Below are 128054 nucleotides of genomic sequence, written 5' to 3' on the forward strand. Positions count from 1 at the left end.
TCTAATCAAGTGGCCTCTAATTACTGCTTTATGAGCTGACCAGAGTGTGGCTGCAGAAGTTTCAGGAGTGTCATTCAGGGAAAAATATTCTTTAATCTCTGTATCAATTCCTTGTTGGTGGTTAGGGTCTGTTAGAAGGGATTCATTCAATCTCCAAGAATAGGGGGTGGGGGAGAGGCCTATGAATTTCGTGCAAAGGGTGACAATATTGTGATCAGACCAGGAGCAAGGATGAATATCGGCGCCAAGGGAATTAGCTAAAATTATTGGGGTGCAGAAAATATGGTCAATTCTTGAGTAAGAATCGTGTGGGTGTGAATAAAAGGTGTAATCTCTTGCACCTATGTTCAAGGCTCGCCAAGAGTCTATCAACTGGAGGTTAAATAGAAGAGAGGAGGTTGTCTTGGAGAAGGATTTAGAGTTTAAGGTTTGTTTGCTTCTGTCTAAGTTGGGTTGCGGAACCGAGTTAAAGTCTCCGCCTAGTATGATATGTGGGGTGTGAAATTGTTGTAGTTTATTAAGAAAGTGTGTAAAGAATGCTGTTTGGGAATCGTTAGGGGCGAAAATGTTGGCTATGGTAATGTCTTTGCCTGAGAGAGTGCCTTTAAGAATAATGAATCTGCTCTCTTGGTCTTTGTAAACTTGTTGTATCTCTATAGGGAAAGAGTGGTGAAAGAATATGGCGACTCCTTTAGTTTTTGAGGAGAAGGATGTGTAGAAGGATTGGTTAAAGGACTTATTAAAGAAAGTGGGGTGAGAGTCATTTAAGAAATGTGTTTCTTGTAACATCACTATTTTAGCGTCTAGTTTCTTGTATTGGAAGAAGGCCTTTTTCCTTTTGTTAGGTGAGTTGAAACCTTGGACGTTGTGTGAGATTATTTTAATGGTCATAATGTTTTACTAGGTGGAGGGTGTATCGGCAGGTAAGGTTGTATACAGTAGGTACCAGGGAGGCTTGAGGCTAGCTGTATATAGGAAATATGATAGAACAGGGGCTGTGTCATGTGTAAATAAAAGTTGTAGACTGAGTTAGTTTCTGTGGGAGATTTGAAGAGTTTAAGGAAGAAGGGTGTACCGCTATTATAAAACTGGATCAACAATAAGTCAAATGGAACCTTGTTCCAATGTGAGTAAATTCTAATCTGAAAAAAATATATGGGGTTGTGTGAGCCAATGGCCACCAACCGACAGAGAAGTATCAATAGACCAATTGGTCCAAAACTCAGCCTTGATAGCCGACCAATGCGAGATAAGGTAGAAAAAAAAACTAGTATTAAGCAAAAAGTAGAAAAAAAAATGTTATTCTCGCGATTGAGAAGGCTACGGGAGCTCCAACAGGGGGGAGGGAGCCCTTGGGCCGAGAGGGGGAAAACCATGGCGACATAGAACGGGGGTCACCCGATATTAAGGAAAATAATGAACCTGTGAAAAAGGCATAGGAGATATAACTGTGATATACATGTCAGAAAGTCTCAATTGACTGTGAGAAAAGTATGCAGATCAAACTAACATTGGTCAAATATACCTGCAAAAATAACAATATAGCATAACAAATGGGTATGTATAATTTTGTGGAGAGGTTTGAAAGTAGCGTAGTATATCTTATGTATTAGAATTGTCGAGTAGATGTAGGAGAGAAGGGAGAGAGGAAAAGAAAAGAAAGAGGTAAGAAAGCTAAATAAATAGAGGCAAAATACTGAGTATGTAGATATATTAATATGCAATACCAAAAAAGGTCAGTAGGTGTCAGTCTCCAACCACTGGGTGAGAAATGATGAGGTAGAGGGAAGATACTTGAATCAGGATAAATATTTGGGTCTGCAGGGGAATTATATGCAGCAAAACAGCAGGACATCCGCAGAATCCCATTACTCGATATCAAGGAGTTTATATCACTTAAATGGGGTTGGCTTTATATAAGTATATATATAAAAAATTATATAAGTAATAAAAAAAGAATGAGATGGGAGAAAAGAAGAGAGAAGAGAAAAAAGACAAGGAGAACAAGGAAAATAGAGAAAAGAATCTAAGAGTGGAACCCAACCAACGGATACCACCGTGGAGAAAATTCCATGTCAGTGCGTCCGACTCTGAAACTCCCCTAGATAGGTCTTCATGAGGTGTTATGTGAATACCAGTCTAAACATCAACATTGTGCAGTATATAACAATGAACCATAATACATTGCACTTGGAGAAGTCGGGAAAGTATAATGTACAAGAATTAAACACAGTATGTGTAAGATTAACATTAAGAGGGATTAAGCAAAGTGTACATATGCAGGCGTGTGTAATACTGGAAAGGATCTGTAGGTGTCAGTAGCATGCCACCGAAAATGAAAAAGTGAGCCAGAAAGGTGATTGAAGAAGAGGAGAGACTGATGTAATTGAAAAAAAAGAAAAAAAAGGGGAAAAATAGGTCCTGTAAATGCGTAGAAGATGTGGAACCCATACTAGCTAAATTACTATCCAGGTGCTAGTAGGGAGATAGGGTCCAGATCACAAAAAAAAAAAAAAAAAAAAAAAAAAAAAGGGTGATGAGACCTACTGCATTCAGGAGGTTGCAAGAAAATTGTAGTTCTTGGAAGGAAACAGAGTCAGTCGGATGAAACTTTGAGCGTGAGGGAAAAAAGGGAGTCAGGCAACTTTATAATAATAAAAGTTAATTAAATCGAAGAACAGCAGGATCCTGCCTGACCCCCCTCCTGCCTGCACGAGACGCAGGGGTATTCCAAATCTGGGCCGGGCGGGAGAAGGCAGGGGTGCGAGGGATATTAACTGCATCCAACAGACCCAGCTTGACTAAAATGTCCTGGCCTTCAGCAATAGTGGTCGCAATATATGTGGAGCCATTATGAGGGATGATCAACTTAAATGGAAAGCCCCATCTATATCTGATCCTCGCTGAGGAGAGGATTGAAGTGATTTCTTTCATCTTTCTGCGTCTGTCTAAGGTTGCTTGGGAGACATCTGGATAGATCTGTAAATGAATTCCATCTTGTGTGATGTTTCTTATGGCTCTTGCGGCGCGCATTATTTCCTCCTTGACTAAAAAGTCTTTCATACAGAGAATTATATCTCTAGGGGGTTTGTCAGGGGGTGGTTTGGCTCTTAGGGCACGATGAATGCGGTCACACGTGAATGTACTGGGATTTTGTTCTGGAAGCAGGGAGGTGAACAGCTTATTGGAAAATGGCAGAAGGTCTGTGACTGTCTCTGGGACCCCCCTGATCCTAATATTAGACCTCCTATTACGGTTCTCCAAATCTTCTAAATGTTCTTGGAGTTGGGAGAAGGCAGAGGATAAAGAGTCATGTTCCCTGGAGAGGTCATTAAAAGCAATAGACAATTCGTCATGCTTATTCTCCAACAAGTCTGTTCTGGATCCTAGGGCTGCTATTTCTTGGGATAGTGTGCTGGTGGATTTCTGTAACTCAGCCTGAAACTTGATGAGAAGTTTTGAGCACATGGTGTCTAGGCTAGTGTTAAGATCTTCTTTAGTAAGTGTGGGGTACTCACTGTGAGTGGATGGATCCGGATTCCAATGCAGCTGGGATGGATGCTGAGCTGGTGAGGAGGGGGAAGAAGAGGGCTGTGTGTTGGCGCCCTTATTCGCCATCTTGCCACGCTCCTGCGACCTCAGGCAGTAGTGGGTCAGGTTGTGGAGGGATTTACAGCTCCGCCGTAACTTCTTCCTGCTCGGCTGCATACACAGGGTGATGCTGGCGGGGGTGCCGATATCTGTGATGGTTTTTTAAAGATTTTAGCCCCGGGACAGCGGGATTCCTCCGTTCTAGGAGAGGATCTCTCACCAGAAGCGACCGCTCTGCTCCATGTCGCGCATGCGCCCCCCGTGATCCACTGTACTTTTAAGCAAGTTCTTTCTAAATCACACGATAACTCACGGCAGACCTCCGCAATGTCTCCTGAGAACAATGACAAAAGCTCCCAGGAGACATTACGGCATCAAGGAAGTGACGGAATACCCGCACACTACCCAATGAATCCATATACAGGAAGCGGCCAGTAACAAAGTATTACTAAGGTTCGCCTGCCCCTGACAGTGACTCGAGCTGGGCATCACCGCTTAGTGAAGGATTGGCTCGGGCGGCTCAGCTGCTCTAGTCCTGCAAAGGGAACTGCGTTGCTGCTGTGAAAAAAGTGCAGGAACTCCGTTCCCACGCGTTCCCGCAGGACTTGAGCCCTGTTCGCGAACCATCCTGTCGGATGTTCGTCCATCACTAATGGCAAGTACATGTATCTCATAATACAACAAATCTCCAGAGACACGGATATGAATTCTAAATAAGTACTAGGGGCCAGATTCACAAAAGGGATACGCAGGCGTATCTGCTGATTAGTGTTGAGCAGAATATGCCATATTCGATTTCGCGATATATCTCGAATATATATTCGAATATTCGAGATATATTCGCTAAATTCGAATATTCGTGATATTTTATCGAAATTAATTGAATGCGATTTTTCGCTATTGCGAATGCGAAAATAATTGCGATTTTTTTAATAACTGCGGAAGGAGCGCTCTGATTGGCTTAGAATATTCGTGATATTTTATCGAAATATCGCAACATGCGAATGCGATATTTATTGCGGAATTTCGAGATATGCTGGAGGAGCGCTCTGATTGGCTTAGAATATTCGTGATATTTTATCGAAATATCGCAACATGCGAATGCGATATTTATTGCGGAATTTCGAGATATGCTGGAGGAGCGCTCTGATTGGCTCAGAATATTCGTGATATTTTATCGAAATATCGCAACATGCGAATGCGATATTTATTGCGCAATTTCGAGATATGCTGGAGGAGCGCTCTGATTGGCTCAGAATATTCGTGATATTTTATCGAAATATCGCAACATGCGAATGCGATATTTATTGCGCAATTTCGAGATATGCTGGAGGAGCGCTCTGATTGGCTCAGAATATTCCTGATATTTTATCGAAATATCGCAACATGCGAATGCGAAATTTATTGCAGATATTTCGAAAACTGCTGTAGCAGCACTCTGAAATCGAATATGTATGATATTTTAACCAAAATACATATTGCGATTGCGATTTTTCGATCGCGCATGCGCAATTGCGCGAACAACACGCGACCATTTCCTGGAGCCTTGCCAGTTTCCAACTTATGATCGCAGCGCAATCACACAGCAACATGGTTGGAAGCAATTTCACTAAGTCTGAGGAAAAGTTGCTGATTTGTGTAAGTATTTTGACCACTGTTATTTCATCATCTTCAACTGCATTTTAGTCTAGTTTAAAAGTTAGTATATATGATCAGATATTAGTATTTCACAAAAAATGTGTCTCCTGCTTTTACAAAACTACAAGTCCCAGCATGCCTGGACAGCTGCAGACACCCTGGTTGGCAAATGTGTATTTAGGCACTTTTCCTTGTTATTTAGCATAATGAATTTAACATTTTATTGGACATAGGACGTATGCGAACGTCCTGACTTCAGTGTCCTCAAGGCCCAAGGACGTTCGAATACATATTGCCCTTTAGATGTTGCAGAACTACAATTTCCAGCATGCCTGGGAATGCTGGCACTTCTAGTATTGTAAGTTCTGCAGGCCCACATTTTTCAGGCCTTTATGCACGGGTCTCTAAACTGTGGCACCCTAGATGCAGCAAAAGTAAAATTCTTAGCATGCACTGACAGACCGTGGCTGATGGGAGTAGTAGTTTTGCAACAGCTGGAGGTGGACTGGTCTTGAAACCCAGAGTTAGGTAACAAACCCGTAGTGTTTTGCAACCATTCTGCCTCCAGCTGGTTATTTTCTGTTGAAAAGCCTGTGGCGTGCAAAACACAACCCAAAAACTCCACCCGGTGCAAGGAAAAATTTGCACACACCTAAAGAGTGACATCACAAAAAACTGCGACGGTTGCATACGTCAGTGGTCCTCCGAAAAGGTCCCGTCTCTGACCCCCCGGGGCGTTAGGCTCCTGACAGGGAAAAGAGTTACTGTGGTCCATACAGCCGAAGCCATATGGACCCATCTCGGTCCAAGCAGCGCAATCAACACGCGAACAACACGCGACCATTTCCTGGAGCCTTGCCAGTTTCCAACTTATGATCGCAGCGCAATCACACAGCAACATGGTTGGAAGCAATTTCACTAAGTCTGAGGAAAAGTTGCTGATTTGTGTAAGTATTTTGACCACTGTTATTTCATCATCTTCAACTGCATTTAAGTCTAGTTTAAAAGTTAGTATATATGATCAGATATTAGTATTTAACCAAAAATGTGTCTCCTGCTTTTACAAAACTACAAGTCCCAGCCCAGCCCAGCATTTTAGTCTAGTTTAAAAGTTAGTATATATCAGGCATCACTAAATGGCGGCCCGCGGTCCGCGTCCGGCCCGAGCTGCTGCTCTTTCCGGACCGCGGCGATCGCGCCATTTAGTCGCCGCTTTGGTCCCCAGCCTCCTCCGCTATTATTAGCAGAGGAGCGAACAGCGGGAGGCGGGACCAGAGAGGTAGCTGCCTGTCGTGTTAGATGGGAGGTGATTGGCTGCTAGGAGGCGGTCCTAGCAGCCAATCACCAGTTCGCCGAAAAGTCAACCCGACAGCTCCCGCGCCTTCAGTCCACGACTGTCCCGCCTCCCGCCCCGCGCTCTGTGAAAGGTAGGAGTGGAGAGGGAAGGGAGGAAGGGAGGAAAATGTATGAAAATGATAAGGATGGGGAGCGGGGGCAGTGCTGTGTGTGTGAAGGGGGGGTCATGTAAAGGGGGCATCATGTAAAGGGGGCAGTACTGTGTGGGGGGAATTATGTGATGGGGCAATATTGTGTGTGGAGGGGGGGAATATGTGATGGGGCAATACTGTATGGGGGGGGGGGATCTGTGATGGGGGTCATGTAAAGGGGCAATACTGTATGGGGGGGGATCTGTGATGGGGGTCATGTAAAGGGGAAATACTGTGGGGGGGGATATGTGATGGGGCAATACTGTGTGGTGAGATATGTGATGGGGTCATGTAAAGGGGGCAATACTGTGTGGGGGATATGTAATGGGGCAATACTGTGTGGGGGGATATGTAATGGGGCAATACTGTGTGGGGGGATATGTGATGGGGCAATACTGTGTGGGGGATATGTAATGGGGCAATACTGTGTGGGGGGATATGTAATGGGGCAATACTGTGTGGGGGGATCTGTGATGGGGCAATACTGTGTGGGGGGATCTGTGATGGGGCAATACTGTGTGGGGGGATCTGTGATGGGGCAATACTGTGTGGGGGGATATGTGATGGGGCAATACTGTGTGGGGATATGTAATGGGGCAATACTGTGTGGGTGGATCTGTGATGGGGCAATACTGTGTGGGGGGATATGTGATGGGGCAATACTGTGTTTGGGGATATTAGATGGGGCAATACTGTGTGGGGGGATCTGTGATGGGGTCATGTAAAGGGGGCAATAATGTGTGGGGGATATGTTATGGGGCAATAATGTGTGGGGGATATGTGATGGGGGTCATGTAAAGGGGGCAAAACTGTGTGGGGGGATATGTAATGTGGTAATACTGTGTGGGGGGATGTGTAATGTGGTAATACTGTGTGGGGGATATGTGATGGGGTCATGTAAAGGGGGCAAAACTGTGTGGGGGGATATGTAATGGAGCAATACTGTGTGGGGGATATGTGATGGGGCAATACTGTGTTGGGAGATATGTGATGGGGTAATACTGTGTGGGGTGATATGTAATGGGGCAATACTGTGTGGGGGATATGTGATGGGGTAATATACTGTGTGGGGGGGATATGTGATGGGGCAATACTGTGTGGGGGGATATGTGAAGGGGGGTAATACTGTGTGGGGTGATATGTGAAGGGGGTAATACTGTGTGGGGGGATATGTGAAGGGGGACAGGGCTGTGGTGGGGAAGATGTGAAGCGGACAACCAGCTGCGCACAAAATGAGGTGCTGCACAGAAAACGTAAAGGGGTACCATTGACTCCTAAATGCACTAAAATGCAAAGTGCAATTTTCTGCACATGGAAATTGCATGGTACAAACGCATCATGCAGTTTCCTTGTGGCTGCCTTTTTAAAAAGATGCCAGGACCTTTTCCCAGCAGAAACACAGGCGCAGCAGCCCATTCAAACGAATGGTGTGTCGTGCCTGCACCCTTGGGCTGCAATGTAAAGAATTGGGGTAATTGCACGAAACTGCGATGCGGACCTCGGCTGGAAGAAAATTTTACTTATCGGACCTCCATGAATTTTAATTCAATACCCCTGGTATATATGATCATATATTAGTATTTCACAAAAAATGTGTCTCCTGCTTTTACAAAACTACAAGTCCCAGCATGCCTGGACAGCTGCAGACACCCTGGTTGGCAAATGTGTATTTAGGCACTTTTCCTTGTTATTTAGCATAATGAATTTAAAAAATTTTTGGACATAGGACGTATGCGAACGTCCTGACTTCAGTGTCCTCAAGGCCCAAGGACGTTCGAATACATATTGCCCTTTAGATGTTGCAGAACTACAACTTCCAGCATGCCTGGGAATGCTGGCACTTCTAGTATTGTAAGTTCTGCAGGCCCCCATTTTTCAGGCCTTTATGCACGGGTCTCTAAACTGTGGCACCCTAGATGCAGCAAAAGTAAAATTCTTAGCATGCACTGACAGACCGTGGCTGATGGGAGTAGTAGTTTTGCAACAGCTGGAGGTGGACTGGTCTTGAAACCCAGAGTTAAGTAACAAACACGTAGTGTTTTGCAACCATTCTGCCTCCAGCTGTTTTTTTCCTGTTGAAAAGCCTGTGGCGTGCAAAACACAACCCAAAAACTCCACCCGGATGCAGTGAAAAATGTGCACACACCTAAAGAGTGACATCACAAAAAACTGCGACGGGTACATACGTCAGTGGTCCTCCGAAAAAGGTCCCGTCTCTGACCCCCCGGGGCGTTAGGCTCCTGACAGGGAAAAGAGTTAGCAACGCATATCTCCCCTATACGTGTATCCTGTGTTGTTAATAATATATTCATAATTATGCAAATGATAATGGCTGCTATATTTATGCAAAAAAGGTGGCGACCGAAATGGCAGGATATAAAATCTTTCATGTTACCCCTGTCATTGATTAATAAGGCGAGAATGCTTCCAATTGTTGAATAGCATACATTTACGTCATATATCCATAAGGCTGTCAACAGAAGTATTACAATATACTTTGTTCTTCATCTTGCAGAAGTTCCTGGAAACAGGATACGATGAGCTGCGGAGGCAGCCAGAGAAAAGGGCTGTGGTCAGCGCCCTAATCGCTGACTTTGGCGGCCAACATGACCACAAGGCAATTGTTAAGAAGTGGTCTGACCTGAAGAGGCGCCAAATGGTTCAGGTCAGACGTCTTCGGGCTAAATATCATCCAGGTAAGTTATTGTTGACAGTTATGTTTTTTTTTTAAAAAGTGTATTTTGTGCGTGAACTCGAAAGAGAGAGGAGCCGGCCTGCAGGAGTTGGGAGGCCTCCCCCAGAGGCAATCTGCCACCTTTCTCCATGCCCCGGTTGGCAATGGCGGGTGTGAGGGGGTCCTCCCAACCCAACCTCGCATAGCACACCCACCAGGGGCGGGGCTGAGACCACCAAACTCAATTCACAGGTAGCCGAGAGCGGGATCCGAACCCCTAGCTGCAGAGGTGAATCAGTTGTCAGTGCAGTGGCAATCGCGTGGAGCCACCGCAGCTCCTTTGGTGACAGTTATGTAAGGTCATATGTAATTCATGTAAGGTCAGATGTTGTTAACCAAGATGCCATGTTGTGCTAACATATATCACCACCGGCCAAGGTATTCATAGTACTGTTGAAAAAAGACATGGGACAGCAGACAGGAACACAGAAGTTATGTGGGAACATAATTTTCCCATTGCTTTGCATGGGACTTTAAAGAAAAACCCCGACCATGGCAAGTGGGGGTGGGTAAGGTTTAAACCACCTATCCTATGTTTGTGGCTGACATATAAGTAACCTGTGTGCCAAGTTTCATATAAATATCTTTAGCCGTTTGTACGTGATGCTGGAACATACATACATACATACATACATACATACATACATTTATGCACACACACACGTTGAGTTTTATATATATAGATTACCACTAAATTCCTGTGTTAGGAGTGGGGTTGTTATAGTAATCCCGTGTGCTCCATCAGGCCCTTTTTTTAACATGAGATGGTCTGAACAAAACAAAGTAGACAAAAACAGCTCATTTTAACATGGTTGCATCCCAGCTCACGCTCAGTCCCCTGTAGTGCCCACAAGACCCTTTAATATAACATTGTCCCATTGGTTAACTGTCTATATAAATCAATTTGTATTCATATACAATACAGCAGAGTACACTGAATTTGCATACGTCATTAGAAAACATTTTTATAATATATGAACATTGTGTTATTATAGGAGCTCCAATGCCAGTTGTCCGCGCCAAGCGCAGAAGGCGCCAGGCCGATGAGGAGGAGGAGGATGCGGCAGAGGAGGATGCGGCAGAGGAGGAGATGGATGAAGAGGAGCAGCCAGGGCCCTCCCACTCCCCAACCCCAGCTCCTGCTGAGGAGCAAGCTGAGGAGCTTCCCCCCCCCCCACCACCCCAACTTCTCAAGCAGAAGAGCAGGAGGAAGAGAGCGGTCCTGTGAGCCTCATTCAGGAAGGTAAATATGTGCACAATGATTAATAACATTTCAACAACAAAATGTAGATATAAAAATGGACAACATATAAAGCGCACCTGTCAGATTGTAGAACCATAATATGGTATTGATGCTAGAAGTATACAGGTAGTGCATAATTATTAGGCAAGTTGTATTTTTTGAGGATTCATTTTATTATTGAACAACAACCATGTTCTCAATGAACCCCAAAAACTCATTAATATCAAAGCTGAATTTTTTTGGAAGTAGTTTTTAGTTTGTTTTTAGTGTTAGTTATTTTCGGGGGATATCTGTGTGTGCAGGTGACTACTATTACTGTGCAGAATTATTAGGCAACTTAACCAAAAAATAAATAGATAGCCATTTCAATGATTTATTTTTAACAGTGAAACCAATATAACATCTCAACATTCACAAATACACATTTCTGACATTTAAAAACAAAACAAAAACAAATCAGTGACCAATATAGCCACCTTTCTTTGCAAGGACACTCAAAAGCCTGACATCCATGGATTCTGTCAGTGTTTTGATCTGTTCACCATCAACATTGCGTGCAGCAGCAACCACAGCCTCCCAGACACTGTTCAGAGAGGTGTACTGTTTTCCCTCCTTGTAAATCCCACATTTGATGATGGACCACAGGTTCTCAATGGGGTTCAGATCAGGTGAACAAGGAGGCCATGTCATTACTTTTTTTTATTTAATACCCTTTCTTGCCAGCCACGCTGTGGAGTACTTTGACACGTGTGATGGAGCATTGTCCTGCATGAAAATCATGTTTTTCTTGAAGGATGGTGACTTTTTCCTGTACCACTGCTTGAAGAAGGTCTCTTCCATAATCTGGCAGTAGGACTGGGAGTTGAGCTTGACTCCATCCTCAATCCGAAAAGGCCCCACAAGCTCATCTTTGATGATACCAGCCCAAACCAGTACTCCACCACCACCTTGCTGGCGTCTGAGTTGGACTGGAGCTCCCTGCCCTTTACCAATCCAGCCACAGGCTCTTCCATCTGGCCCATCAAGACTCACTCTCATTTCAGCAGTCCATAAAACCTTAGAAAAATCTTTCTTGAGATATTTATTGGCACAGTCTTGACGTTGCAGCTTGTGTGTCTTGTTCAGTGGTCATCGTCTTTCAGCCTTTCTTACCTTGGCCATGTCTCTGGGTATTGCACACCTTGTGCTTTTGGGCACCCCAGTGATGTTGCAGCTCTGAAATATGGCCAATCTTGTGGCAAGTGGCATCTTGGCAGCTGCACGCTTAACTTTTCTCAGTTCATGGGCAGTTATTTTGCACCTTTGTTTTTCCACACGCTTCTTTTGTTTGATGATCACGCTTCAGAAGCTTTGCAACTTTAAGAGTGCTGCATCCCTCTGCTAGATATCTCTCTATTTTGGACTTTTCAGAGTCTGTCAAATCCTTCTTTTGGCCAATTTTGCCAAAGAAAAGGAAATTGACTAATAATTATGCACACCTGATATAGAGCGTTGATGTCATTAGACCACACACCTTCTCATTACAGAGATGTACATTACCTAATATGCCTAATCTGTAGTAGGCTTTCGAGCCTATACAGCTTGGAGTAAGACAACATGCATAAAGAGGATGATGTGGTCCAAATACTCATTTGCCTAATAATTCTGCACTCCCGGGATGTGTTAGACACATAACAAGTGTATACACATGATAATGATTGATTAATAAGCAAAAAAAAATATTTATTTATTTGGTAACGTTATTTGAAATCCAAATGTTTTTTTATTATATCCTAAAAGCATCAAGAGATCTGAGGAGGCAAAACAGACTCATCGAAAAGACGCACCAGAAGATCCTTCAGAACCAGCGGAAGATGAGCTACCTCACCCAACAAAATGCTCTGCTAGAGCAGCAGCTATCGGGTCAGATTGCGGAAATGCACCGCATTCATAAACGGATTGAGAGCTATATTTAAATTTATTTTTGTATTAAAAAAATGTATTTTTTGGAAATGTTTCATTTCTTTTTGAGATAGAGTTGTAGGTTTTTCAACACATCTAACTTCACATCAAACAAATCAACATCAACACATTTAACTTCATAATAAGCAAAAACATTTTATACTATTATTTTATTTAACATTAACCTAGGACAAACTAAAGCACACGACACAGACACGACGAACACAAAATAAACTGTTGAAAAATGAACATAACAAAAGCAACAATATATATATATATACAAAGAGAGAGAGAGGGAGAGCAAGAAAGAGAGAGAATGCAGATGAGCTCTTGCAGTCAGCCCAATGGTTGCAGTATAAATGCCGCAAAACAGGGTTTAACATAAGGTTCATTGTTATAGTTACACTTGCTGTTTAGATCCGGTCTGGTAGTCCGGTCTGGTAGCTTGTAGCGGAGGCTGTTGGTGGATCCGCTGTGCCAGAGAGGTCATGAAGCTTTACTCAGCATGGAGGCAGCAGCAGGAGTATTAAAATATAATATAACTAGACAATGCATTTCCTGAGGAAAATGCGAGTGGGAATGCTGAATAGCTTAATTGGTGAGCCCCTTGCCAAAGACATTCACCATAACCACTACACTATCTTTAGGACACACAGCTTCTTTCTCTATCTGCAAAGTATAGAGTATGCTGACTTCCTGGTCGCCCCTCCCCCCTCAATAGGTTTCCCCTCCCCCCCAGGTCAGTGAGGAGGAATATTGCACTGAGGTCAGGAAAGTTATTTATGGAAAGAAATAACATTACAAACGCTTTTAATTCACAGATCTAATACATGATTTAAGCCTCCAAACAAAGCTTAATAAATCCTCAAACGTACATGCAATTGATACAACGACTACACCGTTTGAAATACACGGCCCTTGTAAACGCATCGATATGAAATTTATGTAGATAAACTTAAAAATGTGGCCATGTCTGCGATTTAGAAAAGAGCGTCTTTGTGAGTTCTGCAGCAACATTTTTTAGATAATTTAACATGAGAGTCTATGAGACATAATTTCTGGCTGTTGCTCCAATAATTAAAACTAAAATACGTATCGCAGAATTGGTCACATTGCCATAAACCAGACAAGCATAGCTACGTTTTGATATAAAAATTGTGTATGAAAAGTAGATCTTGTGGGCGTGAGACCAATTTGTTTCCCCTTTTTGTAAAGATATTTTTAATTACAAAGATCTCCAATGTTAAGGTCACATGACAGACTCTAAATCCCCTCCATAGGATTACATTATAACCTATTGCATTTTTGTGAAAAATTCGCAAAACGTAAATTGCGTTTTCACCAAAAAATTGTAAACGATAACGATCTGAAAAGTCATAGCCGGATAGCTAAATATTTTGTGACCGCTTTAAAGTTTTTTCAGTGTCTGTAAGTGAAAGTATGAAGTATGAAACTTTTGGCATGGCATGTGAATTCAAAGGGGAAAAGGATGTTCTCATTGACTTCAATGTTTAAAAAAAGGGTCTAAAAGCTTAAAATTTATAAAAGTGTAAAAAGTAGAAAAAAACTTGAAGAAGTCCCATCATTAGCTGAACGAGACGAACATTTTTACAGTTGAATGGTCTCAATAGCTGAAAGTATGCCGAAGTTACGCAGAACCAAAAAACGTAAGGAATAATAAGATTACTAAATTTACGGATATCAATACTGGAAATGTTTATTAAAGCATTCACACTAATTAAGATTAATACATTTACGGGTATCCATACTAGGAATGCTTATTAAAGCATTCCCACTAAGTATCACACAGGCATGATTTACAAGCAGTAGTGGTAATAGTAATACATAGCATAAAAACACTTGGGGAATACTTTACAGCATCAGTAGTGGTCATAGTAGTCAATAGTGTACCAAAAAATTGGGACACAGGTGTCTTGACTGAGCTGTAATAGTAGTAGTAGACATTGACAATACAGTGTCAAATCACTCGGGCAAGAGGTGCCATGATGAACAGCAGTCTTAATAAGAGTATATAGGGTGTGAAATAACTGCTGACATAGGTGTCTTGACTGGGCAGCAGAAGCAGCAGTAGTAGTATTAACAGTAGTAGTTGATACAGAGTCATATCACATGGGCAGGAGGTGCCATGATGAACAGCAGTAGGAATAGGAGTATATAGAGTGTCAAATAACTGCTGACATAGGTGTCTTGACTGGGCAGCAGCAGCAGAAGCAGCAGTAGTATTAACAGTAGTAGTTGATACAGAGTCATATCACATGGGCAGGAGGTGCCATGATGAACAGCAGTAGGAATAGGAGTATATAGAGTGTCAAATAACTGCTGACATAGGTGTATTGACTGGGCAGCAGCAGCAGAAGCAGCAGTAGTATTAACAGTAGTAGTTGATACAGAGTCATATCACATGGGCAGGAGGTGCCATGATGAACAGCAGTAGGAATAAGAGTATATAGAGTGTTAAACAACTGCTGACATAGGTGTATTGACTGGGCGGCAGCAGCAGCTGAAGCAGCAGTAGTAGTATTAACAGTAGTAGTTGATACAGAGTCATATCACATGGGCAGGAGTTGCCATGATGTACAGCAGTCTTAATAAGAGTATATAGAGTGTGAAATAACTGCTGACATAGGTGTATTGACTGGGCGGCAGCAGCAGCAGAAGCAGCAGTAGTAGTATTAACAGTAGTAGTTGATACAGAGTCATATCACATGGGCAGGAGTTGCCATGATGTACAGCAGTCTTAATAAGAGTATATAGGGTGTGAAATAACTGCTGACATAATTGTCTTGACTGATCCAAAGGAGTCATGGGAGAAAATCATGTGGTCAGATGAGACTATAATATAATTTTTTGATCATAATTTCACTAACCGTGTTCGGAGGAAGAATAATGATGAGTACCATGCCAAGAACGCCATCCCTAATGTGAAGCATGGGGGTGGTAGCATCATGCTTTGGTGGTGTTTTTCTGCACATGGGACAGGGTGACTGCACTGTATTAAGGAGAGGATGACCGGGGCCATGTATTGCAAGATTTTGGGCAACAACCTCCTTCCCTGAGTTAGAGCTTTGAAGATGGGTCGAGGCTGGGTCTTCCAACATGAGAATGACCCAAAGCACACAGCCAGGATAACCAAGGATTGGCTCTGTAAGGAGCATATCAAGGTTCTGGCGTGGCCTAGCCAGTCTCCAGACCTAAACCCAATAGAGAATCTTTGGAGGGAGCTCAAACTCCGTGTTTCTCAGCGATAGCCCAGAAACATGACTGATGTAGAGAAGATCTGTGTGGAGGAGTGGGCCAAAATCCCTCCTCCAGTGTGTGCAAAGCTGGTGTAAAACTACAAGAAATGTTTGACCGCTGTAATTGCAAAGAAAGCCTACTGTACCAAATATTAACATTGATTTTCTCTGATGTTGAAATAGTTATATTCAGCACTGTAAATACATCAGGTCCGGGGCTTCATCAGGGAATGCATGGCAAGGGACCCTTCAGCGCCCTGAACCGACGACGGGTGCCAGAAAGTCACCGCCGATCCAGGACTCATTCATCTTTATGAATGTGAGTCTGTCCACGGAGTCTGTGGACAGACGGGTCCTCTTGTCCGTGACCACCCCACCTGCCGCGCTGAATGTCCGCTCAGATAGTACGCTGGAGGGGGGGCAAGACAATAACTCCAGCGCATACTGAGCGAGCTCGCGGCAGGTGTCCAATCTGGCAACCCAGTACTCCATGGGGTCGTCGGTGCTCATACTGTCAGAAGCACCGACGGACGCCATGTAGTCTGCCACCATGTGGGCCAGCCGCTGGTGGTGACTGCTGCTGCTGCTGCTGGTGGTGGTACTGGGTCGCTCGGTTTGGAAGAACATCCTCATCTCTTCCATTAGGTCCCCTGCTCGGCTGCAGCTGGGTGCAGCCACCTGCTGGGTGAGATGAGGGGGGACAACTGGAGGCCGGGGAGTTGCCTGCTCCAACCGTCTGACAATGGCTGCCTGCAGTTCCTCCATCCGGTGCTGCCTCCGGCTGGCTGGGATGAACTGCTCCAGTTTCCCCTTGCACCTGGGATCCAAAAGGGTGGCCATCCAGAAATCATCCCTCGTCTTGATGGTCTTAACCCGGGGGTCCCTCCTGAGGCATCTCAGCATGTGGGCAGCCATGGGGAAGAGCACAGCCCGCTGTGACTCCTCAATGCTGGCCAGGTGAATGAGGTGCGACTCTTCTTCCCTGAGGCGCTGCTGGTCAAACTCAGACATGCCCAACCCCCGGACTATCGGTGCCCCCAAAACCGGCTCTCCCTCCTGACCAGGCCCTGACTCCGGGACGACACCAGCAACCACCTCCTCCTCCTCTTCATCATCATCCTCCTCCTCCTCCTCCTCCTCCTGGTCCTGGCCCTGGTCTCGGTGGAGCATTGCTGACTCCTCCTGCTCCACCAAGGCACTCTCCCCAGCCTCGAGCAGGCGATCTAGTGTCCTCTCCAGCATGAACAGTATTGGCAGCACGCTATTGAGGCCAATTTGCTCACTGCTGACCATCTTGGTCGCCTGCTCGAAGGAGGACAACACTTGGCAGACCTGGTTTATCTGCCCCCACTGCGCACAGGCGATGAAAGGGAGTTGTGGTGAAGCCCTCTCAGTGCCTAGTTCCATCAGGTACTCCCTCACCGCCCTTTGCTGCTCCCACAACCTCTTCAGCATGTGGAGGGTGGAGTTCCACCGCGTCACACTGTCCACAATCAGCCTGTGAAGGGGCAGATTGTACTTCCGCTGCAATTTGGACAGGGACGCGGTAGCGGTTGGGGAGCGCCTGAAGTGGCTGGCAATCCTACGCGCCTTTGCCACAATGTCACTCAACCCTGGATAAGTGCGCAGGAACTTCTGCACCACCAGGTTGAGGACATGTGCCAGACAGGGCACGTGCGTCAGACTGCCAGCATGGAGGGCGGCGAGTAGGTTGCTGCCGTTATCGCAGACAACCATACCTGGCTGGAGCCTTCGGGGTGTCAGCCACTTCTGGACCTGAGCTTGAAGTGCTTTCAGCACTTCTTCTCCAGTGTGTCTCCGGTCCCCTAAACTAACAAGCTGGAGCACGGCCTGACAGCGCACGTGCCCCACACTTGAGTAGCTACGGGGGCGCTTGCTGGGAGGCTCAGCAGCTGCGGAGACAGTGGCTTGAGGGAGACCAGCAGTTCTCCCCTGGACACCCCGGGGCGGCACCACAAGATCGGTTGCCGACGATCCCTCACCGACGCCTCGGAGGGAAACCCAATGGGCCGTGAAGCTGATGTAGCGTCCCTGCCCATGCCTGCTGGTCCAGCCATCCATTGTCAGATGAACCCTGTCGCTGACAGCGTGATCCAGCGACAGGGTTACATTCTGCACAATGTGCTGGTGTAGGGCAGGGACACCAGTCCTGGCAAAGAAATGGCGGCTGGGGACACGCCATTGGGGTTGGGCCTGCTCCAACATCTGCCTGAAGGGGTTGCTGTCAACTATGTTGAAGGGCAGCAGATGTTGGGCAATAACCCTTGCCAGGAGCCCATTGAGGGAACGCACACGTCGGTCTCCAGGGGGGAAGGGAGTGGTGCGGTCAAAGGCGTCTGAAATCGACGCCTGGCGCCGGACGGCAGTGCGGGACACAGACGTGGAGGGTGCTGTGGAAGTAGAGGTCTGGCTGCCGGTACCAGTACCTCTACTAGGAGGTACTGGTACGAGGGAGCGGGGGGGCATGACCTGCTGGAAACAGATGAAGATGTGGCAGGGGCTGCTGTACCCTGCTCACTTGTGGTGGTGGCGCTGCTACCACCACCACGCTTCATCTCGTCATACAACGCCCAGTGGTTTATCCTCAGGTGCTGGTTCAGGGCTGTGGTACCCACCCGAGCCAAACACTTCCCTCTCTTCACCCTCACTTTACAAATCCGGCAGATGGCCACGGTAGGGTTGTCTGCCACCAGGGTAAAGAAATTCCAGACAGGTGACTTCAGCACCGCCCTCCTGTCAGATGGGGTGACGCTTACTTGCACCTGCTGGGACTCGGTGCGCACAGGTGGAGCTGCCTGCTGCTGCTGCTGCTGCTGCTGCTCCTCCTCCTCCTGACACCTCCTGCTGCCATCACCAGTGGAGACCCTGACGATGGTCTCCCTGGTGGTGACCTGGCGCACCGTTTCACCAGGGTGCCTACCTTCCCCGTCGTCACTGACGTAGTGAGCCGACGCGTCAGATGGCAACCATGATGGGTCACCCTCTTCGCCCCCAGAGATGTCAGACCAAGGGCTGAGATGTGTTGGTCTGAGGGAACCACGTGACATGGAGCCTCTAGCCTGGCTCCGCTGTCCCCTCACCCACGCCTGGGTCTGACTAGGTGCTGCTGTTTCCTGCACCAAAACAGCAGCACCAGTTTGAAGGGATGTCTCTGGGATACTGCCAGCAGGTATCCCATCCTCCTCATCCATCCCTTCAAAAAGGTCCTGACCATCAGGACAGAGCTGGAGGTCTGCCTGATGCATGGCCTCCCCCAAGAGATCCCTCTCACTGTCGCTGTCGAACAGTAAGATGCTGGACTCTTGGGGGCTGGGGGGGGTAGTACAGGCACCGGTGTAATGGTGGTACTACTGTGAGTCGGGACCGACGACTCAGTGGCACTGCTGTGCCCCATGTAGTCCACCACTACTTGAGCCTGAGATGGCAATATCGGGCGGCTGCCCGATGGGAAGAACTCCCGGATCAGGCGTACTCCCCTTGCACCCGATCCTCTACCACTAGTAGGGGCACGAGAGGTACCCCGTGCTGGCAGCGATCCAGCACTGGGAGTAACTCCCCTACCCCTGCTGCCACGGCCACGGATGCCGCTCATTATTGCTAATATGTGTGTGGGGGGGTAAACTTTATTGGGGGGGGTAAATGTGAACAAAATGTGTTTTTGTGTATTTTTTACAAGACAGGCACGCAGACAAAGACGTACACAGACAGCTACTAAACTATAAGAAAAGTAGTACACCAGACAAGGACTACAAAATTAAAGAAAAAAAAAAAAGCACTAAACAAACACTAACTTTTTTTTTTTTTTTTTTTTTTAAACACAAAACACAGACACTAAACACACACTAAGCTAAGCTAGATGAAATAAATGTACACTAACAGTGTGTACACTTACTACACAAAATTTAACTAAACTGAACACAAAACTTAGCTTTTATAAAAGCTCTTTAGGGAAAACTAAACAAAATTTGAACTGAGATGCCTATCAAATATCACTGAACAGCGAACCTGCAAGATCTAACAGTAACACAAGATGAACAAAACTTAGCTTTTAGAAAAGCTCTTTTATAAAGCTCAGCAAAATGTGTTCTGAAATCTCTTGCAAATATAACTGAACAGGGAGGATTGCAGGATCAAACAGTAACACAAATGAAAAAAACAGCACAAAACAGCACAAAACGTAGCTTTGAAAAAAGCTCTTGGGTCTATTGCTTTGAAAAAAGCAGTTGATATACTGGAAAAGATCCACTGGAATCACTAAATAGCAATGCTGGTGATGATCTAAATCAATCAAGAACAAAGACACAGGAAACCAGGAAACCAGGAACACAGAAACAGCCTCCACACTCTATAGCCAGCTTCTGAATCTGCAATGAAATGGTGCTGGGAGTGAGCTTATATAATGTCCATGCAGGCAGGTTCCTATTGGTTGCTAACCTGTGACGAGTGTGGAAGGAGAACTCTGATTGGCTCTGATGCAAAAGGGCGGAGCAAATAATCGCGCAATATTCCTATTGCCGAATATTCGCATTGCGAATATTCGGCAATATAAAATGATCGCTTCAGCTACTCGGCCCAATGGCTCTAATCATACCAGCAATGCTTTCAGACGTCTATGGAGATCACTAGGATGTGATCTGTTTTAAAAATGAAACTGTAAAAATCGCTCTGATGCGGAAGATCGGGGCGAGGAAAATAATCGCGCGATATTGCGTTTGCCGAATAATCGCATTGCGATCTTTCTGGAAAATTCAATGAACGCTTCAGCTACTCGGCCCAGGGTCTCTAATGATACCAGCAATGCTTTTAGACGTCGATGGAGATATCTAGGATGTGATCTGATTAAAAAAAAAAATTGTAAAAAATCGAATATTCGGAATTGCGAATATTCACCGCGAATTTCGAAATATAGCGCGATTTCTCGAATATGCTATATTCGAGTCGAATATTCGCAATGCGAATATTCGTGAGCAACACTACTGCTGATATGCCGTCGTATCCCTGTTTCTATCTATGCAACTGATTCATAGAATCAGTTACGCATAGATATCCCTAAGATCCGACAGATGTAATTGTTTTACACTGTCGGATCTTAGGATGCAGTACCGCGGCCGCCGCTGGGGGCATTTCTCGTCGTAATCCAGTGTCGGGTATGCAAATTAGCCCTTACGGAGATCCACAAAGCTTTTTCCCTTCGTTAAGTCGCCGTAAGTGTTAGTTTGCCTTCGCAAAGATAGGGCACCTTTTACAAAGTGTAAAGTTAGTACACCATGTAAAAGTGTACCCGTCTTTCCCACGTCGCTGTCAAATTAAAAAAAAATAATAATAATTTTCCCGGCGCAACTCTTTTTTTTCCCGACGCAACTTTTTTTTACCCGTCGCGATTTACAAAACGCACATCGACTCGCCCCATTTGAATTGGCCCGCCTTGCGCAGGACTGATTTAGGATACACCGCCGCAAATTTCCAGGTAAGTGCTTTGTGGATCGGGCACTAACTGTAATTTGCGGCGGTGTATCCTAAATCAGAAAAGTTACGTTGCGCCCGCTGGCTGTGAATCTGGCCCTAGATAACTACAAGATTATTCAGAAGGAAGGGGAAAAGATAGATAGATAGATAGATAGATAGATAGATAGATAGATAGATAGATAGATAGATAGATAGATCCCCAGAAACTTCACACATGATGTCCAGCCTCCTCCCCCAACTTTATTCTGATTTATACTAAAAAAAAGCACACACCGCTCCTTCCTATCACTAATAGCACCGCTCCACCGTATGTACAAAAGCATCACTCCTCTACATCCCGAATAGCACCTCTCCACTGTATCCTAATTAGCACAGCTCCACCAATATCTCCATAAAGAGGACCCGTCACCTGACCAATACTATCACATAGGGGGAGGGGAGACATTGGGGCTGAAAACATCACCAATATCTCCATAAAGAGGACCTATCCATCCAACTGGAACACCCGGCAGTTCGTGGACTGAAGGAGTTGCTCTATTTACCATATTTGTGGTATACAAATACTATGCATGAACCATTGTTATGTTATGTAAGTTGTTTTATACCTGGAAGGGACCTGGAAGTGATCCTCTGGAGATTTACTCTGATCACTGACAATATTCAATAAAAAGGAATAATAAAAAACGGATCTCACTCTATTCCAAATGAAGGTGCAACACTGACACCTGGCTGTGAAAGGATACATGTCATCTGTACTGAGATCTGTCACTAGATACAATGTGATTCATTGTAATGTTTTCCTTCCTAATCCCCGTGCTGTGTATACAATGTAGACTTTGGTAGCTGAACCAGAACAATATCTGGGGATCGAGTGAATTGGAAACACAATCGGCCATCTAGATACTTGACATATTTTTTTTTTGGGGGGGGGGGGGGGCAGTGTAGATATACCTGGTTAGCAAAGCCCATCGAATAATCCAGAATCATTTTGTACATGGTTAGAATGAGACGTCAGCTCTCATGTGTTGTATGTGGGTGGCTCTTAATTAATTTCTTCTATATGTAGCATTACCCCCGGAGGAGCTGCTGGATTCTTGGGCAGCACATTACCTCATGGCTCCTCCGAATTCCTAGGGGCAGTGGCGTATCTAGGGTATGGCAGCCATGGCAAGTGCCATGGGCGCCATATGAAGGGGGCGCTGATGAGTGGCTGGGCAGCAAGGCACTTACCAGGGTCTCTTCCTCCCTCCTCCCGAGCATAGGCAGGATCTCCTTTTTAACACCTTTGCTAATGGACAATGGCAGCGCTATCCCTGCTGCGTTCAGCCACAGCCCTCCCCTGTTCTCCCAGGCTCTCCCATTCCATCTCGTCGGATTGGCAGCGCACAAAGAAGAAAGAGGAACATCAGTTTCTCCCTCTCCTCTGTGAAAACTGAGGCCTTAAGAGATGAAGATTTCATCACTTCCAGTATTGGTTCTGCATTTACATAGCCTTGGAGGGCAGAGGAGGGATCAGGGGTCTAATAAACCCCAGATTTCTCCATAAAGAGGATATGTCACTACCCAAGGTATCACAAGGGATGATAAATATCACTAGTTTTGTTAGCTGTTTTTTTTTGTTAAGGTTATCTGAAAGATGGGTTTCAAATGTTTCGACAGGGGCGCAGTTTCAGTGCTTGCCATAGGCGCTATTTTTACTAGATACGCCTCTGCCTAGGGGTAAATGATGCGTATTGCATATAGTAGAAGCAAAGGAATGTCCATGACAGGTGCTCTTTGCTGTGCTCTTTATTAACCAGCCAGGTAAAAACAGTAAACGTATGGTGAGGATAGTAGATTCAGGCGCGATGATAGGAAACAGTCCTGCTCCCAAGCGTAACACTTCTCTACGCCACTCCTGCCGGAGTGGGTTAGCGTATCCGGACAGGCCTGGCAGCCGGAGTATCACTCGGACAATTTGTAGGATAAAGTCTCTGCCACAGACCCTCCTTGGTGAACTTGAACTTGAGGAAAAGTCTCTTCCACGGACCCTCCTCTGTGAGCCTCAGAAAGACACCTTTGCCACAGGCCCTTTCTGGATTGAATTCTTGTAGATATCCCTCCTTAGATGGGTTATGTCTGGATCTCCTTCAACTTGTCGCTCAGGTACCGACTGACAGGTGATCAATCCCGTAGTGTCCGGCTACCTCGATTTCCGGTGGTTTGTCCAGGCCCTTTTTGACCGCCAGCCTCTCAATGGCGCTCCTCACACTGACTCCCCACCGAACAGCAGTACAGCTTGGGATCCTCAAAGGTGGGAACCCAGTCACTCACTGGGTCCCCGTCGCTGTTCAGATGCTCCAGGCCAGCATGGCCCCTGAACCAGGAACACCGCGTGGCACGCACGCCCTGGCCAGGTAGGACATAAAGCTGGGGAGCCGTGATGTGGCCACCCTAAAGGTGGGTGCCACACTGGACGAAGAAGACCCAGAACCAATGGCGTCTGCCCCATAAATATACCTCCCCAGCATGCACAGCAAGGACACACCCTCCTGATTGGCTGCTGGGAAAGAGCACCCAAACCTTGACTCCACTGCTGCCACCTGCAGCACCGGGGCTGGAAGAACACCCCAAAGCAAAAGAATAGCCCACAGCACAGCCAAGCTGAGACAGAGACCCTGTTTTGCACTTAACAATCTGGATCAGAGTTTAACTACACTCTGATTTACCCTTAAATTTGACTACCGTAGCACCGGTACCATAAAGTACACAGGCGCTACATATACAACACAAAGACTTTTCTCAGAGTCACTCACCTCTCCATACAAGGAGCCCCACATACATTGTTATCGAGAGATCTGATTGTAAATATAGATAACAGCAAGTTGGATCTCAATGGGAGAACAATGTGATAATGACCGCACACCTCTCCATACCAACAAATGTTACTTACCAGCAGCATAGATTGTATCGAATAAAGCGTTCAATTTATAGAACAATGTGATCTCTTACAGAAACTCCTCTTCATTCTCCTCCATGATTGCAAGCCAGCCGGCATAGTTTTCGATGCTTTTAAACTTCTGCCTTTTAGTAAGTGTAACTTTTGTGACAGGAAGTCAGGTAAATCTGTGGGTGTTGTCACAAACGGGAGATACATTTCTGCCTTGTTTAGACAGTACACCAATTGTTATTAGGCGTCGGCTGCAAAAGTCGCCAGGAAAGGTTTGAGGGCGTTGGAAGACTTCAGCTGTTCAGAATGAGGCAATTAAGGCCTCTATAAGTAATCCAGAGGATTACCACTGATTTGCTGCATCCTGAGGCTTTGTGAGTAACGGAGAGCAGTAGCTGAAAGTCTTCTGAGGAGGTGAGGAGGTGATTGATTTTTCTGTGTGATAAAAATCAAAAAGAGACTATTGTTTTTCTGCTGTATGACCAGCAGTAGGCTGTGCCAGACTCCCTAGATAGGTTCCTGTGTGGTGAAGGTAGACGCCCCAAGTGGCCAGGGTTTATTTTATGTTTGATTTTGTTTATGCTGTTTGGATGCTTGCACTTGTTTCCAGCAAGATGGAAGAATAAATCAAAATCTTTGTTTTTCAAACCGTCTTCGACTGCCTTTCTGTATAAATTCAGTGTGTGGTGAACCCATCCAGGGGGTCACACACCCCGCTACCGAGCTAACCCCTTACACTTTTTTATGCTTCATAATAAACCTTTATACAATTTACAATATGGTGAGTTTTTCTCATTTTGGGTAAACGTTGATGTACACATTCATTCAAACTTGGAGAGCCATTGTTCTCACTGCCTCTGGATAAAGACCCCATTTGGATGCACTTATTGCAGGCTTCTTTAAGCTTGCCTTCTGCCGGTAAGCGCATTGTGGTAGAGGTGCACATCCCTTTGTTGGTGTTTTGTCGTCAAGAATTCTCACACCTTTGTTTGCAATATTGGGACTATATTTGATCATTATCAATCACAATTGATATTTATATCATGTCACATTTGTATTGTTGGTTATTGTTTTAGCGCAGTTTCCCCCCCCCCCCCCTTTTTCACTATATTTATGTGTATATATCACATTTTTGAGCTGCAGCTTTACTGTTATTTATAATTGTTTATTAGCGCGATATTTTTCTCCTATATAATTGATGAGTAATCCAGGCTCCCCAAGTCACTAACCCTGACCCAGATTCAACCCAGCCTGGCTCTCAGCCAAGCTAACAATTTACCTACACTAACAAACCTATTTATACTATTCTAGCACTAGAGGGCGCTACATATGTTTCTACATGGATTGGCAATAGATGGGGTTAGTGGAGCAGCGCAGGAAAGGTAGGCTCTGCCCGCTCTTAGTGCCTCCTGTAAATTAGTCATTTTGTAATACTCCTGTAAAGTAGACCTGTTTCTTTATCTAGTATTGGTCAAGTACAAGGTTCACATTCAAGAGGAGTTCCAGTCTGTAAAAAAAATTAAAAATTAAAGTTAGCAGCTACAAATACTGTTGCTCCTTACTTTTAATAAAAGGAAACTTACCTGTCCAGAGACCCCCCACGATGTCAGCTACCCTAGCCGATTTGTCAATCGGCTTCGGGTACAGGTGCCGACATCTGTAGTAAGGGAAACAGGAAGTGAATCCCAAAATTAATACTAAACATGTTGGGAACCAAAGTGTATTAGGTACATAAAAGTGCCTCTTGATACTCATCTACTCACTCCTGATGAGAGGGAGACTCTGTGGCAATGGCCAGCCCAGTGTAACGGTCAGGGGTTAACACCGTTTACGATCTTCCATTCCATCAAATCAAGACAGCTTATCCGACACTCCAACAATCCAACAGACACGATCCATTAGAATTCCCCAGAAGGACGAGACACACAGCTCTGTCTCTGGGTCAAACGAATGAATGCTTTAATGGTCAACTCTCAGATTTTTATACATTTAGAAAGCATGCTGCAGTAATCACAGGGACAATGAAACACTCCACCCAAAACATCACACTATGGGTGCTTAACGAGTCCCCCTCAATCCACATCTTAGACAGACATTCTGGCACCGAATCGACAGGAGTTAATTACTACAGCTGACAAGTCACATTCCACATCTATTATCAATAGTATTTTCACACAAAACAGTGTCATTAGCATACACAATGAAAGATCTTAGGAGCAGACGTAATTAGCACAATGGACAACAGAATGCAATCACAGCAAGCCCCATCACTACAGCCAGGTGGACTTAATTGAGTCACTCTATTGACCTGTTGGGGTCAGAATAAACAACCTGTAATATTTCAAGATCTCCTGCAATACATGAATTATCATTACTGTCCCATCTCATGTAATTCATGATATCATTTCTCAGTCATCCTATGCCCCTACTGGACATAGGATGACCCTAGACCCAAGAGTCATTAGTGAAGCTGGCACAGGAGTACCCCGCATCCTTCAAAAGTCTCTGGGTATCACGGGCCATACCGTTACACCCAGCATATAAGGGAACTGAACCATACCAAGGAGCGGGGTACAGTCCACAGTAGCACAAAAATGAGCCACAGGGATGCAGTACCCAAATAAATAGAAAAACAGATGAATCTAAAAATTCCAAAAGCTTATTATAGAGTTTGACAAAATGATGCGGATTCACAGCCTGTTTCCTACTGTGAATGTGCGAGTTGTGCTGCGCTTTCTGAATCATTCTGCCGTCTTCTGGGACCTCTGTGTGTCCCAGAAGACAGGAGGAGGAGGGGCCAGAAATGTTGTAGATCGGCATGCAGTTATCTAAAGCCCTGTACACACGATCGATTTGTCTGATGAAAACGGACCGATGGACCGTTTTCATCGGACAAACCGATAGTGTGTGGGCCTCATCAGTTTGTTTTCCATCGGTAAAAAAAAAAATAGAACTTGTTTTAAAATTTTCCTATGGATAAATAACTGATAGAAAAAAACAATCGTCTGTGTGGAAGTCCAGTGGAGAAAAATCCACGCATGCTCAGAATCAAGTTGACGCATGCTCGGAAGCATTGAACTTCATTTTTCTCAGCACGTCGTAGTGTTTTACGTCACCGCCTTGGACACGGTCGGATTTTTGACTGATGGTGTGTAGGCAAGACTGATGAAAGTCGGCTTCATCGGATATCCGACGAAAAAATCCATCGGATTAGATTCCATCAGATATCCGATCGTGTGTACAGGGCTTTACCCAGAAGTGGGAGTGGGTACCTGTCAAAACCAGGTACCCACTACCCCCTCCTCCTAAAAAAAAGTGCCAAATGGCAGTGGGGGGTGGGGTGCGAACAAGCCGGTCTCCCCTTTTGGGTAGAGTTCTGCTTTAAGTAGATTTTAACCTGTTTATGCCAGGATCTCACAAGTATGCAATTTCATGGAAATTGCTGCATAAATGTGTGCTGGTGTTTGTGCTGGAGGTGAACTCCATAGCCTGTTCCCACCAATGAGATCCAGAGCCCGGAGTCTCAGCTTCCAATCACAGGCTATCACAGTGATCACTCAATAAAAGGCAACCTTGTACTCCCATTCTCCCTCTGAATTTAAGATTGTTTATAAACATTGATCAGATGGGAGATAGAGAAATACAAAGTAGCATTATTTATGAACATTAAAGGGGTTGTAAAGGTAATTCCCCCCCCCCCCCTAAATAGCTTCCTTTCCCTCCAGGTGCCAGTCCTCCTTCACTTACCTCATCCTTCCATTTTGCTTTTAAATGTCCTTATTTCTTCTGAGAAATCCTCACTTCCTGTTCTTCTGTCTGTAACTACACACCGTAATGCGAGGCTTTCTCCCTGGTGTGGAGTGTCCTGCTCGCCGAGCAGGAGTGTCAGGACGCCAACTAACACACAGCTCCTTTCTCTATCTGCAACGTAGAGAGTGTCCTGACTCTCCTGCTCGCCCCCTCAAGGGAGGGGGCGAGCATGACACTCAACACCAGGGAGAAAGCCTTGGATTACTGTGTGGAGTTACAGACAGAAGAACAGGAAGTGAGGATTTCTCAGAAGAAATAAGGACATTTAACTACTTGAGCCCCGGGCCATAGTCAAAAGACAGCCTTAAGGTGGCTCGATAAATCCGGGAAGACGTCTTTTGACGTCCTCGCGTCCTCTGGGCCACTGGGGGGCACCCGGCGCGTCCCCGAGATGCTGATGCGCGTGCCTGGTGGCCGCGATGACCGCCAGGTACCCGCGATCGCCAATGACAGAGCAGGGACGTGGAACTCTGTGTGTAAACACAGAGCTCCAAGTCCTGTCAGGGAGAGGAGACAGATGCTGTGTCCCTTGTACATAGGGACACAGCATCGGTCAGCTCCCCCAGTCAGTCCCCTCCCCCCACAGTTAGAACACACCCAGGATACACATTTAACCCCTTCCTCGCTCCCTAGTGTTAACCCCTTCCCTGCCAGTCACATTTATACAGTAATCAATGCATTTTTACAGCACTGTTCGCTGTATTAATGTCATTCCCAAAAATGTGTCAAAAGTGTCCGATGTGCCTGCCGCAATATCGCAGTCCTGACAAAATTCGCAGATCGCCGCCATTACTAGTAAAAAAAAAATAATAAAAAAAAAGGCCAGAATTCTATCCCCTATTTGTAGCCACTATAACTTTTGCGCAAACCAATCACTATACGCTTATTGCGATTTTTTTTTTTTTACCAAAAATATGTAGAATACATATCGGCCTAAACTGAGAAAAAAAAATAGTTTTTTTTTTTTATTTTTTTAAATAAATATTTATTATTATAGCAAAAAGTAAAAAATATTGTGTTTTTTTTCAAAATTGTCGCTCCTTTTTTGTTTATAGCGCAAAAAATAAAAACCGCAGAGGTGATCAAATACCACCAAAAGAAAGCTCTATTTGTGGGGAAAAAAGGACGCCAATTTTGTTTGGGAGGGAGGTCGCACGACCGCGCAATTTTAATTTAAAGCGTTTCAGTGCTGAAAGCTGACATTTCGCCTGGCCAGGAAGGGGGTATATGTGCCCAGTAAGCAAGTGGTTAAAAGCAAAATGGAAGGATGAGGTAAGTGAAGGAGGACTGCACTAAGGTAAAGGAAGCTATTTAGGAGATTTTTTGTTTACCTTTACAACCCCTTTAATCAGAAGGGAGATAGAGAGATACAAAGTAACAATGCTACACTTGTATCACTTTCATTCATCTACAGATCAAAGGGGTGAGCTTAGTTTTGCATAGGCTGTCAGTTGAAGTTATCTGGCAAGTAAGTACCATAAATTATATATAATATAATCTTATTTAATATTATTAAATCTTAGTTTATCATAATCAACCATAATTAATTACTTATTTCTCTTCTGCTCCTAACTATTTATTTCCTGTTTTGTTTGTTTGTTTACTTGTTTTTTCTTTCTACTTTTCTAATTAGTGGCCGTAATTAGTTTCTAATCAAATTTATTTTATTTTTATTATTTTTTTTATTTTTTTGGGAAAAGGCAGAAAATTGAGGAAATAAACCCTTTACAGCATAACTCCACTTTTGTTATTTCTGAAGAAATCCATCTGTCTTTGTGCTTCTTGAGTGTGTCTAATGGGCGTGGTTTCATAATTATCAGTCAGCTGTGGCAGCTGCAGGGCACCAATGAGGAAATCTGCTGGGCCTGCATCCCTTTAGACAGGTTCTTATTGAAATATCTCACCAAAAATGTAATTTTTGCTGCAGGGAATGCCGGACATCTGACTTGTATCTTAGGGCCAGATTCACGTAGGTGAGCGGCGGCGTAACGTATCGTAGATACGTTACACCGCCGCAAGTTTTCATCGCAAGTGCCTGATTCACAAAGCACTTGCGATGAAAACTACGCTGGCAGCCTCTGGCGCAAGGCGGGCCAATTCAAATGGGCGTGTGCCGTGCCGGACCTACTGCGCATGCTCAGTTTCGCAATTCCCGTTGTGCTTTGCGCGCCGTGACGTCATTTTTTCGAACGGCGACGTGCGTAGCGTACTTCCGTATTCCCGGACGTGTTACGCAAACAACGTTAAATTTTACATTTTGAGGGAGCTGCGGTGGCTCAACGCGATTGGCACTGCGCTGACAAGCCATTTACCTCTGCAGCTAGGGGTTCGGATCCCGGTCTCGGCTGCATGTGAATTGAGTTTGGTGGTCTCAGCCCGGCCCCCGGTGGGTGTGCTATGCGAGGTAAGCCTGCGCTTAGTACGCCCACCCCCCTCCCACAAAAACCACCACACTTACACGCACTCGGAATTGGGTTAACATGCACGCACTTCGACCGTGCGGTCTCTAAAAAGAGAGGCAAAGGACTAACAGGGCTGGTTGGGCGGGCTAATCCTCTCACTCTCTTATAGGGAGTCCCTCTGCCCCGTTGGGCTTCAAAGCGGAGCAGGTAGGGCAGGCTGTGTGGGAGGACCCCCTCACACACCTGCCATTGCCACCCGGGGCATGGAGAAAGGTGGCAGATTGCCTCTGGGGGAGGCCTGCCTACTCCCAACTCCTGCAGTCCGGCTCCTCTCTCGAGTACACGCACAAAATACACTTTAAAAAAATAAAATTTCGACGCGGGAATGACGGCCATACTTTAGACAGCAATACGATTGCTGACTAAAGTTAGGGCACCCAAAATGACGACTAACTTTGCGACAGGAAACTAGACTAGCGGCGACGTAGCGAACGCGAAAATCCGTTGTGGATCGCCTAATTTGCATACCCGACGCTGGTTTACGATGCAAACTCCCCCCAGCGGCGGCCGCGGTACTGCATCCTAAGATCCGACAGTGTAAAACAATTACACCTGTCGGATCTTAGGGATATCTATGCGTAACTGATTCTATGAATCAGCCGCATAGATAGAAACAGGGATACGACGGAGTATCAGGAGATACACCGTCGTATCCCTTTTGTGAATCTGGCCCTTAGTGCAGACTTCTGGGAAAATTAGAGAACCAATCACACAAGCACAAAATCATCTTTCTGGGGGGTGGTAAGCACACACTCTGTGTACAGAACGACTCCAGGTAGCCATGTTGCATTTATAGAAAATTACAGCGGGTGCAAATTGAAAAGGAAAGGTAATTTTTAATAACATTTAATTACAATATGACTTGTATTGTATACACTATATTATTTTTTCTTTATTTGCTATTTGTTTTCCCCACAAAAGTGGAGTTGCCCTTTAATATCATTCATAAATAGCTTTGCTTTGTACCAGAATCCAAATGTTTGTGTCATTTTATTGTGGAGCTTTTTTTTGGGGGGGGGAGCAAACAACCACACCACCCCCCCTACACCAGGCAGCGGGCGGGATGCGGGCTCTTACAGGCGGCAGGTTGCAGACTTTACGTGCGGCGGCTTGCAGGCTCTTACGGGCGGCCGGTTGCAGGCTCTCTCGGGCAGTAGGTTGAGGACTCTTAAGGGCCGCAGGTTGCAGGCTCTTATGTGCGGCGGCTTGCAGGCTCTCTCGGGCGGTAGGTTGAGGACTCTTAAGGGCGGCAGGTTGCAGGCTCTTGCGGGCGGTGGCTTGCAGGCTCTTACGGGCGGTAGGTTGAGGACTCTTAAGGGCGGCAGGTTGCAGGCTCTTGCGGGCGGTGGCTTGCAGGCTCTTACGGGCGGTAGGTTGACGACTCTTAAGGGCGGCAGGTTGCAGGCTCTTGCGGCCGGTGGCTTGCAGGCTCTTATGGGTGGCGGGTTGCAGGCTCCTACCTGCGGCAGGCAGCAGGCAGTTTGCGGGCTCCTACGGGCGGCGGCTCTTTTGTTCTCTCCTTTATCACGGCGGCTTCCACCATGCATCTCCTCTCTCCTCCTCCTAGGCGTCCAATAGGATTGCCTGTACTTTCAGCCAATCGGGTGATGGGTCTCAAGACCCACTTCCTGATTGGCCAGGAGGAGGATCAGTGTGGCAAACGTGTAGCTGTGTGGCATATTCATTCGCTATGGTTACACAAGTGGGTGTGTTCGGAGTGCACCCCTTTTTGAAGTCTATTAGAGCCTCAAAAAAGCCTTAAAAAACAACACCCCCTCCATTGGAATCCATGTGTCCAGCGCCCTGCAAATAGATCAGGGGGGCGGACGCATGGCTGGGGGGTGGCCCCCGTGCACCCCTAATGGACGGGTCGCCCCTGGTCCTGATGTAAATAAGCCCCAACATTAGTCATATATATATAAAAAAACAACCCAGTAGGTAACACAAGTAATTTAACAGCAGAGCCTGGTGCCGGGCCCTGTATATGGTGGGCATAGTTGGTCCCATGGTGGGATTCCATATTGTCTCGTGACCTCAGGAGGAACTGACCAATAGGATGCTCAGGGCCAGGGTCAGTGCCGGAAGGATTGGCAGAATTCTGTGGTCAGTGTACAAGAGTCCCGCAGCTGAAAAAATAAATGTAATTAATATTAGATATGATACACAGGTGTTGGGCCTATCATCACACAATATTCATGTTAAGTACAAGCTTGCTAAAAAATGTCACTTCCAGGTATTTATTCAAAGACATCTCAGTACTTCCTCTGACAATGTCTTCATAGGCTTTTCTCTCCAGAAGGACTGTGCCATCTTTGTTCGGGAGCGGTGTCTCCTGGGACCTTGTGTGTGTCCCAGGAGACATCCGCCCATTCACATAGCGCCGCACGACTCGCGCATGCGCAGTAGGGAACCGGGAAGTGAAGCTGCAACGCTTCACTTCCTGATTCCCCCACTGAGGATGACGGCGGGGCAGCCGAGACCTGAGCGATTGCTCGGCTTCGGCTACCGACATCGTGGGCACCCTGGACAGGTAAGTGTCCTTATTAAAAGTCAGCAGCTACAGTGTTTGTAGTAGCTGTTGACTTTTATTTTTTTATTTTTTAACTGCTTGCCGACGAGGTCGGCTCCCCTGCGCGAGAGCCCGTAGCTATACGTCAGCTCTCGCGCTGGCCACTAGGGGCCGCTTGCCCCCGACTCCTGTGCGTGTGCCCGGCGGGCAGGATCTCCGCCGGGCACGCGCGATTGCTCGTTAGAGATCGAGGACTAGGAGCTGTGTGTGTAAACACACAGCTCCCGGTCCTGTCAGGGAGAGAAATGCTGATCTTCTGTTCATACAATGTCAGTCCCACCCCCCCTACAGTTAGAACACACCCAGGGAACATACTTAACCTCTTCCCCGCCCCCTAGTGTTAACCCCTTCCCTGCCAGTGGCATTTTTATAGTAATCCAATGCATTTTTATAGCACTGATCACTATAAAAATGACAATGGTCCCAAAAATTTGTCAAAAGTGTCCGAAGTGTCCGCCATAATGTCGCAGTACTGAAAAAAAAATTGCTGTTCGCCGCCATTACTAGTAAAAAAAAAAATGAATAAAAATGCCATAAAAATACCCCCTATTTTGTAAATGCTATAACTTTTGCGCAAACCAATCAATAAACGCTTATTGCGATTTTTTTTTTTTTTTTACGAAAAATATCTAGAAGAATACGTATCGGCCTAAACTAAGGAAAAAAAAACGGAAAATTGTATACTCACCTTTCCGTAATTTTCCTTTCCTGACGCATCTTCATGGCAGCACACACTGGGTTGTGACTCCGCCCCCACAACCTGACAGGATTGGTTAGCTATAAATTTGAAGGGGAGACGCCCCGCACCATTCTCTGTATATATCATCATAAAACAGCAGGGCGGGCATCTGTGTGCTGCCATGAAGATGCGTCAGGAAAGGAAAATTACGGAAAGGTGAGTATACAATTTTCCGTTTTCCTGACGCATTCATGGCAGCACACACTGGGAAATAACTCGCCAGTCGGGAGGGTGCAAGAAAACAGTAATATTTATTCTCTATAGCGCTGAGGAATTGGCTCTAAGAACAGATCTGCCAAAGTCGACGGTAGCCAGGAGAGCAGAATCCACTCTGTAGTGAGAAATTAAGATGTGTTGGGAAGACCAAGTTGCTGCTCTGCCTATGGTTTCCGGTGAAATCCCGCAAAATGCTGCCCAAGAAGTGGCCACTGCCCCTGTCGAATGAGCCCTAATGCTCTTTAGGAGTCGTAAGTTGCTGGATGGAATAGGTCTCCGCGATAGCACTAACAACCAAGAGGTAATGGTACGGGAGGTAGCTGGCTGACCTCGTCTGCTCCCGTGTGGGATAATTAAGACATAATCCGTCTTCCTGAGATGTAGCTGTGAAGTAACTGGAGATGGTAGGTTTGACATCCTAGGCATGGGACTCGCCCCTCTCATTAGTAAAAGATGGAAGGACGATGTCCTGGTTATAATTAAAGGAGGAAGTTACCCTTGGATAAAAATGGTCTGAGGGCTTCAGAACCACTCTGTCAGGGGAGAACACTAAATAGGGGTTCCGTAGCCATAAGTGCTTGTATCTCCGACGTCCTCTTAGCTGAGGTGATCGCAATACGGGAAGCCATCTTCAGAGCTAGGTTCCACGGTGAGACTAAGTTGAATGAAGAAAAGGGTGAATTGGACAGGGCCTCGAGTACTACACAGAGATCCCCTGTTGGAAAGGCTGGCCTCCTAGGTGGTCTGATCTTACGCAGGCCCTGAGGAACAGAGTGACCGGATGATGAAGAGCCCATCTAGTACCCGTCATGGCTGAAAGGGCGGATACTTGCACCTTCAGGGTACCCGGGCCCGGGCCCTTGTTAAGCCCTGACTGAAGAAATTCAAGAATTTGAGATGGGATTCCAATCTCTTTGCTGCGACGACACGAACCTCTCCCAGATCCTAGTATAGGTGACATCAGTGGAGCTCCTTAGAGCTTGTAATAAGGTTGATATTACCTCCTGAGAGTATCCTAGTTCCCCTAACCTAGCCCTCTCAACTTCCAAGCTGGCAAATGCAGCTTCTCTGGGCTGGATGGAAGAATTGCCTCTGATGTATGAGATCCCAGGTTACTGGAAGATGTATTGGAGGCCGCGTACCTATTGTAGCAGGGTCGTAAACCATGGCCTCCTCGGTCGGAACGGTATTAGTACAATAACCGTGGCTGAGGACCTCCGAAGTCGGGACAGGAATCTTGTAATCCGAGAAGTTGGAAGAAAAATGTACCCCAGCTCGAAGCTCCATGGAAGAGCTAGGCAGTTTGTCCCTTCGGCTGATGGAAAGTGGGCTCTGGACAGGAACCTCTGACACTTGGAGTTCTTTGGCGTGGCCGCTAGGTTGACTTCTGGTATTCCACAAGTTTTCGTAAGAATGGAGAATACCTGTTGGTTCAGGGACCATTCGTTGTTTGAAAGTGTCTCTCGGCTTAGGTAGTTGGCCAACGAATTCTGTGTTGCCGGGACGTACACTGCCCATAGATCTAACAGGTGCACTTGTGCCCTTTCCAATATGGGCAAACTTCCTCTTGAAGCGTGCGACTCCTGATGCCCCCCTGTATCTGGATACATGACACCGCTACTTGTTGTCCATCCTGATCAGGACACTCTTCCCCTCTAGAAGAGGCGCAACGGCCAGGAGAGCCTGAAAGGCTGCTCTGAGCTCTAAAATATTTGACACTATGCCCTGAGCCCGAAAGTGCCACTGTCCTTGGGCTACTTGGTCTAGATAGTGTGGACCCCATCCCCCCTGGCTGGCGTCCGATGTTACTACTTCTGGACTTGGGGGAACTATTGGAATGGACTCCCTGAGGTTGGACGGGTGTGTCCACCACCATACTAATTGCTTTACCCAGTTCGGGATGTGAATGGTTTGGAGTATTGACGTTCCATTCCACTGCCTGAGAAAGGAGTTCTGTAAGACTCGCATGTGCCACAGGGGCCACTGTATCAAGGGTATGGATGCTGACATGGACCCCCGGGTACTGAGGCAGGCTCTGACAGTTAGACGTCTGGATGATAGCAGATTCTGTATCTTCTGGAGTAAGGGCTTCAGCCTCTCTTGAGGGAGTTGCACCTGGTACAACCTGGTATATTATTCTGCCCCTAGGAACACCCTGACTTGCTGAATGCTCTGGGTGCTGACGCGATGCCGAATGGGGGGCACCAAAATTGGAAATGAGATTGATAGATTGAGAACCGAAGGGACCTCTGGAAGGCGGGATGATCGGGACGTGAAGGTAAACGTCCGAAAAATCTAGGAGATAGCATCCAGTCTCCCACGTCCACTGTCAACAAAATGGACTGAAGGCTTTTCCAATCTGAGGGCCTCTATTTTGATCGTCTGTTGAACCTCTTTAGGTCCAGGACTGGACGTAGATCCCCTGTTTTTTTTTTTTTGTACCAGAAATAAAGGGGAATAAAACCCCCTCCCTTTCTGGTGTGGAGGTACTTGGTAGTCTGGAATGTGTTCCCTGGCAATGTGCCCATGAATTTCCAATTGTGACCGGTCTTGATAGAGGATAGTGTCCATGAATCTGTTATACGAGTTGCCCATATCCGAGCGAATCTCTTGAGTCTGGTGCCCACCTGAGCTGGGTGGGCAGACGGACCCTCAAAAAGGACTTCTGCTGTTTCCCGGCTGTGATAGCCTTGGCTTACTGTAAATACATGAAGGAGGGTCGAGTCTTCCAGTCCCTCCTAAATTTCCTGCCGGGACGGTAGGATCTAGCATCCCTGTACTTGACAGGAAGATCGCGTCTGTAAGCGGGGCCCTTCTGGGGCTCTGGTCTCCTATCGGAGGGAATCAGCCCGGATTTTCCCCCGTTAACCTTGGAGATGGCCAAGTCCATCTTTGTGCCAAATACACTTGAGCCGCCATATGGAGTTTTGCACCAGTAGATTTTAATGCTGTCTCCGCTATCCAGGGTCTCAGCCATAAGGCTCTTCCCAGTCATGAAGTCGCCCCCTCAGGAGCCGTAAGCCAACTTAATTTCCCTGCAGGGAGGAGAATATCTTCCCCTGGTCGGCTCCTTCTAGAATGGAATTCTCAACATTAGCCGCCCATGCAGCGATAGTTTTAGCTACTGCCGCCGTGGTGATAGCCGGCCTACTAGCGTCTCCTGTCGTGGAGCAGGCTTCCTTCAGTTCTATATTGATTTCACGATCAAGAACGTCCCGGATAGTAACTGCATCTTCAATCGGTAGAGAAACGTCTCTAGCGAGTCGCATTAAAGATGAATCAACCGTAGTTGCATTGATCAAAGAATTGATCCTAGACTCCCACAAGGGGTACAATCTGCAAACTTGTTGCTCATACTGGGCCGCTTATGCGATCTCCCCCACTCATCCTTTATGAGGTTTTCCAGCTCTTTGATGAAGGGAAATGATTCAGGACCCCCTTTCCAGCACCAGGAAATATTTCTGAACCTTCAGAGGTTCTGCCATAACCCCTTCCCAGCCGATCGCTTCCTCGACTGAATGGGCAAATGGTTCAACTAAAGAAGAGACAGTCCGACGCCTGCTCACACTCCTCAGTCTTAGAGAGGGTTTTTGCAGCCTGGCGTAACGGCCGGGTGCTGGGCGATGTGCTTGGGGAAGGATCGCCCACAATTGATCCCTGTGCGATTCTCCTAGGAGCTCAGTATATACTCTGGCCTCCGAATCCTTGGTTACTTCAATGAAGCACGAGCGGCAGGCCAATTCCCCTGGCAAGGCTGGCGCCCCGCATATTTGGCAAACATTTGCTGTGGTGCGGGTAAGATAGCTCCATCTGGGATGAAGGTAATCGTCTGCGGTGGGACCGACTATGACAGGAGTGGCTGTGACGCGAGCGGCTATGCCTTGATTGAAGAAAGCAAGAGGGTAACCTTGAGTGACTTCTTGCGCCTTCTGCTGGAAGCATGGCTAGAATCTCCCTCTGTGCCGCAAACTTGCGTCTTTTGACCCGATAGGGCTACCAAAACTGTAGCGTCAGTGGCCAAGCTCTCTTTTTTGTCTCTTCTCTACTTACCACCTTCTGGACGGCCTCTATACCTGGTCAGCTGATGGTGGTCTGCGAGGGCAGTGGCCCCCATGAGGATAGCAGGGAGACAGCCCGGAAAGGTGGGAAAAAAGAGAGAAGGGAAAACATTACAATATGTCCCCCCCCCAACATTTCTATTTATTAAATATAATAATTGTATATACATATATCTATCCTTATTTTATTTTTTATTTTTTGGATTATATTAATTATGGATATACTTTCTCCTATAATATGTTATAAATTTATATATAAATGTATTATATCTTCTATCCTATTTGTTCCTATTTCTTTTTTTTTTTTTTTTTTGTGTAATCAATTGGCCCAGGCTGAACTGGGATGAGCCTGCACACACCTGGTGCAATCTTCACTCTGAATAGAGCAGAGCAGCAGGACTGCAGCCAGAACTACAGAGCGACAGGACGGTTTCCTCTTCTTTTTTTTCTTTTTTTTTTTTTTTTTTACCGGCGCCGCCATTTGAAAGAGGGCAGAGGAGACCGGCGGCATCATCACTGAGCTGCGTGCATGCGCAGAGCGCTGAGGGGTACGCAGCGGTGACCCCGAGAGTATGGGGTGTCAGAGGAACCACAGGGCTCAGCAGAGCTGAGAAAAAAACAACAGGCAGGCAAAGGTACAAAACGGACTAACCTTAGGTGGCAAATGTAATGATACAAATACCTTTGTGGAAGCACACACTGCACTGGAAGGAAAGACAGAGCGAAATTTGAAGCTTCTTTAAAGCTTGCTACAGATGCCAGTATAATTCCAGAGCCCCTGAGACCATCAGAACGGGGGTTCCCACCATAAAGCTCATTTAGAGACTGTACAGGAGGGACTTCCAAACAGGAGAGGCTGAACCTGCTGGGGCGATCTGCGGTAAGAGGCATGCTTCTTGCTTGTTCGTCCAATCTGTCAGGTGAGGATAAAAAAGAGAATGGTGCGGGGCGTCTCCCTTCAAATTTATAGCTAACCAATCCTGTCAGGTTGTGGGGGCGGAGTCACAACCCAGTGTGTGCTGCCATGAATGCGTCAGGAAATGTTTTTTTATATATGTTTGGGGGGATATTTATTATAGCAAAACGTAAAAAATATAAATTTTTTTCCAAATTGTCGCTCTATTTTTGTTTATAGCGCAAAAACTAAAAACCGCAGAGGTGATCAAATACCACCAAAAGAAAACTCTATTTGTGGGGAAAAAAGGACGCCAATTTTGTTTGGGAGCCACGTCGCACGACCTCGCAATTGTCAGTTAAAGCGACGCAGTGCTGATTCGCAAAAAGTGCTCTGGTCTTTGACCAGCAATATGGTCCGGGGGTTAAGTGGTTAAACACCGGACCTCCGCTTTACTGACATACCCTTGTATATAATTGTATTATTTAGCATAAAAAAAATAATTTTTTTTATAAATTCTGTTTTCCCTCTTTTTTTTTTTTTTTTAAATATAAATGTTTGCTTTTAATTTTGTTAGATTTTTTGTCTATGAATTGCATAAAAATAAATAAAAAACAAAATCTTTTTTTTTTTTTTTGCAAGACAATAAAAGAAAGCATGTTTTGGCCCTAAATAAAGTAGTTTTGGATTAAACTGCCCATAGCAGAAATGTAAAAATTGTTCTGGGTTTTTCGGGTTGTAAAAAATGACGTATTTTTTTTTAATGTCGTTAAAAACGATCGTGTGTGGGCTCCAGAGCATTTTTCACGACGTTAAAAATGGGCATTAAAAATTTCGAACATGCTCTAATTTTTCACGTCGGAAAAAATGGTCGTGAGTGGGCTTTAACAACGTGAAAAAAACGTGCATGCTCAGAAGCAAGTTATGAGATGGGAGCGCTCGTTCTGGTAAAACTACCGTTCGTAATGGAGATAGCACATTCATCACATTCATCACGCTGTAACAGACTGAAAAGCGTGAATCGTCTTTTACTAACACGCAATCAGCAAAAGCAGCCCCAAGGGTGGCGCCATCCGCTTTATAGTGCCGTTGTACTTGTACGTCACCGCGCTTTGCTGGAGCATTTTTTTTTCATGATCGTGTGTAGGCAAGGCCGGTTTAACAATAATCGGGTTGAAAAAAACTTAGTTTTTTTCTAGACCATTAAAAACGTAATTTTTTACAACCCGAAAAACAGTCGTGTGTATGCGGCATCAGAAAGAAAGTTTGTCAGGGGGCCATGACAATTTTGTATTTGCACCCCTCGCCCCTCCCTCTCTCTTACCTGAGTTACAAATCGGCTTTTTTCTTTTTTCACCTGCGGAAAGAAAAAAAAACGTGATTCAAAAAGGTTCAACAGGGTAGTCATGTCTTTGTTGACTGAATAAAATGTAAATCTGAATTCCAGGCAAACAGCTAAATAAGGACCGTGCCTTTTTCTGACATTTGTTGTTTGCAACTAAAAATCTGTATTTTTTCCTTGAAAATTACTCAGTACCCCCAAAACATTTTATATATATATATATATATATTTATGGTCGTCACCCTCAGACCGAGAGTGATTTGGATCACATAAACACGCAACAAGACTTACAACATAAATAGACCTGAAGTGTGCCTTGGTGGTCTGGTCAGTATGCCAAGAAAAGGGGCATACCGAGGGTAAGTAATGGGTAGTTAATTGAAGAAGGATATGCTGAGAAGTGCCCTGAAAAAGAGAAGGGCGGGAGGGTGTCGAATGCGATTGAATGCGCAGACTCACGGACATGAGGTGAGCTGGGAAGATTGCCAGACCACCATGGTCTTGTAAAGTAGAGGCATATAGGGCTGCTAGCACCACTAAAGTGGAGAGCAATGGGACTGGGACCACCATAGTAATGAGAAATAGTGACGTTAAGGGGGCTAGTACTACTAAAGTATAGAGCAATGAGAATGGGAAGCAGTAGAGCTTGTACCACTAAAGTAGGGAGCAATGGAACTGGGACCACCATAACAATTGGAAGTAGTGGCATACGGGGCTAGTACTAATAAAGTAGGGAGCAGTAAGACTGTGCGCACCATAGTAATGGGAAGTAGTGGTATATACAGTAGAGTTAGTACCACTAAAATAAGGAGCAATGGGACTGGAACCACTGAAGTAATGGGAAGTAGTGGCATATAGGGCTAGTATAACTAAAGTAAGGAGCAATGGGACTTGAACACCATAGTAATGGGAAGTAGTGGTATATAGGGCTAGTACCACTAAAGTAAGGAACAGGGGGCCATATCCTCAAAAGGGACATAAAAAAAAAAAAAAAAAACGTTGTATCCCTGTTTCTATATTTGGAACTGATCCACAGAATCAGTTTCCCATAGTTAGACAGAAGATCCGACATGTGTAAGGGACTTACACTGCCGGATCTTAGGATGCAGTACCGCAGCCGCCGCTGGGGGCATTTCGCGTCAAAATGCCGCCTCGGGTATGCAAATTAGCACTTACGGAGATCCACAAAGCTTTTCAGCTTCGTTTTTTTCTCCGTAAGTTTTAGTTTGCAATCGTAAAACTAGGGCTGCTTTTACAAAGTGTAAACTGCTTACACCATGTAAAAGCAGACCCTTCTGTCCAGCGACGCGTTTTTTTTTTTTTGTTTTAAATTTTTTTTTTTTCGCCGTATCTTTTTTTTTTCCCGACGCAACTTTATTGACCCAGCGCGATCCACAAAGCTCGGCGTAACGTAATTTCGCGCTATGCACGTCGGGAAAATGATGTCACGAGCATGCGCAGTACGGCCGGCGCGGGAGCGCGCCTAATTTAAATGGGAATCGCCCCCATTTGAAGAGGAACGCCTTGCGCCGGCGGAATTTAAGTTACACAGCCGAAAATTTCTAGGTAAGTGCTTTGTGGATCGGGCACTTAGGTAGAAATTTTAAGGCAGTGTAACTTAAATGGGAATTTTTACGTTACGTCGGCTCTTTGTGGATCTGGCCCAATGGGTATGGAACAACATAGTAATGGGAAGTAGTGGTATGTAGGGTGTAGGGCTAGTACCACTAAAATAAGGAGCCATGAGACTGGAACCACCATGGTAATGGGAAGTAGTGGTATATAAGCAGGGCCGGATTCCTGACTATGGTGGACCCAGTCTTATTGCTCCTTACTTTAGTGGTATACTAGCCCTATATACCACTATTTCCCATTACTATGGTGGACTCAGTGGGTGCAGGGCCGCCACTGCGGCAACAGGGGGGTGAAAAAATTCTGTCGTCCTGGCCGGTCTGTATTGAGAAAAGCATCCGCCCTTTGTCTCGTCACATATGGCTACCCATCACAGTTTTCTCCGGAAAGTGACGTTCCGCTGAAAAATTTTGCACTGCGCATTCGCGCCGCCGACATATGCGTTCCAACACTTTTATGACAAAACAGCAGACTAAAACCGTGATGGGTAGCCGAATGTGACGAATCACCGCCATCTTGCTACACTCCGCACTCCTCCACCTTAAGGATACAGTGAGAAGGGGACAAGCGGACATCTTTGTACACCCCCCAGAGTTTTACATTCTACACTTATTTATTACAGTAAAGGTTCTATAGTGAAATACAGTACTTAGAACTCCGTCTGACTGTTTACATGTTGAATTGTTTACCTCATTTCTATCACATGGGGGGGGGGCTCAGAAGCCCCCTATGTGATGGTGTGTGTGTGTGGGGGGGGGGGGGGGGGGGCATTGAAGGACCCAGCCTTGGGGTGGCAAAGGGAGTAAATCCAGGCCTGTATATAGGGCAATTCCCAGTAAAGTAGGGAAAAATAAGACTGGGTCCACCATAGTAATAGGAAGTAGGGGTATAGGGCTAGTATCGCTAAAATGAGGAGCAATGGTACTGGAACACCCATAATAATGGGAGTAGTGGCATATAGGGCTATTACCAGTAAAGTAGGGCGCAATAAGACTGGGACCACCATAGTAATGGGAATTAGTGGTATATAGGACTAGTATACCACTAAAGTAAAGCGCAATAAGAAGTGGTCCACCATAGTAATGGGAAGTAGTGGCATACAGGCCTGGTACCGGTAAAGTAGGGAGCAATAAGACTGAGTCCACCATAGTAATGGGAAGGAGTGGTATATAGGGCTATTACCAGTAAAGTAGGGGCAATAAGACTGGGACCACCATAGTAATGGGAATTAGTGGTATATAGGACTAGTATACCACTAAAGTAAAGAGCAATAAGAAGTGGTCCACCATAGTAATGGGAAGTAGTGGCATACAGGCCTAGTACCAGTAAAGTAGGGAGCAATAAGACTGAGTCCACCATAGTAATGGGAAGTAGTGGTATATAAGGCTAGTATACCACTAAAGTAGGGAGCAATAAGACTGAGTCCACCATAGTAATAGAAAGTCGTGGTATATAGGGCTAGTATACCACTAAAGTAGGGAGCAATAAGACTGGGTCCACCATAGTAATGGGAAGTAGTGGTATATAGGGCTAGTATACCACTAAAGTAGGGAACAATAAGACTGGGTCCACCATAGTAATGGGAAGTAGTGGTATATAGGGCTAATATACCACTAAAGTATGGAGCAATAAGACTGGGTCCACCATAGTAATGGGAAGTAGTGGTATATAGGGCTAGTATACCACTAAAGTAGGGAACAATAAGACTGGGTCCACCATAGTAATGGGAAGTAGTGGTATATAGGGCTAGTATACCACTAAAGTAGGGAGCAATAAGACTGGGTCCGCCATAGTAATGGGAAGTAGTGGTATATAGGGCTAGTATACCACTAAAGTAGGGAACAATAAGACTGGGTCCACCATAGTAATGGGAAGTAGTGGTATATAGGGCTAGTATACCACTAAAGTAGGGAGCAATAGGTCCAAGTCCACCATAGTAATGGGAAGTAGTGGTATATAGGGCTAATATACCACTAAAGTAGGGAGCAATAAGACTGGGTCCACCATAGTAATGGGAAGTAGTGGTTTATAGGGCTAGTATACCACTAAAGTAGGGAGCAATAAGACTGGGTCCACCATAGTAATGGGAAGTAGTGGTATATAGGGCTAGTATACCACTAAAGTAGGGAGCAATAGGTCCAGGTCCACCATAGTAATGGGAAGTAGTGGTTGACACATCAGGACAGTGAAGTGACACCCCGGCTCTGCTCACCTCCTAGGTACGCACAGTTGTAGTAGCTGCACTGCTGCCCGCTGCTTCTCAGGACATACAGCGTTTCTGAGTTTTTTATAGCGTGGAACGTCTCCGCCACCGGAATCAGAACCTCCTCTTCCATAAAGTCAGAGAACGCCTCTACTTTTACCCCAAAACAGGTGAATATGGTGAACATGGTGTTGACACCAAACCTCTGGGCGGTCTTTCGGTTCAGAGATGACGATGCGAATTGCCCGAACCGCAGTTCCAATGACACGTTCTTGTACTTCATCCAAGATCCCCGGTAGGCCTGCGAGCCATCATCACAGCCGCCTCCGAGCACTTGCAGCGCCCTGGTGAGGTAGAAATGAATGGCCTTGAAATGGAATCGGTCCATGTAGTGCTGCCGCGATCGGCCTGCGATGGACACGTTGCGGTTCAGCTGTTGGTAGATGGGGAAGGGGCTCTCCCTGGTGTACACGATGAGTGATATCCCATACTCGTCCTTGAAGTCGGGTGGGAAAACGTTGGATTGTTTTACGATCGCCCACCTCTGCTCTGCCAAGTACCACATTATGGCCAACGGCTTGTATTTCTTCTCCTGCTCCAGAACCTTCGCCATTTCCCGCTCCATCTGCCGCGCACAGCCGAGGTACTGATCATCGAAGGCGTTGCTCATCATGGTGAGATCCACGGCCTGGCAAACAATCTGCAAAAGACAAAATCAGAGACAGACTAGTGCAAAGGGGTGGAGTTACTAAAGGCAAATAGACTGCATTCCGCAGGGGCAGCTGCTCCAGAGCTTAGTGAATGGGGTGAAGCTTCACTTTGCAAAGAATACCCAATCACATGCAAGGAAAAAATAAATACAATAAAAACAACACCACATTTGTTGCACACAATTGGATGAAGGCAGTCAGCAGAGTTTCCCCTCATTTACTAAGCTCTGGAGTAGCTGCACTTGCTAAGTGCTCAATCTATTTGCCTTTAGTAAATCAACCCTAGAGTATTAGCATTAAAGCGGAGGTTCACCCTAAAACAATTATATACCATTACATCCAGCATACTTCCGACATCTACAGTATGCTAGTTTTTTTTTTGTTGCCGTACATACCATTTTATTGTTATTTTCCCCCCGGCTTCCGGGTTCTGGCTCCCGCGGGAGTGGGCTTTCCTATTCAGAGGTTAGATGATTGACGTCTGGTGAAAAACTTCCCCTGGCGCATAAGGCGCGTCACCAGTTTTCTGTAAGTAGCCGACCTGCGAGTCGGCTCTATACGCCGCTATACGGCGCCTGCGCCCGCCGTGTAGAGCTGACTGCGCAGGCGCCATATAGTTCGGCTACTTACGGAAAACTTGTGACGCGCCTTATGCGCCAAGTTTTTCACCAGACGTCAATCATCTAACCTCTGAATAGGAACGCCCACTCCCGCGGGAGCCAGAACCCGGAAGCCGGGGGGAAAATAACAATAAAACGGTATGTACGGCAAAAAAAAAACAGCATACTGTAGATGTCGGAAGTATGCTGGATGTAATGGTATATAGATGTTTTTTAGGGTGAACCTGCGCTGGATGTAAACCCAAAAATTTGTATTTATTTTCTTTGATGTCACAATGTAGAGTATAAGATTTCCTATCATCTGTGCCCAGTCTTGCCACACAGAGTTAACCCAGCTCTGAGCAATCCTCTTTCATTGTTCAGTGAAATAAAACGGACTTACAGAGAAAAACTTTAGTCCGTTCCGCCCCCTTGCTGTGAGTGACAGGTTATTTACATATCTCATGCACTAGCCTGGAGACAGGCATTATTTTTAAATTCCCACCCCCCCACTCCTTTTCTGAAGTCATGTGGTAACTTTTCTGAATTTTGACTGGATGTTAGTGATCATATCAGAATTTAGTGTAAGGAATACATAGGAAAAAATGCATGTTGACAAGGGGAGTATAGAGGAGAAATGATACTGTTCCTTCCTGTATACTCATGTAGGCTTGTATTGGGTTACTTTAACATATTTGTAATTCTAACACAGCCTTTCAAATAAAAAATAAAAAACAATATTTAAATAGAGAGATCACTAGAGAGATCACTTTAGAAGACTAGAGTTAACTAGATAGAGAGATAGATAGAGAGAGAGATAGATAGAGAGAGAGATAGATAGAGAGAGATAGATAGATAGATAGACAGATAGATAGACAGATAGATAGATAGATAGATAGATATATAGATAGACAGATAGATAGACAGACAGATAGACAGACAGATAGACAGACAGATAGACAGACAGATAGATAGACAGACAGATAGATAGATAGATAGATAGATAGATAGATAGATAGATAGATAGATAGATAGAGACATAGATAGATAGATAGATAGATAGATAGAGACATAGATAGATAGATAGAGACATAGATAGATAGATAGATAGATAGATAGATAGATAGATAGATAGATAGATAGACAGACAGACAGACAGACAGATAGATAGACAGACAGATAGATAGACAGACAGACAGACAGACAGACAGATAGATAGATAGATAGATAGAGACATAGATAGATAGATAGATAGATAGATAGATAGATAGATAGATAGAGACATAGATAGATAGATAGATAGATAGATAGATGTAATAGACTGTTACCTGCACTGATAATAGTAATTGTAGGGTACGTAGTACTTCCAGATATTTCAATATCATGATGGCGAGGTCGCCCCTGAGAAGTAAATAAATTAGAATACCCTTTTTATTTCTCCATCTACAATTGGAGTCAGTAGACACAGATTAGAGACAAAGCCGGGTCATACAATGATCCACTAATAGGGGAATGAGAAGATACACACACTATATTACCAAAAGTATTGGGACACCTGCCTTTACACGCACATGAAATTAAATGGCATCCCAGTCTTAGTCCGTAGGGTTCAATATTGAGTTGGCCCCGCCCTTTGCAGCTATAACAGCTTCAACTCTTCTGGGAAGGCCGTCCACAAGGTTTAGGAGTGTGTCTATGGGAATGTTTGACCATTCTTCCAGAAGCACATTTGTGAGGTCAGGCACTCATGTGGATGGGAAGGCCTGGCTCGCAATCTCCACTCTAATTTATTCCAAAGGTGTTCTATCGGGTTGAGGTCAGGACAGTCAAATTCCTCCACCCCAAATTTGCGCATCCATGTCTTTATGGACCTTGCTTTGTGCACTGGTCCAAATCATTTGGTGATCAAGGTGTGGGGTTGTTCTTCAGGGGTTGGGCTTGGCCCCTTAGTTATATTGAAGGGAATTCTTAAGGTGTCGGCATACCGAGACATTTTGAACAATTTCATGCTCCCAACTTTGTGGCAACAGTTTGGGGATGGCCTAGGGCAGGCATGTCCAAAGTCAAGCCCGGGGGCCAAATGCGGCCCACCTGTTGATTTAATATGGCCCCCCCCCTGGGGATTTGGATATATATATTGTTTGTGACCCCCAGGGCCACAAAAGATATATACTGTATTTATTGGCGCTGCCTTGGAGGGGACAGGGAGGGGGCAGGACGAGCACCGTCAGATTACATGAAGAGAATCTCCTGTTTACTCAGCAGCGTCTCTATTGGAAGTCCCGTCTCCTGGGATGCCATTGGACGACTGTTCTGTCTATCATAGGAGGCAGGACTTTGTATTAAAGAGGCCACAGGGTAAACAAGACATGCCCATTCTGCCCTCCGAGGCTGCAGATGGGCATCGTTCAGGCTGCACTGATGGCAATGGTAAGGCTGCATTTATGGCACATGTGAGGCTGCATTTATGGCACATGTGAGGCTGCATTTATGGCACATGTGAGGCTGCATTGGTTGGACATTTTCGCCGCTCTCCTCTTCACCGGACAGCGGCGGGTGGTCGGTATCCAGGGCAGCCATACCAAATTTTGGGGCCCCTTACACAGCTTTAGGCAGGGCCCCCGTGGAGCAGAGACCGGGGGGGGGGGGGGTTTGCTGATGAAAAAAAACAAGTGTAATCATCATGTGACCATCGGCCCCTTACAGGTGTAATGCAAAAAATAATACAAAAATAATATATATTAAAAAAACGGGAGGGGGGCCAGCCTGGCCTGTAAGGGGCCCTGGGGACCATCAGGCCCCTTACAGGTTTAATGCAACAAAAAGAACAGGAGGGGGGGCAGCCGGGCCCCTGGGGACCATTGGCCCCTTACAGGTGTAATGCCTGTACCCCCCTGACGGCCCTGTCAGTATCACAGGGCTGGATGGGGATGGGAACCGCTGGAGTTAACTTTTTTCATTAAACAATAGGTGATTGGTTGCTGGGCGATTCTATCAACCAATCACCAGCCTGTTAATATGAAAAGTTAACTTCAGCAGTTCCAGCCCTGTGATGCTGATCTCTGCTCTGCTGTACACCTGTGTAAGGTAGGAAAGTTATACCTACTCAGTGTGTATTTGTGTGTGTGTGGGGTGCAGGGGGCAGAGGACACTATGGGGGTACAGAGGACACTACAGTGGGGGGGGGGGGGTGCAGGGGACAGAGAACACTTCTTTGGGGGGCTCAGGAAACTTGCTATGGGGGGAGGGAGGCAGAGGACACTGCTATGGGGGTACAGAGGACACTGCAATGGAGGGACCCTATTGGGGACAGGGACTCCTTCTCACCTGGGGACAGGGACCCCTTATCCCATGGGGACAAGGACCCCTTCTCATCTGGGGAGCATATGCACTCTTTAACCACATCCTTCCCAATCATAGGATGGTTCCTTTCCTTAGACCCACCATGGTGCTATGGACATGGACAACCCCCCCTCCCCCCCAAGGGTGCTCACTGGATCATACCATTACATGAGTACAGTACACCCTGGGAGACTCCCAGCCTGGCCTAACCAGAAAACCCCAAGTAGTCCATCCCATACCTACTTCAGGTCTTGCGCCCATGGACCCCAGTTGTAGTCTTACCATGCTCCTTTCATTTCCAAAGGGTATCCCAATCTCGAGCTCAGGAGAAAGAAGTGTCCACGCAGCAAAAGCCCAACAACCATTTCCTGAGCATAGTTAATTACATATATAAATCCTTTAGTCACCCCAACAGTGATAGCAAATTTTTTGATTTGTTACAAAAACTAGAGAGAACATAGACTGGAAAGGAGAGCTGAGCGGAAGAGCCCATACCTTTTGCCAGAGTACAGCATCCCATGCAAAGGGCATATAAGTAGTCCCAATAGTACTTCACCCTTCTCCCCTGCTACCCCCCTAAAGGGGGACAAGGGCCTCATCAGCGGCTGGTGCTCAACATTTTTTGGGGGGGGAGCAAACAAACGAAAACAAAAACCATCAATTGCAGCCTCACTGTGCCCATCAATTGCCCGCCACTGTGCCCCATCAAACACAGCCACTGTGCCGCTGGCTCTGATAGACACTTCCAAAGCCAACCAGCTGCCGTTATTCAGATGGCCGGCACTCACCAGGGGGCAGCGGCGACAATGCATAGATTCATGCAATGCATGAATCTGTGTATTGTTTTTTAGTGGCGGTGCAGGAGCGAGAGGGGGCGACGCTCCTGCGCCCTCTATGGACACATCGCCACTGCCCACAACCCTTGCCTGGTGGTTGTGGGGTTCTGCAGGTGGGGGGCTTATTGGAAACTGGAAGTCCCCTTTAACAATGATGTCAGAGGGGGCAGGGTCACCTGGTAATGGTGTGGACTTAGTCCCCCTGAGCCACGATTGGCCAAAGGCACCCTGCCTTTGGCCTATTATGGCTCTCTCAGCAGAGCGCGCTGTGATTGGCCAAAGCATGCAGTTCAGGTGCATGCTTTGGCCAATCATCATACAGCAATGCACTGTGATCTCGCAAATTTCCCACAAACCCCCCTATATGTTCAGTTTGTTTTAGAACAAACAAACAAACACACAATGTTCAAAAAGGCAAAAGTTTGGCCATTCGTATGAGTCTAGGTTCAGACCGAACTGTGAGCTCACCCCTAATGGTGTGTTATCGTTAGTAGCTATACTTATAGTAGTTAGTTAGTATGGGGTATGCAAACACCTATTACAGAAAAACGTTACTTATTCTGGGGAGTAAAGTCCAGCATCACCTAGCGTTTCCTTGTCAGCCTGACTGTCCCTGGCTCGCCCCTTTCATTCATTGGATTTCAATTCTGGAGGCTCAGCATCACGTGTAGGTGTTACCTATCGTGGTCTGCATGGAAATACAGCCTGCCTAGAAATGCCCACTCCTCCAGACTGACATCCATCCATCCACCCATCCATCCACCCATCCATCCATCAAGGCATTTTGATATTTGCATAACTCCTCCCAAAAACAAACCCTTTGCTTGCATCAGGACTAAGGGCTCTTGAGAGGAGTAACTGAGACAGGGGGCTGCAGGGCTGGACTTGGACAAAAATGTGGCCCTGGACTTCATCCAAACCGGCCCAGGGCACAACACATCAGGGTACAGAGCTCAGCACATCAGGGCACGGGGCACATCAGGGCACAACGCGTACGGGGCACATCACATCAGGGCCCATCACAGCACATCAGGGCACACCACATTGAGGCATACCACATTGAGGCACGGGGGCACATAGCACATTAGGGCACAGGGCACATTATGGTGCACATTGTTTACCAGCCAGCATGTAGAGTAGCGCAGGAAGTGTGTGTAATATGTTCTCTCTCCTGTCACGGCACTCACTCAGCTCCCCGGGCAGCCCCTCCTCTCTTCTAGTCCATCCCAGATGATGTCACAAGCAAATGGGGATGGACGAGAAGAGAGGAGGGGCCGCTGGGGAGCAGCGTGAGTGCCGTGACAGGAGAGAGAACATATTACACACGCTTCCTGTGCAACTCTGCATGCTCGCTAAATCTCGATCTACCCGTCAGGCGCCAGCTGTCGGCGATTGACAGGTAGATCGCCGCAGACCTCCGACCGGCCCACTGAGCCATCGGGTCACCGGGAATCTCCCGGTAGTCCCGATGGCCAGTCCATCCCTGGGGGGCTGTGATGATTTCAGGAAGCTACGTACAGTGTCCATCCGGCCCCTCCCACCAGCTATGATTTGTCACCATTGCAGATAGAAGCACAGAAACCCAGTAAGGATGTCATTGGGTATAAAAATAAGGTATGTAGTGAAAAGAGAAAAGTTTTTTTTTTTTTTAAACGTCATCAGAATTTTGGTGAGGTGAGGAGGGGGAGGGAGGAACCAGCAAAGGCACAATTTAAAAACTTTAGCTTTAATGTGTCCCCTCCTTTATAATTACACTAAAGCCCTTCCAATGATTCCAAATAAAAACAGCAATATTATAATACAAATAAATATCTCACCCGGGTCCTGTGCTCCGATCTGTATCTGTAGATACAAATGTATCCTTCCTGCTAGGGAAACGTTATTCTGGATACAATGTATGCATAATAGCAGCGTTACCATCAAACATTCCATTGTTTTATGAAGGTTAAGTAAAATGGGAGATTGTCTCTGTCCGCTCTCAGCTATGTGAAAAATGTGATACAATGCACTCATTCTCCGACACCACAATTGTCCGTTCATTTGATGCAATCTTTTAGCTGCTGCCATAAGGGGACGCGATTTACAAACCATTAAAAATCGACCTAAAGGCAAAAATTTATTTTGTTTTCAGATGGGGTAGCGATGGGTTAGCACGTTTTTTTTAATCATTAACGCCCTATCTATTTGTCCCGGTGGTCACTGTCACTGGGACAGGAAGTAATGGAAAATTCTAAATGTCACAGTTGTCACCAAAACAGGAGGTGAGGTGGAATCATCCAATGTGGGCACCTGTTCTGTTCTCAATTTTGAGAGATTTTCTCTAACTTCCTGTTGTATTTGCAAGGCAGGGGTGAAGGGAAACCTTCTCAAGGGGACACTAAATATGAACTGAGAGGTTTAATAGTTCCCTACTCTACCCCCCCAAAAAAATACGTTTTGGAGTTTGGGCTTTAGATATTGTAACGGAATGGCCCGTGATACCCAGAGACTTTTGAAGGATGCGGGGTACTCCTGTGCCAGCTTCACCAATGACTCTTGGGTCTAGGGTCATCCTATGTTCATTAGGGGCATAGGATGACTGAGAACTGATATCTCGGATTACATGAGATGAGACATTAATGATAATTTATGTATTGCAGGATATCTTGGAATAGTACAGGTTGTTTATTCTGACCCCAACAGGTTAATAGGACAGTGATTCATTCAATGTGTAACATAGACTGTTGAGATGCTAATTAAGTCCACCTGGCTGTAGTGATGGGGCTTGCTGTGATTACATTCTGTTGTCCATTGTGCTAATTACGTCTGCTCCTAGGATCTTTCATTGTGTATGCTAATGACACTGTTTTGTGTGAAAATACTATTGATAATAGATGTGGAATGTGACTTGTCAGCTGTAGTAATTAACTCCTCTAGATTCTGTGCCAGAATGTCTGTCTAAGATGCGGATTGAGGGGGACTCGTTAAGCACCCATTGTGTGATGTTTTGGGTGGAGTGTTTCATTGTCCCTGAGATTACTGCAGCATGCTAACTGTATAAAAATCTGAGAGTTTACCATTAAAGAATTCATTCATTTGAACCAGAGAGAACAGAGCTTGTGTCTCGTCTTTCTGTGGGAATTCTTATGGATCGTGTCTGCTGGATTGTTGGAGTGTCGGATAAGCTGTCTTGGATTGGTGGAATGGAATATCGTAAACGGTGTTAACCACTGACCATTACAGATATACATTAAAGTGGGTGTAAACCCTGTATAACAACGTTTACCTACAGGTAGGAGTATAATAAAGCTTACCTGTACATTCCGTGAATTTCTCCTAAACTTGCACAGTTTAGAAGAAATTCACTGTATCCGCATGTGCCACACCGGACACACAGAAGTCTGTACACAGGAGGTGTATGCTTACCATGTGGTCAGGACCCCTAATTAAAGGCAGGTTTGACTCTGGAAGGCTTTTGGGAAAATCCCCATATAGAACCACATTCAGTCAAGCAGCGTTGGGATAGACCTCCGATCAGGGCTCAAGTCCAGCGGGAATGCGTGGGAACAGAGTTCCTGCACCTTTTTCTCAGCAGGACCTCAGTTCCCTTTGCAGGACTAGAGCAGCTGAGCCAATCCTTCACTAAGCGGTGATGCCCAGCTCGAGTCACTGTCAGGGGCAGGCGAACTTTAGTAACTTGCTTCTTTCTAAATCCCGTGATAACTCGCGGCAGACCTCCGCAATGTCTCCTGGGAACAATGACAAGAACTCCCAGGAGACATTACGGAATACCCGCACACTACCCAATGAATCCAAATATAGGGAGCCACCAATAACATAAAGGATTACTAAGGTACAGTGGATCTAAAAAAAAAAAAAACATGCGGTTTAGTAATTATGCATATGAGCGTAAAATTTTTTATTTTTGGTGGGGGAATGGATCTTGGGTGGGAGTTCCCAGGACTTGACATCTGCCTCCGATACTCCGGCAGAGACCATGTACAAATTAAAGCATGTAAACCTTTTAAAACTGTTATTTATTGTACTAAAATAACACAATTAGGGGGTCCCTGACCACATGGTAAGCATACACCTGACTCCTTTGGTGGTGGTCGGCCTTTGAGGTGAAAGGAGTTTGGTTTGGCTCACACTCCAATCTGGGGCAAGAAGAACCCTCATCTGTATCTTTAACTTGGGACTCTTTATTAATTATTCCCTTTTGACCTTTTGCTTTATTAGTTTTACACTTTGGACTTTGCTTATATTTTAATAGTTATATCTAGTGCAACACATTGATTAATTCTTCTGTATTTTATGGTGAAGGTCTAGAATTGCATTGGGGGATTTTCTGAAAATCCTCCTGAAAAGTCAAGTTACACTATATAGCCTAAATCCAGTCAAATTTTGTATTTATTTATTTATTTGTTTGTTTATTTGGTAGAGTGTGATAAGGACAGTTAAAGGACAAACATTTAAAAACCTATTGCAGGACAATTTTATGGTGCAGTTTATTGAGGCCCCAACTAGGAATGATGCTCTGTTGGACCTGATAATCTCAAACCATGCAGAGCTTATTACTAATGTTCAGATAAAGGAACACCTGGGTAGCAGTGATCATAACATGATTTCATTTAATGTTAACTATAAGCAAGAAATACATACAGGAAATATTAAAACACTAAATTTTAAGAGAGCAAATTTTCCAAGGATGAGGGCTGCTCTCCAGGACTTGGACTGGGAGGGACTATTGGCACAGATGAACACAGAACAGAAATAGGAATTCTTCAAAAAGACTGTGTGGAACCTCACTGCAAAGTATGTTCCCATGGGCAATAAGTTTAAAAGGCTAAAAATAAAACCTATGTGGCTCACGGTCAAAGTTAAAAAAGCTATAAACAATAAGAAAGTAGCTTTTAAAAAATATAAAAATGAAGGAACACTAGTGTTGTTTAAATGTTACAAAGAATATAACAGGATATGTAAAAAGGAAATCAAGGATGCAAAAATTCAAAACGAACGACAGATTGCAAAAGATAGTAGGACAAACCCCAAAAAATTCTTTAAATATATTAACAGTAAAAAGGTGAAGTCTGAGCATGTAGGCCCCTTACAAAATAATCTAGAGTGGGTGACTGGGGACAAAGAGAAGGCAAATTTATTAAATGCTTTCTTCAGCTCTGTGTATACAATGGAGCATGGGGGAGCTCATGTCCAAAATGGGGGTGGGAGTGACACAGCCCCAAATCCACAATGGCTCAAAAGTTATATGGTCCAGAAATATTTAGACAGAATAAAGGTGGATAAAGCACCTGGACCTGATGGCATCCATCCACGGATCCTAGGTGAGTTGAGCTCTGTCATTTCAAAGCCACTGTATCTAATATTTAGGGACTCATTAAAGACAGGAATAGTACCACTGGATTGGCGCAGGGCCAATGTGGTGCCCATAATTAAAAAGGGAACAAAGTCTTTACCAAGTAACTATAGACCTGTTAGTTTAACTTCTATAGTTGGGAAGATACTGGAACGTTTAATAAAAGACCACATGGATGAGTTCTTGCTGGAAAAAAACTATTTAAGCAGCAGACAACATGGATTCATGAAAGACAGAAGTTGTCAGACAAACCTGATTTCCTTTTATGAAGAGGTAAGTAAAACCCTGGACAGAGGGGTGGCTGTGGACGTGATATATTTGAATTTTGCAAAAGCGTTGGATACAGTTCCGCACACACGGCTCATGTGTAAGGTAAGGTCTACAGGATTGGATCAGTTTGTAAATGGATAGAAAATTGGCTGAAAGACAGAATTCAGAGAGTCGTGGTTAATGATTCTTACTCTGAATGGTCCAAGGTTATCAGTGGAGTACCCCAAGGTTCAGTGCTGGGACCCTTACTTTTCAATATATTTATAAATGATATTGGGTCTGAGATCAAAAGTAACATTTCTGTCTTTGCAGATGACACCAAGCTATGCAGTGGAATAACGTCCTTGCAGGATGTCTCCAATTTACAAGCCGACATCAATGCTCTGTCTAATTGGGCGACTAAGTGGCAGATGAGGTTTAATGTTGATAAATGTAAAGTTATGCACTTGGGGGCTAAGAATATGCATGCATCATACATACTAGAGGGAGTACAACTGGGGGATCTGTAGTGGAGAAGAATCTGGGGGTTTTAGTTGATCATAAGCTCAATAATGGCATGCAATGCCAAGCTGCGGTTTCCAAAGCGAGCAAAGTCCTTTCTTGTATTAAGAGAGGTATGGACTCCAGAGACAGAGATATAATTTTGCCCCTGTACAAATCATTAGTAAGACCTCATCTGGAATATGCAGTTCAGTTTTGGGCACCAGTTCTCAAAAAGGACATCGGAGAACTGGAGAAAGTGCAGAGAAGGGCAACCAAACTGATAAGAGGCATGGAGGAGCTCAGCTATGAGGAAAGATTAGAAGAACTAAATTTATTCACTCTTGAGAAGAGGAGAATAAGGGGGGATATGATCAACATGTACAAATATATAATATATATACAGTGAACTTGGTGTTGAGATATTCACTTTACGGTCAACACTGAGGACAAGGGGGCACTCTTTACGTCTAGAGGAAAAGAGATTTCACCTCCAAATACGGAAAGGTTTTTTCACAGTAAGAGCTGTGAAAATGTGGAACAGACTCCCTCCAGAGGTGGTTCTGGCCAGCTCGGTAGATTGCTTTAAGAAAGGCCTGGATTCTTTCCTAAATGTACAGAATATAACTGAGTACTAAGATTTGTAGGTAAAGTTGATCCAGGGTAAATCCGATTGCCTCTCGGGGGATCAGGAAGGAATTTTTTCCCCTGCTGTAGCAAATTGGATCATGCTCTGCTGGGGTTTTTTGCCTTCCTCTGGATCAACTGTGGGTATGGAGTTGGGTGTATGGGATTGTACTGTGTTTTTTATTTTGTTTGTTTATTTTATGTAACTATGTAACTATAAGTTCAAACCTCTGCTGGTGGTTTTATTGCTGAACGAATCTAGGAATGATGACCACACCATAATATTCAAGTCCAGGTACAAGTTTATTCCAAAGACAGATTTACAAAGTTAATGCCTTTTAGGGGAAGTAGCTTTGCCCCCTTCATCAAGGCTAGGATACTACATAAAAAAAAAATAGATAACGAAAAAAACAAAAAAAACCCACATCTTACATACATTATTACAATACATGATTATAAAATTTATGGAACAAACTAAAATAACAGTAGGAACATATTAGCAATAAAAAGACATTACATTGGAAATATTATTGATGGTAAAAAAATGGAAATCATTATGTTAAAATCACATCCAATGATAAAGTTGATAACAATTAAATTGATTGCAAAATAATAATGAGGTTAGTAATAAAGATAGAGTATGACATTTATGTTAGTGACAATAATATTGGCCATTAAGGTAAAATAATAATGACAAAGATTATAATGTATGGCATTATGAATAATAAGCATGCAATAAACAATAATACATGTCATTTTTTTTATTGAGTTAATAATGTATGAAATGTAAAGTATAAAATTACATTTCTTATAATATAATATAGACTATGGATAAAAATAAATGACAAGTAAAAACGTTGTATGCTGGTCATGATTACAAGTAGTTAAAGCGGGGGTTCACCCTAAAAACAAATTTTTAACATCAGAGCCAGCATACTAAGGACATTTACTTACGGCAGGTAATTTTTTTTTTTCTCCGTACATACCTTGATATTTTGATTTGGTCCAGGGCTTCCGCGTTCTGATGACTCCGGGACTGGGCGTTCCTATCCTTGCCTCAGGGTTCCGATGACTGCGGGACTGGGCGTTCCTATACTTCGGTTCGATGATTGACGGCTTGTGAAATAGGTGACCTGTCGCATAACGCGCGCCACCAGATTTCCGGAAATATCCGAGCTGCGATCGGCACTATACGCCGTGTAGAGCTGACTGCGCAGGCGCCGTATAGTGCTGACTCGCAGCTCGGCTATTTCCTGACATCTGGTGACGCGCGCTGTGCGACAGGTCGCCTGTTTCACAAGCCGTCAATCATCGAACTGAAGGATAGGAACGCCCAGTCCCGCAGTCATCGGAACCCGGAAGCCCTGGACAAAAACAGAATATAAAGGTATGTACGGCGAAAAAAAAAAAAAAAATGACCTGCCGAAATGAAATGTCCTTAGTATGCTGGCTCTGCTAGATGTAATTTTAAATTATTTTTTTGGGTGAACCCCCGCTTTAAGATTAAATAATACAAAATAAAACAACTGTATAAGAGAAGAAGTGAGGGGGGGAGGGGGGGAGGCAAAGGCACAGGGACGGGAAGACGTATAATCCACAAACTAATAACAAAGGGGTTGATTTGGTAAACCTGGAGAGTGCAACATATAGTACCGCTGTGCAAAGAATTCAATCAGTTTCTAACTTCAGTTTGTTCAATTAAAGCGGGGGTTCACCCTAGGAACGGAATTTTTTTTTTTTTTTTTTCTACTACCATAAAATCAGGCATCGTAGCGCGAGCTACAGTATGCCTGTCCCGATTTTTTTACCCCCGTACTCATCTTGTAGTCGTACATCGAAGATACCGGGGAATGGGCGTGCCTATGGAGACGGAGGATGATTGACGGCCGGCTCTGGCGCGTCACGCTTCTCCGGAAATAGCCGAAATAGGCTTGGCTCTTCACGGCGCCTGCGCATAGCCTGTGCGCAGGCGCCGTGAAGAGCCGAGACCTACTCCGGCTGTCTTCGGGGAGAGTGACGTGCCAGGGCCGGCCGTCAATCATCCTCCCTCTCCATAGGCATGCCCATTCCCCGCGGGAGCCGAAATCTACAATGTACGATTACAAGGTGAGTCCGGGGTTAAAAAAATCGGGACAGGCATACTGTAGCTCGCGCTACAATGCCTGTCTCGATGGTAAAATCATGTGGGTGAGGGTGAACTACCGCTTTAAGCTTTAACAAAAACAAATGGAAGCTGATTGGTTTCTATGCAGAGCTGCACCAGATTTTGCACTCTCCAGTTTTTGTAAATCAGTTCCAAAGTGTTTTTTTTTTTTGCTCATGTATATGTCTGATCGATTGCTATCCCTCTGACTGCCTGTTGCCAGAGTAGTAAGTATGAGAAAATAACAAAAACCCAACAGAGGTCATAACCCTTCCCAGCTGGATGGAGTTTCACAATAGCACCACGTCAGCATATTTATCAAGATGGAATGGTGATAGTGGATTTCACACAGTGCTGAGATACATTAGCATGAGGTGACCTCAGAAAAAGATGACACACTTTAGATAAAGTATAATAGCCAATCCAGTAATGCTGAGGTGAGTCCTGGGCCCAGAATTTAGAAATCCTGTTGAACCTGAAGATGAGATATGATAATACCTAAGATCAATATTCCACCTGTTTATTTAGTTAGAGGTATATATATAATCATAATAATAAATGAATTTATAATTACCTGCCTGTTTATATTCTTGTTCATTAACATAATGGTGTTCATTTAGTTAAACACTATTATTATAAAAATACTGTTATATAGCTCTAACATATACTGCAGTGCTGTACAGAGAACACTGAGCCAGTCGCATCAGTCTCTGTACCAGAGGAGCTTACACTCCAATGTCCCCTCACAGTCACACATTATTATTATTATACATTTATATAGCTCTGACATATACCACAGTGCTGTACAGAGAACACTGAGCCACTCATATCAGTCTCTGTACCAGAGGAGCTTACACTCCAATGTCCCCCCCCAGTCACACACTATTATTATACATTTATATAGCTCTGACATATACCGCAGTGCTGTACAGAGAACACTGAGCCACTCACATCAGTCTTTGTACCAGAGGAGCTTCACCACAAGGTGCTGCTGGCTCACTCTGCTTTGGTCTCAGCTAGAGGAAACATCAAGCCTGGGTCTGTCCTGCAGGCTTCTCCCCCAACCACCATGCAGTGGGTGGGGGGAGATGAAGGTTGAGACTCTCCAAAGGCAGTGGAGGGTGCTGGACCAGAGTGTATGGTGGTGCCAACCCCTCCTCCTCTGCGTGGCAGAAGTGCGGGTAGAGTGAGGGATGGATTGGATGATGGTGGAGGGGGAGGTGGGAAGGGAATGAGAGTGGCTGGTGCAGATGCAAGGTTAATTATTGTTGAAGTCAGGGGGGAATGATGTGGAAGTCGGGGGGGGGAATGATGTGGAAGTCGGGGGGGGGGGGGAATGATGTGGAAGTCGGGGGTGAATGATGTGGGGGGAGGTGTGAATGATGTGGGGGGAGGTGTGAATGATGTGGAAGTCGGGTGAATGATGTGGAAGTCTGGGTGAATGATGTGGAAGTCGGGGTGAATGATGTGGAAGTCGGGGTGAATGATGTAGAAGTCGGGGTGAATGATGTAGAAGTTGGGGTAAATGATGTGGGGGAGGGGTTAATGGGGGGGGGGGGGGGTTGGAATCCCATCCTGGTGGCGATTAAATCTCAAAATGTTTCTTAGCCTGGATTGTGGTTAAGTTGAGGTTCGGGGTTTGTAGTCTCTTTTTTGTTGTCATTAAAATATGTTTCTTTCTATGTTATCTTGTCAGGAAACGGTTTTCTTTACTTGCTGATTTAAGCACACTTGTTTTTGTTTAGTTGTTGTTTATTTTTGTGTAAATATATATATTTTTTTAAAAGCTGTATGTTTGTATGATTTTTTTATTTAACCTTCTGAGCGGTATTCCTGAGTCTGACTCGGGGTGAGATTTTTGGGCTAAAATCGGTAACCCCGAGTCAGACTCGGGCTTGCCTCGCTGGATGTACAGGCAGTGTTTACTTACCTTGTCCCTGGATCCAGCGATGCCACCGCGCTGTGTGAGCAAGCGGGACCTCGCTCGATTCACACAGCGTCCTCCTGTGCCGCCGATCTCCGCTCCCTGCGACGTTACGACGCACGGGAGCGGAGAACGGCGCCAAATTCAAAAACGTAAACAAACACATTACATACAGTATACTGTAATCTTAAAGATTACAGTACTGTATGTAAAAAATACACACCCCACATGTCCCTAGTGGTCTGCCCAGTGCCATACATGTACTTTTATATAATAAAAACCTTTCTTTCTCCCTGCAAACTGTAGATTGTCCATAGCAACCAAAAGTGTCCCTTTATGTCAAAAATAGTTTTAGATCAGCTAAAAAACAGCGATAATAAATTATAATCACTTGCAGAATTGTGCGATAGTGATTTGTGGGGAAATTCGTCATAAAAAAAAAATAATAATGACAACGACAATTCTGCAACTGAGCAAATTTCAGTGATTTTGATTTGATTACATTATTGAATAATTTTTATTATAATTATATTATAATTTGTTATAATTATTTATAATTATTTATTATATTATAATTTATAATTTTGTTTTTAAAAAAATGTCATACCCGGGATGCCTATTAGACTCTTGTTTGGACAGATTTAAGTGAGTTATTTCTAAAAATTACAGGCCTACAGTATAAAACGCCAAATTTCCTTGCAAATAATGGTACCGCTTTCAGCATGTTTTTTCTGAAAGAATCATACCGCCAGGGAGGTTAAAAAAAAATACATTCTAATATCCTCCCACAGTCACACACTATTATTATTATAAATGTATATAGCTCTGACATATAGCGCAGTGCTGTACAGAGATCACTGAGCTTTTTCCATATGCAAAGTTCATATAGAACACTTCTGGGAAGTGAATTCTTCTCCCTATTTGTGCTCAGTATTTTCTGATACTAGTTTGTTTCGGCCAAGTGCACTTAGAAAGCAGAACAAGAAAGTAAAAAAAAAAATAGGAAATATTTTTCCTAGAAGTTTTTGCTTTTTTTCAACTTCTGTTCCATTTTCCCCCTTATAGCTTGTTTACACCTCTCTGCTTGCTGTAACAATGATCATGATAATAATACATTCATCTCTAGTACATTCTCATATTGTATATAAATGTTTGGGGAAAGAAAAGTGCAAAATGCAGAGTTTTTGGATGTATAGCTCAGCAAGTCTTATTCAAGCTGGTTGGTATCCTTGAGGTCCACTCAAAACTGGGCAAATGATTTACTAAAACTGGAGAGTAAGGCCTCGTACACACGGCCGAGGAACTCGACGTGCCAAACACGTCGAGTTCCTCGGCGAGTTCAGCCCTGAAGCCGCCGAGGAGCTCGGCGGGCCGAGAGCTCCCATAGAACAACGAGAAAATAGAGAACATGTTCTCTATTTTCTCGACGAGTTCCTCGGCGGCTCCATCGGGCTGAAAGTGTACACACGACAGAGTTTCTCGGCAGAATCCGGCTCTGACCGAGTTTCTCGCCGAATTCTGCCGAGAAACTCTGTCATGTGTACGAGGCCTCAGTGCAAAATATGGTGCAGCTCTGTATAGAAACCAATAAGCTTCTTTTTTTTTTTTGTCAAAGCTTAATTGAACAAACTGAAGTTTTAGTAAATCAACTTCACAGTGTCATAACGTGAATGTGCCCCTAATGCCCAGGCATATGGTCACATGGGGCCAGATCCACAAACAGCGGCGCAAATTAAGTTACTCAAAACTTATGTCATTTAAGTTAAGGCACCTTAATTTTGTGTCGTAAGTGCCGTATCCACAGCGCATTTGCGTCCAAAATTGCGCAAGTGTAACTTAAATTCAGAGACGTAAGGCGGGGTTATTGCAAGTGGGAAGGAAGTGGGCGTGCTTCATTGTAATGAGCCGTGACCCAATGCAAATGAAGAGCCGGCCGTACTGCGCATGCGCGCACGAATCTGCTCCTCACTGGGCACGTGCAGAACTTTGCTCGGCGCAATCAGTGAGATAGGAAAAAGGCCAAGCATACTTAGTTTGAGAATCACCCTGTGTATAAAAAGCCCCATACAAACACACTTCCCTTGCAAAAGTATATCCCTGTGTTACCCTTCCTAGAGCAAGTTGCTTCTGCTCTGTCATTGTTGGTGTGTGTTGGTGAGTTGTGTGTGAGATAAAAGTTTTGGAGGAGTAATAGAGTGTAGTTGGTGTTTTTTTTTCCTAAGTGTATTTTCTGTTTGTTTTTTTTCTGAGTGTATTTTCTGTTTGTTTTTTGTGTGTTTGTTTTTGAATTTGTAGTAGCTGTCTGCTTGTGTGTTTTGATTTTTTGTGTGTGTTTCTTCTGTGAGTATTTTTGTTTGTTTGTTGTGTGAGTATTTTTGTTTGTTTGTTGTATTTGTTTTTTGTTGGTGCTGAGTGGTGGCTGTGATGGCACCCAAGCGCAGGAATAAAGGTTGAATGAAGGATGGATGGCCGCACTCCAAAAACCGTACAGGTTTTCTTTTATTAAATGAACAGCAAAAGCATTACCAGATCACAGCAACAGAAACAGGGGACAGCCATGAATAAGCACTGATTTTGTGCGAAACGTCGGCTGTCCCCTGTTTCTGTTGCTGTGATCTGGTAATGCTTTTGCTGTTCATTTAATAAAAGACAACCTGTACAGTTTTTGGAGTGCGGCCATCCATCCTTCATTCAACCTTTATGCTTGCCTAGTGCACCGCCAGCACCCTTGGAATCCTGTACCAGTGCATGACCATATAGTAGACCCACCTGGAGCGGTGACTTTCTTTCTTCTACCCAAGCGCAGGAAGTTACATTTTTCTGTGGTAGAGAAGCAAATACTTGCTCGGGCCATCGTCCAATATGGGCGTTATTTACATGGCCCTGAGAGCCGGAACACCTCCCCGGGCCCAGAGGAAGGCGATCATCAAAAAAATAACGGATCAGATCAGAGCGGGGGGGGGGGAGAGACGAGGACCACCAGTGGCAAACAAAAGAGGAGCCTGGTCCGTGACAAGATGGCCAGGATCAATGCCCATGCCACGGGCACTGGAGGAGGCGGACCCTGCCCCATCAGGCTGACTGAGGAGGAATGGGCAGTGGCCCGGTGTTTCCACCCACAGCAGGTGGTGGGCCTGCGTGGCTATCAATCAGATGTTCCTGTGAGGACAGGTACGTTTTTTGGTTTTTCTATCTGGCGATTAGCATGTGTGGGTGGGGGAAGGGAAGATGTGCCAAGTGTGTGGATCCTCCAACCTGTGATTGTTTTGTGTCCTCCACAGATGACCAGGAGGTTGCTGGGCCATCAGGCCAGGCTGCTGCACCATCCCCAGGACAAGAGGCTGCTGAGGAGTCCCAAGAAGGGCAGGATTCCCCAGGGGAGGGAAGTGGCCACACCTCCCCTCATGAGGAGGTTGAGGGGGAGGAGGATGAGGGGGTGGAGGCTGAGGAAGAAGATATGCAGATTGGCAGGGAAGTCCTTTTGGCCTCAGATTTGTTTACCCCTGAGGCTGGCAGCAGTCAGGCCACCATCAGGGGTAGCCCCTCCCACTCCTCCCCCAACAGGCCTCAACCCACAAGGGTCTCTCTCTCCCCTCCTCCAGGGCCACAAGCCTCAGCGGCAGGCAGGATGGCGAGCCAGGAGACCAGGGGGGTGGCCGAGCGTCTGCCGACCAGTCTGCAGAGGGACAATGCCCGGCAGACCCGCAATCTGGCTCAGATAAAAGAGACTCTGAGCCAGATGGAGGTCAGCCTGGGTGCAATGAGGGAGTCACTCACTGATGTGGCCACAAACTCCTTGGCGGTCATCACATGCTTGTGTGACCTGCAGACCGCCACAACAGGCGTGGCCCAGGAGGTGACTGCCCTGACCCAGGCTGTCCAGGACAATACCCAGGCTGGCCAGGCCAATACGGCTGCCCTCACAAACTGTCTGACCAGGATAGCAGTGGCCTTGGAGGGCAGGCCAGCAGGAGGACAGTCACCAGGGGAGGTTCCTCCTTCCCGTGCTCACCCACCCCCCCAGGATGATCCTCCTTCCCCTGCTCACACCCCCCCCAGGAGGATCCTCCTTCCCCTGCTCACACCCCACCCCCCCAGGAGGCTCCTCTGGTTGGCCGTGGCCGTGCCTGAGGCCGGCCCAGGCGTAGCAATCGCCGCCGCGTTAATTTTGCAGGGTACTTTTGTTTTTTTATGATTTTGTTTTGTATACTGTACTTATGATTTGTTTAATGTGTGTGAATGATGTGTGAATGTGGGGGTGGCATTCCTGATTAAATAAGGGTGTCACCCTCAGTTTTGGTGGAGTAGGGATCCCCAGGACCAGGGAGAAGTGATCCCAGGTCCATGAATGGTGTATGAATGCACAGTGACATAATTGGAGCCGTGGCGTGGCGTTACTGCTCCCAAGTACCATTGGGGGGGTACTTGGATCTAATCCAATTAGATGTGCATGTGATGTGTCTGTGCTAGGGACCACAGTGGGTGTGCATTCATGCATTCTCATTGTGACATAATTAATGTGTGTGTTTACTGTGCAAAGATGCATTCTGCGAGGCGTCTCCTGACTGCTGTTTCCTCAGAAGAGGGGGTACCCTCGGTTACTAAAGTCACTAGTCTAGCTATGCGCATGGATGCCCCTGGCATGTTGGCAGACAGATTGTTGTCCTGCAAGTGTGTGTGCTCAGCTCTTCCTTAATGGTGTTGCTTTAGCTGACATTTACACGGCAGGTGTAAAATTAGGGCTGCTTTTATAAAGTGTAATTTTACACCATGAAACTAACAGAAGCGCACAGGGCGTAATCTACGCCGCACACACTTAATTTTGTGGATCGCCTTATCGCCCTCATTTGCATCTTTGCCTATTAAAACAGCGGCGTGTCTAGCGTATTTTGCCTGCGAAGAAGCGCCGGTGTAATTATTTTAGGTAGGACGGAAAAACCTGGTTTTAAGGCGTATCTCGTTTTGAGGATCAGGCGCAAAAATACGCGCGGTGTAAATTTCAATTACGCCGCGTATCTCGAGTTAAGTCGGCGCATCTGCTTTGTGGATCTGGCCCTTGATTCCCTCTGAAGGGAAGGATTGGCCAGCCTGGACACCGATCTGCCTCTCTAGCACATAACCCTATATATTTAAATGAATGCATTTTCAGTTCTCTTACCAGAATTGCACACGGGGCTTTCTCTCTTCTCACCTGTATAAATATGAAAGAGGAAACAAATTAAACAGAATAAAAAAAAAAAAAAAACACCATAACCAAACCAATGCACTGTAGTTTTCAAACCCTCCAAAATTTAAAACTGGGTTAACTTTGAACCCTGCCCCCCATGCAGGGCCGTCTTAACCAGTTCCCGACCCCCGCATGTACATATACATCCACAATATGGCACGTACAGGCACATGGGCGTACACGTACGTCCTCGCCTATTAGCGGGTGGGGGGTCCGATCGGGACCCCCCCCCGCTACATGCGGAGGTCGGGTCCGCTCGGGGAGCGATCCGGGACCACGGCGCGGCTATTTGTTTATAGCCGCTCCGTCGCGATCGCTCCCCGGAGCTGAAGAACGGGGAGAGCCGTATGTAAACGCGGCTTCCCCGTGCTTCACTATGGCGGCGCATCGATCGTGTCATTCCCTTTATAGGGAGACTCGATCGATGACTTCATTCCTACAGCCACACCCCCAAACAGTTGTAAACACATACTAGGTGCACCCTAACTCCTACAGCGCCACCTGTGGTTAACTCCCAAACTGCAACTGTCATTTTCACAATAAAGAATGCAATTTAAATGCATTTTTTGCTGTGAAAATGACAATGGTCCCAAAAATGTGTCAAAATTGTCCGAAGTGTCCGCCATAATGTCGCAGTCACGAAAAAAATTGCTGATCGCCGCCATTAGTAGTAAAAAAAAAAAAAATAATAAAAATGCAATAAAACTATCCCCTATTTTGTAAACACTATAAATTTTGCGCAAACCAATCGATAAACGCTTATTGCGATTTTTTTTACTAAAAATAGGCAGAAGAATACGTATCGGCCTAAACTGAGGAAAAAAAATGTTTTTATATATGTTTTTGGGGGATATTTATTACAGCAAAAAGTAAAAAATATTGCTTTTTTTTCAAAATTGTCGCTCTATTTTTGTTTATAGCGCAAAAACTAAAAACCGCAGATGTGATCAAATACCACCAAAAGAAAGCTCTATTTGTGGGGAAAAAAGGACGCCAATTTTGTTTGGGAGCCACGTCGCACGACCGCGCAATTGTCTGTTAAAGCGACGCAGTCCCGAACTGTAAAAACACCTTGGGTCTTTAGGCTGCATATTGGTCCGGGGCTTAAGTGGTTAATAGCATCATGGGCCCCTGGGCAAAGTAATGCTCTGAGGCCCCTACAATGGAGACAGTGCAGGTAAACAGACATCAAGTAGGTAGGAGGCCCCCTGTGTATCGATCACTCTTATTATCTATTATCCATCACTCCAATTTCGAGGCAGCGTGGGCTCAAGGACCAGCTGCTTTGGGGAAAAAACAGGCCCCCCCCCCCCCCGGTGCAGCTGGGGCCCCTGGGCAGTGCCCAGGTGTGCCCTCTCATTAAGACAGCCCTGCCCCATGTACTGAAATTCCCCAAAATCATCTTTGTACGTTTGCAGATTCGTGACCATTTTGTACAAGTGTAATTCCTGCTGACCCAAACTCCTCCCCGATATATGCAAAAACATTTCCATGCTGTTAAATCACAAAGATACAGCATAATACAACCATGCCTTAGTGTGGTGGAATTGTCAGTAACGTCACTAGGCTTGGTGTCGCCTGGTGCTGTAAAACACGGTGTCACCCCAAATATCCCCCCCCCCCCCCCCTCCATATAACGCTGCATATAATGTCAACTTAAAAACACATTTGAATAACAATTTAATTTACAAATAACAGAACTCAAAGTTTAAACTTGTTAATTTCCGATTCCCATTCTGTATTGATGGTCAAGGCATTGGCATTTTAACCCACCAACCTCCCCATCTGCATTTGTGGTCATACAGTGAAAGTTGACGCACCTCCCCCCAGCCTTGGTGGTCATGGGAAAGGGGGGGTTACATTTAAATGCCATTCAATCCTAGCCTTCTTCACTGCCCAATTGTTGATCACTTACCTGATGAGAGGTTCCCGTGCTGCTCTCTCTTCCTCCAGGCTGCAACTTTGCATGTACTGTGGGCGGAGATATCTCCTCCCACAGTACAGTGTTCCTTTCATTGCTGTGTGCTGAAATGCAGAGAGCGTTCCAGTGGCTGGCATCTTGCTGCCTGCTCGGCATGTTCTGGGCACAAGGGATGTTGGTAGACATCACTACTGCTGTAGATCCCAGGAAAAGTAAAAATGATGCTCTCTCACTGCAGTGCGTATTAGTGTGACGAGGAGACAGACTGTGGCACTGTGGATGGTTGCTCTCAGGGCCGCTTATAGAAATCACGGGGCCCCGTACAGCCTACCTGACGGGGCCCCCGTGCACAAATTTCCAAACAAAAATCCCCCTCCTAGCACAACCCCTTCTAAATTACCCCTCTGCCCCCCCCCACAGTCTCTCCTCCCAGCACATATCCCCCCATTCTTCCTCCTCACACATATCGCCCTCCCCAAATCACCATTACATTTGCCAACACAGCCATGAAGAGGTGTGCTGTGTTTTGTTCTCCCCTCCTGTCAGAAGAGTGCTGGTCTTTATAGTACATGAGACCGGATCGCTCTTACTGTAGATTGCATTGCACTGTACACACAGACAGCGCCCCCTATCTCCTCCAAAGGCTGCTCAGTGCTCACCTCCCAGCAGCAACTAATGTGGATAGGGGGCGGGCGGTGTGTGTATCAGGGGCGGATCCGGAGTCTAGTTTCGGTAGGGGCAATCCCGGAAAATAACGTGTTGCTTACAGAACTGTATTTAACGTATCATACAGTCTCCTAACCTTGTTTACAACAGTGACACTGTTTTAAAGTGTTACATGCATCTGATCACAATGCCGGTATCATATTTATTCCTACTGAGACACACAGCCGCTATATCACAATATGACATGCTGGTGCAGGTCCCTGAACGCACCCTGCATGCATTCTGGGACCCGCACGCATGACATATTGGGATATAGCGGCTGTGTGTCTCAGTAGGAATAAATGGGATGCCGGCATTGGGATGCATGTAACACTTTAAACATCCCCAAGCCAGTAAAAGACAGATCTGCGTGCTAGACGCATGTCTGCAGCATGCCCTGTGTGAATAAAGCCTAAAGATGAATTTTTCTGTCATTCTACATAATCATTATTATCATGATAATCACACAATACAGGTGCTGTGGCTCAATGCACCTGTACTGTGTGCAGGGCCGCCATCAGGAATTATGGGGCCCCTTACACAGCTTCAGGCATGGGCCCCCTGGAGCAGAGAACCGGGGGGGGGTGCTGCCGCCTGAAATTGAGTGAGAAGCGGGGGGGGGCTGCCGCGAATTGAGAAGCGGGGGGGGGGGGGGGGGGGCCTTTACACAAAAAAGAAGAAATAAAGGAAAAAATATATAAAAAAAGGGGGGTAGCCATCCGGGGACCTCTGGGCCCTTTAATAAAAATAAGAAATATATATAAAAAATAGATATATATATTTTTAAAAAGGGGGTTGCCATCTGGGGCACTGGGGACATCTGGGCCCTTTAATAATATATATATATATATATATATACATATAAAAAGAAATTGCAAAAAAGGGGGGTTGCCATCCGGGACCTCTGGGCCCTTTAATAAAATTGAAAAAAAGAAACCTCTGGGCCCTTTAATAATAAAAAAAATATATATATATGGAAAAAAAAGGGGGGTTGCCATCCAGGGCCCTGGGGACCTCAGGGCCCTTTAATAAAAAAATAAAATAAAAAAATATATATAAACAAAAATAAAAAAATAAACATTTATAAAAATAAAAGGGGGGGGTTTGCCACACATGGGGCCCTGAGGACCTCTGAGCCCTTTAATAATAAATATATATATATATATATATATATATATATATATAAAGACAAAAATATATATATGTAAAAAAAGTATATATAAAAAATATATTTTTTTTATAAAAAAAGGGGGGTTGCCATCCGGGGCCCTTTATTAATAATAATAATAATAATAATAATATTATATATATATATATATATGGGGACCTCTAAAAAAATTAAAAATGGCCCTTTATTAAAAAATAAAATAAAAATATATAAAAAAATTTTTTTTTTTACAAAAAATAAATACAAAAAGGGGGGTTGCCATCCGGGGCCTCCGGGCCCCTGGGGACCTCTGGACCTCTAAAAAAAAAAATTGGCCCCTAAAAAAAAAAAAAATTTTTTTTTTTTAAGGGGGTTGCCATCCGGGCCCCTGGGGACCTCCGGGCCCCTTACAGGTGTAATGCTTGTACCCCCCTGATGGCGGCCCTGACTGTGTGATGATCATAATGATAATAATTGGTAATTGTAATATGGCACATGGAGGGGGTTAATGTACTCTCTGACCAGTGATAAATAATTAACCCCTTTGTGCTGCATTAGTGGCAATGTTTATAAACCCCTTCATGCTGTAGCATAAAAGGGGTTAATTAACACTGATGGTGCCAATGACTGTCATTAATGCAGCACACAAAGGGGTTAATTGCCACAGGTCAATAATACTTAGGTGAGTACATTAACCCCCTCCAGGCTCCATGTGCTATATTACAATTTGCATTGTAAATTATTTAACCCCCCCTCCCCCAAAGCATTAACCAGTCCACTTCACATATCTGGCTGGGTTCACACTACTACACTACTTTCATCCTACTTTGCTCTGCTACATTGGTCCTACATTTATCCTACATTGGTCTTACATCCATCCTACTTTCATGAACAGGATACTACTTTGGTCCGACTTCAATGATATTCAATGGGCTGAAGTAGGATCAATGTAGGACCAAAAGTAGTACAGGGAGCATTTTCAAAGTCGGATCGACTTGTGTAGGACCAGTTAAGACGACTCCCATAGGGAAACATTGATTTTCACACGTCATGCTACATGAGGCTCCCAATGTAGGACCGTTTGTCGGACAAGTGTGAACCCGGCCTCTAAGACGGAGGTGTTAAATACAGCATTGTTATGCAAATAAGCTACGTGATTACTCACTTGCAGACACTGAGACACTGAGCTCTGGCTACAGGTCCTGACTCTTGCCAGCATCTTCTCTTCAATCCCGCGCTCCCAGCCTCTGAATCATGACGTCAGACCAGCCGGGACTAGGAAGCTCCTGTCGGGTGGAGATCACTCCGCCTGACAGGGAAGTGAAGCAACACTCGCACCGTTCTGCTGCTACTCTGCAGGTGTGTAGCAGCGTACTTGGTGTCACCGCAATCCCCACCCCTATAGTGACACTACTGGGCCCCTCTAAATAAACTGATGGAGCCCAGGGAATATATCTTAGGCCACCTGGGAGCCGGGGGAAGCAGAAAAATAGTCCCTTCAGATGATGCCTCGTAACGTGAACCTGCAATTGCTCCGTTGCCACCCCCCTGGATCTGCCCCTGGTGTGTACAGTGCCATGCGATCTACAGTAAGAGTGATCCGGTCTCATGTACTGTAAAGACCAGAGCTATTCTGACAGGAGGGGAGAACAAAACACAGCACACCTCCCGCGGCACTTCTTCTCTCACCGCTCCAGGCTCCAAGCTGCCGTCTTCTCGTTTCAGCTGTGAGTGCGGGCGGAGGAAGCAGCTCAGCAGCGGCGAGGGGGGGGCATAACAACCCACTCCGGCATCCCTTAAATCCAGCCCTGTGTCTCTCACCTAGCAGCTGAAAGCCGCGGGAGCGAGATGGAGAGAAACCGGCTTTGAGTTGCTGGGTGTGAGACGCTGTCATTCTCTGCTCCACCGATCCTCCTGCTGTCCGGGCCCCCTGTGTGCCCGGGCCCCCTACAGGAGGGCTGGTGGTCCCCCCCTATCAGCGGCCCTGGTTGCTCTGTAGTGGTTTGAACTCTCCTGACCCTCCAAATATCTACGCCCCTGTACGTGATGGTGTCACCCCTCTGGTGGGTGTCAACCGGGTGCGCACCCCCCATATCCACGCCACTGAAAATTGTTCAATATTCTAATGCAGTCTTTCTCAACCATAGGGTTCTGCCAGAGGTTGCTAGGGGATCCTTGAGCATGAAACAACTTCTGGCACCAATTATCTCTTTAGCTATATATAAGGGGGGATTCTTTCCAATGCCTGCAAACTGTAAGAAGCTGTATTCCCACTGACCATCACACTAATATACTGTGAGCTATATTGATTATTAACAAGGGTTTCATGAGAGCAAAATTTTATTTCAAGAGTTTGTTAAAAAAGGTTGAGAAAGGCTGTTCCAATGGAAATACATTTAAAGCTAAACACAACAGGACAACAGGAGTGACAGCAATTATCCCAAACATTATGTGAAATACAGGTATTTTAGAGGTGTCCCCACTTGAATATGTGTCCACTATGATCCTTCCAGAGCGAGGTGATGACACAAAAAGTGGCTGCCTTGGGCACTGCAACAGGAGAGGAGTGCAAAAAAGGCAAGACCTTCAACCTATGGTGTTGAGGATGTTCTCAGTCCACGGGGGAACTAGGGTGACCACATGTCCCGGATTGCCCGGGACAGTCCCGCATTTTGCAGGTCTGTCTCGGGTACCTTTATTGCAGGACAATACAGTGTCCCGGAATGAAACTGACACAGCCACCCCCCAGGCCGATCGGATTCCCCCAAAAAAGGCCACCACATCACCACTTTACTCACTGACAGTACTTGTCCTGGCCGGGAATGCCTGGAGGAGCACAATCCCCGCCCCCCTGTTTGTGATTGGAGAAATCATAAACCCGCCTCTTGTGTCCAATCACTGTGCTGTGATTCGTTACAGCACAAGCTGATTTTTGGGAAGGAGGGGTGTCCCTGAATGGTAGTTTGGAAATGTGGTCACCCTAGGGGGGGAGCGCATTTTGGCTTTTTTGTGTTGGGTGCTAAAGAACTTTGTCCTAGCATTGCTGGTGAAAACTGTAAAGTGTTGGATTTCCCATCACTTTCTGTCTTGGTGACAATGGTCACTAAAACAGATAAGCTAAATTTTTCTTTGTAGGGCTACACCAATAATAACCTTGGAAAGAGTAGGGCAAATGTAGATCCAAACACAATTTAGTTTGGCAATGTGGAGTAAAGTGATGTAGAGTACAATGATCTTTCTTTGGCAAACCTCATACAGTACATGAAAGGGCATCAAAAGGGTAACATGAAGTCATACTGTAGGTGTGCACAGCCTATTGCATTAGGTTGTGCACCTCAAAGCTCAAACATCTGTGCATGTGTATATACTGTATATTGATGGTGTCAGTAGAGCAGTGGACAGTTCCAGTAGTTTTTATTTTTTACAATTATTATAAAAAAAAAATTTAAGCACTGCTAGGGGGCTGGTGCAATATCAGGGGGTTAAGCAGGGGGTTAAACAGGGAGAATCTGCACCACACAGGGTGATTAGGGTGTGCCCAGGCACACCTGGCACACCCTGTGTGCATGCCTATGCTTGAAGTTGAGGTTGGGGGATGTAGGAGAAGAACGCACTAATGGTGCACAAACCAGCTAAAGCATTTTTTATGAATATAAAAAAAATCCTGGCAGCACATTGCAATCCAGCCTTGGTAACTTTATTGTTCCTGAGAAACATAAAGCTCTATAAATAAAACAAAAGGGCGCAGAGGCCTACTGCATTGCCAACAACATTTTATTAAAGAATGACAACCAGGCAAGTGCATACTCACAAAGGCATTAGGCTAGAACAGCAGTGTAAAAAAACAAAGAAAAGAAGTGGCTAGGTGGTCCTAAGTTCGAGATGAAACTCTCACAACTCTGACATCAATCCGATTTGTCACTGGCGCGTTTCAAGGGAAAAGAGTGAGTGAGTGAGTAACTTGTATAGCACTACAAATGCAAACTAAATCGCCTCAAGGCGATAAGCCTCATAGCATACACACGCTCGTACTTTTTCGGCAACCAACACGAACGTAGTGACGTTTCAACGTACTACAAAGCGTTTAAAAGAGGAAGTTCAATTCTCCGACGTCACCCGTTGCGTTCCTTCTGCTACTCTATAGTTAGTTGACGTTTCGTGTGAGTGCTTTTCTAGATTTCGAAACTTGCCGCGTCACGAATGTGCTTTTTCAAATACGAAAGCTAGTTTTACTAGACAGAAGGATTTCCGGCTGCTCTTTGCTTATGAGCATGCGCATTTTTACTTTGTCAAAAAGTCCGATTGTTTTCTGTACACACGGTCGGACTTTGCACCATCGGACTTTTGTTGACGTAAAGTTGGTCCGTTCGCAGACCCAACTTTTTGTCCGGTGAAAGCCAAAAAAGTTGGTCCGATGGAACGTACACACGGTCGGACAAATGCGAAAAGTTACGGATTTTGAAGTTGGTTGGGCAAAAGTCCGACCGTGTGTACGGGGCTTAAGAGAAATTTTGGCGTATCTGATTCTTTGAATCAGGCGCCAAGATACGACGCCTCAGACTCAGAGATACGACGGCGTATCTGGAGATACGCCGTCGTATCTCCTACGTGAATCTGGGCCTTGGACTCCAAAACAAATAATCTGGCTCTGCTCCTTCTCCAACAAGCCCAGAAAATAAAACCTGGAGGTGGTTCTAGTCTATCCCCGCTCCTTCCAAAACCAGATTTTTTTTTTTTTTATCTTTAGCTTCACCTCCAAAGCAAACATGTATCGTCCTAGTTTACTCCACCACACCCATTTGTATTTTTATTGTGCCGCTCAGCAGCCACAGATTTGGAACCATTTAGAGGAATAGAAGGCCCATGAACTGACAGACGTACAGTGAAATGTTGTCCTCACCTCCTAAGTAAGCACAGTTGAAGTAGCTGCAAAGTTTTCCGGTGCTTTCCAACTCGTACGTGTTTTCAGTCTGGCTTACCATGTTAAATGTTTCTGCAACGGGAATGAGATATTCTTGTTCCTCGTAATCTGATAAGTCAGCTATGTCCACACCATAGCAGGTTAATATGTTGAAAAAGGGTTTTTTCCCAAACCGTTCAGCAATTGTTATACTGGTAGAGGAAGATGTAAACCGATCAAAACGTATTTTCTTAGCTACATCCACAGCACCAATATCTGTCCCCCGGTAGACCCGAGTCTTGTTGGCACAGCCTGTTCTCAGCACCTGTAAGGCTCGGGTCAGGTAAAAGTGAAGAGCTTTAAAATGGAAATTTTTCATGTAGAGATCTCGAGACTTTCCCATGATTGAGACATTTCCGTTCAGCTGTCTGTAGATAGGGTATGGCGTTTCCATTGTGTACAATACAACTGCTGTGCCATACTTGTCATCAAACTTGCTTGGAAGGGGCAATCCTTTCCTATTCCAGGCCCGACTCGCTCTTTCCCACATTACAGCAAACTGGTTGTATTTCAGTTCCTCCGTAAGAATTTTCGGCATCTGATGCTCCATCTCTTCTGCGCAACCGATGTACTGGTCATCAAATGTATCCGGCATCATGTTCAAAACTACCGCTCGATCGCTCATCTGTGAAAAAAATTGTTTGGAAAAACACTTATTAAAGTGGTAATTCCCCCTCCAAAAAATGTTTACCCTTAGTCTGATGCTCATTTTGTCTAGGGGAATCGGCTAGTTGTTTTAAAATCGACGCAGTACTTACCGTTGTAGAGAGCGATCTTCTCCGCCGCTTCCGGGTATGGGTCTTCGGGACTGGGCGTTCCTTCTTGATTGACAGTCTTCCGACAGGCTTCCGACGGTCGCATCCATCGCGTCACGATTTTCCGAAAGTAGCCGAACATCGGTGCGCAGGCGCCGTATAGAGCCGCGCCGACGTTCGGCTTCTTTCGGCTACTCGTGACGCGATGGATGCGACCGTCGGAAGCCTGTCAATCAAGAAGGAACGCCCACTCCCGAAGACCCATACCCGGAAGCGGCGGAGAAGATCGCTCTCTACAACGGTAAGTACAGCGTCGATTTTAAAACAACTAGCCGATTCCCCTAGACAAAATGAGCATCAGACTAAGGGTAAAACATTTTTGGAGGGGGAACTACCGCTTTAACCACTTAAGACCCGGACCTTTAGGCAGCTAAAGGACCCGGCCAGTTTTTGCGATTCGGCACTGCGTCGTTTTAACTGACAATTGCGCGGTTGTGCGACGTGGCTCCCAAACAAAATTGGCGTCCTTTTTTTCCCCATAAATAGAGCTTTCTTTTGGTGGTATTTGATCACCTCTGCGGTTTTTATTTTTTGCGCTATAAACAAAAATAGAGCGACAATTTAAAAAAAATGCAATATTTACTTGTTGCTATAAGAAATATCCCCCAAAAATTTATATATATATATATATATATATATAAAACAAAAACATTTCCTCAGTTTAGCCCGATGCGTATTCTTCTACCTATTTTTGGTAAAAAAAAATCGCAATAAGCAATTATCGGTTGGTTTGCACAAAATTTATAGCATTTACAAAATAGGGTATAGTTTTAATTAATTTTTATAAAAAAATTTTTTTTACTACTAATGGCGGCGATCATCGATTTTTTTCGTGACTGTGACATTATGGCGGACACTTCGGACAATTTTGACACATTTTTAGGACCATTGTCATTTTCACAGCAAAAAATGCATTAAAAATGCATTGTTTACTGTGAAAATGACAATTGCAGTTTGGGAGTTAACCACAAGGGGGCGCTGAAGGGGTTATGTGTGACCTCATGTGTGTTTACAACTGTAGGGGGGTGTGGCTGTAGGTCTGACATCATCGATTGTGTTTCCCTATGAAAGGGATCACACGATCGATCGCGGCGCCACAGTGAAGAACGGGGAAGCTGTGTTTACACACAGCTCTCCCCGTTCTTCAGCTCCGGGGACCGATCGCAGGACTCCAGCGGCGATCGGGTCCCGCGGTCACGGAGCTTCGGACCAGGTCGCGGGCGCGCGCCTGCGACCCACGGCTGGACACTTAAAGAGGACGTACCTGTACGTGCTTGTGCCCAACCGTGCCATTCTGCCAACGTAAATGTGCAGGAGGCGGTCCTTAAGTGGTTAAGATTCAGCTGGTTTAGCCTAAAAAGGTAGTCAAAACTTAGAGACCCCTAGTAGTGGACAACTCAGATTATCTTCCTAGTAGACATGTGCAGTTTGTTTCGTTCCAAATTGAAATTTGGAGGAATTTTCATTTTTCGGAAATTCAGATGTATACGAATTTACGCATTACAATAGTACCAAATTTAAACGAATGCGAAAAAAAAGGAAAAAAAAATAAATCAGACAAAATTTTATTTTTAATCGTTTTGAAATACTTTTCGAGTTAGTCTAGTTTTCAAATTCAAAAAGTCGAATATTGTTCAGATTCGATTAGTTTTCAAATTAGAATAGTTTTTAAATTTAAACACTTCCATACAGGGTATGTATACACCTTCCCGCCCAAGCCAATTTTCAGCTTTCAGCGCTGTCGCACTTTGAATGGCAATTGCGTGGTCATGCTACACTGTACCCAAACAAAATTGGCGTCCTTTTTTACCCACAAATAGAGCTTTCTTTTGGTGGTATTTGATCACCTCTGCGATTTTTTTTTTTTTTTGCGCAACAACTAAAAAAAGACCGAAAATTTTGAAAAAAATTACGTTTTTATTTTTTTCTGTATTTTTTTTGTAAATAAGTACGTTTTCTCTTTCAATTACGGGCACTGATATGGTGGCACTGATGGGCACAGATGAGATGGCACTGATGGACATCGACAAGGTAGTACTGACGGGCACAGATGAGGTGGCACTGATTGGCGGCGCTGGTATGCGGCACTGATGGGCACACATAGGCGGCACTCATGGGCACACATAGGCTGCACTGATGGGCAGCACTGATGGGCACTCATGAGCGGCACTGATGGGCACTCATGGGCGGCACTGATGGGCACTCATGGGCGGCACTGGGCACTCATGGGCGGCACAGATGGGCACTCATAGGCGGCACAGATGAGCACTGTGGGGTGGCACTTATGGGTGGCACAGATGGGCACTGTGGGGTGGCACTGATGGGCACTGTGGGGTGGCACTGATGGGCACTGTGGGGTGGCACTGATGGACACTGTGGGGCGGCACTGATGGACACTGTGGGGCGGCATTATTTACTTGCAATGAAATAACCTTCATGAATATATATTTATCATCTAAGGGTCATTCCCTCAAGGACTTATATTTAGTGATTTATGTAGTTTATATGGACTTCTTTATATATCATACTCTCAGAGTTTTCTCTCCTTAAAGTGGTGGTTCACCCTAAAAACAACTTTTTTTTATTACACTGCCCCCCCCACATTACAATACGATTAAGGCTATTAATTTTTTTTTTATGCTGTACAAACCTTTGTACAGCATATTCACCCGTGGCATCCGGGTTGCGAGTCCCGCGGGAGTGGGCGTTACTAACATGTCTGTGATTGACGTTTGACCAAAAACTAGCTCCCCCCGTTGCGTAAGCCACGTCACGGTTGGCGAAAGGAGCCGAACGGCGAGTCGGCGCTATACTGCGCATGCGCATCGCCGTTCGGCTCCTTTCGCCAACCGTGACGCGGCTTACACGACGTGGGGAGCTCGTTTTTGGTCAAACGTCAATCACAGACATGTTAGGAACGCCCACTCCCGCGGGACTCGCAAGCCGGATGCCACGGGTGAATATGCTGTACAAAGGTATGTACAGCATAAAAAAAAAATTAATAGCCTTAATCGTATTGTAATGTGGGGGGGCAGTGTAATAATAAAAAGTAGTTTTTAGGGTGAACGACCCCTTTAATGATTTACTTTTGTGGCGCGGCTTTTTTGTTCTGTTAATTTACACCATGTCTGGCCCCTCCTCCATCCCCTTGCTGGCTTCTGGGAGACACACAGGTCCCAGAAGGCAGCAGGGACCAGTGAGGATGCGTAGCGCAACTCCAGCATGCGCAGTAGGGAACAAGGCTGTGAAGCTGCAAGGCTTCACTTTCTGATTCCCTTACAGAAGATGGCAGCACCTCCACCCGAGAGCCGAGGGACAGATCGGCTACAGGTGCCGACATCGCAGGTGCCCTGGACAGGTAAGTGTCCATATTTTAAAAGTCAGCAGCTGCAGTATTTGTAGCTGCTGACTTAAACAAAAAAAGGTGGAACTCTGCTTTAACCACTTAAGGACTGCCTATCGCCGATATACGTGGGCAGAATGGCACAGCTGGGCACAGACACGTACATGTACGTCGCCTTTAAGAGCCCAGCCGTGGGTCGCTCGCGCCGCTGGTGCGCGCACGCGACCCGGTCCGAAGCTCCATGACTGCGGGATCCGTTCGCCGCCGGTGTCCCGCGATCGGTCACCGGAGCTGAAGAATGGGGAGAGGTGAGTGTAAACACACCTTCCCCGTTCTTCACTGTGGCAATGTCATTGATCGTCTGTTCTCTGATATAGGGAAAGACAATCAATGACGTCACACGTCAAGCCCCGCCCCCTACAGTTAGAAACACATATGAGGTCACACTTAACCCCTAGTGGTTAACTCCTAAACTGCAAATGTAATTTTCACAGTAATCAGTGCATTTTTATAGCACTTTTTGCTGTGAAAATGACAATGGTCCCAAAAATGTGTCAAAATTGTCCGATGTGTCCGCCATAATGTCGCAGTCAGGAAAAATTTTGCAGATCGCTGCCATTAGTAGTAAAAAAATGAAAATATTAATAAAAATGCCATAAAACTATCCCCTATTTTGTAGACACTATAAATTTTGCGCAAACCAATCGTTAAATGCTTATTGCTTTTTTTTTTTACTAAAAATATGTAGAGGAATACGTATCGGCCTAAACTGAGGAACAAAAATGTTTTTTTATATCTTGTCACTCTATTTTTGTTTATAGCGCAAAAAATAAAAACCGCAGACGTGATGAAATACCACCAAAAGAAAGCTCTATTAGTGGGAAAAGAAGGACACCAATTTTGTTTGGGAGCCAAGTCGCACGACCGCGCAATTGTCAGTTAAAGCGACGCAGTGCCGAATCGCAAAAAGGGGCCAGGTCCTTAACCACTTCCATACCAGCCCATTGTAAAATGACGTCCACAACGGACCTTCTTACAGACCCGCCGCCATCCGGTGCTTCTCCGGGCTCTCCCGTGCCATCGGGGGCCCGGAGAACGAATCGTCCGGCGCTGGCAGGAAGCATAGAGATGACTGGTGACCAGATGGTCACCAGTCATCTCTATGACCGTCGGAGGACCCGGGCGCAATGTGATGACGTCACGCCCGGGTCCCGTAAGTAAACAAAGCCGCAATTGCGGCTGCTAAGCAACAGCAAGCATGAGATCGGTGAATTTTTTTTCACCGATTTCATGCTTTCCAGCCTGGAGGAGAGATGCATGATCTTATTGACCATCTCTCCATAAAGAGGACCTGTCACACACATTCCTATTACAAGGGATGTTTACATTCCTTGTAATAGGAATAAAAGTGATAATAAAAAATAAAAAATAAAAATAAAAGTGTAAAAAATTTAATATGTAAAAAAAAAAAAAAAAGAAATAAAAACATTTTTTTTTAACGCCCCTGTCCCCAGTAGCTCGTGCGCAGAAGCGAACGCACACGCAAGTCCCGCCGACATATGTAAACGCCGTTTAAACCACATATGTGAGGTATCGCCGCGTTCGTTAGAGTGCCAGCAACAATTCTAGCACTAGATCTCCTCTGTAAATCTAAACTGGTAACCTGTAAAAAATTTCAAAGCGTTGCCTATGGAGATTTTTAAGTACCGAAGTTTGGCGCCATTCCATGAGTGTGCGCAATTTTAAAGTGTGACATGTTAGGTATCTATTTACTCGGTGTAACATCATCTTTCATATTTTACAAAAAAATTGGGCTAACTTTACTGTTTTGTTATTTTTTTAATTCATGAAACAATTTTTTTCCCAAAAAAAGGCGTTTGAAAAATTATTGCGTAAATACCGTGCAAGATAAAACGTTTCAATGACCGTCGTTTTATTCCCTAGGGTGTCTGCTAAAAAAACATATATAATGTTTGGGGGTTCTGCGTAATTTTCTAGCAAAAAAAAATATGATTTGTACATGTAGGAGAGAAGTGCCAGAATAGGCCTGGTATGGATGTGTGTGTATAACAGCCCGGTATGGAAGTGGTTAACTTTCATATTGGTACGGGTCTTAAGTGGTTAATTTACTGTATAGTGGTACTTATAGGAGTTTAGGCCTCCTCTGAACTCATCTCTCAAACTTCTGCTTTATTGTAGTCCAATGAACTGCAGACTGGGTCACTTGCTGACTCGTGTGTACAAAAACTGCAAGTTTGTAGTTCTGAGTTTGGTTAGAGATGGGCTAAGAGGATGCCCAAGCTCTTCTCTTATGATTATTGAAGGGGCTCTCCACGCTAGTGTTAGATCATGAAAAGCAGTTCTTTTTTCTGTTGTGGGTCAGTGTTATGTAACATTCCTTCAACCTCTGCCCACCAGGCCTCCAATCTCTGCGACCTGACCCCATGTGTAATATTGTATACATTTATAAGAAATGACTAAATGTTTTAGGGTATAAGGTTTACCTGTATAGATAAGAACAGGTGCAAAACACACAGCGTTTTTTCCCATGCCAACAGCATCTTTATCTGTAAAGACAATAATGTAGATGTAAACCAAATCATCATAATTTTCCATCTTTTAAAATCTGTTTCCTGACTGACTCCATGGCAGCCTACGTGTGGGTTAATCCCGCCTCCTCTCCAATGTGATAGGACCCCATACCCATAAAAGTTAACTCACCAATAGACTCAGTGTTCCTTTTTTTTCCTCCTCCATGGATCAAGTATTTCAAGGAATGAAAGAGCACACTTTAAAGCGGTGCAGCTCGGATCCCAGCCATGGGCGGGTGGAGAGCTTGCCCAGCATATCTGGTCATGTGCTGTGGCGTGTGCTGAAGACAGGATTCGGCTGGCAAGGTCCATCTTTACTTTTACCTCCATGGCAGTCGCCTATTTGTTTATATATGTTGTCTATTTGTTTGTTTGCGGCGGCTGGAGCGCTTCTGCGTTCCAGCACACCTGTGGCTTCCTGGTTCCCCATCGCCTGAGCTCCCGCGCATGCGCTGTACCTACTCCCAGAGCGAGGCTTGGTCGCGCATGCGCAGTCCGTCGGTTCCCGCGGCAGCTGCGCAGGCGCCGTGGGTTCGCGGTCCACTGCGCAGGCGCGTACGTGGAGGACGTGTGACGTCACCGGCGGGCCTTTTAAAATCAGCTGCTGGCCTGTGTACTTTGGGTTTCCTACAGGCAAGCAGCTGATTGACCGTCTGTGATACTCTGCTAAAGCTGTCAGGTCAGTGAGAGATCCTTTTACTTCTGGCAATTGATTTTACCATTTCCTGCTGTGCACCTTCTACATTGTATTCTAATTATTGTTTAAATTATGTTCTAACACTAAATTTAATTGATTTATACGCATTGATTGTATTTTGGTTCTGTTCATTTAAAAAAAAAAAAAAAAAAAACACAGATGAATTAAGAAATTTCTTACTCTTAAAGGGGCAGTATACTCATTCATTTCCTGTATTATTCGGCACCATAGGTTCCTTTCTGGTTCCGAATTAGCGTCATCCTTTACACGCAGGTCCGGGAATTATGGACCAGTCACCGTCTACAGGCGGCCAGCCCTCACGCACAAGGTATGTGCGGGAAAGGGTTCGGGTTTGGGGCTGCTAGTCACATTTCATGTGTGTTGACAGTTTCCTCCCTAAATGTTTTTTATTTAGCCCTTCCAATCCAGAACCGGAAGACCTTGCCAGACCGCAACGCACTTCTTCCTCCTCAAAGTCGAGGTCCAAGCGTAGATCTCCATCTACTTCTTCCCACCGGAGGAGAAGATCACATTCCTCCTCAAGACACCGCTCCCACCGCCATGATAGTCGCTCTGATCGCAGAGCCTGTTGGGGATGTGACACTCGTGTCCCTGAGGGCAAGTCATTATGTGACCGATGCTACGCCCATGCGGTTAGGGAAAAAGAGACTGAAGGTCATCGTATCGAGTCTCTGGTGGAACGTGTGGTTCAACGAACTCTAAGAGAGAATATGCCCCACACGCAGATTCAGACCAACACTGACGGGTCTGTTTCTCCAATCTTGGAGATCCTAGAGGATCCAGGTCCTTCCCAGCCTCAAGCCTCCACTCCGGCTTTTCCTGAGGGTGACCTAGAGAGTGACGAAGAAGGCTTAGAATTTGACTTCGCGCAGGTGACGCCACTCGTCAAAGCGATTAAAGAGGCTCTCCTATGGGAGGAACAACCCGCTTCTCCAGCCAAGCAGAAAAAATATTTTAAACGCTTGGGGAAAGAACGCCCTACGTTCCCGTTCCTGACTGAACTAAAGGGTATCTTTGAAGAGGAATGGAGCAAGGTGGACAAGAAATCTTCCATGGCTAACAAAGCCTCAAGGCTCTATCCCTTCAAACAGGAAGAGGTCAAACATTTGGAGAATGTTCCTCTAGTAGATGCGGCAGTAACGAGACTAGCTAAACACGTCACGCTACCTATTGCTGACTCCGTCTCTTTCAAGGATGGCCTGGACAGAAGAATGGACCAGGACCTTAGGAGAATTTATGGCCTAGCAGGCACGGCGTGCAAACCAGCTCTAGCCTTAGCGGCATTATCAAAGGCCATGGAAGCCTGGACGGAAAACGTTGATTCTTTCCTCAAAGGCGTCTCTGAAGAACTAGCTAAGAACTCAGCTACTGCAGAGCTAAAACTGGCGGTCGCATTCCTGGGTGAAGCCTCCGTTGACTTAATCCGCCTGTTAGCTAGGATTATGCTTTCCTCTGTGACCGCGAAACGGGCCCTCTGGCTACGCCCCTGGGTTGCTGACCCATCATCGAAGCAGAACTGGTGCAAGATTCCCTTCGAAGGGTCAACCCTGTTCGGCAACAAGCTGGATGATGCCATCTCCAAAGCCACGGGTGGCAAGTCTGGTTTCCTTCCTCAGGACAAGCGCCAAACAGGAAGAAAAATACCCCAATTTCGGCGATACAGCCCAGACCGCGCTAGGGAAGCTCGCGCTTACAGACCTGGCGGAAACTACAGAAGGAATTGGAGTAGAGGTAGAGGCTCCTACCGCAAACCTACTCCAACTACTCAAACGTCAACTGGACGCGACAAGGGGAAATCTTTTTGAGACAACGCCCGCCCAAGCGGATCGTGTTGGAGCTCGTCTACTCCTTTATCGGCACGTCTGGGCGGCCTCAATCAAGGACTTTTGGGTCATCAAGACCGTGACCTCAGGACACACATGGTCCTTTTCCAGTCCTCCCTGTCCAAAGTTCATCTCCACCCTTCTTCCAGGGTCGCTGGAGCAGAGACAGGTCCTTCTAGACTACATTCACCTCCTGAAGGTTCAAGGGGCGGTGGTACACGTCCCAAAAGACGAACAGTTTCTTGGGGTGTACTCCCCTCTCTTCTTAGTTCAGAAGAAGAACGGCACCTGGCGCCCAGTCATAGACTTGACATATTTGAACAAATTTATAACACACAAAAAGTTCAAAATGGAAACTTTATCAACCATCCAACAAGCAATACAGCCGGGCGACTGGATGATTTCCGTGGACCTAAAGGATGCCTATTTCCACGTCCCAATAGCAGCAGAGCTGCACAAATTCCTCAGATTCTATGTCAACCAGGAACACCTTCAGTTCGTGTGCCTACCCTTCGGCCTAACGACATCCCCACGGGTCTTCACCAAAGTTCTCTTGGCACTGGTAGCTCTTATCAGGCTGAAGAAGATCCGTTTGTATCATTATCTGGACGACCTCCTGGTCCTGTCCCAAGACAAAACCCTTCTCTTGGCACAAAGGGATCAGGTCATCTCGACCCTGTCCGAATTCGGGTGGCTCCTGAACCTGGCAAAAAGCCATTTAGAGCCAACTCAGTGTCTAACCTATCTAGGGGCCCAATTCGACACGGTAAGGAAGACCATCTCTCTACCAGTAGAGAAGATTCCGGTAATTCAGGAGAGGATTTCCCGGGCCTTGAGTACTCGCCATCTAAGAGCTCATCAATGCTTGAAGATCATTGGGACAATGGTATCCACAACACCGATGGTGAAATGGGCGCTATGGAGGCTACGTCCCTTCCAATCCGGCTTTCTCAGGCAGTGGAAGTCAGGGAGCATGAGTCAACGGATCCACATTTCAACGTCAATGAGGGGCAGCCTCTTCTGGTGGCTTCAACCGAAGAATCTGCTGAATTGTCACTCCATCGCTCCAGTTTCTTGGGTCACAGTGACGACAGATGCCAGTGGCTCCGGTTGGGGGGCCCTGTGCGGCACAAGTATGGCGCAAGGCAGGTGGGACACTCGCCTCCACAATCCAGGCTCGAACACCCTAGAGCTTCGAGCGGCCTGGTGTGCCCTACAGTCCTTTTCACAACTGCTGAGGGGAAAGTCAGTAATTCTAAGGATGGACAACACCACAGCAGTATCATATGTCAAGAGACAAGGCGGGACTCGGAGCTCATCCCTTCTCCAGGAAGTAGAGCCCATTATGAAATGGGCCCAAGTGAACCTAGTCAACCTGACGGCTGTTTTCATTCCAGGCATTCAGAACTCCCAGGCGGATTTCCTGTCACGAACTCAGGTGGACGTCAACGAATGGTCTCTCCACGATCAGTCCTTCCGTTGGATATTATCCCTGGGAGTCAATCCCCAAGTGGATCTCTTTGCTTCCCCGAACAATGCCAAATTGAAGAAATTCTACACGAGGGGTTACTACAGCCAGGCAATCGGGACAGATGCCCTAACGGATCGGTGGTGGTTTCAGAGGGCGTACGCCTTTCCCCCGATCCCAATAATTCTGAAATTCCTGAAGAGACTTCTAGCGGAAGAAGTAGAAATCACAATGGTGGCTCCATACTGGCCGAACAGGCCATGGTTCCCTCTTCTGGTTCAGCTGAGTCTTCAGGACCCAATTCTAATACCATGCAGACCAGACCTTCTCTCCCAGGGGACACTCCTCCATCCCTGTCCGGCTCAAATGAAACTAGCGGTCTGGTTCTTGAAAGGGAAAGGCTAGAATCCCTTGGCTGCGCTTCTCGGGTAATCTCTACCCTTATGAGCTCAAGGAAAGGAAGCACAAATAAAGTGTACGGTAGAATATGGTCTAAGTTTGTGGAATTTTCTTTAACCGCAGGCAGTTCTTTCAAGAACCCAGAAATCCAAAACATCCTAAGCTTTCTGCAATCAGGGCTAGACCTTCCCCTGTCTGTAAGCTCACTAAGAGTTCAAATCTCAGCGCTTTCAGCCTTTTCTGGAATTCCTTGGGCAGCCCATCCACTAATCAAACAGTTTTTTCGTGGAGCCTCAAGACTAAGACCTCTGAGGAAACCAAGATTCCCCAAATGGGATCTCCCGTTAGTACTTGACTTTTTGAATGGACTTAGTATGTCGGGGCCCTCCCCGTCCTCGTTGAAGAGCTTTTCAGCCAAGGTAGCCTTTCTGGTCGCCATCACCTCGGCCAAGAGAGTGTCCGAGATCGGTTTTCTGGGTCACAAGGAGCCATTTCTCACCTTTTTTCCAGACAGAGTGGTTCTGATACCTATGCTGGGCTCCAAACCGAAGGTCTCGTCGGTTTTCCATGAGAATCAGGAAGTAGTTCTCCCTACTTTTAAAAACCCAGATTCTGATGAGACTCACCCTCTGGATATGGGCAAGATACTCACTGAATATCTCCAAGCTACATCTACATTCAGACGTTCTGATCACCTGTTCATCCTGCATTCAGGCAAGAACAAAGGGAAAAAGGCATCTTCAAGAACAATCGCATCCTGGATCGTCCAGACGATACAACAGGCTTATTGTGCAAAGGGCTTGGCTCCTCCGCAGGCGGTAACAGCTCACTCCACGAGAGGGATGGCAGCTTCCTGGGCAGCAGCCCGTCATGTGGCGCCAGACGTCATTTGTAGAGCGGCCTCTTGGTCTTCTATAAACACCTTTATGTCCCATTACTGTGTTGAACCTGCAGCACTGTCTTCTGTTAACTTTGGTTTATCAGTCTTGTCGGCTGACGGGACAAATTAAATATATTTCTGTTCAGCATACCCACCCGTGTGTTTGGCTAGTTATTTCCCACGCGTAGGCTGCCATGGAGTCAGTCAGGAAAAAGGAAAATTTATTATCATACTTACCGTAATTTTCCTTTCCTGATGGACTCCATGGCAGACGGAGTTCCCACCCTGAAATTATGGAGTCGGGATAGTTACGGAACACTGAGTCTATTGGTGAGTTAACTTTTATGGGTATGGGGTCCTATCACATTGGAGAGGAGGCGGGATTAACCCACACGTAGGCTGCCATGGAGTCCATCAGGAAAGGAAAATTACGGTAAGTATGATAATAAATTTTCCTTTATCTCTTATTAAAAAATCTTTGTGATCCTGTCATGAAGGTCCTTGTTCAGCTACTTCCTTCTATGGGGTGACAACTGTCTCCCAAAATGACTCCTGCAATGTCACCCTGTCATCCCAGTCTTAGTCAGTAGGGTTCAATTTTGGGGAAAAAAGGACGCCAGTCTTGTTTTGGAGCCACGTCGCATGACCGCGCAATTGTCAGTTAAAGCGACGCAGTGCCGAATCGCAAAAACTGCCCGGGTCCTTTAGCTGCCTAAAGGTCCGGGTCTTAAGTGGTTAAAGGGGTTGTAAAGGAATTTTTTTTTTTCGCTAAATAGCTTCCTTTACCTTAGTGCAGTCCTCCTTCACTTACCTCATCCTTCTATGTTGCTTTTAAATGTCAGGACACCCACAAACACAGCTCATTTCTCTATCTGCAAAGTAGAGAGGGCCATATTCTGAGTAAAGTTACGATGGAGTAACTCAGGATACTCCATCGTAACTCCCTTTTTTGACCCGTGTATCTATGCTCCTGATTCTCAGAATCAGTTTTGCATAGATACACTTAAGATCCGCCATCTGTAAGTCACTTACACTGGCGGATCTTAAATGCAATGACGCCGGCCGCCGCTAGATGGCATTTAAGTGAAGGAGTCATTTGCGTATGCAAATGATCCTTCTACGCCGATTCACGAACGAGTTCGCGTCGCGTAACCGTCGCTAACGTCGTTTGCGTAAGCGGAAACTTACCCCTGCTATATGAGGGGTAAGTTTCCGCAAGTCTCGCGTAGGCCATGTTACGGATGGCGTCGGGTCCCCGTCGTGTTTTTTCGTCGGATACGTCGTTTACGTAAGTCGTTCTTGAATACGACTTTACGTCAATGACGCACACGTCGGCGTCATTGACGTTTTCCGCCGAGAACTGGAGCATGCGCACTGGGCTTTTTGCAGCCCGGCGCATGCCCAGTTCTTTTGTATCGGGGGCGCGCTTCATTTGAATAGAAGCCGCCCCCTTGGAGATCCGCCAGGCTACGCCGGGACACTTACACTCCGCTGTCCCAACTTATGGAGCAAGTGTTTGGGGAATACAACACCTGCTCCAGTAAGTTGGGACAGCGGAGTGTAAGTGCCCTAAGCGAAGCTGGCGGAGATTTACTCAGAATATGGCCCAGAGTGTCCAGACACTCCTGCTCGCCCCCCCCCCCCCTCAAGAGGCTTTCTCCACACCAGGGAGAAAGCCTTGCATTACTGTGTGGAGTTACAGACAGAAGATCAGGAAGTGAGGATTTCTCAGAAGAAATAAGGACATTTAAAAGCAAAATGGAAGGATGAGGTAAGTGAAGGAGGACTGCACTAAGGTAAAGGAAGCTATTTAGGGAAAACTTTTTTTTCCTTTACAACCCCTTTAAAGTTGTTATAGCTGCAAAAGGTGGGTCAACTCAATATTGAACCCTACTGACTAAGACTGGGATGACAGAGTGACAATGCAGGAGTCATTTTGGGAGACAGTTGTCAACATTTTTCCTTTACAACCCCTTTAACTCTTCTGGGAAATGTGTCTACCAAATGATTTGGACCAGTGCACAAAGCAAGGTCCATAAAGACATAGGCCCGGATTCACGTAGGGCGGCTTTATGTTGTGCGGGCGTATCGTATTTACGCTACGCCGCCGCAAGTTAGAGAGGCAAGTGCTGTATTCACAAAGCACTTGCCTCCTAAGTTACAGCGGCGTAGCGTAAATGTGCCGGCGTAAGCGCGCGTAATTCAAATTGTGAAGAGGTGGGCGTGTTTTATGCTAATGAACCGTGGCCCGACGGGATTGACGTTTTGAACGAACGGCGCATGCGCCGTCCGTGGACGTATCCCAGGGTGCATGCGTCGGATAGAATGCCTAAGATACGTCGAACACTGCCTACGACGTGAACGTAACTTACGCACAGCCCTATTTGCGTACGACTTGCGTAAACGACGTAAAAAGATACGCCTGTTCCGACGTCCATACCTTGAATGGGCTGCGTCACCTAGAGACCAGCTTTATCTTTACGCCAGCGTATGTCTTACGTAAACGCCGTAACTAATTGCGACGGGCGTACGTACGTTCGTGAATAGGCGTATCTTGCTCATTTACATATTCGACACGGAAATCAACGGAAGCGCCACCTAGCGGCCAGCGTAAATATGCACCCTAAGATACGACGGCGTAGGAGACTTACGCCGCTCATATCTTGGCCACATCTATGCGTAACTGATTCTATGAATCAGGCGCATAGATACGACGGCGGCCATTCGGACTTACGAGCCGAACGGCACCAATTCTGTGATAGCTGTGTTCCGTGGACACAGCACATTACAGATCGGGACATGGGACCTCAGCCAATCAGCCATCACATAATATAAACATAGACACATGTCTCTGTGTCGGCTCACCCCGCTGAGCTCAGTAAGAGCTCAATTCAGGGGGGGAGATACTGCAGCCTCTGTGACAGCTCTGTGTAACTGATGATTTTACTGTTCAGCTACACACAGATCAGTCAGTGGAGCTACCCCAAACAATACACAAAGCACCACCTGTCCTTGTCCAATTGCACCAACAACACCTGTACCAGTGCACAAAACATCTGTCACAGTGTACCAGTGCACAAAACATCTGTCACAGTGTACCAATGTCACTTCAATATCTGTCACAGTGTACCAATGTCACATCAATATCTGTCAGTGTACCAGTGTCACTTCAATATCTGTCACAGTTTACCAGCGTCACATCAATATCTGTCACAGTGTACCAGTGTCACTTCAATATCTGTCACAGTGTACCAGCGTCACATCAACATCTGTCAGTGTACCAGTGTCACTTCAATATCTGTCACAGTGTACCAATGTCACATCAATATTTGTCAGTGTACCAGTGTCACATCAACATCTGTCACAGTGTACCAGTGTCACTTCAATATCTGTCACTGTACCAGTGTCACTTCAATATCTGTCAGTGTACCAGTGTCACATCAATATCTGTCACAGTGTACCAGTGTCACTTCAATATCTGTCACAGTGTACCAATGTCACTTCAATATCTGTCACAGTGTACCAATGTCACATCAATATCTGTCAGTGTACCAGTGTCACATTAATATCTGTCACAGTGAACCAGTGTCACATCAACATCTGTCACAGTGTACCAGTGTCACATCAATATCTGTCAGTGTACCAGTGTCACTTCAATATCTGTCACAGTGTACCAGCGTCACATCAATATCTGTCACAGTGTACCCGTGTCACATCAATATCTGTCAGTGTACCAGTGTCACATCAACATCTGTCACAGTGTACCAGTGTCACATCAATATCTGTCAGTGTACCAGTGTCACATCAATATCTGTCACAGTGTACCAGTGTCACATCAACATCTGTCACAGTGTACCAGTGTCACATCAATATCTGTCAGTGTACCAGTGTCACTTCAATATCTGTCACAGTGTACCAGTGTCACTTCAATATCTGTCAGTGTACCAGTGTCACATCAATATCTGTCAGTGTACCAGTGTCACTTCAATATCTGTCACAGTGTACCAGTTGAAGCAGGTAATACCGCCACCCAGGTGTAATTCAGGAAAAATGCAGGATAAATTTCAGTAACCCCCGGAATTCCATGAGAAATCAAAATGAGACACAAGGAAGCATTTGAGTGTTCATTAGATCTCTAAAGTGTATTCTCTCCCTTGGCTTGTATACAGAAGAAAAATAGGATGGGCTGCATATTATTGCATATGTCTGTAAATATCAAACAAACTCAGTATTTTCTTATCAAGATTTAAACCAGCTGAATTTAGTTTTACCAATGGCTAAAAGATGACGTTGCTTATACAATCAGGCTGTTCCATGAATTTAACCACAATGACTTTGCAGTGGCAGGGTGTGACTCTATGCAAACTGTTAGCTAAGTATGTCAAAACACATATTGAAAAGTTAATTTCTACTTATAAATAAAGTCAGTTATTTATACATTCTATTACAATCCTCTCTTTTATCACGAATGTGATAATCAGAAACCCTGAAACCCCCGACATTCACCTTGACTACTTCCCATAAATGTATCATTATCCTAAGCATGTAAAAATATAGAACAATAAGCAGATAATCTCAGCTTCATAGCAATTGTCCATGAAATACAAAGGGGGGAGGGGTGTGACAGTCCTTAAAAGCAAGTGGGAGGGGCATGATAGCCTTTAGGCCAAAATAAAAAATAGTCCCAAAGAAAAAACTTCTGAATATCCAATAAGTTCATGAAAGGGAAGGAAATGTCCACATTATAATTCTCATTCGCCGAAACTTTTCCCAAAACTTTTGGTTAGATTCTGTGTTTATCCATATTTTACAGAGATCCTTCTACCCCAAAACCCTGCCTCTTTGATAGATAGAACTCGATATCCACAGACAGATGCATTGGGCTAGACGTGGGTCTTCGGGCTGGCGTATCTGGATCTCTCGCTTGTGATGCTCACTGGAATTTCGTAGACCTTGGGCGTGCGTCATGGCTAACCCTCAAGGTGTCATTCCAGGAATATTTTCCAGCAGGAGTCAACGAAGATTTCCATGTTAGGCTGCATTCACACCTAGGCGACAAAACGCCTGAAGCACGACGCTACAATACACTGGAGGGGAGAAATAACATGATTCTCTATGGAGATGGTCCACATCTCCACGCTGAACGCTGAAGCTCAAACAAGTCCCGGACCCTTTTTTGTCGCGGCATATCGGGCGGCTTCGGCGTTCTCCATACCTGACAATGACCTATACAAAACGGCGGTAAAAACCGCTGCAATTTGTCGCGGCAAATCGCGGTAAAAAACGCCGCAAATCGCCTACGCCTAGGTGTGAATGCAGCCTAAAAGCTGTAGTCATCTCTTCATCAGGATAGGGTATAGGGCAAGGTATGAATGGGGTATAGGGTAGGAATGGGATGGGCATTTCTTCATGTGCAGGGTGCTAGGGGTGAATGCTGGCTGGCTGAGGGAGAAATTCCTCATCCAACATGAAAAATCACAGAATCTACCTGATCAATTAAGGCCTTAAAGCGGGGGTTCACCCGTACATAACACATTTTCCCCTTAGATGGGTGCTCATTTTGTCTAGGGGAATCGGCGAGTTGTTTTAAAATATGAGCTGTACATACTGTTTACGAGATGCATCTTCTCCGCCGATTTTTTAGATGCCGGTTTCTAGCTGTCAAATTAAATCGTTCAGGAGAGGTTTGAACAATGTCCCGTGTACATTGCCTTAATTAACCCAAACTTTTAGGGAAATATATACTATCAGGAACATGGGCCTAAAAACCTCTACTCCCAGAAAAAGAAAACACAATATGAGACAACTCTTTGGGCCTGATTCCCAAAAGAGATACGCAGGCGTAACTGCTGTTCAGTCTGTGCCTAACTTTGGAAACGATCCTCAAAAGGCTTTTTCCAAAGTTAGGCAGAAAATCTGACATGTGTAAGACACTTACACGGTCAGATCTTAGGATGCAGTACCGCATCCGCCGCTGGGGGGCATTTCTCATGGAAATGCAGCTTTGAGTATGCAAATGAGGACTTAAGCAGATCCACAACGCTTTTCATCAGCTTTTCATCCTTGTGATTTCTGCGTAAGTTCCGATTTGCTTGCGCAAAACTAGGGCTGGTTTTACAATGTGGAAAGTTAGTCACACCTTGTAAAGGCCCATTCCAGCGACGGCATTTGGTATGCATTCCTGAGGGAGAACTCCACGGCGATTTGTAAATTCAAAACCGGCATGGGTTCCCCCCCCAGGAGCATACCAGGCCCTTAGGTCTGGTATGGGTTGTAAGGAGACCCCCCCCCCATGCCGAAAAATCGACGTAGGGGGTCCTCCTACAATCCATACCAGACCCGTATCCAAAGCACGCTACCCGGCCGGTCAGGAATGGGAGTGGGGACGAGCGAGCGCCCCCCCCCCCCTCCTGAGCCGTGCCAGGCCGCATGCCCTCAACATGGGGGGGTTGGGTGCTCTGGGGCAGGGGGGCGCACTGCGGGCCCCCCCACCCCAGAGCACCCTGTCCCCATGTTGATGAGGACAGGACCTCTTCCCGTCAACCCTTGCCGTTGGTTGTCGGGGTCTGCGGGCGGGGGCTTATCGGAATCTGGGAGTCCCCTCAAATAAGGGGGCCCCCAGATACCGGCCCCCCACCCTAAGTGAATGGATATGGGGTACATCGTACCCCTACCCATTCACCTGGAGGCAAAAAGTAAAAGTTAGTAAACACACAACACAAGGGTTTTTAAAATAATTTATTATTCTGCTCCGGAGGCCCCCCCTGTCTTCTTTATTAGCTCTAATACCAGGGGGGGCTTCTTCTTCCACTCTCCGGGGGTCTTCTTCCACTCTCCGGGGGGGGGGTTTCTTCTTCCGCTCTCCGGGGGGGGCTTCTCCGCTCTCCGGGGGGGGGCTTCTTCTATCTTCTCCCCTCTTCCGCTGTTGACTCGGCGAACCCCGGTTCTTCTGCAGCTGTCCGGTGCCTTCTTCTTCAGCGCTGGCTGCCTGCTATCTTCGTGTGTTAGCTCAATTAGTAACAGGCAGCCAACGCGGTCTTCTGTGACGTCAGGTTCTTCTTCTCCCCTCTTCCGATGTTGACTCGTCGCCTCTTGTCACTGTAATGATGGAAGCGCGCCTTGCATCCCATTTATATCGGCATCACCGTCCCATCATGCTCCGGCAGGTACCCACCACCACGTGGGTACCTACCGGAGCATGATGGGACGGTGATGCCTATATAAATGGGATGCAAGGCGCGCTTCCATCATTACAGTGACAAGAGGCGACGAGTCAACATCGGAAGAGGGGAGAAGAAGAACCTGACGTCACAGAAGACCGCGTTGGCTGCCTGCTAGTAATTGAGCTAACACACGAAGATAGCAGGCAGCCAGCGCTGAAGAAGAAGGCACCGCACAGCTGCAGAAGAACCGGGGTTCGCCAAGTCAACAGCGGAAGAGGGGAGAAGATAGAAGAAGACCCCCGGAGAGCGGAGAAGCCCCCCCCCGGAGAGCGGAAGAAGAAACCCCCCCCGGAGAGTGGAAGAAGACCCCCGGAGAGTGGAAGAAGAAGCCCCCCCTGGTATTAGAGCTAATAAAGAAGACAGGGGGGGCCTCCGGAGCAGAATAATAAATTATTTTAAAAACCCTTGTGTTGTGTGTTTACTAACTTTTACTTTTTGCCTCCAGGTGAATGGGTAGGGGTACGATGTACCCCATATCCATTCACTTAGGGTGGTGGGCCGGTATCTGGGGGCCCCCTTATTTGAGGGGACTCCCAGATTCCGATAAGCCCCCGCCCGCAGACCCCGACAACCAACGGCAAGGGTTGTCGGGAAGAGGTCCTGTCCTCATCAACATGGGGACAGGGTGCTCTGGGGTGGGGGGGCCCGCAGTGCGCCCCCCTGCCCCAGAGCACCCAACCCCCCCATGTTGAGGGCATGCGGCCTGGCACGGCTCAGGAGGGGGGGGGGCGCTCGCTCGTCCCCACTCCCATTCCTGACCGGCCGGGTAGCGTGCTTTGGATACGGGTCTGGTATGGATTGTAGGGGGACCCCCTACGTCGAATTTTCGGCGTGGGGGGGGGGTCTCCTTACAACCCATACCAGACCTAAGGGCCTGGTATGCTCCTGGGGGGGGGGGAACCCATGCCGGTTTTTTCTTTGAAAATTGGCATGGAGTTCTCCCTCTCAGGAATGCATGCTGAGCGACGCTGTCATTTTTTTTTATAATTATTTGTTTTCCCGGCGCGTATATTTTTTTTCACCCGTCGCAACTTTAGTGTCCCGTCGCAATCCACAAAGCCCGGCGTCAATTACGTTTGCGCGCTGCACGTCGGGAAAATTACGTCACACGCATGCGCAGTACGGCCGGCGAGGGAGCGCGCCTCATTTAAATTTTAAACGCCCCCCAGAGAGGAGGACCGCCTTGCGACGGAGGCACTTAAGTTACACGGCCTGAAATTTCTAGGTAAGTGCTTTGAAGATCGGGCACTTAGGTAGAAACTTTAAGTCAGTGTAACTTAACTGCTGAAAGTTAAGTTAGGCAGCTTTTTTGGGAATCGGGCCCTTTGTGTACATTTTAAACAAACACTTAAGATACTTTACTAATCAAATAATACCTTGTGCATTCATTAAACACAATACAACCACTTTCTCCTTTTATTCACATCCATTTGGCCACTCCATTCATTCTTCATTTAGAAATGTTTTCCACATTTGCCCTTCGAACAGCTTTTAAACACCTTTACCATTTGCTTTTTATTTATTTATTTATTTTTCCATATCTCTCATATGTTTCCCTAGTGCATAGGATTACACAAACCTTTAGTTACTTTTTTTTTTCTTTTTTACCAACTACAATTCCTCTGGCGTAGCGCCTGGAATACATAACTTCCTTGAATGATGCTGGTTCACACACCTGCGTTGCATTTGCACTCCGCACTGCCCAAATAAGTGTGCGTTTTCTATAAAGTGCGGCCTGGCTTACGTACGAATACAGGTCCATTGACTTCTATGGGAACGCTTCTGAATCGCACATGTCATTCATTTGTGAACAGTATAAAATCCTGACCTGATACTGATGCAATCCTAAACCTGATCCTGATCAAAAACTGACATGAAAACGCTGAACAACTACCGTGTCAATTAGCTGTGAAAACAAAGCTCAAATTTGCACCATATATGTGTGAACCCAGCCCTAAAATTCTATTTTACCAAAAAGAGATAAAATCAAACATTTTAAAATCCCCAATCATTGTTAATACAGCCTAAACACAATTAAACCCATTTGCACAAATAACCATTCCCTTGTCTTGTAACAGGCAATGTACTTATACAATGCAAAAGTTCCCCCCTTTTTTTCAACATCAACAAAACTATAATGCCATTAAGGCCACGTACACACCACCGGATTTCCGCTGGAAACGATCCGCCGGACCGTTTCCAGGGGAGATTCCTCCTCCGGATTTGGATCCGATGGCGTGTACACACCATCGGATCCAAATCCGTGCGGAATTCATCCGCGGTGAGGTGTCGCGCCGTCGACGCGGCGACGTGCGCGACGCTGGAAGGTAAGTACTTCCACGCATGCGTCGAATCATTACGACGCATGCGAGGGAGGGGAGCGGACGGATTGATCCGGTGAGTCTGTACAGACCACCGGATCAATCCGCTGGAGCCGATTCAAGCGGATAGATTTCTTAGCATGCTAAGAAATTTATATCCGCTTGAAATCGATCAGCCCCGAGGAATCTCCGCGGATAAATATCCGCTAGGCCGTACAGACGACCGGATTTGTCCGCTGGAACTGATCCGCGGATCAATCCCAGCGGATAGATCCGGTCGTGTGTACGGGGCCTTACTGAACACTGTGGAGCCCAGAGCAATTGTATCAATCCGAACAAGAGCATATTTGTCGAAAAGAAAACAACACCTTTTAACTTCAATAACGTAAGGATAGGCAATTACACAATTAAAACAGTCCCCAAAGCTAGACTCCAAGGCTCTAAGGCTTTGTGAATCGGTTTCCACTACTGTGAGTTGCTGTGCGACTTGACACATGTGAAGTCGCATGACAAGTCAAAACCCATGTATTTTAATGGTCCCGTTTTTATTTATGCGACTCAAAAAGGTTCTTGCACTACTTTGTTCCTACTTCGGTGCGACTTGTTCTCACACGGTTGCATGACATTGCATCAAAAATCGCATTGCAAAGTCGCATTGTAAATCACGCAAATCTGGGGTTGTAATAGTGGAAACAGAGCCTAAGTGAAATACTGTATGTATTGGCGTATAACACTCACTTTTTTTTTTTTACCCTGAAAATAGAGCGTAAATTGTGCCTGCGTGTTATACGCAGGGGGCCGTGGAAAGTTTTTTTCCTGAAACTACCCTCTTAAAGTTAGGGAGTGTGTTATACGCCGATAAATACGGTAATCAAAATACACCATGTATAAATTGAAATGCTACTCTAAAAAAAAAAAAATTGTATCTGATCAGATTCCTCAAAAAAAAACATTTGGTACCAGCACATACATGTAATTTATTAGTGACGTCACATTCCCCCTTTTTTTAATGTTTCCAATTAATTATGTATTGGGCATGGGAGTATGTGCCCAACACATTTCATGAATAGATTGACAATAGTTGCAGCATTTTAACAATAAATATGTACCGTATTTATCGCGGTATAACGCGCTCCCGCGTATACCGCGCACCCCTAAAGTGGCCCCCAATCCTGTGGAAAAAAATATTTTTTGTACTTACAGTTTTGGTGTCTTGCGCGGCGTCCATCGGCGGCCTCGTCGGGTCCGGCGTCCGTCTGCGGCTTCGGGTGTCCTCTTCGTCGGGTCCGTCTGCGGGCTTCGGGTGTCCTCTTCGTCGGGTCCGGGGTCCGTCTGCGGGCTTCGGGTGTCCTCTTCGTCAGGTCCAGCGTCCTTCTGCGGCGTGCTCGCGTCCTCCCCGCTCGTTTCCCGTGCCGAGTTTGAATACTGCGCCGACGTATACAGAGCGCAGTACACTCGTGTATTGTCGGGCAGGCTCGGGACTGGCCGACTATACCCGAGTGTACTGCGCTCGGTATATGTCGGCGCAGTATTCAAAACTCGGCGCGGGAAAGCGGGTATCGGCGTATACCGCGCACCCACGATTTTGCCCTGATTTTCAGGGCAAAAAAGTGCGCGGTATACGCCGATAAATACGGTATTTTTAATCTATATAGATAACTTTTCTGAATTAAATCCTTCTTTAAAATTCACGCTCCTCCTCAGCAAGTCTCTCGGACTCGCTGCATATGGAATGCAAATATAGCAGTATGCTTTGCGCAAAAGCATTGACGAAGGTATGGTCGGTGGTTTGATCCCCTCTTTCACTTGAAGTGAAATAGGAGATTTATGCAAGCAGACATATACCTCTGTGTATTGTGCTAAAACATACTGGGCCAGATCCACAAAGAAGTTACGCTGGCGCATCTATTGACACGCCGCGTAACTTCTATTTTGATCCGGCGTATCTTTGTTTTGTATCCACAAAACAAAGATACGCCTGAAGCTGTGCTAGATCCGACTGGCGCACATCTTAGTACGCCGTCGGATCTAAGGTGCATATTTACGCTGGCCGTTTTACGTCGTTTCCTTAAGGCTTTTTTCGGCACATAATTACCCCTGCCATATGAGGCGTATCCCATGTTACGTATGGATGTCGTTCCCGTGTTGAATCTTGAAAATGTTACGTCGCCCGCGTAAGTCGTTCGCGAATAGGGCTTTGCGTAGAATGACGTTCACGTCGTAAGAATTGGCTTGTTGCGGGTTAATTTTTGAGCATGCGCACTGGGATACCCCCACGGACGGCGCATGCGCCGTTCAGAAAAAACGACATTTACGTCGGGTCAAGTAAAATTAACACAAAACACGCCCACACCTTTTACATTTGAATTCCGCGCCCTTACGCTGGCAGATTTACGCCACGCTGCCGCAACTTCAGAGGCAAGTACTTTGTGAATACAGCACCTGCCTCTCAAAGCCGTGGCGGCACAGCGTCAATACGATACGCTACGCCGGACTAAAATTATGATCCGCTACGTGGATCTGGCCCACCATTGGATAGGAGGAATCACTCAAATAAAGCACCACACACAGATGAGTACCCTACTCAGTCCCTCTCACCTGCCCACTTTAGCAATGCTCTCCTACTTGGCAGGATCAAAGGACATATATCAATTATTCAACAATCTGTTTGCATTCAGAAGAAAAAACAACTTATACTCTAAATTGGAATTCCAAGACACATAACATGTAAGCATTTTTCTCTGAGCAAATGGAAGAGAATTCCCTATACCAACAACTTCCCCTTCTTAAAACCTTGGCTTGTATAGCATAGCTAAAACCCCGTTTTCCCATCTGCAACACAGCAACAACATTAATAAACATACATACAAAAGTACTTACCACTCTCACGATATTTGGACTGGAGACCACTGACTGTCCCACCTTACAGTCAGTGTAGCCACACAACAAATAATCTTATTACTTCTATGCGACAGAAAGATATGCAAAAGTAGGTTGGGTCACCAAAATTTAATCCTCATTTAACCATTTCAGCTCCTTACCAAAAGGACTGTCATGTACACTTTTCTACAGCGTCCCCAAAACGCTTATAATTATTAGTACCTTCTCAGAGGTACTTTGAGCCTAGGTTCACATTGGAGCGATTTGTCATGCAACCTGAGAGTCTAATTGCATGACAAATCGTAGCCCATTGGCTGCAATGGCACCGTTACCATCGATGCAACGTGATTTTGCGGCGCCGCACCAATTTGCAAAAGCAGTTTCTGCACTACATTTGCCGACTTCAGGTGCGACCTCAATAGACACTCGTGTATGAAGGCATACATATGTCTATCAAGTAGCACCTGAAATCGTGCTGACCTTGCTACTCTGAAATTGTGCCATCTCAAGTGAAATAGCACAATCTCAAAGTAGAATCAATGTGAACCAGGACCCAAAAGGCGGATTTTCCCCAAAAAAATCCCCTATACACCAAGGCAAGGTTCGTATCCCTCTTCTACATAAGTTTAGTTTGAGGTGAAATTTAAATCAGAGCTAAGGCAAGAGAAGACAGTCTGTCTAAAAGACAAAAAGATTCCTCTTACCAAAGGTGATTTTTTTCAACCCCACCGCTGCCACCATCTGAAGCAGGTCATACCGCCACCCCGGTGTAATTCAGGTAAATGCAGGATACATTTCAGTAACTCCCGGAATTCCGTGAGAAATCAAAATGAGACACAAGGAAGCATTTGAGTGTTCATTAGATCTCTAAAGTGTATTCTCTCCCTTGGCTTATATACAGAAGAAAAATAGGATGGGCTGCATATTATTGCATATGTCTGTAAATATCATACAAACTCAGTATTTTCTTATCAAGATTTAAACCAGCTGAATTTAGTTTTAACAATGGCTGAGGCTGGGTTCACACTACTACACTACTTTCATCCTACTTTGCTCTGCTACATTGGTCCTACATTTATCCTACATTGGTCTTACATCCATCCTACTTTCATGAACAGGATACTACTTTGGTCTGACTTCAATGATATTCAATGGGTTGAAGTAGGATCAATGTAGGACCAAAAGTAGTACAGGGAGCATTTACAAAGTCGGACCGACTTGTGTAGGACCAGTTAAGACGGCTCTCATAGGGAAACATTGATTTTCACACGTCATGCTACATGAGCTCCCAATGTAGGACCGTTTGTCGGACAAGTGTGAACCCGGCCTTAGGCTGGGTTCACACTTGTCCGACAAACGGTCCTACATTGGGAGCCTCATGTAGCATGACGTGTGAAAATCAATGTTTCCCTATGGGAGCCGTCTTAACTGGTCCTACACAAGTCGGTCCGACTTTGAAAATGCTCCCTGTACTAGTACTTTGGTCCTACATTGATCCTACTTCAGCCCATTGAATATCATTGAAGTCGGACCAAAGTAGGAGCCTTGTCCTAACGATCCGACTTTTGACATCCGACATGTGATTACAGCAACAGTAAAAGGAATTTATCTCAGTCTGGGATTGTTTTGTTTGGTCAAAGAACAAGTCAGACTATCACAAAGTCGGATCAAAGTAGTATTCTGTTCATGAAAGTAGGATGGATGTAGGCAGGGGCGTCGTTAGGCCCGGGCTAAGGGGGCTGGAGCCCCGAATGGGTCCCCGTAAAGCCCAGAGTCCCGGGCATTTAGCTTTCCATTGTAAGCCCCGAGTGCCGCCGAGACCCTGACGATTGTGATAGCAGCCTGGCTGGTCCCGCCTTCTGGAGCCCAACGCCTATGATGGACGTCCCACTGATCCAATGCCGAGACCGCAGGACCTGTGACGTCCATCATAGGCGCCGCAAGCTTAGAAGGCGGGAATTACAATCCCGCCTGGCGCGACATGCCCGCTCCGCTTCGCTCCCTGCTTGGTTTGGCGGCTCTCCACGTTGGGACGGCTCCTGATGGCACAGGGCTCCAGCATCGCACACCACGGCTGCCTGCCGCATCCCCGCTTCCTTGCCAGCGGCTCTCCCCCTCGGCTCCAAAGCCTCCCTGGCTGCACTACGAAGGCTGCCTGGCCTGCCCATCCATCCGGGTAGCACCAGTCTGACGGGCACACCACGGCTGAGGTTGGTCAGTGATTGTGTATGCCTACCAGCCAGGTCAGTCACAGTGTATGTAGGTAGGTCGGTCAGGTCAGTGTTAGTTGGTCAGTGTATGTAGGTCAGGACAGGTCAGGCCAGTGTATGTAGGACAGGTCAGGCCAGTGTATGTAGGACAGGTCAGGCCAGTGTATGCAGGACAGGTCAGGCCAGTGTATGTAGGACAGGTCAGTGTCAGTGTATGTAGGACATGTCAGGTCAGTGTATGTAGGTCAGGACAGGTCAGGCCAGTGTATGTAGGACAGGTCAGTGTCAGTGTATGTAGGACAGGTCAGTGTCAGTGTATGTAGGACAGGTCAGTGTATGTAGGACAGGTCAGTGTCAGTGTATGTAGGACAGGTCAGTGTATGTAGGACAGGTCAGTGTATGTAGGTCAGGCCAGTGTATGTAGGTCAGGACAGGTCAGGCCAGTGTATGTAGGACAGGTCAGGTCAGGTCAGTGTATGTAGGACAGGTCAGTGTATGTAGGACAGGTCAGTGTCAGTGTATGTAGGACAGGTCAGTGTATGTAGGATAGGTCAGGTCAGTGTATGTAGGACAGGTCAGTGTATGTAGGACAGGTCAGTATATGTAGGACAGGTCAGTGTATGTAGGACAGGCCAGTGTATGTAGGTCAGGACAGGTCAGGCCAGTGTATGTAGGTCAGGACAGGTCAGGCCAGTGTATGTAGGTCAGGACAGGTCAGGCCAGTGTATGTAGGACAGGACAGGTCAGGCCAGTGTATGTAGGACAGGTCAGGCCAGTGTATGTAGGACAGGTCAGGCCAGTGTATGTAGGACAGGTCAGGCCAGTGTATGTAGGACAGGTCAGGTCAGGCCAGTGTATGTAGGACAGGTCAGGCAAGGCCAGTGTATGTAGGACAGGCCAGGCCAGGCCAGTGTATGTAGGACAGGTCAGGTCAGGCCAGTGTATGTAGGACAGGTCAGGTCAGGCCAGTGTATGTAGGTCAGGCCAGTGTATGTAGGACAGGCCAGTGTATGTAGGACAGGTCAGGCCAGGCCAGTGTATGTAGGACAGGTCAGGCCAGGCCAGTGTATGTAGGACAGGTCAGGCCAGGCCAGTGTATGTAGGACAGGTCAGGCCAGGCCAGTGTATGTAGGACAGGCCAGGCCAGTGTATGTAGGACAGGCCAGGCCAGTGTATGTAGGACAGGTCAGGCCAGGCCAGTGTATGTAGGTCAGGTCAGGCCAGGCCAGTGTATGTAGGTCAGGTCAGGTCAGGCCAGTGTATGTAGGTCAGGTCAGGCCAGTGTATGTAGGTCAGGTCAGGCCAGTGTATGTAGGTCAGGTCAGGCCAGTGTATGTAGGACAGGCCAGGCCAGTGTATGTAGGACAGGTCAGGCCAGGCCAGTGTATGTAGGACAGGTCAGGCCAGGCCAGTGTATGTAGGACAGGTCAGGCCAGGCCAGTGTATGTAGGACAGGTCAGGCCAGGCCAGTGTATGTAGGACAGGTCAGGCCAGGCCAGTGTATGTAGGACAGGCCAGGCCAGTGTATGTAGGACAGGCCAGGCCAGTGTATGTAGGACAGCTTAGGCCAGGCCAGTGTATGTAGGACAGGTCAGTGTCAGTGTATGTAGGACAGGTCAGTGTCAGTGTATGTAGGACAGGTCAGGCCAGTGTATGTAGGACAGGTCAGGCCAGTGTATGTAGGACAGGTCAGGCCAGTGTATGTAGGACAGGTCAGGTCAGGTCGGTGTATGTAGGTCAGGTCAGGCCAGGTTGGTGTATGTAGGACAGGTCAGGCCAATGTATGTAGGACAGGTCAGGCCAGTGTATGTAGGACATGTCAGGCCAGTGTATGTAGGACAGGTCAGGCCAGTGTATGTAGGACAGGTCAGGCCAGTGTATGTAGGACAGGTCAGGCCAGGCCAGTGTATGTAGGACTGGTCAGGTCAGGCCAGTGTATGTAGGTCAGGCCAGTGTATGTAGGACAGGTCAGGCCAGGCCAGTGTATGTAGGACAGGTCAGTCCAGTGTATATAGGACAGGTCAGGCCAGGCCAGTGTATGTAGGACAGGTCAGGCCAGACCAGTGTATGTAGGACAGGTCAGGCCAGGCCAGTGTATGTAGGTCAGGCCAGGCCAGTGTATGTAGGACAGGTCAGGCCAGGCCAGTGTATGTAGGACAGGTCAGTCCAGTGTATGTAGGACAGGTCAGGCCAGGCCAGTGTATGTAGGACAGGTCAGGCCAGACCAGTGTATGTAGGACAGGTCAGGCCAGGCCAGTGTATGTAGGTCAGGTCAGGCAAGTGTATGTAGGTCAGGTCAGGCCAGTGTATGTAGGTCAGGTCAGGCCAGTGTATGTAGGACAGACCAGGCCAGTGTATGTAGGACAGGTCAGGCCAGGCCAGTGTATGTAGGTCAGGCCAGGCCAGTGTATGTAGGACAGATCAGGCCAGGCCAGTGTATGTAGGACAGGTCAGGCCAGGCCAGTGTATGTAGGACAGGTCAGGCCAGGTCAGTGTATGTAGGACAGGTCAGGCCAGGCCAGTGTATGTAGGACAGGTCAGGCCAGGCCAGTGTATGTAGGACAGGCCAGGCCAGTGTATGTAGGACAGGCCAGGCCAGTGTATGTAGGACAGGTCAGGCCAGGCCAGTGTATGTAGGACAGGTCAGGCCAGGCCAGTGTATGTAGGACAGGTCAGGCCAGGCCAGTGTATGTAGGACAGGTCAGGCCAGGCCAGTGTATGTAGGACAGGTCAGGCCAGGCCAGTGTATGTAGGACAGGTCAGGCCAGTGTATGTAGGTCAGGCCAGGCCAGTGTATGTAGGACAGGCCAGGCCAGGCCAGTGTATGTAGGACAGGTCAGGCCAGGCCAGTGTATGTAGGACAGGTCAGGCCAGGCCAGTGTATGTAGGACAGGTCAGGCCAGGCGAGTGTATGTAGGACAGGTCAGGCCAGGCCAGTGTATGTAGGACAGGTTAGGCCAGGCCAGTGTATGTAGGACAGGTCAGGCCAGTGTATGTAGGCCAGGCCAGTGTATGTAGGACAGGCAAGCCAGTGTATGTAGGACAGGTCAGTGTCAGTGTATGTAGGACAGGTCAGTGTCAGTGTATGTAGGACAGGTCAGTGTCAGTGTATGTAGGTCAGGACAGGTCAGGCCAGTGTATGTAGGTCAGGACAGGTCAGGCCAGTGTATGTAGGACAGGTCAGTGTATGTAGGACAAGTCAGTGTATGTAGGACAGGTCAGTGTATGTAGGACAGGCCAGTGTATGTAGGTCAGGACAGGTCAGGCCAGTGTATGTAGGTCAGGACAGGTCAGGCCAGTGTATGTAGGTCAGGACAGGACAGGTCAGGCCAGTGTATGTAGGTCAGATCAGTGTATGTAGGTCAGGACAGGTCAGGCCAGTGTATGTAGGTCAGTGTATGTAGGACAGGTCAGGGTCAGTGTATGTAGGGCAGGTCAGTGTATGTAGGGCAGGTCAGTGTCAGTGTATGTAGGTCAGGACAGTGTATGTAGGTCATGTGTCAGAAACAACCCTGAAAGACATGCTAATGTGCCTCACAGCTTCCTTACATGCTGATCTCATGCAGTGTGTAACTGACATACACACACTGGGCCAGATTCACAAAGGTTAGCGGATCTTTAGATCCGTGTAACCTATGTGTTTTAAGATCCGCCCTCGCAAGTTTGTGAGGAAAGTGTCAAATTCACAACACACTTACCTCCAAACTTGCGACGGCGGATCCTAACTCCCCCGGCGGAATTCTAATTCCGCGGCTGGGGGAGTGTACTATTTAAATCAGGCGCGCTCCCGCGCCAATTTAAATACGCATGCGCCGTCCGGGGAATTTCCCGGCGTGCATTGCTCCCACTGACGTCAATAGGACGTCAGTGGTTGCGACGTGAGCGGGACTTGCGACGCGCGTGTTCGTGAATCGGCGTACGCAAACGACGTAGGAAATTTCAAATTCGACGCGGGAACGACGGCCATACTTAACAATACTTACCCCTGCTTTTAGCAGGGGTAAGTATACGACGGGTACCGCGCTACGGAAACGACGTAAGAACACAGCGTCGGGTCCGCGTACGTTAGTGAATTTCGCGTATCTCGCTGATTTACATATTATTCAGTGTAAATCAGCGGGAACGCCCCCGGCGCCATTTTTAAATCCAAAAAAAGATCCGACAGTGTAACACAGTGTAACACTGTCGGATCTTAGCCCTATCTATGCGTAACTGATTCTATGAATCAGGCGCATAGATAGGACCAGTGTAAGTCAGAGATACGATGGTGTATCAGGAGATAATACACCGTCGTATCTCTTTGTGAATCTGGCCCACTGACTTGTGTGTCTGTGTGTACTGACACACGCGCGCGTAGGTCGGATAAGTCGCGACCCCCCCCCCTGGTTCCGGCTTCGGGCTGAAGCCCCTGGTCTTTTTGCCACCTAGCAACGCCCCTGGATGTAGGACCAATGTAGGAATAATGTAAGATCAGTGTAGGAACAATGTAGCAGAGCAAAGTAGGATGAAAGTAGTGTAGTAGTGTGAACCCAGCCTTTAAGATGACTTTGCTTATACAATCAGGCTGTTCCATGAATTTAACCACAATGACTTCGCAGAAGCAGGGTGTGACTCCATGCAAACTGTTAGCTAAGTATGTCAAAACACATATTGAAAAGTTAATTTCTACTTAAAAATAAAGTCAGTTATTTATACATTCTATTACACCAGTGTCACATCAATATCTGTCACAGTGCACAAAACATCTCTCACACTGTACCAGCAGGGCCGATCCGCCCTATAGGCTCACTATGCAAGCCGCTTAGGGCCCCGCAAAGCTGCAGAGGGCCCCCCAAATTACTAGAGGCCCCGCCTGGTGAGAAGTCATTTTCAGCCCCTCACCCCGCTTCTCAACTCGCTGGCTGCACGGGAGAAGAGGTAAGAAGTCAGCGCCCCCCTGCTTCTCACTTTAATGTAAGATGTCATTTCTGAAAGCAGAACACCCCCCCCCCCCCCCCCTTCTCAACTTTAATCTTTAATGTGACATGTCACTGTCGGAAGCGCCAACCCCCCCCCCCGCTTCTCAACTTTTCTTAACTTTAAAGCGGAGTTCCACCCAAAAATGGAACTTCCGCTTATCCCACTCCTCACCCCCTTACATGCCACATTTGGCATGTATTTTTTTTGGGGGGGGGGAGTGGGGGCTTCAGGAGGAGTGGGACTTCCTGTCCCACATCCTCCTTCCGCCGAGGGGCTGGTAAGGCGATTAAGCTTAATCGTCCTACTGCAGCCCCTCCCCTAGGCGATCGCCTAGGACACGTGACAGGTCCTAGGCGATCGCCTGTCCAATCGGACGGCGCAGCGCCGGGCCGCGCCCCCATGCGCAGTGCCGCTCGCGCATGCGCAGTGGGTGCCCGGCCGTGAAGCCGAAAGCCTTCACGGCCGGGTGCCCACAGTGACAATGAAGACGCCGGCCGGGGAGGGGGGGAGAGGAGCGGAGCCCCGGCCGGCGCGTCGCTGGAACGCTGGAGCAGGTAAGTGTCTGTTTATTAAAAGCCAGCAGCTACACTTTTTGTAGCTGCTGACTTTTAATAAACATAAATATTGTCTGGAACACCTCTTTAATGTGACATGTCATTTTGCTTAGGGCCCCAGGGAGGTCAGGATCCGCACTGTGTACCAGTGTCACTTCAATATCTGTCACAGTGTACCAGTGTCACTTCAATATCTGTCACAGTGTACCAGTGCACAGAAACATCTGCAATAATGTCCCATATTGCAACATCAACATCTGTGAGTGTTCACCGGTGGACGATCAACATCTGCCTCAGTGTACAAGTGCACAAAAAACACCTGTCAATTGAAAAAAAAAAAAGTAAAGGGTCCCTGTCTCTCCTTGCTCGTGTGCAAAGAAACGCACACGTTGGTCCCGTACACATATGTAAATGGAAATTGCACCACACATGTGAGGTATTTCCGTGAACGTCAGCGTAAGAGCAACAATTCTAGCACTGAGCCTCCTCTGTAACTCTAAGTAGGTAACATGTAAAGGCTTATAAAGCGTTGCCTATGGTGATTTTTAAATACCAACGTTTTTTCGCCGTTTCACAAGCGTGTGCAATTTTAAAGTATGCCATGTTTGGTATCTATTTTCTGGGCGCAGCACCATATTTTATAAAAAAGTGGGTATTATACTGTGTTTGTGTGCATTTAAGTTAATTAACCACTACCTGCCCGGTCAATAGACAATTGACGTCCGGGAAGCAGTTGTGAAATCCTGACTGGACGTCTATTGACGTCCTGCAGGATTTCATGCCGGCGCACGCCCGTGGGGGTGCGCAGCGGAGGCTCTTTACCACGTGATCAGCCGTGTCCAATCACGGCTGATCACGAACGGGACAGGTCAGGCCAGGCCAGTGTATGTAGGACAGGTCAGGCCAGGCCAGTGTATGTAGGACAGGTCAGGCCAGGCCAGTGTATGTAGGACAGGTCAGGCCAGGCCAGTGTATGTAGGACAGGTCAGGCCAGTGTATGTAGGACAGGTCAGGCCAGTGTATGTAGGACAGGTCAGGCCAGTGTATGTAGGACAGGTCAGGCCAGTGTATGTAAGACAGGCCAGGCCAGTGTATGTAGGACAGGTCAGGCCAGTGTATGTAGGACAGGTCAGGCCAGTGTATGTAAGACAGGCCAGGCCAGTGTATGTAGGACAGGTCAGGTCAGGCCAGTGTATGTAGGACAGGTCAGGCCGTTGATGGCTCTTCCTCACTCGCGTCTGACAGACACGAGTAGAGGACAGCCGATTGGCGGCTCTTCTGACAGGGGTGGTTCGCATTGATTGTTTATCAGCGCAGCCCCCCCCTCGGATGCCCACACTGGACCATCAGGGAAAAATTAGAAAGATGCCAATCAGTGCCCACTGACTGGCAACATGGGCACTGGGATAAACAAGTGATGCCCAGCAATGCCCTCAGTGCCACCCCTCAGTGTCCATCAGTGCCACCCCTCAGTGTCCATCAGTGCCTCCTCTCAGTGCCCATCCATGCCCAGTGCCCATCTGTGCCACCCATAAGTACCCATCAGTGTCACCTATGAGTGCCCAGTGCCGCCTATGAGTGCCCAGTGCTGCCTATGAGTGCCCATCAGTGCCGCCTATGAGTGCCCATCAGTGCCGCATACCAGCGCCCAGGGCTGCTGATAGAAATCATGGGGCCCCGTACAGCCTACCTGACGGGGCCCCTGTAGCCCCACCCATGTTCCCGCCCCTGATCCCTCCTTCAGCCCCACCCCTGTTCCCGCCCCTGATCTCTCCTTCAGCCCCACCCCTATACCAAGGGGCTAGGGTATACCAAGAGGCTAGGTTATGTAGACAGGCTAGTGTATACAGGGAGCACCCCCCACCAATTTAATATAATTAGAGGATGATTTAATGAAATGGAATCAGTATACACAGGTTTACTTCTTCTGAGAGATATAAAAGTAACCCTCTAACCACCATGACCACTTCAGTGATTTGAAGTGGTCAAGGTGGTAGGAGTCAGTATGTGGGATGGCATGAATATACTAAGGTGGTCTAATGATTGGCTTCTAACAGGGAGGGCTACACAGAGATCAAAATTGGGCCGATTCCAGCTAAATTGAAATTTGATGTGTGTGTGTATCCAACTTTACCTAATTCCTTGCTTCAGCTGGCTTCTTTCAGTGCTGACTGGTTCCCCACAGTGCCTGTGTATGTTTTACGCTGCTTACACACTGGAGTGGGCGGGCGTTGACAGTAAAATGCAACTAATTTTAGCGCCGCTTTACTGTAATTTTAGTGCTGCTATTTGGTCGCTAGCGGGGCACTTTTAACCCCACTAGCGGCCGATGAAGGGTTAAATGCACCGTGTAGCACTGCTGCCGGAGCGCTTTGCAGGTGCTTTGGCAGCGGTGTCCATTGATTTCAATGGGCAGGAGCGGTGTATACAGCGCTCCTTCACCTCTCCAATGATGCTGCTTGCAGGAGTTTTTTTTTTAACGTTGTGCCAGTGCATCACCTCAGTGTGAGAGTGCTCGGGCTCTCACCCTGAGGCTGCAGGGGAGACATTTTTCAGGCGCTTTACAGGTGCTATTTTTAGCCCAAATGCACCTGAAAAATGCCTCCAGTGTGAAAGCGGTCTAACTGACCATGCTCAGTTTCTCACACTCCAGCCCGCTTATACCATACAGGGTAAATGTTCCTGTATGGTATGTGATGAGGCTGAGGTTTTGGTATAGGAAGAGAACACTGCAGCTGGTTGTAGCATTGAAACAGGTAAGTGAAAGAGTCTATTCTCCCCTCCCCCACACACTGCAACATTGGACTTTAATTTCCTGGAGATAGGTTGTATTCTCATATATATATATATATATACACACACATACATACACACACACATTCTTTGCTGTTAATGAACTTTTATGAATATGTTAGAAATACACTGGGACTTTTCAGGTACTACATAAATATATTCTACATACACATATATTAAAAATAATGATTTTGAGAAATATATTTGTGTGTAGTACCTGAAAAGTCCCATTATATATATTCCTTACATATTCAGGCATTTTACTTTCACTTTCACCAGACCTGTCCTGCTGAGGTACAGGACAAGTTTACAGCACACATTTGTACAGAGACAGAACAATTGTGACTCACAGGAGAGGAATGCAATCTATCCTGTTATCTTGCCTTGAGGAGAGCTCCGGTGTGTTGTCCTGCTTGCTCTGTCCTTCCTGAGGAGGGGGGCTCGGGTGCTGGCAGGAATACAAGTCTGCTCTTCTCTTACCTAAGCAGTGGCGATGTCCATGCTCCTGGGTGACGCTCTCCTCCTCCCTCGGTCAGTCCTGTGCAGTCACAGACTTTTTTTATTTTATTCTGAACTCTGTTCAGATTGCCGGGCCCCCCTGCTGGCCGGGGCCCAGTACAACAGGGCTGCCTGTACTGGCTTATCAGCGGCCCTGCCAGCGCCACCTATCAGTGTCCATCAGTGCCGCCTGTCAGTGCCGCCTCAGCGGTGCCCATCAGTGCCGCCATATCAGTGCCCGTAATCGAAGAAGAAAACTTACTTATTCACAAAAAAAATAACAGAAAAAAATAAAAACGCAATTTTTTTCAAAATTTTCGGTCTTTTTTTAGTTGTTGCGCAAAAAATAAAAATCGCAGAGGTGATCAAATACCACCGAAAGAAAGCTCTATTTGTAGAATCAAAATTATAAAAAAAAATTGTCATTCAAAGTGCGACAGCGCTGACAGCTGAAAATTGGCTTGGGCAGGAAGGTGCGTAAGTGCCTGGTATGGAAGTGGTTAAAGTATATTTTTGCGTTATGCCGCGTACACACGACTGTTTTTTGGGTTGTAAAAAATTACATTTTTAATGGTCTAGGAAAAACGATGTTTTTTTCAACCCGATCGTTAAAACGGCCTTGCCTACACACGATCGTGAGAAAAAAATGCTCAAGCAAAGCGCGGTGACCAGGGCTGCCATCAGGAATTATGAGGCCCCTTACACAGCTTCAGGCATGGGGCCCCCTGGAGAGGAGAACCGGGGGGGTGCTGCCGCCTGAAATTGAGAAGCGGGGAGGCTGCCACGAATTGAGAAGCGGGGGGGGGGGCCCCTTTACTAAAGAAAAATATATATAAAAAAGGGGGGTAGCCATCCGGGGCCCTGGGGACCTCTGGCTGGGCCCTTTAATAAAAAGATAAAAAAATATATATTTTTAAAAAGGGGGGTTGCCATTTGGGGACCTCTGGGCCCTTTAATAAAATACACACACACACACACACATTTATATATATATATATATATATATATATATATATATATATATATATATATATATATATATATAAAAAATAAATATTTTTTTTTTATAAAAAAAGGGGGGTTGCCATCCGGGGCCCTCTGGGCCCTTTATTAATATATATATATATATATATATATATATATATATATATATATATATATATATATATATATATATTTTTTTATAAAAAAGGGGGGTTGTCATCCAGGGCCCTGGGGACCTCTGGACCCCTAAAAAAAAAAAAAAAAAATTGGCCTTTTAATAAAAAAAAATTAAAAAGATATATATATTTTTTTATAAAAAATAAATAAAAAAAAGGGGGGTTGCCATCTGGGGCCATGTAGGCCTCTGGGCCCCTGGGAACCTCCGGGCCCCTTACAGGTGTACTGCCTGTACCCCCCTGATGGCGGCCCTGGCGGTGACGTACAACACGTACGACGGCACTATAAAGGGGAAGTTCCATTTGGATGGCGCCACCCTTTGGGCTGCTTTAGCTGATTTCGTGTTAGTAAAAGACGATTTGCGCTTTTAAGTCTGTTACAGCGTGATTAATGTGCTTACTCCATTACGAACGGTAGTTTTACCAGAATGAGCGCTCCCGACTCATAACTTGCTTCTAAGCATGCACGTTTTTTTCACATCGTTAAAGCCCACACACGATCATTTTATACGACGTTAAAAACGACAACGTTAAACAGTCGTGTGTACGCGGCATTAGTGTGTAAAATTGCATTTGAAAAAATGCTGCACAAATACCACGTGACATAAAAATGTCCCCCTTTTGTAAAATGGCGCCTCACTGAACCGCATCTGCTAAAGGCCAGCGTGTTTCTGTGCATGTTGATTTTACGCGCATACCGGACATGCAAAGAGTTTGAACCTAGCCTACAAGACAAAAAGGCTGACATTGCTGAGAACAAAATATTTACATTGTAGATAAAGATTCTTTATGGTGAGAAGAGGAATAAGGTGAAGTTGTATCTTACCTGTCTGCAGGTCTTGTGTGTCCAATATGCCTCCTGTGAGAGATATATATACACAGAATGGCAATCCTTTCAGTTTCACTTCCCATTGTTAACAATGAATTAACAAAGGTTACCTTTTATCAGTTTGTCCTTACACCTCTGCGACTTTCTTCCTTTCTTCACACATTCAGATTTCTCAGAGTGCATTAATCAGTGTGTGTAAATACGACATATAGTAATACCAGCCTTAGAGATATGTTGCAAGTTAAAGTAAGGTGACATCCCTGGTTTCTGGGGACAGTCCCCGGATTGAGGACACTGTCCCCAGACCAAGACTGTGCCCGGATTGGATTTAAACAGGGGCTGGGGCAATTTTTCAAGACAGTCAGTGCAGAATTAAAAAAATAATAAAAAATTCTGTATTACACACACCCTGCTCCTACTAGCTTAAGGGTGTGTATTTATTTCCATTATCTGTGCCCCTGTCTGATGAGCATGTGCTGGTCGGAGTGGAGGGAATAATTCTTCAGTTTCGGGTGCATGTCCATACAGCTCCACTCGCATGTGCCTTGGCTCAAGTCCCAGCCAGCCGCCTACCTATCTCCTTGCCTTCCCTGGCGGAGTGATCTTCCTCCGCTCTCACCCAGTAGTAGCCGGGGCCCAGAGAGTAAGGCCCCGTACAGACAAGCGGACAGTCCGATGAAAACGGTCCGCCGGACCGTTTTCATTGGACATGTCCGCTCGTAGATTTCTGTCTGATGGCTGTACACACCATCAAACAGAAATCCGCACGGACAGGATACGCAGTGACGTGGCCGCGCCGTCGCCGCAACGATGACGCGGCGACGTGCGCGACCCTGGAAGGTCAATGCTTCCACGCATGCGTCGAATCACTTCCACGCATGCGAGGGCTTTCGGCCGAGCGAACATGTCCGGTGAGTCGTACAGACGACCGAACATGTCCGACGGACAGGCTTCCAGCGGACATGTTTCTTAGCATGCTAAGAAATTTTTGTCCGCTGGAAAACGGTCGGCTGGACAAATGTCCGCTGGAAAACTGTCCGATAGGCCGTACACACGACCGAACATGTCCGCTGAAACTGGTCCGCAGACCAGTTTCCACGGACATGTCCGACCGTGTGTACAGCCTATCGGACAGGTTTCCAGCGGACAAAAGTTTCTTATGGCGGGTACAGACAAGAGGATTGATCCGCGGATACGGTCCGCCGGACCATATCCGCGGATAAATCCTCTCGAGGATTTCCCCGGATTTGGATCCGATGGAGTGTACTCACCATCGGATCGAAATCCGCGCCGAAATCCCTTCGCGATGACGTGTCGCGCCGTCGCCGCGATGATGACGCGGCGACGTGCGCGACGCTGTCATATAAGGATACCCACGCATGCGTTGAATCATTACGACGCATGCGAGGGAGGGACGGATCGATCCGGTGAGCCTGTACGGTCGGGCAGAAAATAATCCACGGAAAAAGATCCGCTGGGATGTACACACCAGCGGATCTATCCGCTGGAACTGATCCGCAGATCAATTCCAGCGGATAGATCCTCTCGTGTGTACGGGGCCTTAGCAAGCTAAGAAACTTGTCCGCTGGAAACATGTCCGTCGGACATGTCCGATGGTTAGTACACCTAATCGGACATGTCCGCTGGTTATGACGTGTAACCAGCGTCCCGAAATCCCGCGCATGCGTCGAATTGATTAGACGCATGCGTGGAAGCTTTGCACTTCCGTGTTTGAGAACGTCGGTGTCTTCTACATCACCGTGTTCTCTGTCCGCTGGGATTTTGGTCTGGTGGTGTGTACACACATCAGACCAAAAGCTCCCAGGAGACATGTCCGATGAAAACGGTCCGCGGATCATTTTCATCGGACATGTCTCCTCGTGTGTACGGGGCCTAAGACTTGAGAGGCTGTGAGGTGGGCGGCGAAGGGCTAGTAAAAAATAAATATATATATATATATATATATATGTCCCCGGATTTCATGTTAAAAATCTGGTCATTGTAAGTTAAAGGGGTTGTAAAGGTATTTTTTCCCCCTAAATAGCTTCCTTTACCTTAGTGCAGTAATCCTCCACTTACCTCATCCTTCCATTTTTCTTTTAAATGTCCTTTTAAAATTTCTTCTGAGAAATCCTCACTTCCTGTTCTTCTGTCTGTCACTACACACCGTAATGCGAGGCTTTTTCTCCCTGGTGTGGAGAAAGCCTCTTGAGGGGGGAGGGGGCGAGCAGGAGTGTCAGGACGCTCTCTACTTTGCAGATAGAGAAAGGAGCTGTGTGTTAGTGGGCATCCTGACACTCATGCTTGAATGAATGAATGAAAACTTATATAGCGCAACACATGCGAACTTAATCGCCTCTGGGCACTTGCCCCCTCAAGAGGCTTTCTTCACACCAGAGAGAAAGCCTTGCATTACTGTGTGGAGTTACAGACAGAAGAACAGGAAGTGAGCATTTCTCAGAAGAAATAAGGATATTTAAAAGCAAAATTGAAGATTGAGTTAAGTGAAGGAGGACTGCACTAAGGTAAAGGAAGCTATTTAGGGGGGGGGGGGGGAATTACCTTTACAACCCCTTTAAATCATGTTTCAGTGTAACACTTTCCCGTATGTTTTACCTGTCACAGTACTCCCTTGACAATGCCTTCTTTTTTTTTTTCTTACTCCATCTTTGTTCAAGAATCAAAATCACCAATTACTTACTGGAATGGTTGCTTAGAATTCTTAGAAATTACACAATCATGTAAATTCTGCACCCTCTAAGGAAACCTTTACCAACCTTTTTTGATCATAGTGTTTTGCGTCACCGTGTTTTGGCATGGTCGGATTTTTGACTGATGGTGTGTAGGCAAGACTGATGAAAGTCAGCTTCATCGGATATCCGACGAAAAAATCCATTGGATTAGATTCCATCAGATATCCGATCGTGTGTACGAGGCTTTACAGTAATGATAAGTGTGAAGAGTGTCCCCTTACATTGGTGGCCCGTGGTAAGAATAATCTCTTCAGAATGCCACCCTAAATGACATATAACCAGGCAAGACCTTGGCTTAGTCATCAGCTACCGCCCCATATCCTTAAAGCGGATCTCCACCCTAAAGTGAAGTCGCGCTGATCGGCACCCTCCCCCCTCCGGTGTCACATTTGACACCTTTCAGGGGGAGGGGGGTGCAGATACCTGTCTACAGACAGGTATTTGCACCCACTTTCGGCCACACGATACGGGCAAAGGACGGGTTTTTTCCTGGCATCCCGTCCGTCCCCCGTTGAATGCTGGGAACACTCGGCTCCCAGCACACAGCGGGAGCCAATCGGCGGGCACAGCGCGACTCGCGCATGCGCCGTAGGGAACCGGGCAGTGAAGCCGGAGCGCTTCACTTCATGGTTCCCTCACTGTGGATGGAAGGGGGAGCAGCAGGGTGACGAGCAATCGCTCATCCTCTACTGCGGACGGCGCTGGACTCCAGGACAGGTAAGTGTCCTAATATTAAAAGTCAGCAGCTGCAGTATTTGTAGCTGCTGGCTTTTAATATATTTTTTTAGTGGCACATCCGCTTTAATAAACAGCGATCTCAAAATTATGACCAAAATCTGGCAAACTGTTTTTCTTCCTTCATTAGTCTCTACGTCCACAAGAAACAAGTTGGCTTTATACCGGGGGCGACAAAGTCCTGACCAAATTTGAAGAGCAATTGACATTATCTCTGTTCTGAGGCCCAGATAGGATGGTAATCCTCCCCATACAGCTTTATACTCTCCCTGGACCTCCAGAAGGCACTTGATTCTGTCTCCTCGTCATTCCTTATACCAACCTTACACCAATGGGGATTTGGCCAAACTTTTATGAACATGATAGGGGCCCTCTACTTCTACTCTGACTCCTTCCCGATCTTTAAAGGCACACGGCAGGGATGTCCCTTGTCTCCTCTGATCTTTGCTAGTGCAATTGAAACGCTGGCTATTACCATTAGAGACCACCCAAACATTCATGGGGTACAGTGTGGCCAGCAAACTCACAACTGCACTCTCTTTGCGGACGACATCCTACTCTTAGTCACCTTTCCCTTAATATTGTTACCTAACATTTGCAAACTATTAGATAACTTTGGCGCAGCTGCGGGTCTCAAGGTAAACTTCTCAAAATCAATGGCATTGAATGTAAACCTACCAGAACACCTTGTCGCACGATTAAAAGAAAAATTCCAATTCATATGGAGCGATTTATTAATTCCCTACTTAGGGGTCAATCTGGCTGCCTCTGTGGACCGCGTATATGAATGAATGAATGACTTGTATAGCGCAACGCATGCGAACTGAATCGCCTCTGGGCGCTTTTTCCAGCCAGTATCTACTTGGCTGGTGCGGTCATTTTTACCCCGTAGGATCATGACACGCTAGGGACACACAGTCATACACACATATATACATATATACTGGGCCAATTTGGACGAGATCCAATTTACCTACCAGCATGTCTTTGGAGTATATGCTGTTAACTTTCCCCCAATGTACCTTTAACTTGTGGAAGATCTTACACTTCGGGGCAAATTGGGGCTCTCTTGGTTGGGCAGGGTTAACTCTGTAAAAATGACACTACTGCCACGCATCCTCTATCTCTTCAGGTCACTCTCTATCCGATCCGTAAAGACCAACTCCGGAAATTCCAATCCAAAATTCTCAGATTTGTTTGGGGTACAAAAGGACATAGAATTGCCAAGGGAACCCTATATTGAGCTAGACATTAGGGCAGAGTGGGACTTCCAAATCTTATCTGGTATAACTAGGCTGTGCAACTGACCCAACTTTCAACCATTTACTCCAAATCGGCCCACATGGAAAGGCAAGCAATACACTCTACACACTAGACTACATCCTTTGGTGATCTCCTAAAACTAGATCTGCGATTACTGTCCCTACATTCTCCCACACTCTAGTAACATGGGACTCCCTCAAAAACAACCCGCATTTAATCTCTAACTGGTGCCCACTCTCACCTCTTTCGCAATCCTCTTTCCACCAGGTATGGATGTGGTGGCTAGATAAGGGGCTATATATGATTGGACATCTTGTTAACCCCTCAGATCCTCTCACGTTTGCGCACTGTGTGAGCAAACTTGAGATGCCAACTTCTGAAAGTTACTAACTTCGGCAAATCTCCCACTTAAAACATAAATTATGGACCACAAAACCTCACCCAATTACTATCATGGAATATGAGCTTTGGTGTGGACAAGCCATGGAGCAGAGGGGGGGAATATTGGTGATCTATCGGGCACTTGCTACAGTAGACCCAAAGCCCCCCTTCATGCTTGAATGGAAGAAAGACCTAGGACAAACCTGGAGCTTAGCAGATTGGCACAAGGCATCTGATTGAGCCTCCCAGGGGATCTTGAATATAGTGCTAGTAGAGGCAAACCTGAAAGTTCTAATAAGATGGTATCTCGTCCCATTAAGACTAGCTAAAATATACCCATAATCTTCTCCCCTGTTCTTCCGAAATTGCGGACACGTGGGCTCAATGTTGCATGTATGGTGGGACTGTCCCAAAACTAGAGGTGTATGGAACAAAATCTTCCACATACTCCTGAAAATTACGGACCTTCCCATACAGCAGTCTACCTAAATAGCGCTACTCAATTTCCCAATCCCTAAGGCTCCCACACCAGTTTGACACCTTATTATGTTTATATTTCTTGGAACTAAAATAACAATCGCTCGAGCCTGGAAACAACCTCATGTCTTATTCATTGCATTCAAAAGGAAGGTCTCCTGGATTATGGCCCAGGAAAAAATGGTAAGCACGTTGTTACACACTGATAAGAAATGTGAGGCTATATGGGAACCATGGGCCCAATATATGCAACTGAAGCTCATCTCATAATCTGGCCTATGCCCCAAGGGCAGGGGTGAGTTTCATTCGGTTACTAGGTTTTCTGTCCTGTTCATTTTTCCCACTTCTTTTCCTTTCCTACTTCTCTTTATTACTCTTAAATCTATAGTCATCCTTTCCTGACGAGGGATTTTCATACCATGACACAATGGCTTTATATGTCATACTTTCTTACTATGGGTATGCATACAAACTAATTGGTACAGCTCCATATAAAGGGCTCCCATAAACGTCTGAATGTTATGCCTTCTATAACACACCCCACTGTTGTGGATACTTTTATATTGTTAAAAAATGGGGTTCTCATTATCCTGCTTCTCCCTTTCCTGGAAGATATAGGATAACCCACACTTGTTTCTAAGCTTGCCGCACTCTCAAACAGCAGACTGAATGTAACAGACTCGGACCCTCTTATGTCTATAATCATCCTATGTCCACTAGGGGCATAGGATGACTGAGAAATGATATCTTGGACTACCTGAGATGGGATTATTATGTAATTATTATCCACAATATATTCCAGGATATCTGTAAAGAACTATTTACTGGTTGTTGATTCTTAACTCAACGGGTTAATTGTAAGAGTGACTCATTCATAATGTTAGATGCTAATGCCGTCACCTCCAGCCACCTGTCTGTTCTCTGTGCTAATTGACCCTGCTAGTGTGCGAAGATGTCCTGTGTTTACACTTATGATAATGTGTATTGTATAGCAGGTGAGCGGAGACGGGACGTCTACGCTGAAAAGTCATATCTCGGAGTCACCTCGTCTGGGTAAATGATTTGTTATTTAGCTCATGTTAATTTATGTTCTGGTTACCTCCTCTTTAAACTGTATATAAGGTTGCATTCTTGGTTCTATTAAACACTCCATGTTTAGCACACAAACAAGTCTTGTCTCGTTGTGTGTTGAGAGCAGCTGGAATATCTGATATCTATATCCAGACTGATAGGAAGCGGTAAATGACGGAAGCACTCAAGCGGAGTGTGGGATGTTCCGTTACACTAAACATATATCCCACGTTAATAGTTACATGTTTCCCTTTGAGTTAGTACATGCTAGTACTATAGGTTGACTTGCCTAAGCCTTGTCTTGCTATCAATGTTAAATTTCATACAGTTTTAATTACAATACTGTTTTGTTAAACGTAGCTTACGAGCTGTGTGGTCTACCCCCCTCTCCATGACACAGCTAGTACCCATTTGGGGTGTCTGGAGATAGGGGACTTCTACCCTCCGAATACATAGTTGGTGGTATGCTCCATACCCAAAGGCATATACAACTATTGTTTTGCTAACTGTTATGTTATGTGTTATTGTACTATGGATTTACTGTTTCAATGTACAACAGAATGTACCAATGTTTCTTAAATTTTTCTGAAAAACTCTGCTCAAGTCCAGTCCAGACCTCTGGTCCTATCCCAGTCATTCTGGGTTACTGTTACAGTGGCATCTGAAAGTGGGTGGGATATATTAGGAAGCAAGTAAACGTGTTGTCCCTGAAGTTATGTGTTTGAAAGCAGGAAAAAATTGGCAAGTGTTAGGATATGAACAGCTGGAATACAGACCCTGTAGGTCTAAAGCAGGGGTCTCCATACTTTTCAAGCAAAGGGCCAGTTTACTGTCTTTGAGACTTCAGGGGGGCCAGGTTCTGACCAATGGGGGTAGAAAATTCCCCAAGACCGAGCATCAGTGAGAATAAACATGGCCCCAGTGTTGGTGGGCAGTAGGAGGAGGAATAGTGCTCTATTAGTGGAAGAAATAGAGCCCCATTGTTGGGAGGAATAGTGCCTCATATCATTGGGAGCAATACTGCCCCCAGGGCCGGATAAAGGCTAGCAAAGGTCCACATCCGGCCCTCGGGCCGCAGTTTGGAGAACCCTGGCCTAAAGCTCAGACTAGTTACTGTATATGCCTTCTCAACCACCTACAAGGCACACCTCTCCAGCAAATGTCTGAATCTAAATAAATATTGAGGCTGCTTGTTTGCCTTGCCCAACCTTCTATGTTCTAGAAGCTTCTAGGAAGCAGGGGAGAGCAATCAAACCTTCAGCCTGTAAATAACAGAACAGTCCAAAGCAATCAACAACTACTCCACTGATTATGGAGAAGCCAAAAAAAAAATAATGTGCATAACATCCTAGCAACCTAACTAGGAGGGTGCTACAAAGGTGTCAGCACACACAGTGCATTGTAGTTTGTTGTGTATGTTGTGCCCATGCTGACCCATATCCACAGCCAAAGTGCCTACAATGGACACAAGAACCTTAGAACTGGACCACGGAGCAATGGAAGAAGGTGACTTGATCTGATGACTCACATCCAGCTCTCTGGACACAGAGAGCGATTTTTACCGAATGCTTTCTATGTCCTGTGATAACTGAGAAGAGTAACCTGCTTCAGTTTATGAATAGACAGAAGCCGCCGTTTCCTATCCATTCATCTTCAATGCTGAGAAAGGGACAGGAATGTCCTCAGTCCCTTTCTCTGTCTCAAAGGGGAGATGTCAGGGGTCTGTTTAGACCTCTGATATCTCACAAAAGACCACTGACAAGGCTGATTTTATATATATATATATATATATATATATATATATATATATATATATATATATATATATATATATATATATATATATATATATATATATATATATATATATTGCAAAAGGTATTAAAAAATACAATTTAAAAAATATATAAAAAATATCAATTTAAAAAATAAAGTTACATAAAAATGTAAGATTTTTGAAAAAATGAAAAAAAAAAGGTGTAATTGTAAAAAAACAATGTCCACTGCGCTACTGAAACAATCGTGAACATTATACCCACCACTGTACACTCCGTACATTATACCCACCTCCATGCACTCCTTACCTGCACATAATACCCACCTCCAAACACTCTGCACTCCTCTCCCTGCTCATACTATTTACTGCTGTACACTCCGCACTTTTCTACTGCACATACTTCCCATCTCCATACACACCCAACTCCTCTCCTGCACATACTACCCACCGCCATACACACTCAACTCCTCTCCTGCACATACTACCCACCGCCATACACACCCAACTCCTCTCCTGCACATACTACCCACCGCCATACACACCCAACTCCTCTCCTGCACATACTACCCACCGCCATACACACCCAACTCCTCTCCTGCACATACTACCCACCACCATACACACCCAACTCCTCTCCTGCACATACTACCCACCGCCATACACACTCAACTCCTCTCCTGCACATACTACCCACCGCCATACACACCCAACTCCTCTCCTGCACATACTACCCACCGCCATACACACTCAACTCCTCTCCTGCACATACTACCCACCGCCATACACACCCAACTCCTCTCCTGCACATACTACCCACCGCCATACACACCCAACTCCTCTCCTGCACATACTACCCACCGCCATACACACCCAACTCCTCTCCTGCACATACTACCCACCGCCATACACACCCAACTCCTCTCCTGCACATACTACCCGCCACCATACACACCCAACTCCTCTCCTGCACATACTACCCGCCACCATACACACCCAACTCCTCTCCTGCACATACTACCCGCCACCATACACACCCAACTCCTCTCCTGCACATACTACCCACCGCCATACACACCCAACTCCTCTCCTGCACATACTTCCCACCGCCATACACGCCCAACTCCTCTCCTGCACATACTACCCGCCACCATACACACCCAACTCCTCTCCTGCACATACTACCCACCGCCATACACACCGCACTGTACATTCCCTTTTTAACATTACTGCATTCTGCACTATGTAAGTCATCCCAGACTCTATTAAACCACACCCTATTTAGCCACACCAGACATTTTGCACAATTTAAGCCACGCCAATTGTTTGACATGGCAGGCGACACGTTTTTTCTTCTGTGCCTAGGGCCCACTTTTTATCTTGTACACGGGCCCACTCATTTCATGATACGCCCCCGTGTCTGTGACTGTACAGTACAGGAGCAGAAAGACACTGATTAGGCAATCACTGTACTCTCTGCCCCTGAAAATGCATATCAAGAAAATTAAAGGATTTATCCCTCACCTGCCAAAATCATGTCTTAGCTCAGCTTCCTCTTTTTTTTCAAATTTTTCATATTTTTTTCTTTTCAAGGCCTTCCCTTCTCTAATCCCCACTGTGTTTAGGCTCTTTCTGCTGCAGCCATTTCTCTATATCAGGGATCTCCAAACTTTCTAATCAAAGGGCCAGTTTACTATCCTTCCGACTTTAGAGGGGCTGGACTGTGGCCAGAGGAAATAGAAAATGTCCTGGAGTTGATAACAATGTCCCTTTACTGGTGCTCATGAGAAGAATAGTACACCGTTATACCTGTCAGTAAGAGGAATATCGCCCCATCGTTGGTATTAATGGATTGAATATTGCCCCATCGTTGGTGTCAGTAGGAGGGATAGTGCCCCACTGTTGGTGTCAATGGGAGGAATAGTGCCCCACTGTTGGTGTCAATGGGAGGAATAGTGCCCCACTGTTGGTGTCAATGGGAGGAATAGTGCCCCACTGTTGGTGTCAGTGGCAGGAACCTCTGCTCCATTGTTAATGTCAGAGAAATAGTGCCCTAAGGGCTGGATAAAGGCAAGCAAAGCTCCTACTCTACCCCTACTGAGGAAGTCCACACCCAGGGACGTAACTAGTACGGATGTTGGCGGAGCCTGCTGATCTGACATCATCCCACAGCCATTTCATTGTATGAAAGTCTAATTGATAAGTGTGTAACAGCTAGCACAGCTGAAGTGCCTTAAGCCTAGGTTCACACTGCTGCGAATTCAAAATCGCGGTAAAATGCGCGATTTTACCGTGATTTCGCGGCTGCGATTTTGGCCCGAAATCGCAAAAAGTAGTACAGGAACTACTTTTTGAAATCGCAGATGCAGCGTCGCACTGATTAGGACAGTGCCATTGCCGACAATTGCCGCCGATTTGAGATGCGATTTGACATGTCAAATCGCATCTCAAATCGTTCCAAATCGTACCCAGTGTGAACCAGGGCTAAATGTAAGTGTACCACAATTTTTGTTTTTGGGATTAAAATGTGTAGCGCTCACCCCGAAGGAGCCGCTGGTTATAATCGGGTGGCATGTTACCTCTATATTTCCGCTGTCTAGGGTAGTTGATGATGGAATGTCCACACAGCAGGTGTCTTTTCTTGTGCTTTTATTTACCCAACAGGGTAAAACAGTAAAATTTGAGGTAGAGAGTAAAAATGTATGAGGAGGAGAAATAGCAGATTCAGGTATATCAAAGGGGAAACAGTCCTGCTTCCAACAACACTTTGCTTTCCTCGCCACTCCAGCCGGAGTGGGTATAGTGTACCTGGACAGGCCTCTCACACCGACCTGGCAGACAGAGTATCACTCGGAGCTTTGAGGGAAAAGGTCTCTGCCACAGACCCTCCCTGGAACTTAGATCATGGAGGCAATCCTCCTCGGTAGAATTTGTGTTTTGAATCTCCTTCAGGTAGTGTTCTCAATCAGGTTACCGACTGACAGGTTACTGACATCCAACCTCTGAGTGTCCGGTTACCTTGATCCCTGATTGATTGTCTAGGCCCTGTTGGATCGCCAGCCTCTCTTGGCTCTCCTCAGGTGGACTCTCCACCGAACAGCCAACTTGCTTGGGATCTTCTCAGAAATGGGGACCCAGTCTGTCACTGGGGCCCAGCCACAGCTTTAAATGTTCCGGGCCAACATGGTCCCGGAACCAGGAACACCGCGTGGCACGCGCACCCCGGCCTGGTAGGCCATCTCGCCGGGGAGCCGTGAGGCGTGGTCACCCTAAAGGTGGGTGCCACCTCAGGAAAGGAACCCCGCCTTAATGGCGTCTGCTCCAGAAGTACCCTCCCCCAGCATGCCCCACAAGGGAAACTCCCTCCTGATTGGCTGCTGGCAAGTGGCACATCAGCCTGAACTCCGCTGGCGCGACCTGTTGCCCCGGGGTGGTATAACACCCCAGCAACAACAGAATGGACCCACAGCACAGCCCAGCCAAAACAGAGGCCCTTTGTAAAATTGCAATCAGAGTCAACTACACTCTGATTATCCCTTAACTTTTAACAGCACCGGTACTTGGAAGTACACAGGCACTACAAATGTATAAATGGAGAACGCTAGATGTTTTATTCCTCTGTTTAAACCAGGGCTGTGGAGTCGGTAGATAAATGTTCCGACTCCTCAGTTTTATGTACTTCCGACTCCGACTCCGACTCCTCTGTATTAATATGCAAATGTATTTTATACATTCCTTGAGGGAAAGAAACGCAACCTACCACAGGACTACTGGCTGGGAAGCCAACAGTCTTCTGTATTGCACAGTTTAAGCAAAAGACAAACACAATGAAAACAATCAAGTGACTGGATAGTAGCAGCAGGCTTAAACATCAGGAACATGATCTTTACCAGTTCAAAAATACAAACCACATTATTTGGTTGTTTTAGAACAAAAACAAAGCTTATCTATAATGAACCAAAAACAAAATGTGTAAAACCTAGAAATGGTTTATATTAATCTTGAAATGTAGTTCTAGGCTTAGCAAACAGAAATCAATTCAATGTAGAGTTCTAAGGAAGAGAATTGCCTCTTTCATAGAGGCTCTTAAGTCAGACTTTATTATTTTTAGGGCTGAAAATAATCTTGCGACACTGACTTGGGTGGGTGGCATTGCAGTAACTTTTCTGGCCACATCACTAAGGATCTCTGGATAAACAAGGATGGCTTCTTCAACAGTAAGTTTTGATGAGCGATCATACTTTTCAACTTCTTTTAGTGCTTTATAAAACTCCTGTTGGAATTTTTTTATTTGGACACTTACTGGTTCTCTAACATGCGTTCCCTGTAAAAGCAGAACACATCATTATGGAAAGTATAAGTATTGCAGCTCCTAATTGTGCGTTGCGTGCCATATAGTGAAGCACATGAAAAGCATGCTTCTTCACGGTCACTTAACGTGTTCGTTTTGCGGTTACGTGAGGCACTGCATGCATTGGTCTTTATTCTTACTGTAGAGAAGTCATTAATTATAACTTTTTGTGAATTGGGACATTTAAACTTGTTTTTTTTTTTTTAATTCCAATCTAAATTTAGTAGGAGTCGGAGTGGGTGCATTGTTTGCCGACTCCGACTCCAGGTACCCAAAATTTCCCCCAACTCCGACTCCACAGCCCTGGTTTAAACTGTCATGCTCTTTGTGTACCTGAGACTTTGGGCGCCAACAGGAGGAAATTGGAGGCACGGAGGAATGGAATGCTACACAGACCTTGCATTATCCCGTTTGTGACCCACTGGTGAAATAAGATACCCCTTGAATTGTGACCCCACTACATCCCTGATACCCCTACACTGTGGCCTCTCTACATCCCTTCCTTCGAGTCCCGAGCATTCAAGTTGCATGGGGCGGGATCAGAGCATCACTGGTGCTCTGGACCTGCCCCTCCAGCAGCTGTGACCCCTCTACACCCCAGATATTCCCCCAGCACTCTGACCCCTCTACACCCCAGATATCCCCCTAACACTCTGATCCCTCTACACCCCAGATATCCCCCTAACACTCTGATCCCTCTACACCCCAGATATCCCCCCAGTACTCTGACCCCTCTACATCCCAGATATCCCCCCAGCACTCTGACCCCTCTACACCCCAGATATCCCCCCAGCACTCTGACCCCTCTACACCCCAGATATCCCCCCAGCACTCTGACCCCTCTACACCCCAGATATCCCCCCCAGCACTCTGACCCCTCTACACCCCAGATATCCCCCCAGCACTCTGACCCCTCTACACCCCAGATATCCCCCCCAGCACTCTGACCCCTCTACACCCCAGATATCCCCCCAGCACTCTGACCCCTCTACACCCCAGATATCCCCCCCCCAGCACTCTGACCTCTCTACATCCCAGATATCCCCCCCAGCACTCTGACCCCTCTACACCCCAGATATCCCCCCATCACTCTGACCCCTCTACACCCCAGATATCCCCCCCCAGCACTCTGACCTCTCTACATCCCAGATATTCCCCCAGCACTCTGACCCCTCTACACCCCAGATATCCCCCCCCAGCACTCTGACCTCTCTACATCCCAGATATTCCCCCAGCACTCTGACCCCTCTACACCCCAGATATCCCCCAGCACTCTGACCCCTCTACACCCCAGATATCCCCCCAGTACTCTGACCACTCTACATCCCAGATATCCCCCCAGCACTCTGACCCCTCTACATCCCAGATATTCCCCCAGAACCCTGACCCCTCTACACCCCAGATATCCCCCCTGCACTCTGACCCCTCTACACCCCAGATATCCCCCAGCACTCTGACCCCTCTACATCCCAGATATTCCCCCAGCACTCTGACCCCTCTACACCCCAGATATTCCCCCAGCACTCTGACCCCTCTACACCCCAGATATCCCCCCAGAACCCTGACCCCTCTACATCCCAGATATTCCCCCCCAGCACTCTGACCCCTCTACACCCCAGATATCCCCCCCAGCACTCTGACCTCTCTACATCCCAGATATTCCCCCAGCACTCTGACCCCTCTACACCCCAGATATCCCCCCCCAGCACTCTGACCTCTCTACATCCCAGATATTCCCCCAGCACTCTGACCCCTCTACACCCCAGATATCCCCCCCAGCACTCTGACCTCTCTACATCCCAGATATTCCCCCAGCACTCTGACCCCTCTACACCCCAGATATCCCCCCCCAGCACTCTGACCTCTCTACACCCCAGATATCCCCCCCAGCACTGTAACCATATACCTTGTATTGTGACCCCACTACCAGTGGCGTTGCTAGGGGGGTGCGGGCCGCACCGGGTGACACCCACTAGAGGGGTGACACCATCCCGATTTAAAAAAATAAATACATTTTATTTTTTTTTATTTTTTTAGCTGACATGACCAGAGGTGCTGGTGGCTGTGTAATGTAAAAGGGGTGCAGTGATGCAGGGTGTTGTGTAATGTAAAAGGGTCCAGAGGTGCAGGGGGCTATGAGATGTAAAGGGGGCCAGTGATGCAGGGTGCTGTGTAATGTAAAGGGGTGCAGGGTGCTGTGTAATGTAAAGGGGTGCAGAGGGCTGTGTAGTGTAAAAGGGTCCAGAGGTGCAGGGGGCTATGTGATGTAAAGGGGTGCAGAGGTGCAGGCGGCTGTGTAATGTAAAAGGGGTGCAGTGATGCAGGGTGCTGTGTAATGTAAAGGGGTCCAGTGATGCAGGGTGCTGTGTAATGTAAAAGGGGTGCAGTGATGCAGGGTGTTGTGTAATGTAAAAGGGTCCAGAGGTGCAGGGGGCTATGAGATGTAAAGGGGGCCAGTGATGCAGGGTGCTGTGTAATGTAAAGGGGTCCAGTGATGCAGGGTGCTGTGTAATGTAAAGGGGTCCAGAGGTGCAGGGTGCTGTGTAATGTAAAGGGGTGCAGAGGGCTGTGTAGTGTAAAAGGGTCCAGAGGTGCAGGGGGCTATGTGATGTAAAGGGGTCCAGTGGTGCAGGGGGCTGTGTAATGTAAAGGGGTCCAGTGGTGCAGGGGGCTGTGTAATGTAAAAGGGTCCAGAGGTGAAGGGGGCTGTGAGATGTAAAGGGGTCCAGTGATACAGGGTGCTGTGTAATTTTAAAGGGATCCAGTGATGCAGGGTGCTGTGTAATGTAAAGGGGTCAGTGATGCAGGGGGCTGTGTAATGTAAAGGGGGCCAGTGATGCAGGGGGCTGTGTAATGTAAAGGGGTCCAGTGATGCAGACGGCTGTGTAATGTAAAGGGGTCCAGAGGTGCAGGGTACTGTGCAATGTAAAGTGGTCCAGAGGTGCAGTTGTGGAGAGGGGTACACAGTAGTAACAAAAAGATATTGAAGGATGCAGAGGTATGCAGGGGGCACAGTGGGGTGTTTTTACATTTTAACGTGGGGGGGTGCCAGATATTGGATCCGGCCCGGGTGCCAAATGCTCTAGGTACGCCCCTGCCCACTACATCCCTGATACCCCCTACACTGTGGCCTCTTTACATCCCTTCCTTCGAGTCCCGAGCATTCAAGCTGCATGGGGAGGGGTCACTGGCGCTCCAGCCCTGCCCCTCCCTGCTGGCTGTGAAATAATAGGTATCATTCTGCACAGCACGGCGCACCACTGCCAGCCTGCCTCCCCTGTGTATCCATCACTCTCAGTGCCATCATG

General features: G+C 46.4%; 2 protein-coding genes across 2 annotated transcripts; both read right to left on the reverse strand.

The window, feature by feature from the left end:
* Positions 1-32445: 32445 nt before the first annotated feature.
* LOC120928490 (ecto-ADP-ribosyltransferase 5-like) lies at positions 32446-51632 on the reverse strand. Its single transcript, XM_040339585.1, has 5 exons — positions 51538-51632; positions 46871-46943; positions 44243-44933; positions 40381-40413; positions 32446-32705 (listed from the first exon to the last, which is right to left on the reverse strand). The coding sequence occupies exons 2-5, from the start codon at positions 46925-46927 to the stop codon at positions 32614-32616; spliced, it is 873 nt and encodes a 290-aa protein (XP_040195519.1). The 5' UTR covers positions 46928-46943; positions 51538-51632; the 3' UTR covers positions 32446-32613.
* A 7061-nt stretch (positions 51633-58693) lies between these two features.
* LOC120928842 (ecto-ADP-ribosyltransferase 5-like) lies at positions 58694-111979 on the reverse strand. Its single transcript, XM_040339862.1, has 5 exons — positions 111939-111979; positions 81140-81202; positions 74418-75102; positions 65676-65708; positions 58694-59068 (listed from the first exon to the last, which is right to left on the reverse strand). Exons 2-5 carry the CDS (start codon positions 81194-81196, stop codon positions 58974-58976), a joined length of 870 nt encoding a protein of 289 aa, XP_040195796.1. The 5' UTR covers positions 81197-81202; positions 111939-111979; the 3' UTR covers positions 58694-58973.
* Positions 111980-128054: the final 16075 nt, after the last annotated feature.

Source organism: Rana temporaria, chromosome 2, assembly GCF_905171775.1.
Source record: "Rana temporaria chromosome 2, aRanTem1.1, whole genome shotgun sequence".
NCBI lineage: Eukaryota > Metazoa > Chordata > Amphibia > Anura > Ranidae > Rana > Rana temporaria.

Excerpts from the sequence above, each read along its gene's own strand:
- LOC120928490 (XM_040339585.1), bottom strand. The coding sequence starts at position 46,927 with ATGATATTGAAATATCTGGAAGTACTACGTACCCTACAATTACTATTA. Across the intron at positions 40,414-44,242 it reads CAACTGTGCGTACCTAGGAG|GTGAAAAAAGAAAAAAGCCG; the intron begins GTGAGCAGAGCC and ends TTCTTTCCGCAG. Across the intron at positions 32,706-40,380 it reads AAAGCCGATTTGTAACTCAG|CTGCGGGACTCTTGTACACT; the intron begins GTAAGAGAGAGG and ends TTATTTTTTCAG.
- LOC120928842 (XM_040339862.1), bottom strand. The coding sequence starts at position 81,196 with ATGCTGTTGGCATGGGAAAAAACGCTGTGTGTTTTGCACCTGTTCTTA. Across the intron at positions 75,103-81,139 it reads ACCTGTTCTTATCTATACAG|ATGAGCGATCGAGCGGTAGT; the intron begins GTAAACCTTATA and ends TTTTTTTCACAG. Across the intron at positions 65,709-74,417 it reads CAACTGTGCTTACTTAGGAG|GTGAGAAGAGAGAAAGCCCC; the intron begins GTGAGGACAACA and ends ATATTTATACAG.